At 36.2% G+C, this 143,912-nt stretch overlaps 1 protein-coding gene across 1 annotated transcript; it reads right to left on the bottom strand.

Moving 5' to 3' along the window:
• Positions 1-49,683: 49,683 nt before the first annotated feature.
• Positions 49,684-136,215, bottom strand: plcl1 (phospholipase C like 1). The gene is given in 9 exon segments (XM_051118690.1): positions 49,684-52,386; positions 54,562-54,671; positions 55,966-56,041; positions 57,194-57,361; positions 57,363-57,398; positions 62,743-63,105; positions 69,154-70,851; positions 71,968-72,591; positions 135,480-136,215. Coding segments are annotated over 9 exon segments (3,417 nt in total). The 5' UTR covers positions 135,654-136,215; the 3' UTR covers positions 49,684-52,218.
• Between the last annotated feature and the right edge of the window lie 7,697 nt (positions 136,216-143,912).

Below are 143,912 nucleotides of genomic sequence, written 5' to 3'. Positions count from 1 at the left end.
CTTGAATTATCAACAGTTCTGGCTAATGATTCTTTTCACTTATAGCTCAAGTGTGTGTGTTAATGATGAATCTGACTCCACACTTGAGTGGCACTGGATGGCTTTTAGGGCCAACGACCTTCTCCCTAATAGATGACCACTCAAACAGTCATCACTCACCCAACACACATCATTATCTGTGAATGTATCATTGGTTTATTCATTAAGGACGCTTTCACCAGGGAAGAGGTGACAAATTCAGTCAAAGGTCGCCACTGTCTCTCACGAGTGACTTCTGTCTGTATCATCTGGTCAAGTTGACACCTTACACTTGCATCTTTAATTGTTAGATAGTGTGGTGTAGTGGATAAAGCTCAAAGATTGTAATTGGAAGGTTGTTGGTTTGGACAAAAAAATGGGCTTTATGAGCTACTATAACCAACAAGACAATTAACTCCTGGGAAATCGTAGGAATGCTTACTAGTGGGGGGATTTTATTTTGTAAAACTAACATATTTTTAAGAAACTGAGTTCATCTCTGTTTTATGGCAACATATAGTACATACAATTGAAGTAAAAAGCTTACATACACCTTGCAGAATGTTAATTATTTTACCAAAATAAGAGGGATCATACAAAATGCAATACATAGAATACAACTTTTTTTTTATTTAGTATTGACTTGAATAAGATATTTCACATAAAAGACAGCCAGGGCTATAAACTTTTTCATTTTTTTTACCATTTAGTACTGCCCAGAAGACAAAATATGTTAAATTTACCCTGATCTTCAAATTCAAAAAGTTTTTATCCCCCCGCGGCTCTCGTTTTTCTCATTTTCTCATTTTTCCTTAACAGTTGCACGAGTCCCTCAGTTGTCCTCAGTGTGAAAAGATGGATATCACAATCACACAGTCATTGTTGGAAAGGGTTCTAATACACAAAAATACTGAAAAACCAAAGAATTTGTGGAACCTGAAGGATTTTTCTGAAGAACAGTGGGCAGTTCAGGACACTGTTCAGGACAAACAAAGACTCATGAACAACTATCACTAAAAAACAGTTGTGGATCATTCAGATAACAACACAGTGTTAAGAATCAAGTGTATGTAAACTTTTGAACAGGGTCATTTTTATAAATTCAGCTATTATTTTCGTAAACGTATTTTATGTGAAATTTCTTATTCATGTTGGTACTAAATAAAAACATAACATGCATTTTGTATGATCCCTCTTGTATTTGTAATTTATTCTAATTTGGCCGATTCTGCAAGGTGTATGTTTTCCTTTTTAGGAAGTTTTCCTTGTACTATTAATCTGATCACTAGCTAAATGGCACAATTTTCTCTTAACTTGTTTTAGAATGACATTTATTGTGAAAAGCTCTGTCACAAACAGAAAGCGTTTCTCTTATATTCTAACAATGTGAACTTCACACAAAGTAAATATTTTCCAGATAAGATTTCAATCATTTATTTTGGATTTAGTACAATGACAAATAGAAGTTAATCATTTAATTATGTAAACATGGTGTCTTTACAATATCACTATTTTCATCACACAGTATACATTCGTCTGTATACATGAAACTATGTTGCATATGAAGAGTTCAGATGCAAAAGCCTCTAAATCCATCTGTCGTATTTCTTTAAAATTAGCGTTACTTTCTGGCTACTTTGTATAGGTTTCTGTGTAAGTACTGGTACTTCTGATTGGGCTGAGGCTGAAATTTAGCAAGTTTGAAGTAAAAGTATTTTAAGGACGTATACTATGTGTCAGGAGCATTCACTCAGTATCATTATCTCATTTTTGACCGAGATAGCTTTTAGCTGGTTTTGCATCTGAACCCTTCATATATTATTTAGGGGTTCTTTGTGTGAAAAATTATATATATGTATATATAGTCACCTTCATTTATACAGCGCTTGTATGGTTTTTAAAATCCAGTTGACTAAAAATCAGAGCACACTTATGGTCTCAGAGCCAATCCTTCAAAATGTTTCTGTCATTTGAGTCTTTCGCCTGTTCAAGCAGCTGATAAATTCTTATCAGCACTTTACTGGAGGTGCTTATCTGGATGGCTCTTTTAGTCCCTTGGGTCTGGGATGCCCACCCTCCAGGGCCACATCCTCACTCCACTGCCTCCCCAGAGCCCCTCTTGCGTTGTCCAAATCTGTAATTGTGGTCTAATGGCCGTGTTTGAAGCCGATCTAGCACATAAACAGGCGAAGGAAGTCTTTAGAGCCTTAATCACTCAGTCCCTCCCTCTCTCTCTCGCTCTCTCTTACGTCTCCCCTCCTCCTCCTCCTCTTTCTTTCTCTCTCTCCTTCTCTCCTTCCTCGTCTCCCCTTCTCTGATTCAGCCGATCAGGCCCCTGCTTCCCAGACAACTGCAAACAATTAGGCAAATTAGTGGCTCCGCCATCACCATCAAGAGGCCTGCTTGTTTATATCTTAATTGAAGCGAATGTCAAAACAGTCAAGGTTTGAAAGAAACAAGATGCGTCCACGAGATGAAATTCAAACTGCCAGCCAGCCCAAATATTAAGAGTGTTTGTTTAATAGCGTGCGACCAACTGGGAAAAAGAAGGCTATAAGAGAAAAAAGAGAGGCAGAGAGAGAGAAAGTGGGTAGATATAAAGAATACATATGGGGAAAATACATGCAGACATTTTCCACATTTGTATATAAGATTTCTTTTATCTGTTTAACCCTTCTGCCCTCTTTTTTTTTGTCTGTGTGTGCATGCATTCCCTCCCTCTCTGAGGGCAGAGGGAATTTCAGCCTTTGGATCTGTACGGATGCACCTAGTCATTGTAAAAGCTTTTTACTAAATAGAGAGAAAAAATATGCACTATTCATCGGCCTCGTCCCCTCCCCCTCCTCCTGTACAATACATAAATAAACAGGAATGACCTGATTGAGATGTAAAAGGCAGGGACTCGGCTCTGGGAGCCATTCGTTAGAATGATGCATTAACCATAGTGTTCTCAGCAGGGCCATTGCCACTATGCACACTGAACAGAGAGACTGCTTAAACTAATAGGCCTTTCCCATTATTACATGGCCACGAAAGTGTTTGTTCATTAGGGCTGGCTGTTTATTGTTTACTTGCAGATTGTTATGCTGATAAGTGACTTCACCACCTACTACTGATGTGCCACACGCAGCACCTTTCCAGTTATACTCGGCCTCCTCAACAGCAGGACCTCTCTGTGAGTAACTCAATACAGCAGTTTCCTCGTACACATGAAACACATGCAATGGCACAATTCAGAGTCGCTATAAACATAACTAAAAATCACAAAAATTATAAGCAGATGTGATGGTGAAAGTGAGTACCTTCAACGTGTGCTTCTTAAAAACAATAAGATTGACATGATATAGCAATGCTGATAGAATAATATGCTAATAACAGCACTGTTTTTAGTGTACACAACAGACAATAAAGTAAGAATCTAAAACTCAAATGCCTCAAATTCATATACTGTACATAAACAATACAGTTATCACTTCAATTGTACAAGAGGCTTGTTACATACAAAAGTATAAAACCAGTATATATTATAAAAAAAAAATCTGTAAACACTATCGTTAAAAAGTTTGGGCTCATTATGACAGTTTAGGGGTGCATTTATTTGATCGAAAAGCAAAAATATATTCTAAAAGTATAAAAACAATGTGTATTTTAAAAATATAATATACACTATTGTTCAAAGTGTTCAAATAAATGCACCATATTGTTCAAAGGGTGCATTTATTTGTTAAAAAAGGCAAAAAAAATTATGAGAAAAATAAATAATGTGAAAAATTATTACAATATTATTTCTATTTGAATAAAAATATAGTTTATTTCAGCGAGCCAATAACGGCAGTCTTTAGTGTTATATGATCCCTCAGAATTAATTCTAATATGCTGATTTTAATGGTGATATTTAATGTTAAGAAACATTTCTTATTACTATCAATAATATGTATTATCACATTTTTGTAGAAACTTTTTTTCAGGATTCTTTAATGAACAAAGTTCAAAAGAGAAACCTTTTTTTTTTTTTTTTAATTTGCCACGCTATAAATGTACTGTTACTTTCGACCATATATATCATGTACTTTTAGTTATATATACATTTATATATACCTAGTTTAGTGTAGAGTACAGTATATACACCACTAGTCCAAAGTTTTTGAACAGTAAAATTTTTAATGTTTTAATGTTTTTTAATGAGTCTCTTCTGCTCACCAAGCCTGCATTTATTTGATCCAACATACAGCAAAAGCAATAATATTTTGAAATGTTTTTTTATTATTTAAAATAACAAAAATAGTTGTTTCGACTCAAAATAATTTGTTACCCCGCTGACTTAAAAATTTTAGTGTAGTCAACTTGAAATTTTAAGTTACTTAATGTTAAATTAAGTGACAACTGGGATATTTTAGTTGACTAAACTAAAAATGTTGAGTCAGTGGGATAACAAATTATTTTAGGTTGAAACAACTTTTTTTTACAGTGCTTTTTTTGAATATATTTTAAAATGTAATTTATTCCTGTGATCAAAGAGAAATTTTCAGCATCATTACTTCTTACTACTTACTAATGCTGTTCTCCTGAACTTTTTATTCATCAAAGAAACCTGAAAAAATTCTATTCAGCTATTTTCAAGATAATAATAATAATAATAATAATAAATAAATAAATAAATAAATACATGTTTTTTGAGCATCAAATTAGAATATTAGAATGATTTCTGAAAGATCATGTGACTGTTATTTAAAATAACAAAAAAAAAGACTGTTTTTGCTGTACTTTGGATCAAATAAATGATAAACTTCTAAAAAATAATAAAATAAAAAACTTCTTAAAAAAAAAAAAAACAATAAAAAAATCCTACTGTTCAAAAACCCTTCACTGATAGTTTTAAATATTTTTATAATTATTATGTTTTTTATTTTTATAATTATTTATTATTATTTCAATACCATAAAATTGTTTTGTGGGCCAGATTTAAGAATAAATTATTACCACTTAAGAGCTTCTGTATTTTCACAGCGCTTTTTAAAAAGTGGTAATAATTCATTCTTGGAATTTGGCATGCTAGCCAGTATTTTGAGATCCCTGCAAAAAAGGGACATGCTATTCAAAATAACAGTAGAATAAACTAACAAATAACCACACAATAAAAGCTTAATTTTTATGTTTGCCTTTGATAAAAACCACAGCCTTGGAGGGAATATAATCCAGACACTACTGGCGATACTGATTGTCGTGTTCAGTAGGTAGATGGATGTTTATGGAGCAGGTGAGCTCAGAAGTTTGGCTCCAGCATTAGGGGCCCAGACAGACATATAGACTCTACCTATCAGGCACCGGTCTGCACAGAGCCCATGAGTATCAGCGCTCTAATTGGATCAGTGGCACGAATGTGATTACCGCTGGCGTATTTATTTACATAATAATTATTATTGCCAGCCCTGTGGTGCCAGAGGATGTGGAGGGGGGAGGGCCAGAAATACGGCTGATCTGTGTGTGTGTGTGTGTGTGTGCGAGAGGTCGTCGAACGTGCCTCCCCCTTCAGTGCAGAGCTGATATGATGGCATTATTCTATTAGTGCTCCAGTGTGAAGTTTGAAATGAGCTCTGATTGGATTAGTTAACGGCGAGGACTAGATAGTGCGGAATGAGGTTAGCGGCAGCACACGCAGGCGGCCTCAGCTCGGGCGGCCGTAATTAGGAGTCTGTCCAGGGAGAGCGTTTGGAAACGTGCCAACACGCATCAATGACTCCTCCTACCGCAAATACACATATTAGATTACAGTCGGATGTATTTAAAGCGAGTTATTTACTATTGTTATTTATCGCTTATCTGTTCCAGATATGCATGCCAACATATCTATCCATTCATTCGCTTTCCTAGGCAGCTGTCTGTAGATCAGTCGATTGATCCATCCATCCCTCGGTGTTGTCATTGTTTGCTAACCCAGTTCTGTTGAGTGTAGTTAAAGAGTTTAGTAAGCGTGTAATGGTGTTTAATCACAGTGTTTCTCAAACAGCCCATTACAGCAGTGTTGAGTGGCAGCATTACATGGCGCCTGCGGGGTCTGAACAAACCACCTTTTGTTAATAAGGCTCCATTAATCAGAGCCATTACAGAAGCCACTGGACCACAGGGCCATGCCGTGCATGATAAATATCCTCCAAACAGAAACAATTTACCCACCCCGTCTAAACAAACCTCTGTCGAGTGTGTGTGTGCGCGCACGCTCGCAACAATACGTGTGGCAATTGTTCCCGTGATGTCCCGTGATTTGTTCCTCCCTGTGAATATACTAATTACATTCTCCTAAAAACACACGGACTGTCCGTTTATGTGCCCGTGAAGCAGAACAATGCTTCGCTGGAATGTGTGCGTGTGTGTTTGTGTATGTGTGAACAGTGATCGGCACAGGGCGGAACAGGAACCACGCACTCCGGCTAAAGTGACCCTAAGGAGCAGTTGAGGTTGATGTTGGAGGGCTGCCTGTGGGCCGACGTGTCTGCAGACGCGGCCGTGTCTCATTCAGTGCCGAGCGTGTGCTGTTCCCTGTCATTACCGCAACTCCTCCAGGACCAAACACTGTCCACCCAAACCAGGACTAATAGATTATGTGAAAAATGCAGCCTGCCCTTAATGGTTTGGTCCCTGTATTCATGTAAATCTGCATTTTTGGCAAATAGATTAATTGATTTACAATGCAGATTTTATATTGTAAAAAAAAAATTGGATGTTTTTACAATACGGTTCAATTTGTTAACATAAGATAATGCATCACGTATATTTTTTATAACTTTTTATGTAAGAATGTTAATTTATATTAGGGGCGTTTCCTTCGAGGAGGGAAGGGAGGCAGTGCCTTCTTAAATATTGGATGAAAAAAAATTATACAATATTACAAAATATAACATTAAAAAGTGTATAAATCAGCAGGTAAAGTTACAGCGGGAGTCCACATCTCTCTCGTCCAGTGTTGCCAAGTCTGAGGTTTTCACACGGAATTGGGCTACTTTAACACTGTTGTCGCAGGTTATTTTTCATGTCCGCGGGTAACGACGCAGGTAAGCGACCCCAATAACGTAATATTTAGCTCCTGAAATGCACATTTTACCCCTGGAACACCGGGGACCCCTCCCCAAAATGCGATTAGGTTAGTTTGGAGTAACAATTGGTCGGGTTTGCATTTGTTTGATTAAAATGCAAAAAAAAAAAAAAAAAAAAAAAAAGTTATATTCTGAAAGAGTGAAAACAATATATATTAAAAAAAACAACTGTATACTCTGTTGTTCAACAGTTTGGGGACATTAAGGGTACATTTACTTGATCCAAAAAAATAATAATTTCTTATTATTGTCAATAAAATGTATTATCAAATTTTATTTATTTTCAGGATTCTTTGATGAACAGAAAGGTATAGCTAAGGTTACAGTTTTATGATCAGTTTAATAACGTAATAAATTCATTTATACATTATATACGTTTAGTTATTAGACATTTATATTTAGTTTAGTATAGTAGGCCTATGGACAGTATATACACTACCAGCCAAAAGTATCTGAACAGTAAGATTTTTAATGTTATTTTAAAAAAGACTTCTGCTCACCAAACCTGCATTTATTTCATGCAAAATACAGCAAAAGCAGTAATACTGTGAAATATGTTTACTATTTAAAATAACTGCTTTTTTATTTTAATATATTTTAAAATGTAACTTATTCCGGTGATCAAAACTACATTTTCAGCATCATTACTCCAGTCTTCAGCGTCACATGATCCTTAATAAATCATTCTAATATGCTGATTTGCTGTTCAAGAAACATTTATTATTATTATTATTATTATTATTATTATTATTATTATGAATATGTAATTAAGTTGAGTACATTTTTTCAGTTTGTTTTTTGTTTTTTTAATATAAAGATCCAAAGATCAGCATTTATCTGAAAAAAAAAGCTTTTGTAACATTATACACTATACCATTTAAAAGTTTTTTGTTTTGTTTTTTTTTGAGAAAAACTTTAGAGGTTTTAAACTTTAAAACTTAGAAATGAATACTTTTATTTAGCAAGGATGCTTTAAATTTATCAAAGTTAATGATAAACTTTTTATAAAGTATTGTATTTCAGATAAATGCTGTTGTTCTGGACTTTCTATTCATCAAAGAAACCTGAAAAAATTCTACTCAGCTGCTTTCAACATAATAATAATAATAAATGTTTTTGGAGCAACAGATCAGAATATTAGAATGATTTCTGAAGGATCATGTGACTGGAGTAATAATACTAAAAATTCAGCTTTGAAATTAATAATAATAAATTACATTTTAAATATATTCAAATAGAAAACAGTTATTTTAAATAGTAAAAATAATTCAAAATTAAAAAATTTGAAAATAAAAGTCCACGCTAAGGAATTGGGGTACTTTAACACTGTTGCCGCGGGTTGTTTTTCATGTCTGAGGGTAGAAGTGACCCCAACAACGCGATATTTATCTCCTGAAATGCGAATTTTACCAGGGGAATCCTGACAAAAAAAGGTGTATTGTACCCCCCAGAACAGTTTTTATCAGGCACCCCCTCTAAAATAACAATTGGGCGCGTTTTGCTGTGAAAACCTGGCAACCCTGCTCTCGCCTCCCCTGAGCCCATTGAGTTTTAACAGACTGCCTAAAGCGTGCAGTGGGTTTGCTGGGGGGTAACTGTATAGTAGGTAAACAACTCACACACTTATATATAACCACTTTGTTACATCAAAATAAGACTTAAAATGGCATGAAAATATGATCTGTAAGAGTTTTTAGTAAGTAATCAGCTTGGTGAATTGATTTAAAGTAAATATCCAATATTTACCAAGCTTTGATGACTAATGATCCGAAAGATTCAAAAATAGTCAAAAGCTAACTATTAAAAATTAGAATCAGAATTCAGAATCAGAATTAGCTTATTCGCCAAATGTGCGCAAACACACAAGGAATTTGTTGTGGTTTTGTAATTCTGATTCTGAAAAAGTATAGCTGCATAACATAAGTTCACAAATAAAATATATTGTTGAAATTGTTACTGTCTTGAGTTAATATTTTGAAATAAATGTAAAATGCTTAAAAACACTAACTTGATAAGATTCATACTTGGCTTTAATAAATAGAATATTACCCATTATTAATGGGTTTTAGACATCTAAAGTTGCAATAAAATACATTCATTCTTTACTCAGCATTTCACAACCTTCACAACTGTTTTTTTTTTTTTGGTTTGAATTCTGAACTTTAGTCTGTGGATAGTCTCAGACAAAGAGCTGTTTTGAGTTGGTTTTTATGGTTTTATAGTGACAGACAGTAATATCAACCATACGCCACTCTAGACAAAGAATGGGGACGTGATCTCATAGTCGGCCTCTCTCATCCACTAATGACAAGGACAGTGCTCTCTAATCCCTCTATCTTTCTCTTTCTTTTCTCACTCCTTGTCTACTCTCTTGTCTAACCTCTTCAGTTCCCCCCCCTGCACTGCGGACCAGATGCCAGTGTTGGCCAGGAGTCTCCGGAGGCTTCCAGTAACATATTGGTTTATAATTAATGAAATTAGCGCTGTTATCTGTTGTGAAGATCCCAGCTCTGGAATTAGACACTCTGCAGAAAGAGAGAGGGAGAAAAGGCAGGAGAAGGAGGAGAAGGGATGGTGGTTGAGAATGTGGGATACCAAAATGAACAGAATGCCACTAATGAGGAAAAGGAATAAAGGAAAAGTGGAGTTGACACAACAAATGAGTCTCCATCATGGCAAGAAGGACAAAAACAAGGCAACAGGGACGAGCAGGAGAACAAAGCCATCTTGAGCAGAGGAGAAATGTTTTAGACCATACTTGAAACTTAACTATGTATCATGTATATTATCACAACAGTCAAAATTCATCCAGTGTCTCACGGTTTTTAGATGCTTCAGAAATTTCCCTGTACTTTTTTTTGGCAATCCAGACCACATTGGCCATTAATTATGGAACAGGACAAATATATTTACAGGCATTGAATAGCTCCAAAATGATTTTATTTGTTTTTCTCTTAGTTTCACTGAAAGATATCGTCGTATAGTTATTCAGCATTTGATTTTTCAATGGAAATTTTAGCCTCGGTTTCACAGACTAATCAGACTAATAAGATTTAGGACTAATCCCAGACTAAAATGTAAGTCTGAGCTGTTTCAACTAAAAGAAACTTGTACTGACTGATCTTAAAATATATCAGTGTCTCTGTTTTGTCTCAAGATGCACACCAGTGATGTTTTTTCTAAGGCACATTTATAAAAAATTACTTAAATGTCTTAATTAAATGGCCTAATCCTGGCTTAGACTAAGCCCTGTCTATGAATCCGGGCCATAGTGTTTAAGAGATAAAACGAACACTATGGAATTTATGTTGTTTTGAAGCTTCGATAAGTTGAACATAGAATTCCATATATCACATCATATATAATATAATCATATAATATAGTAATATATACAGATGGTTCTTTAAATCAAAGCTACTGTTTTTCTAGTCTATATCATGTATTTAAGAATTGAAATCTTACTAGTTTTCTATATTATTAGCAGTAGTTTTAGTATTATTATTTTACAAATAATTTAAATTTTGTTGGTCACTCATTACAATAAGGTTAGGGTTGTTAAGGTTGTTAGTTGTTAACATTAGTTATTAAGAAAATAATGAGCAACATTTTACTGCATTTATTAATGTCGGTTGTTGATTGTTCATTTGATAAATTGTACATTTGTAAAATTTAAATTGTAAATGTTAAAAATATATACGCATGTATATGCAATATATGCAATATGTAAGTATATATGCAAAATACTATATCCAATCATATTGCAATGGAGGCATTGTCTCTCACGTGACTTTCCCCCAGTCATTCTCAATTACCCCCCACCAAACCCAGTGCAGACTTTAGGGTGTCTGTTAAAACTCAATAAGCAAATAACTCCCACTGTAACTCTCTCCATTGGTGTAGCTGTTGGACAATAATTATATTTTAGAAAGACGAGTGATTCATACACTTTTTAATGCTATTGTTTAAATGTTTTTGTTGTATGTTTTGCAACATTGGTGTTGTTTTATATTTGTACTAAAACGTTTTCTCTCACCCAATATCTTGAGGATGCACTGCCTTCCTCGCCTCCTCAGAGAAAACACACCTCATAGATAGATAGAAGCAATAAGCCTCAAGAAGCCGTAGTTTACAGTGAATTTATAACAGCTAAGGGTCGTCGTGCCTAAAATCCCCTTAGCTGTTATAAATTCACTGTAAACCACGGCTTCATGGGGCTTATTGCTTTTATAAAATGGTTATTCCATATACGTAGTAAGGTTTTGCAAAATAAAACAGAGTAAATAAAGTGTAATGAGATTTATAAAAACATTATCCTTCTGCCAAACAATGTAGTTCCTCTTAAACGGGTGTATGTTTGTGGAGTAATTTACAACAGCTTCGAACATGGTTAAACCAATCAGAATCAAGGACTGGAACTATCCATTTTATAAAGATAGATAGATAGATAGATAGATAGATAGATAGATAGATAGATCCAGGAACAGACGTGAAGTAGCTCTTGATGAGATGTGTACACTAACAGGTGTGTCCCTCACGGTTTGCTGCCTCCTGCTGCACACAACAGCACCCAATCAGTCGCGCTTCACATCCACACAACGACATTGTGGGAGATAAATAAATAAAGGAGCCCCTCGAGTCTTGGACATTAATAGCAATTGTGTGTGTGTAAACTGCTTCACATCGTCCTCTCCGCTCACAGCTGCCCCGTAATCACTGTTGGGCCATGCAGCTGATGAGATGTGTGTGAAACTGAGTGAGAGAGAGCAAGACAGCATATGGGACGGAGCCATGTCAGTTGGTGAAGTTTGAATAGCACTGAGAAAAATTGTTTCAAATCTGACAACATCTTGGGAGCAGCACATCTGGCCCACTCACCGTCAAATGATTTTCCCACCTGCTTTCAGTTAGGCAAATTATGATACAGCACAATGAGGGTGAGAGGAAAGCAGGCAAGATGGAAACTGGAAAGAGAGAGAGAAAGAGAAGGGAACATCAGAGGGGGAAAAATGTGACCATTGATGGTGAGAACAGAGACGTTGTGACCTTGGAGGTTGAAGATGATGACATGACATGATGGCCACACCAAGCCACTAACAAGCAGTCTGTACAGAGCAAGCGCCAGAGTGACTATAATCTGTACTTCCAACATTCATTAACTACCTCTCAATCTACCACCATCTTGCCAGGAGCAGGGATAATTGTAACGCTCAATAAATGTAACATTGGTATTAACTTAATTCACAATGCACTCACAGTGACACACTTTAAAGGTCATAATTTTACCTACAGTAAATCATAGATCATGTTAAACAGCGCATTTAATTTAAAAAATGCATTATTCTTGTCAGTATGAATGTACAGCTGTCTCTAGGCAAATAAATATGACTGTTCAACGCATAAACAAAACACCACCCATGCGACTTAACTGTTAATATTAAAGTGTGGATGAGAAACTACAGTTGTATTTCACTTAAGATTGTTGAACACTTAAAGGATTAGTTTACTTATAGAACAAAAATTTATAGATAATGCACTCACCCCTTGTCATCAAAGATGTTCACGTCTTTCTTTTTCGGTCGTAAAGAAATTTTTGAGGAAAATATTTCAGGAATTATCTCCATATAGTAGACTTCTGTGGTACCCCCATATTTGAACTTCCAAAATAAATGCAGCTTCAAATGGCTCTAAACAATCCCAGCTGAGGAAGAAAGGTCTTATCTAGCAAAACAATAGGTTATTTTTATAAAAAATTACAATTTCTATACTTTTTAACCTCAAACGCTCGTCTTGTCTAACTTCGTGGTAACTGTTTTTTCCGTTCATGAGGGTTAGGGTACGTCTAAAAACTCCTATCTCATTTTTTTCTCCAACTTCAAAATCATCCTATATCACTGTTTAAATATCTATATCACCTTTTTTGTAAAGGGTGTTTGATCTTCTTTGCATGTTCACTTTGTAAACACTGGGTTGGTACTTCTGCAGCGATGTAGGGCGATTTTGAAGTTGGAGGAGAAAGGGGGTGAGTATATTATCTGTACAATACAAGGGTGTAGTTTCATTTACACTTGTTTGTCTAGATTGCTGTGTGTTTATATAAAAGTATTACATGATTGCTCTTCAAAAACTGAGGATATGTGTTTCATTGATTAACAACATGTACAAATCAAATAATTATTTACAGTATAAATTTTTCTTTTACTGGTACATTTAACACATAGCACAGTTACAGTTATACCGTATGGGTGAGTTATTTCCGACTCTAAATTTAAATGATATGTATATAACCGGCTTACACGCAAAAGGTCACATTTTAAAGCTTTAGGCTTTCTTTCCTTCTGTGACTGTAGTTAAAAAGAAGCACAGTAAATTTTATAAGCATATGCTTTTGAAAGTGTATAGGATGAACAATTACTTTTATTGAAATATAGGGTTTTATATTCCATCAGAGTTTCATCACAGGTGTTCAATGCTTGTTAATCCAAATTAAGACGGTGAAGTGGTTACTTTGTAATGTTTACCAAAAAAAAGCCTACTATTTCAGTAAAATGATTTTTATCAGTTTTCATCCAATAAGCCTTATTTTATTAGACTCAAACCAAACAAAGTCTGTGAATTTGTACATAACAGAATACCGAATTCTGTCAAGATCATTACATTTACAAAATATTAAAGAGCTTTACAAGCATAAAAGCAAAGAGAGCATTAAAAATTATGAGTTGAGGGAATGTCACGCAATGAACACAAAGCCCTTAATGGTAATAAAACAGACATGGCAGCTGTGTGTGTACTGCCTCTAGAGGTTCTCAAGAACACTGCAAAGGAACCCTAATTAAATGCAAAACAGAACTCTTTTCATATCATAATATTAGTGCTGGTTGTTTCATGATTGGCAGTTTTGCCTTAGCTGCTAAAACACTAGATAATCCTTTGCATTGAATGAGAGAAAGGTTTTGTATTTGCTTCGTTCTCTCATATTATTATTTTATGCATGTGTCAGTTCTGTTTTTTATGATTATTTCAGCTGAGGGCTTTACGTATTTACCTTTACGCATTACCTGCGTCACTATAGATTTGAGTGAGTGTATAATGCCCCGTCTCAATGGCTGTAAATTATCTTTTGCAATCATAGAGACAAGACACTATTGCACATCATTTTTCATGCTTTACAGTTTTGATTCCACACTTGTACATTTCTGATGATCATAAAGGTGTGCTAAATTACTTCTGATAGAACCAGGCCTACTAAACAGCTATCGAGTGTTCTTCTAACTGAGGACCCCTGCTGATCATCTTATGAAAGCTTTTTAGTTTGGCTTTGGAGGGTGATGAACCAGAGTGGATGAAACTCAAAGACAGCAGTGATGTGCCCTTTGGACTGCTGGATAATCCCTCGTCATAAACACCTCCATCTACACACCCACACACACAAATGCACGCACACACACAGATAGATTGCAAGATAGATAACGTTTTTAAAGGGATCAATAAACAGCAGCTTATCACACCTTAAACTGATAAAAAAATACTGATTGCTGAATAAATGCAACCTAAGCTTCATATTTGAATAAATACAAGACATTTTAGGACAATTACATGCAAAGCATACAAAAACAAGGAGGATATCATAATTTATTGACAGATACTCACCCATGAGGTTGATGTTTGCGGTAATGAGTCAAAGGGAGTTGCGCAGAACGGGTCTGACGTGCCGGTGTAGTGTTTCACGGGACACCAGGGCTCTCTGAATATGTTTGTGTGTGCCACGCTCTGTTTGTCAGAAGGTACCGCATGTTATTTGGTTGTTGTGATGGGTTGTTGTGATTGTGTGTAATAGCTACCCCTAGATTGACTTTGTAACCTAAACATCTCAAATTTTTGATGGCAACATGATGTTTTTCATCTCATGCACATCTATTCCAACATTTAAATGTGTATACAGAAATATGCACTCACATACGTCCAAAATCCAAAGACCACATCCAAAGTTTGAGGTCAGGAAGATTTTTTAAATGATTTTGAAAGAAGTCTGTCATAGTCACAGCGATGCATTTATTTGATCAAAAATATAAAAACAAAAAACAGTAATGGGTCATTCAACAGAAATGTCCACTTTTGCTATGGGATGATATCTTAAAATGTATTTCTTTTTCGAACATTTAAACCTAGACCACATTATTAGATTACCTTTTGACTTTATGAGTAAACATAACCATAAGGAAGGTGACACCAATGGCAGTAACACCAGTGACAATTTTCATGAAAAATGTATTTTGCAAAATGGCTGCTGCAAGGTATCAAACCACATGTTGTCAATCATAGTATACTCACTAAATTCAGTAGTTTAATCCATTTGTATTCTAGTTTTTTACAGTTCTACAATAAAGCAGGTCATACCAGTGACCTAAATTAAAAGCTTCATATGAAATGAGATAAGTGAGAAAATTTCTGATAACTGAAAAGAGCCAGTGCACTTATCATGGACCTTTCTTGATAGATCTTCAGGAAATATGAAGAAGGAAGTTGAGTGATGTCATCAGTGTGATTTTTATTTCAAAATAAACAATTTTTGTTAAACGGTAACACCAGTGACAACTCCAGGGGACCACTTCTTTCATTATATATTTGATAATATTTACTCAGCATTTTTAGTGCAATTTACACCATATATTTGATAGTTATTAATACATTGTTGTATTTTAAATGGTAGAAAAAAAATGTTTTTGACCTCAAAATAAAGCACTTTCCACCTGTACATGGCTGTGGGATGAGCAGTTTGATTTTGTGGTGCTTAGAATTCTATATAATTAATTTAAAAACAAATATTGCCACATTGATGGCTCAAGAAGGTGTAACCATTCAAATAACATACATTTTATTTTAAAATATAAAGAAATTGCAACCCTAGTGTTTTTCAAGTGTAATATTTTTTGTAAAGGCTAGGGACAGAAAAATGGACATTTCCATAGAATGACCCTAATATAATTTAAAATTTTAAAATGTAATTTATTGATATTGAAGGATCTGACGATCCTCAAATGCAAACTGTGTGTGTTTTGACTCAGAGCAACCATACATTTGTGTTGTGTTTTGCTTTCTTTTTTATATATTCTTAATTTATTCTTCATTCATTTATAATCATTAATCATTTCATCATTTTATTTTTCCATTTAATCATATAATCATTTATAATAATCATTATAGTCATTTATATATTCATTTTATTGATTCATTAATTGATTAGCCATTTATATTATATTATAGTTGTTTTTTTATATATTTTTTGTTGTTTAGTCTTATGACTGTGTATTTTCAAGGGCTGTTTGTCTTCATGAATAAGAGATACAAGGAAATGTTTATGGAAACTCAAGGTTTATGGGATGTTGTTGTGAATCAGTTTGGTATAAGAGTACTTGTTGGATTTGTGTTCTTCAGACAAAGTCTGAGCATTGAGACATACACAACTAAGACTATTCAATAAACTCTGCCCCTTTTTACCATCATACTTCGTCTCCTGCTTCTGCTCTTCACTTTCATTGGCTTTTTCCTCAGTCAACTTCTTGGCTGATAGAAGACTGTTAATAGTGTTTTGGGTATTTTGGGAACCAGACAAGACCTCCTGTTAACAGGGTTTTGGTATTAGACCTCTCTGCTGATGAGTTGTTCTGATACTGGACAAACTGATATTTTCTGATGGGATCTGGCATCCGGGGCTGGATCTTAATTGTCTAGGCAAGGAGACAGCGATCTAACAATATGATAGCAAAGCTCAATTTTCAGCAGTCTTCACTTTCACACGATCCTTTAGAAATCTGTTGGTCCTCAAGAAACTTTTGTTTTTTGTAATTATGAATGTTGAAAACAGCTGTGCTGCTTAATATTTTTGTTCTGACTCATCATTGCTGTCACCTTTTATCAAATTAGTTCATCCTTGCTGACTAAAAGCATTCATTTCTTTAAAAAAAAATAATAATATAACATCTTACTGACCTCAAATTTTGAACCTTTATTCCTTTTCTTATTTAAGGAATTATGGGGGGGGGGGCAAATTTATTTAGGCTAATTCCTATTTTCCATTAATCAGACATCATATTTGTGTCATACACGCCAAGATTATTATTGCTAACAAAAACTGTTTTAAAGATTAAAAAGATTATTTTTTGTCACCTAAAAACTACCTAGAATTTGAAAAAGCCCCACTTTACCTAAACTAAAACTATACAAGCAAAAACAAAATAAAATTTAAATTAAAATAACTTTTTGGAATTTCACATTTTCAGTCAACGCGGGTTGCTCTGATTAAATAAGTCGACCGTGCCCGACTTGTGATTATCAGTGTATCCATTTCGATTAGACCTCTAACATAAGGTGGGCCAAACAGTTGAGGTCGTGGGAGGTTTGGTGGTTTCCAGGGTGGGCCAAGTTCATGATTAGGTGGGCCAGGCCTTGTGGAGCCAGACCTAGTGTAGCATGTGTCATCGTGGGCAGATGGAACAAATTGTGATGTAATGTTATAAGGATTAAAAACTAAGAAACTAAATAACCAAATTTAGTCATTTTCAGAAAAAAAAAGGAAACAAAATAAAAACTAATTGAACACTATTAAAACAAACTAAAACTAAACTCAAACTTCTCAAAACTATAATAACCTTCACACACACACACACACACCCACCCAAGCCAACACTGGTTGTTCATGTCCGTCTCATATATTTTGTGTTTATGCTTTGTTTGTGTGCCTCAGTGCAAAAATATTTTGCTGGAATCGACAGTGTTTGTAATGTAGGGCAGCAACACCCAATTATTACCCCAAGAGGAGCCTTCTATTTAGGTTTATTCTATGGCTGCTATATTTAACCAGGCATGCCTTGATGCCGGCCGAGCCAAAAGCCTGACTTTACAGTTCAAAGATCCTGCACCCTTACACATTCCTCCCTGCCCATAATGGAGGACTGGAGCTTGCCAAGGGATGCACTGACTCCAACAATCAGCGCGGCGTGGATGACTGCACGAACTGAGCTAAAACAACTGATTTGTATCACAACAATACTGTTTGATCAGCTGCTGCATAATTTGAATGGTTGCAGTTGAAATTTAAATAAATACTGCAGATGAAAGGTATTTTGACCACAACTTGGTTGTGGCAGAATGTCCGTCACTGTAAAGAACACCAGGGTGACCCAAACCAAGTTTGCTCTTTATTGGTAAATGCTTGAGAGGAAACATACGTGCTGTCAAAGCGCTTGACAAAGCGGAACCAAATAAACCATTGTTTAGTGTTGTTGGCGGTCACCATGTCCTAAATAATGCAAAACACCTTGATGAGTGAAGCTTTATTCGTAGGAAATAGAGGACAGGACATTAGCACACACACGGAAAGAAGCAGAGAGGGATGAGTCAAGAAATTTATCATTTGGGCTTAAAATGCACTCATTCCTGGCTCATGAATAATTTGGAAACACAACACTAATTTTGCATTAGACCACCGATTCACAGCTCAGAAACACTCTCGCCAACTCTCCAGGGCTGTTTACCCATGTGTCGGTATTTTTCCCGCCTTTTTTCCCTGTTAGTAATGCTTTTTCCGCTAGATGCTCCTCAAAGTGACCTATATATTCACCTCGAGGAGCGTTTGGTGTAAAAGCATTACTAACTTTAAAAAAAAAAAAAGCCTAAACAGCTCAGCAGCAGGGAACGGCGACGATGCTCTGCGGGTCTCAGAGCGACCGTACGGGGAGTCCCGGTTGCATTGGTTGGCGCGCAGACGGTACGGCTTCTTGCTGTGCCACTATTAGTGCAGCCTCCGCCGGTTTAATATTTAATTGCGCTGATGGACTGCATCTGTGCTGCTCTGTGATGCAAACATTATTATACATACTAAGTGGCTTAATTGTAATTAGAGCTGAAAATTTAATTAAACCCAACAATAAAAGAGACCGTAGCTAGTTTTTCATTCGCTTTTCCCCACTCAGTCCCTAATGGCTTGATTTAGTTAACTCTTACCCCTCTCCGTAGGGAATGTGTATTTCTTTTTTTTTTACGACATGCGGTCATTTTTTATTTGCCATGTCTTTAAAATGTAAGAAACTGTTTTAAAACACACAAGTTGATTTAGTTTGAGCGTGAAAGCCAAAAGGTATTTTAGCTCTGTGCAGGTGTGGGACAAAAACAAGTCCTTTTAACAATGAAACAGAGAAAGATATTAAGAAAATAACTCAATTTATACTTTAATTATAACTGATTTTTTTTTTCCAGATCACAGCGATGGGTAGGTTTAGGGTTTGACATGAGATTAACATTAAAATTAAGTTTGTTGTTTTTCTGTTTTATATTTGAAGTCTTTCCAAACACACCATGAATCACTGAGTTAGGAGATGGTCTTAATTTCCAGTAGAGTAGGATCTTACTCACTGACCAGACAACGTATTTGCTTATTTAGTCATAAATTCAAAATGACAGCCATGCACGTGAATGCCATTAAGGTTGCATTTTGCATCTTTGCAAATAAATAGACATTCTTCCCTACCAAACTCATGCCTACTTCTTTATTTACACACAAACACTGGTGGCCTCCCCCGCCCGTCTGTTGCGCTGTATTATTTATTAGATGTTCGGCGTGTTAGCGGGGCTGCTGGTGGGCCGGGCAGTAAACAGCACGGTGTTAGGCAACATGATTTTGCACTCTGCTAGCAGATCCTGAGAGACTGATCAGGGCCAAGCAAGGCGACAAGCTGCCAAACGTCAAGTCTGTCCCTCCTAGCTGGACTGACAGCCACAAATAAAGGTTGTTCCATTAAAAAGTTGCTGCCAAATGAGACTCGAGAGCACCGATCTCTTAAAGTTAGATAAAAACTAAGGTGTCAAAGGCTCTCTTGGTATTCGGATGGGCATCAGTCTTCAATCTACCCATGGGTCTGTGTGAAAGGATACGTGTATGTGCCTCTTTCCTGCCATATGTTTATTTGTCTCACTGTATGTCTGTGTCTCATCAATCAGGAAGCCCTCAGTCACTCAACACAAGAATCAAAGTTACACATTTCAGCCCCACTGGGATAAACATGCAGCATTACACTGAGGATAAAAAGGACACATGCATGTCACTGATTATCTGTCAGACTGCACTCCATTTCTTGCTGTATAAAAAAGGATTAGGCTACAGTACATTTTTCTGACTAAATAACAGAAAATCTGAGGTAAACAATGAATTAATATGGGGGGAACAAAAATGTTCCTGTTTTTCCATTGTCCAATTGGTTACAGGTCATTAGGATTGCACTGATGCAAGACTAAATTCATTTGCTTTATTCTTTACAAGCAGTAAAACTTCAAAACTAAATATCCAACAACACTTTGGGGTTTTTAATAAAATGTAAAATAATAATAATAATAAAATAATAATAATTTTTTCTTTGCCTTTTTACACTCACCTAAATTTTTTTTTTTTCTTTTACTTCAAATGGGAGAAAAGATCCCTGAATATTGTTCAGACAAAATGGTAGCCCCGCCTCCAAACTTACACCATTGGTTAAGACAGAAGTTGACTTATCAAGTCATTTAAACAAACTGGCACTGCAGAGTTTATGCTCTTTGGGAAGTTAACCTACAAATGTCTATGTTTATAGTAGGGCTGTCAGTTTAATGCGTTAACTTAATTAGTTATGAAAAAAATAACGCGATTTAAATATTTATACGCAGTTAACACGCTGGCCCCGCCCCCAGACCGGTACGTCATCTTATATTTCATATAGTTGACTGTTAACAAATATGATGCAGGGCAACAACTCGATAAATGCAGGTATGCCCCAAAATTCAAGATATTGGTGCAAAAAACGGCTCCTGTATGTGTTTTGTCTCATATTTATATACATCACACATCACACCATATCATATGGTGTGCAAGAGGAATATGAGACAGGTGCTGATTTTGTCCCTGACCTATTGCAAGCTTAAATGTGATTTTATACAACAATTCAGTAAATAAGAAGTTGATACTGTGTTATATTTTAAACACAATATTAAAGTCCCCCTGTAGTCAAAATTTCTATCCCTTAAAACTGATCTTTGATCATCAAAATGACGTATTTAAATGTTTTTTGTTGTGAAAATAATTTTCTCATGCCTTAAAACAGCTTGAATGTAACTCTACCCCCCCTTGCCTCATTTACTATACGCGGATCTATGAATATGCAAATTAGCCCCGCCCCCACGCAGTCACACCAGATTCCTGGTTCTGGAATCAATGAGATTTGATTCCAAGAATCGATTCCCCACTGTTTTCGATTCTTGTTTTTTTTTTTTTTTTTTTTTAGAGTGGAGGAACCTAATTTCGCCATGACTGTAGGATATAAACGTCTTAGAAAGTAGCCTTATCAAAATATTAAGCTTTATTATTACAAAATATGATACATTTCTGTATTAAAATTTAAATTGTGTCTGCATTGCACATGAAATTAGTCATAGCCCACAGCGCAGCAGTGGACATGCATTTATTGCATGAATGGAACAAGGCACATTTCAGCTGAATGGTGTGTACTTCAAGGCCAGTAGCCTATGCTTTGCAAACTGAAACAAAATAACCAGAACAACAACACTGATATAAGAGCTAGTGGTTTCTTTCAGAATTATCATTGGCTGATAGAAAGGTTAAAAAATAGCATTTTAATTAAGATGGAAACATAATCAAGATCTTCTATTACGTCATGATCTATTCTGTCGAGCGGCGCTCAAAACTGTGGACAATACAAGGCCGTTTCACTGTAAAATAACTTCCGAATCAGACTTCTAATTACTATTAGCGAGCAAGACTGCATCCTTAAACTCAAACGAGCTCAGTACCGACTCTTTTCATTCAGTTTATTTTCGTGAATCGATGTTCAGCGACGTTTGATGACAGCAGCCGAGATATGCAGCCTTTCGTTTGAGAGGCGCCCATAAATACGCTTTGTTTAACTGAAAACGGCTATGAATGGGGAGTCAATTCCCCTTGATGGGATCGATTCCAACCTTTGGAATCGACTCTCGATTCCCAACGCCTCGGAATCGATTCTTTTTGGAATCGACTCCCAGCCCTACACACCAGCCAGAGCCCCGCGATCCACTAACTGAACTGTAGTAAACGCGATATAATGGCGCAACACGGATAATGACTGATAAAACTATGTTTTAACTAGCGGACAACTACAGTAGATAGTGTAACGTTTGTTAAAGTTACTTACTTGACGATGCTGTGCCCTCAAAATGCCTTGAAGCCTCGAATGCAGCCTAGTTTGTGATTCCAGTTCGCGCCCGCGAGTATATGTGAGTAAGGTGCAGACGGCAATGCGGGAGAGGTGAGTCTGACTCCGGGCTACTTTTACACTGTTGCCGCGGTTAGCAGTTAGCGCCTAGCGGTTGTGCTCTATTAAATGCTCTGTTTACTGTTTGGTTTTGTGCTGAAAATCCTATTGGTATATTTTGCATGCTAACCATAGGAATCTATCCTTTGACGTGATTGGTTACTTATTTTGTGACGTAGCAAAAAAAGGACTGTTTCCTTTGGGAAACTACAGTTTTAAGGAGAAAATACTCAGCAATGGTGTTGGTTAATGGACTGGGACATGGTTTGTCTAAAAGCATATTAAAAACACCACATAGACAAATAGACAAATAAACAACATAAAAATCCACTACAGGGGGACTTCGGGGGGTTGTGTTTTTTCTCACTCTTGTAGAACATATTACCTTTGAATAAATGATTCAAAGGCCCAATCATAAAAAGAGCCATTTACTTCATTCCTGAATGAATCAGCCATTTGAACAAATCGAATCAATGAGTAAATGACTCATAAAGAGATTTGCCGCCAACTGCTGGCAGGTTTAGTTTCTAATTTAGAATATAATTCCATTACAAAATAGTAATAATAATAGTAAGAATAAAATAAAAACATTGAAGGGATAGTTCACCCAAAAAAATGTAATTCTGTCATCATTTACTCACCCTCATGTCGTTTCAAACCTTTCTTTTGTGGAACATAAAAGAAGGTATTTTGAAGACTGTTTGTAACAAATCTGTTTTGGTTACCATTGTCTTTCATTATATGAACAAAAAATACTGAGATGTTTCTCAAATTATCGTCTTTCATGTTCCATAGTTTACATTAGGCCGTTGCAGCCTAAATGTTTATGTGTAATAAATTTTATGTTGAATGAAATACAATATTTCTTTCTAAAGCTACAATTTGTAATGTCTACTTGATACTTTCTCAGTTAACACAAAAAGAGCTTAAAATAATCTTTTGTGGGGATTTTCACAGTCAAATTTATTTAGCAATTAAATAATCATGTATTTCATTAGATTCAAAATTTTAATTGACTGACAGCCCTAGTTTATAGTAAACTATACATATTAACTTGAGGCTGAAGAAAGTATTTCAGCTGAGAAAGTTACACACATCAGTATATCAAAAAGTAATGTTCTTCTAGTGTTAGTGACCCAGGCAGTCCTATTCTAGTGTGCCCATACATTGTTTTAATAGTTTTATGCCCATCATAAAACATATTATTATTGCCACATGATAGTATCTCAAGTTGTGTTTAAGGTCAAATAGCCAAACCCATATTTGTGTGTATTGGATACCGAAAGCCTGCACACTGCAACAAAGATCTAGCAATTCAGGAAGCTGTTTCAAATTATAAATTGATGAGTATAGTTTCCCAAACACTTCCCCAATCTGCCATTGTTCACCAATTGGTAATCCTATCCAAAACTGGTTGAGCAAATTTTTCTACCTTATTCAAAATAGGAAACACAGAGATTGTGTCCAAAATAGCTAGAATGGCTTGAATGTGCCATTTTGGAGTTGGAAATGGTGGGAGAGCCGCATATGACTGGCACAGGGCATCAGGGCACAGGGTAGCACATCTGTTTGCAAGCTGTGGCATCATGAACCGCTCCCGACTGTGTTTGCACCGCATTAACCTGGACCAAGAGAGAACAACAAGCTAATAGAAACTCAAAGAGGTTAGTTTACCTCAACTACTCAGAGATCCATCACTGAAGCCTGGATCTCTTCTTTCCTCCATCCTCAAAACAGATTATATTTCCTCTGCTTTGTATTTTCCAACGGTAAACCAGAGTTCCACAGAGGTTTGCTGTTTAGACACAAGGGACGAGATTGTTCCTGTCTCAACCATAAATGTGCATTCAACCCATCGTCCCAGTCACCATTATACACCATCAGCAGATAGAAAAACAGACTTACACACAGAGACTTAAAGTTGTGGGGGGTCTGGCCCACAGACAGTTTGAGAAGGCGGTAGGATGCGGTTGGGTGTCACCAGGTTGTCATTAGTTCAGCATCTGTTCCCATCACACATTCCACCACGTGACTCAATGGTGTGGGGGCGCCACATTTACTGGGGTCTTAATTAAACCACGCAGGCAATCAGCACGGACACCCCCCGACTGGCCGGGACCCTAGAGGCCGCATCTAACGGAAGGTGATGGCCTTGTCTTTATATCTGCCTATGGTTTCTTAATTGTTCCCATTTCCTTTGCTTTCCCGTGACTTTTGATACTAGTTTAAAGCTCATTCAATTAGCAATGGTACGTGCACTTGCAAAACAACTGCACCAGTATGTACACAGCAGACGAGAATTAGGGCTCAAATTCCCAGCAGACATTTTTTTTTTCCCTTTGGGAAAGTGCCTTTTGTATAAAGTAGGGCTGAATTATCTTGATTTATCTGTGGACGTAATATATTCCAGGTTTAAACTACATTAAAACAGAACCGATTGATGTTAATCTTCGTTTTACATCTTTAACTTGATGAAGGTCTTGTGTGGAGCACCTAGCATGCACTTTTGAGTAGCAAGGCTATTTTCTACACATTTGGTGTGGCTTTTTGTTTAATATTCTTTGATTTACTGTGATATTTGCCGGATCAGACATACCATAGGCATGCTTTGCCACGGAGAGAAGTTAAAATAGCATCTTTTAAATGAGATTTCCCATCATGCAAAAGGGTGTGATTGGTTTTGTTCATTTTAATACATTTGGACTCATAGTCTCTGTGGTTTTAATGTTGTTTTTTATTGTGCTCCATGTGGAGAGCCTACTGATTGTACCCCATTAATTTAGAGTGCCTGTAATGAGTAGCTATATTGTAGCTGGTCGCTCTTGCTGTGGTCACTAATTACCAAACATTTTAATGAGGGTGTGCTGTTCAAGAGTGGTGTCAATGATATATTTAGGATTTTTTATGTTTTAGATGATGATTTTAGATACGGCATGTAACATATGTCAATAAGGTCAAGATGAAACTTGTACTGTAAAAACGACTAATCTTGTCAGTTGCAATGGTCAGAAAGACAGTTTCATGTAATGCCTTCAAGAATCTTGCCTGAACATAACCTTGTGTGCAGATGACCACAATACTGGCAGGGCAATATAGTGATTTGTTATGTATTTTTGTGTGTGCATGTCTGCCTATACTTAAATACCAGCTACTTATAAAGGGTGAACTCAGTCATTGTGTGTTTTTTTTGTCTAAAACAAACCTCCAAACCGCACGAGGGTTCCATAAGGGGATATTTATCTTACTGGTCACACTGGGTTCAACCCACTACATAAGAGTACAAAATGTTTTGAAGATAAAGTATATTAAATGACCTCTAATGCCTTCACTGAGCTCTGCCCTCCTTGGTCACTGTTGCTCAGACAAGCTATGCAAAAAAATCAGACTTCTTTCTTGCAATTCTGAGAAAAAAAGTCAGAATTGTGAGATATAAACCTGCAATTGAGAGGAAAAAAGTAGTTTTTAATAGTTTATTTTGTGGCAGAAAATACAGAAAGTAAATGAAAAAAATGTATCTATAGAAAGTGAAATGTCTACTTCTAAATGAACCAATTTAAATAGAAAACAAATATTCTCAGATTATGTAATCTGTATGAAACGTGCATACAGGTTCATCACTATTGCGGAGAAGTCAAGTCAGTGTCGCCGACTTTTACGATTTTTATGGTTTATTAAAGGAGAAGTCCACTTCCAAAACAAAGATTCACATATAATGTACTCACCCCGTTGTCATCTAAGATGTTCATGTTTTTCTTTCTTCAGTTGTAAAGAAATTATGTTTTTTGAGGCAAACATTTCTGCATTTTTCCCCATATAATGGACGGGTATGGTGCCCCGATTTTGAACTTCCAAAATGCAGTTTAAATGCGGCTTCAAACGATCCCAAATGCGTTTGTAAACGATCCCATCCTAAGAAGAAGGGTCTTATCTAGTGAAACGATCAGTTATTTTCATAAAAAAAAACAAACAATTTAAATACTTTTTAATTCTAAACGCTCATCTTGCCTTTCTCTTCCTGAACTGTGTATTCTGACTCAAGACAGTTAGGGTATGTTGAAAAACTCCAATCGTATTTTCTCCCTCAACTTCAAAAACCATTTCAAAATCATCCTACATTGCTGCAGAAGTACCGAACCATTAAAAAGTATATAAATTGTATTATTTTTTTGAAAATAACCGATCGTTACGCTAGATAAGACCCTTCTTTCCGGGCTGGGATCATTTACAACTGCATTTGGGATCGTTTGAAGCCACATTTGAACTGCATTTTTAGAAGTGACTACTAGTCGACCAGAAAAATCTTTAGTCAAGGTCAAAAAGTCTCAAATTACCTACCATATTTATCATACTATATTTTTTGAAAAGTAAAAGGCACAAGGAGAAATTATTGCTGATCACTGAGTAAGGGTAACCTTATCTGAATCAAGATGTAAATAAGTTAGTCACTTTAACTTTAAACTCAAGTAAATGCAATTTCTTTTATATGGAATGAGGGTGACACAGTTGAATCTATAGCACGCACTTCTCAACATATATTTAAAGATCTGGAATGAAGAAAAGTAGCGCCTGTATCCCCTCAAACAATGTTGAATCAAAATGTAAGATAATTTCTGTGAAATTGTGTTTAAAACAGTTCAAACACACAGATCTGCTCTGAAAAAGAAAACACTTGGAAATGGCGGACGACAACAGTGCCGAAGGCGGGAATGGTCAGTAACGTTTTTGAGTGGTCACTAAACATAATTTTTTGTCATTGATTGGATGTTGGCATGGTAACACAATTCAGCTGGCAAAGGTTGAACGAAAACATCCATTGGCCTTCCACTTTGGGTGAATGAGGGAAGCCAGAGACACCCAGTACCACATACCACTGGGATACATGTACAGTTTAGCCACAGTCCTCACCGCTGGTGGAAATGGTTTTCCCATCAGCGATATAGTGTGCAATAATATAGTGCCCGTGTTCCACGGAGCCTGAACACCCTGTGGTTTGACTGCGAACCTGTTGCACCATATAACCACAGAAACATTCAATTAGAATTGATTCGGAAGAGCCAACGTAGTGCCATTTGTCTAAATAATGAATGCAACGGCTATGTATTAATTTAACTCGATCTGTGCCCTATGCAGAAAATCAATTAATGGGATTCAAACTACAAAATACACAGAAATGCATAATGTCATTTTATTTTAATAGGACTGTGATGGACAATGTCCCGAAGTACAATCAAAGGTCAGTCTGTTAAAAGGTGCACTAACAGTCCCACCTAGCTGGAGTTAATGAGAACAAAGTATGACTTTGGAAAAGGATTTTTATTAGACATACTGGGTGTAAAATCGTGTTTAAAAAATGCTGATAGCATTTGTAGCTCCTCAATGTTTATTGAGTGTTCAAAGTTTACCTGTATGTAATAAGTGCCCGGTTAGTGCATGTTTGGTTTTATTACCATATGGAGCAACGTAATGAAGTACGTCTCACTTAATAAACATGCTGTTTTATTGGCAGTGTCACTGACTGGCATTTTGACCTCTGTCATCCAGTGATAACAGCATCAAAAACGATTCGTGCAAATACTTTATGTCATCACCCATTAAAATGATTTTGTCAAATGCCTGATGACCTTCAATCAATAAAACAAAGACACTTTGTCAAATCGATACGACAAACGCTCCTTTCTCATTGATGTTTTTTGTAGCTCCCCGGCTGCTTAGATTTAACGCTCCAGCATGAAATCACTTCCTTGTGCACGTAGACAACATAATAAATGTATTTTATGTATTTTTACAACACTGATTCCACATCTCGTGTGTACTTCATATGTCTACTGCAAACATTTGTTGAGTCTCCATTACAGTGTGGGATCATGGAATGCTATGATTGATAAATGATTACTGGGATATTGTATTTTTAGGGCCTTCAATTGCCTAAAGTGTAAATTATTATGGTAAGGCTGTAAAAAAGCGTCTTTTGGATGTATATCTTCAACGGGTGCACGAGGTCAGACGCCATGCCTTCGGAATAGACAAATCTACTTCCGCAAGCGTCTTTCGCATCAAATTAAACATGCTTCTACGTAATGTAACTGCTCCAGTCCCCATACAGAAGCAATGGGCAATGAGGTATCATAATCGTTAAGCACATTATTAAGACAAACCACATCACCTGTTATTACACAAGTCATATATAATTGAATAAACAATGACCAGGCCTCCCTCATAGTCATCAATTAGCCATTTGCGTTAGCATGAAAGTCAATGAGGAAAGAAGGCAATGAAAATCGATGGCTTCGCAGTGCGGTGCCTGTTGGCCTGTTGCGCTACCTGCCTGTTGTTTAATTCTCTATTAAAACTGTAATGTGTGGGAGAGCATCATGTGCGCTATCCGCCCCATCTATTGATGGCAGTCATACGTCTCATCACAATAAAACAACGCTCTCATTAAGACGGAGAGCCAGCTCAGTCTTTTACGGCGACTGTAAACCTAACGAGCGCTTTACGGCATTATTGTTTTTAAACAGACCCTGAAAAGAGGTAATGCTAAAGGTGAACTGAATATTTTATGGATGTCATTTTTGAGATGATGGGGCAAGAAAGCTCATTCTCACGCTAGGGCTGTCAAAAAGTGCTGATGAGTTGTGCTTTTAATGATTTTAACAACCTCTTAAAGCGATCAAGGACATGCTACGCTGCCTGATGAGGAACAGCGTTTAATCCACCCCCACCGTATATAGGGCTTAACAAACATTAACGCCCAACCTCTGTCCTCACCTGCCGTGGCCTTGGGCCTGATGGTCATAAAACAGTGGGACTGATGACAGAGCTCAAACGGGGACATCACAAATAAAGCTACTGCGATTTGTGGCGAAATAACCGTCACCATTAATGTCACTACCAAACGCGAAACGGCGTGATCTTCAAAGCAAGGGTGGAAATTAAATAGCAATTAAGGACTGGATTTATTGGCCTGCGGGTCTGTCTTGAAGACACGGAATTATTTATCAGTGTTTACTATCAAATATGATAACTGCATTTATTAACTGGTCACTTACGTCCAGGATTTAGTGATTGATTGGTCTCGTATTCAAAAAGAATACATTAAAATTTACATAAATAAACCACCAGCGTCAGTGATCAAAAGCTAAATTCATAAGGAATGTATTAATTGCTATTAAGTTATTCATAAGCGTCTGAATTATAAAAAGGCAAATCGAAAGCAACCGGTGTCCATGCGAGAACAAGTCGAACAACAGCCACAGACAGACGAGCAGGTGAGCCGATGAATGGATGAACTGAGCGATAAAGCGAAATAGCGCGCAGATAGGAGAGATAGAGGTTGGCCATCAGAGCGCATAAAACCAGAAGCATTCATCCATTTAACAGCTGCTCACAGCTTTACACATTTGATGTTTTCTTAGAGACCTAGTGCAAAGGCCATCATTAATGGCCGTGGTTATCTTCATCGCTCTGTTCCTCATCATCCTCCTACAATAGCTTATCTTCAAGGATCAGGACAAGTATTTATGACATCATAAAACTCCCATAAGACCTCCCCCCCTTCTTCACCAGCATTTTACACGCACACACACTTTCCGTTTGCTGAGTTTACTTGAACTGTTTATGGAAACCACTTTACCTTGGCTCGTTCGAGTCACAAGAGTTAATTTATTTTTGCGTTGTTTACTCGAAACACAAGGCCCATAGTATAAGATACACAACTAAATTAAGTTAAGCATCGAGTCAAGGCAATCATTTTTCATAAACTTTTGCAGCACATGAGATTTTCCTGTACCACACATGAATTTTCCTCTCTCTCTCTCTTAGACACAACAACGAGCTCGCCCAAGCTTACAAACATTAATTCTAAAACTTCTCTAATGCTAAATTTGCTGTCGAGTTTCTTGCTGTGGAGCTAGGGTGTAGTCGTCATGTCCACGAAAACATGCCGGATCACCTGATTCTCTCACCTTTTATGATCATACATGATCGTACAGACAGGTGCCTTGAAAGTGGTGCACGAGGCAGCCACCATTTTCCGGCGCATTTGGATTATGATACAACACATGCATCACCTCGCAAACATGAATTTTGCAGATGGGAGTGAAATGTGACTGCCTAAAAAGATTTAGAGCCACACAAGCATCTCTGTCACGCTTGCATTAATTAAGGAATGATATAGTGCTGTCGCTCTCGCCCTCCACCGAACTCAGCACTCATGCTTCACTATGAAACAGTATATTTAGATCTACTACAGTTTAAACTACAGTTTACCCAAAAATGAAAATACTGTCGTCATTTACCCATCCACACGTCATTCAAAAACTCTACCATTTTTTTTTTCAGTCCAACAACATGGAAGTGAATTGATTTTCAGTGTACGGACATATTATATTTTTCAAAAATTTTGAATCTCGTTAAAATATTGTGCCCCAAAAAAACACATTTAAAAAATAAAATGTATATATATACATATACACTATTGTTTGGTAATTTTTTGTTTTGAAGTAAGTGTTTTATGCTTACCAAGACTGCATTTTTTTGTTCAAAATACAGTAAAACAGTAAAATTGTGAATATTATTATGATTCAAAATAATAGTGCTGTCAAATGGTTAATTGCATCCAAAATAAAAGATTTTGTTTACATGATATATGTGTGTGTGCTGTGTACATTTATTATGTATATATAAATACACACACATGAATGTATATATTTAAGAAAAATATGTTATGTTTATATATGAAAAATATTTATATATTATATCAATTATATGAATGTAAGTATATACATGTAAATATTTTCAAAATATATACTGTATGTGTGTCTATTTATATATACATAATATATACAGTACACACACGTATTATTTAAACAAAAACTTATTTTGGATGTGATTAATCGTGATTAATCATTTGACAGCTCTTATTTTAATATATTTAAAAATGCAAATATAATATGCTTATTTGTTGCTGAAAAATCACTTTTCATTACTATCAATGTTGAAAAATATTTTGCGGTTTAATAATTTTTATGGAAACTTTCAAATGTATCAAACATTTTGGATAAAATAAAAATTCAAAATTATTCAGCAAGGAAGTATTGCATCAATCAAAATAGATAGTAAAGACATTTATAATGCTGCAAATCATTTTTGCACTTCCAAAAATGCTGTACATTTTTTGTACTTTTTATTCATCAAAGAATCCTAAAAAAAGTAAAGCAGCAATGTTAAGCAGCAAAACAGTTTTCAACATTGATCAAAGTATTCATAATAATTATTACAATAATATATTATTAATAATTAAGCAGCAAATGAGCACTTTACAGTGATTTATAAAAGACCACGTGGCACTGAAAACTGGAGTTATCACAGGAATAAGTTTTATATTATTTATGTTATATTATTTTTATATTATTAAATTTTTTTAAGATATATTCAAAGAGCGATTTTTATTTTAAATTATACAAATATTTCACAGCATTGCTGTTTTTACTATATCTACTATATATTTTACTATATATAAGCAACTATATATTTTGATCAAATAAAAGCAGCCCTGGTAAGCATAAAACACTTCTCTCAAAAATATTATCATTAATATATTATCAATATTCCATATGTGAAGTTTTTCCAAATGTGATAAGCAAACACAAGTGTCCGTGGGAATGTGTGTTCCCTGTGGGCACCGAGCGAATCGTGCCTACTCTTTATGTGGTCAGAAAGATCCATTCCCTGTCTTGTGTCCTTCACGAGCCCTGCTCTGTCCACTGTTTATGACCTCAGCTGGCCCGAAGAGCAGGCGCCTGTGTGGGGCCAGCGTGAACTTGGCGTGGTCACTATGGCCCACAGCGCCTGCCCTGCCCCTCTGAGAGCAGACAATCAGGGGCCACTGGTCATTGTCACCAGGGCGTGTAGACCGCACAGGCCAGGGAGGCACATGCCTGAGGCAAAACAGCTCACCGCCATCATTTCTTCACAACTTCTCTTGATCCCAACCTATTTCGAGCAGAACAAAAGGTAATGATTTTTTGTCAAAGTTGCGTGAAATGGTCGGCCTGCCCAATTACGTGCGGCCACTGATTTGATTTTTTTCACTGCCGTCTCTTCCCTTCTCTTCAACCCTGCTGTAATCATGGGGATTGTGTTGTTTACATGGAGGCAGAAGCTCTTGGATGAGCGTTCGGGATGTTCGCTCAGCTCTGTAATGGAGTGGAACTGGAAAAGCTAGGCTGGATTTTGAGAGGCTGGAGGTTTTTTTTAGGGAAGTGCATCATTACGGCGACTGCACACTCCCTGCGCCTAACCGCAGACTCCAGATCAGCTCTCCGTGCGACGCTTTCGTTCTTGGCTGTTGTAACCATAGTGACCAAACTGGCCTAGGGTCAGCGTAACAAGTTTGGGTTTGCTTTAGTGTGGAGCATCCGTGGTTTTTGCGGCGTTCTGATTATGGTCGCAAAGTGTCACCTTCAATGCCTTTCCCACTTTCTCTCATGAGCCACACATGCAGACCGACCCAAACACACACACACACACACACTGCTGAAACACTTTCACAACACATTTGTGTTCTCATAAAAACGCATTCCAAAAGGTTCCCCTATACTTAAGATAGCAATTACTGCTGCTATTTTACATGGATACAGAGTGTATTTTGATTAGTCTATAATTTGACGGGTTGCTGTTCTTGCGTGGCTGTGACAGGGCTGAGAGATAGTAGAAAACAACAGGACCCACACTGCGTTTTTCTTATTGTAACTTTACTTAAATATGAACCCCTTTGAAGAAAATTGCATTTATCGAAACGTGTCATTTCCTGTTCATCACACTGAAATAAAACTAACAAATTCACACTGACGAAGACTACCACTCAGAAGCTGTAATATTTCACAATAGCACAATTTTGATTGAAGCAATAAATAAGCAGAAACAAGCTTTTATCCTTCATTTTCAGGAGAGCAGCAGAGACTCAAAGCAGGTGGCAGAGAGTAATTTCAGACTCAGTTTCACCTCTTTTCTTTCTCTGTATTAAACACACACACATATGCGGCTCCGTCAGTGGTGTGTGTCTGTCAAGGCTGGTTTCCTGAGCGGTGCTCGGCACTGCTGATGGATCCTTCACAGTACAACAGCTCACGCTCTGCCAGTAAAAATAGCCGCAAACTCACACATGAACACACACAGTCTGTGACCCACACAAATTTGCATGAACCTCTACATCTTCATGTTCACGTTGAGTCAGTGTCCAAAACCAGGACAAATTCATAAACACTAAACTCAAACCCAACCTGCCTGTATATATACACAGTGGGGGCTAAATTCTCACTTTTTATTTTTTCTTGTTAAGTGTGTTAAATGATCAGCGTATTAGAGCCTGGACCACAAAACCAGTCATAAAGGCCATTATTTTGAAATCGTAGGATAGGACAATGTTTGTAATAGATAAAACTATTTGAAAACCTGGAATCTGCAAAAAAAAAATAATAATTTTTTTTTGAGCAAATTGCTTTTAAAGTTGTCCAAACAAAGTTCTTAGCAATGCACATTACTAATCAAAAATTAAGTTTTTATATATTTACGGTAGGAAATTTACAAAATATATTCATGGAACATGATGTCTACTTAATATCCTAATGATTTTTGACATAAAATAAAAATCGATCATTTTGACCCATACATTGTATTGTTGGCTATTGCTACAAATATACCCGTTCTACTTAAGACTGGTTTTGTGGTCCAGGGTCACATATGGGAATGATCCAAATCTAGAATTAAAAATGTATAGTTAATAATTATAATAAATGAAAGGTTAATATGCAATTTCTTAATAAGAGTGATAAATAAAAACTTGAAAATGTATAAAAAGTGATCTCATTTACCCTAACTTTTAATATCAACTTAACAATTCAATAAACTAATACATTTGAATCAATAAACTGGTTCATCTTAGTTTAAAATACTCCACCACACAGTACTGGATTTTTCAGGACCCTTTAGCTAAGTCTCTAGCTCCCTCTAGAGGTTACAAACAAAACAGCCATAAAACAGAGAACTGACTGATCCAGACCACATAACTTATACCTCTAAGACTTGGATGTGAGGCTTTGATAAACCAAATGAGATCTCATCTGTTTGCTGTTTATGCTGTTGTGTACTCAGTTTGCTAAGATTACAGCGCTCCCCATCCACCCACCAACAGCCCAATACAAACACACAATTCACTTCACACATATAATTACTATTGTCTTTCTTGGTTAAGATAAACTAGAGCCTTGAACTTGTAAACAGGCGAGCCTTCTCTGAAGTGTGCAGCACATAAATGAAAGACTTCCAACAGGGTGGCAAAGACGAGGATCAAAAGAAGACAGAATTTAGTGGTGATATTAATCACTTCAAGACATTCTGCTATACAAAGGTAATAGCAAAGTGCTGTTATACAAATATTTGAGCGTGTAGTCATACATAAGCAAAAAACACGGTGTATCCATGCGTTCACGGACAAAACAAGTGCTCCACGTACAGAGCCTTGTGGAATCCCATGACAGCTTAAGGAATAGGCACTAACAACGGAACATACAGAGTAACCAAACTGTATATACATAAACACACTATTCGTGTTTGTATTATGACAGATCTTGCCAGTGCCTGATGCAGTTTTTTTTGGGGGGTATTGCAGTCCACTCCCTTTCTCCAATGTCAGTCTGATTCAAATCAAGCAAGCTTTATTAGCATGACGGCACTGCCAGCCGGGTGAGGTCACTCTAAATAGCTCCAAATAATGGTCAAAGGCAGAACAAACATAAGCTGCTCTCAGTCAGCCGCTCACATAGCCTTTTCATTAGAGGCCTGTGTCAGTCTTTCGGAAGAGCTCTCTGAAGCCAACCAGACAGTAAGGGTTAATGCGCTTCATTTTTTAAAAACTGTGACAATCAGAAAGATGCCCCAGCCTCATGAATCAAGTCTATCACGTAACTCAACCTCCTTCGGATACGCCGTTGTAGTCTAAGATCAGGCCTGGAAAGTTCTGCTCTGGCGCACAAAGGGTTAACTCCGAGCGCCTGATTAAGGCACATGGGATTGGGTAGCACAGAGTAGGTTAATGCAGTCTTTCTGAATGAGACACTGGTGTGAGCAGTGTGGCGTGCAGCGCTACACAAACATATGAACATGAACTGCTTCCTTATCTGCGTCTCTATCTGTGTGATCAGGGAAGGGGGAGAGAGGGATGGAACGAATGACACATACATAGGCCTTCACCCCTCTAACACAGGGTTCTGTTACCAATGAGAGGAGGCACAGCATAGCAGGCTGAGTGGTAGCGGGTATGCGTGTGCGTCTGTTTAAAAGCATACAGTACATGCATACACAAATACAAGTGCATTAAAGAGCATGTGAGTGAGTCTGTGCTCGTTTGTGATCTATGTATTCTCTCCCGAGCGGTGACATTTTCGCCATGTCGACTTTGATCGTAGTGCAACTGGGTCAAAGTATGGGTAAAGCATGCATTTGTGACTGGAATATGAGGAATATTTCAGGTTTAATACAAGTTAAGCTCAAAACAACAGCATTTGAAGTGTGATGTTGATTTGCACAAAATTAGACTCAATGTAAGTGAATGGACCCAATTTATAGAGGATTTATAATCAGAAAGAAAAAAGAACACTTCTATTCATAAAGACTGCATCAGTGCTGCAAATTGATCAAAAGCGACAATAAAGACATTTATAGTTTTATAAAAAAAATTCTATTTCTATTTAATCTTAGAATCCTGAGAGAAAATGTGTCATGGTTTCCACAAAAACATTAAGCATTATATCGATAATAATGTTTCTTGAACAGCAAATCAGCATATTAGAATGATTTCTGAAGACTGGTGTAATGTCTGTTAAAATTTGGCTTCGCCAACACAAGACTAAATTATTATAAGAACTGACTGTATTTTTAATCAAATAAGGCAGCCTTGGTGAGCATAAAAGAGCCCAAACGTTTGAACAGTAGTGTAATTTTTACCATTGTGCCACAAATGCTGTTGGTTAATCTTCACTTGTACTGAACCGAAATATTCCTTTAAGATTCAGTATGCTGTTGGCTTTGTGTAAAACAATGACTCACAAACTGTCCTCCGACCGCAGCTCAAATCAAAAAGGATACAAGAATTCAAAAGATGACCACCGAATAAATGGAATCATTGTTAGAGGAGGAAGAACACACAAAAAAAAACAAAAAGAGCACAAAAGCTTAGGGTAGACGAAGAGGACACAGTATGGGTAAGGTAGAGACAAATAATATCAGAAAACAGTGGTAAAGTGAGAGAGATAGACAGAAAAAGAGAGAGAGGAAGAGACACATGTGTTATTTATTTCCCGGGTAAACAGAATTCAAGGCAGACATAATCAATAGGAAACTCCAGATTGTAAATAGCCAGCTCTAATAGCCTAAACACTGGGCGCTATGGTTACACAGGCACATCAGCCGCGGTTAACGTCGGGAGAGACCAGCCGGGCAGCCTACCCTTATTTACCAATAAAGAGCTCTGATGATAAGATAAACATATAGGAGACAGAAGCGAGGGGAGGGAGGGAGGGAGGGTGGAAAGGAGAAAGGGCAGAGCTTTCATCCTCTATTTGGGGCTGCAGAAGGGAGCTACGAGTGAGGAGGTCCGTGTCAGAAGCCATCAGGGTGATGGTGCGCGGTGACCCGGCGACCCCACACGCAGCGGCTCACGTGGATACATGCAGAGCACACACGTATGGTTGCCGACTGGGCCGACTGGCTTTGCATTAAGACCAGAACACAGCGCTGTTGGTGGTCACATTGTTGTCAGGAATCTGCCAGGAAAGGTGTCTGTCTCAGCCAAACAACACACACAGTGATTAAATGGAAAATCTAAACAGATAAACAACATGATTTATAATCAAAACAGCCTGGACAGGGAACACAAGCACTATTATGCCATATTTCAGGTTAAACACAAGTTGAGTGTTATCGACAGCTGTGCATTTGCAGCAGAAGCCTGTTGAGTACACTGGTTGACTTTTTTTTTGCATTTTATCTGCATACATGCATTATTCCTGTTATGCAGAAGCTTCAGAACTTGTTCAGTACTGAACTGAAGTATTCATACTTTAAACTGTACATTTTTATATATACGTAGATTATTTACACGACAGGACATAATTAATAGTAAATTAAAAGTTAAAGATGGCTAATGTTCGGTGAGGGATTTAGAGTTGGCTTACCTCAAGGTGTCAATTTAAAGTTCATGTGATATTTTTTATGCAGCGATTTTATTTAAGAGGATGGAATGTTTTAGAGTCAAACCAGTTACTAGTACAAAACCAAAATTAATCAAATTAATTGATACATTTATACAATTAATACTTACTGAGTGAGTAAATGCCTAGATTGCCTAGATAGATTGATAGATAGATAGATAATATTCCAAATAAATAAATAAATGCCTAGACAGACAGAGAGACAGATATATAGATAGATAAATAATATTCTGAACAAATGAACGCTGACAGAAAGATAGAAAATAGAAAGATAGATAGATAGATAGATAGATAGATAGATAGATAGATAGATAGATAGATGTTCCAAATAAATCAATAAATGCCTAGACAGACAGAGATAGAGAGAGAGACAGAGAGATAGATAGATACATAGATACATAGATAGATAGATAATATTCCAAATACATAAATAAATGTCTAGATAGATAGATAGATGGATAATATTCCAAATAAATAAATAAATGCCTAGACAGACAGACAGACAGAGAGAGAGAGAGAAATAGATAGATAGATAGATAGATAGATAGATAGATAGATAGATAGATAGATAGATAGATAGATAGATATGAAGAGTTTAGATGCAAAACCAGCTAAAAGCCATCTCAGTCAAAAATGAGATAATGATACTGAGTGAATGCTCTCAACACATATTATACGTCCATCAAATACTTTTTCTTTGAACTTGCTTAAATCCCAGTCTTAGCCCAATCAGAAGTACTGGTACTTACATAGAAACCTATACATCTGAGCGTGACAAAAATGCGTTTTTTAAAGAAAGACGTCAGATGGATTTAGCTGGTTTTGCATCTGAACTCTTCATAGATATATAGATAGATAGATAGATAGATAGATAGATAGATACGAATCAAATTAATAAAATTAATTCCAATTCATTGCATGATTTTTACCAAATATTTCCCAAATATGCCAAAATATGCCAATTAAATACTATAATTGCAGTTTAAAATAAACGTGGATAAGAAAATATTCCACACAGTAGGAAAGACCTACAAACATTTTTTTTTTCCAAACTTAAAATTATTTTTTGTGGTAATCCACACTGTATTTAACCCAAACTATTCCTTTTAAGAGACAAGAATGAGTAAATTAATGGATTCCAACTGAAGGACAAGAAAACAGTAGATGTTGGAGCAGGTCAAAGGGACACTGCCTGGGTCTGGCCCAGTCATTTGTCTCTGTACAGACTGTTGACTGCAACCATTAATTGCTGGTGTTGTGTTTGTTCAACCCGCCACTTATTTTGCCCTCCGTGCCGTGGAATGCAGGGCCGCGCTGCAGCGAGAGAGAGGGAGAATGCAGCCACGTCTGAGGGGATGAAGATGGAGAGAGGAACGGTGGTGGAGAGGTAATGACAGGGCCATGAAAAGCCAGTGTTTAGCAGGCTAACCACACGAGGCAGTGCTCCTTAACACCAGACACTCAGTCTGCTCGCAACCAAAACCAGTCGGTCCGAGGTTACACTCGCACCTGAGTGCGAATGTTTGTCCGGGTTCCGACAACAAGATGCTTTACTAATAACCTCACAGAATGAGAATTCATTTACAGACTTTTCATGTTCTTATTAGTAATATCTGTTTTGTAACTCTTGGGGAGACTTTGTTATAGAAGTAGGATACTTAAGACTCCATTTGTTCTCCCTTTAGTAATTTCTGAGAGAAACAGTCGAGGTGAGAAAACAATTCTTTCCTATGTGAGTCTTCAGAAATGATTTACAGAAAATTTGTAATGCATATGCAGTTGCCAATTTAAAGATTGCGAAATATGCAGATAGCAAAACAGCTGAGAAGTGTGCAGCTTTCCAGTTTTTTAAGCACTCATTTGTCCTCCCATTTTTGAAATCACTTTCATTTTACCTTAAGAACACATAAGCGAGCCTCTTTCTTTATTCTCTCTCTCTCTCTCTCTCTCTCAGTCTTTGTAAGGTGAAATGGAGACATGGAGCTAAAAGCTCCAGTAGGAGAGTGATCTACTAAACAATTCAACACAGTGCGGGCACAGCAGGAGGCCTCTGTCATTCACTTTCATGTGCCTCTGTCTTTGCTCAGCCGTGTATGTGTTGTACGGTTTCAAATGCCTCTGTACACCTCAATAAATAGGCCACGAAAAGTAATATTTAGCAAAATGACCTCCATTTATATAAATGTACAGAATTAAACTAAAACACTATTCCTGACCCAGTGCTGAAGTTTGTCACACTACTCAAAAAACAAAATTTGCTGAAAATGTGCGCCATAAATTGCACAAATTACTGTTCCCCACAATACAATGTATCTGATTTGCCCATTCAGTTTCCTTATGATGGTAAACCAAAAGCAATTTTTAAAAAAATATATATATTTAAAATTATTATTTATAAATATCATTTAAATTATACATTTAGAATTATAGATAATGAATTTAAATTTTAAATATGCATTTATAATTTATAAACCTCTTTATAAATCTCTTTTCTGACTCATTAGTAAATAAAAAAAAAAATGCAAAATGGCCTCATTTCTGTAAAAAATATCTGTCTGCAATGTAAAAAGCAGTCAAAGTGCTTATACCTACATACAGATCTGCGGTTCTATTGCATTGTACAGAGAAATGCCATAGCAATGTAGTAAGCCCTGCCAATTAGCCAAACCTCTCCCTGCGTCTCTCAAAACGTCCTGTGTTTAGAATGAAAAGCGCTGGCTGGCCCCTCTCCCACATATTCGTTGACTGCTCCGATACAACATCATGTACACATAAACATTCATATTTCCCCCCTGAACGCATACACACACACACACACACATAAACACAGTATGGCAGTTATATTTGGGTGCTTCACATTGTCCAGACGGCACACTGTCAGAGAGTGAAATGAATGGCTGTTTATATTAGAGCCTTGGTTTAATGAATTAACCAGCTGCCTGGCCGTGTCAAACCAGGGGCTCATACAGAACAGACACCCTGCACCGAGCCCCTTTACCTCTCCTTGCTCTCCCTGCAGACAGTAGCGCACCGTGATTGCGTCCTTGGGGACTGGGAAAAACAAGATGCCCAACGCCCCTTCGAGGATTTGCGTTCATTTAGAAGAAGGCATCTGGCAAAGTGTCGCCCCACTCTCAGCCCCATCACTACCGCAGTTTTCTGACTCTCCCTCTCTCTGTTTGCCTGCGCATGTGCCTCCATTTTTCAGAAATTGGCACGTTTAAACAAATGTATGCAAGCAGTGGGAGTCCCAAGACTGGCTCTGTTATTTGCACAAATTTAAAGGTGTTCTCCATTTCCCACCCTCGTCCTCTCTCCCCTCCTTGGACTTTGCCACACTAATGTGATCTCTACCCCATCCTTGAGTAACTCACTTGTCTTCTCTCCATAAAAATCCATGATAAATATCCCTGGTTGGGGCGTGTGCGCGTAGTGGCTGTTGTGGTTGTGACAGACGGCCATAGGGAGCGGAACTTCACCATTGCCTGAAGACAGACAGGAGCAAACAGATGGAGAGAGATTGGAAGGGACCCACCGGAAAAGAGAGATGTTTCAGAGAAGAGAGTGTGAAGTTTTTATTTTTTAAGCAGTTGGATAAACTTTAGAGATCATTTAGGTCACCCTTTAGTCTAGATTATACATTATACATTCTTTAAGAAAATATGAGTTGTGCGCTATTCGAAACTTACCTCCAAGGCTGATATGGCTTTGCTAGGTGGCTGTTAGGTCGTCCCAGTCAGAAAAATCCCACCGTCTGCTATTCTCATCTCTCTGTCCACCTTTTTCCTGAGTAGCCTAATCAATTAGCTCCAACATGATAGATTCTAACTTCTGTTTGGGTGCTCTCATCTTCCAGTCTCCATGGAAATCTGTTAAAATGGGATAAAAAGATCGACTGAATTAAACAAACTTTTTCAATATAACTAAACATAAAAATTTGCACAGGGTCAAGCTGTGCTGTTGTTGGCTGCTAGAGTAACATAAATAAGCTTAAAGGGAACCCCAGGTATTAAGACTTGTATAGCTTAATATAACATACAGTAGTAGAAATACCATGAAAAATGTACATCATTTAAAAAAAATCCACATCGTTATATACATAGTTTGGACTATGGGGAACCAATATTTTGATTATGTAGAACGGTTGCATTTGGTGAGCTACTGGCTCTGAGCTACGCTATATTTACCGCAACACAACTGGCAAAAATACTGGCACAATGACCATAACTACTGAAAGAGCTTATAGTTGGCGACGGATATAAGGATAGACAGATATATTCCCGCGGGTTGTTTTCGATGTCCATGGGTTAAATAGACCCTGAATAACGTCATATTTAGCCACTGAAATGCGAATATACCAGGGGAACACCAACAAAAAACTTATATTTTATCCCCCAGAATGCAATTTTTAACGGGGGACCCGGGATGTTTACACCGTTTGTAAGCTGTGGTCTACTAAAAGCTTATGTGATCAGCGCTAAAGTGGAGAGAGAACAGACGCGGGTCTTTAGTGAGTTCTAATTGTCCATAGGCATCTTCCCATTGTTTTCTCCTCTTCTTATCGCTAGGGAAGCAGGGAAGACTTACATCGCTTTTCTTGTTGCCCTTTAACTGAAAATTACAACTAAAAGCCACACAATGTGGCATAGTATCTGTATTTTATTTTCCAGTTTGTGTATTCAGAGTTGTGTTGTGGTAAAAATAGCAACATACCATGCCAACAGCTCATCTAGTGCAACCGTTTTACGTAATCAAAACAATGGCCAAAATATATAGAAAACATGGATTTTTAAAATCACGCAAATCTTTCATAGGTTTTCTACTACATGTTTTAGTAAGATACATCATTTAAGTTATATTAAGCAATACAAGTCTTAAAGAAGAAGTCCACTTCCAGAACAACGATTTATAGATACTGTACTCACCCCCTTGTCATCCAAAATGTTTATGTCTTTCTTTCTTCAGTCGTAAAGAAATTATGTTTTTTGAGGAAAACATTTCAGGATTTTTCTCCATATAATGGACTGCTACGGTGCCCCGAGTTTGAACTGCAAAATGCAGTTTAAATGTGGCTTCAAACGATCCCAAATGCGGTTGTAAACATTCCCATCTGTGGAAGAAAGGTCTTATGTAGCGAAACAATCGGTTATTTTCAGCAAAATAATACAATTTATATACTTTTTAATATCAAACGCTCGTCTTGTCTTGCTCTCCCGGAACTCTGTGTATTCTGGCTCAAGACAGCCATGTTGGAAAAACTCCAATCGTATTTTCTCCCTCAACTTCAAAATCGTCCTATATCGCTGTTTTACCTTTTTTGTTAAGGGTGTCTGTTGATCTTTGCATGTTCACTTTGCAAAGACTGGGTCAGAACTTCTGCAGTGATGTAGGATGGTTTTGAAACGATTTTTAAAGTTGAGGGAGAAAATCTGTCAGTGTCTTGCACAAGCGATGACAAAAGGAAACTAGCATGGCTTGAAGGCTTAAAGTTACAACACTGTGTGTAAAAGAATAATATGCGTTAAAATAATGTGTTCTCTTATCATTTTGTGGACAAAATCCTTCGAAATTCACACGAATCGAGCGCTGTATGTATGTGCGCTCTTATGTTTCACTTCATTCACGAGTCAGTTACTGCAAAAAGACGGTCATCGCAACGCTGTGAATTAAATGATTAAACTATGGCACCATGTGTTTTCTTTTTAAAACATCATAGGTTTAATGTTTATTGGCTCGGAAAATGTGTTAATTTGACTTGAAACACCAGAGACCGGAAATGTTATAGATCGTTCTATAACAGGTGGATAAGGCTCAAATCACTCCTGTAAGGTAAGCAGGCAAAATCACCTCCCCTCAATAAGCCAGGCAAATTGTTTGATTTATACACAAGTTTTCTGGCAAGAACACATACAAAAAAGTTTTCTCTCAAAAATATTACATTTAAAGTGCTCATCTGTAGAACTCAAACATTTTAGTGAAGTGTCCATGTTTTATCTCTAGCATCAACACACTTGTGTACCAAATGCATCTCCAGCATTTACGCTCTCCAGCGTCTCGAGCATTTATCTAAATGACCGATAATAGCCAGTTACTACATTTAAATCTCTCTGTTCAGTCTCCTTTGTTTTCCTGTTCAGTTTCTCTCTATATTCCTGCCCTTTCTTTCCGCCTCTGCAGACTCCTGCAGGGCCTGGTTTCCTCAGTCCTGTTGGGCTTTGTGTGGTCCAGGCTAGCATGTGTGTGTGTTTGGGAGGGGGCTGAGATTGCTGTAATTACCCAGTCATACCTGTTCATTAAGCGCACAGTTGGACCCTCGCTCATAAGCATTTAGAAACCAATTGAAGCAACGCGGGCCATTAACAACTCCTGCACTATAAGAGACGGAGAGCGGGGAAGAAAGAACGAAGAGGAGTCACCATAATGATGAAAGATAAATGGCAGAAAGACATTGTGTGCTAATCACACAGGCCTCTTCTTTATCCCAGCAAGTGATGCCGAGATGCAAAAGAGCAAAAAAACATGGTACTACACAGAGGAAAGGAGGAGGATAAGAGACAGTATGGAGAAAAAGAGAATGGAAGAAACAAGACGAGTACAGTGGCGAACAGAAGAGAAGAGAGGTGAGAGAAGTGAATATAAGAAGAGAAGAGAAGAGAAGAGAAGAGAAGAGAAGAGAAGAGTCAGAAACAACAACAGAGTAACTGAGACTCATGAGAAGTAACACAAGTGAAGGGCCAGAAGAGAAGAAAAGGTAAATGACTTTGACAGAAGGATAATGAATCATGAGGATGAAAGCTGAAGTGTGTGAATGAGAGTGATTATGATACAATGGCTCTCGGTGTGTCGTCTGATTGCACAGGTATCCTCTCATCAGTAGGGGGTGGTGCTCAGTCCACAGGGCTCACTCTCACACATATGATACTGAGAGACAATTACACATACCAAACAACTCAACTCTGCCTTGCGCTTAAACAATAGGCAATGATTTCAGATCATCAGGCATTGTCTCTCTCCTTTAAAAGCTGAGGAAGGAAATGCAGCTCTTTAAATCTGACTGCTGTTTTATAGAGGTCAGAGCTTGACCCGTCAGCCAGCTCTCAACCTCACATAAAGTCATACAGAATGTGGCTGGATGTTTTACAGGAGTGGACTAGGACTAAATTATCTATATTTATGTTACTATATAATTGTTGCTCATAAGGGTACATTTTTTAAAATTAAATTAAAGCAATCTGAAAGCTGATTAATACGTTTTCCATTGATGTTTCTATTTGAAAATCTGCAATCTAAGGGTTCAAGAAAATCAAAATATTGAGAAAACGCCTGTAAAGTTGTCCAAATTAAGTTCTTAGCAATGCATATTACTAATCAAAAATTAAGTTTTGATACATTTATAATGTATTGTTGGCTATTGCTACAAAAATACCCGTGCTACTTATAACTGATTTTGTGGTCCAGGGTCACAAATATTGTGTTTCTCTTTAAATATTAATTTCTGCATTGCAAAGGCAGCATGATTAAACTAAAAAAAAGAAATATCTTTAAAGTGTCAGTTCGCCCCCAACAGGAAAATCTGTCATTATTTACTCACCCTAATGCTGTTCCAAACCTGTATGACTTCTGTGAAACACAAAAGAAGAAATGTTGAAGCATTCAAGCTTCAAAAAGCATATAAAAGCTAAATTGAACCATATGAGTTGTACGCCAACTTTTCTTAAGATATACCGTACAATAACTTTGTGTGCTATTAATAATGGAAAATCTTGTTGTTGGCGCTTATTCAAGGCCTGGCAATGTCTGATTTGTGAAAGAATCATTCTTTTAAGACAGACCTTTCCATTTATTCGGTTGACTTATTTCATAAAACTCAAAGATCTGAAAGATTTGTTCATCAGTTGGTTCCCAAGTCCCGGTTGCAAGTTAAAGATTATCAATGCCTAACTTTTACTATCAGTTATTTTTAGTCATCATTACGTTATTTCCTAACATATGTCCCTGAAATGATTTTAAGAGGTCTTTTCTACCTTTATGAGGACATTTATTTCTAACAGATAGATTGTCACGTGTATATTTGATTTATGTCAGTTAGATTAAAAGCAAATAATTGAATGTCTGAATTGAAATGTCTGAACTTAAACAGGCCAACAATAGAATATAGTGATGTTAGGTAATATAATAAACATTTTGCATTTACATCCTGATTCCTGGTTAACCTCTGAGATTCTGATTAAGATTCTGTCACATGTCCAGGACTGAAAACACAAAGTGAGGTCAAGAGCACATTTTTACATTCGATACAGTCTTGACACAGCATAAAGCACTTTGAAATAACAGTGATGGAAGGAATTTGGACTTAGCGTATATGGAGTAAAGCTATAGGCCGTTAATAATGCGCTGTAGCTCGGAGAGGAAGCACAACATGCTGGAAAGAAACTTTACATGACAAACTTTTCAATCACGCCTCATCAGTCCTCCTGTGCCATCTTTAATACAGCTCAGATAATGGCGTTGGTAATTGGTCACAGCGCGCTAGATTGGGAGGAAACATGCCGCGCTATTGTGCCCGTCCCTTTTGTTGTGGTTAAAAAGAGGGGAAAAATAAGATGCAATTTAGACACTTTTAAGAGGTGATCATTTCTCGCGCTTTTTTCCTCTTCTCCGCCAAAATCATAGTGAAATTGCTGCCTCAGGAAGACTGTAATTAAACTCAAAGTGGCTCTCCTCTGAGGCGCACGCCAGGCTAAAATTAACAGGGCCCTATTAGCGTTGGGAAGCACAGCGTCATCGTTGGTGAGCGCCTTTGGCAAAAGAAACGTCCCGGCGATGTGACTTGCTGTGAGAATCCTGACAAAAACACGAAGAGCTCCAGCTGCTAATGGCTAGCTGTTTTAACACTAGCTGTGTCAAGGATTTGATTGCTCTCACCGCTGTTAAGTAAAGTCGCGCCAAAGAAATCAAGTGTTACTTAAACTTTTCTAGGGGTCTAAATTAACCTCTCAAAAATGGTTCTGAGATATTAGAAAGCACACATCATTTTGTCTGAAGATCTTTATGGTAAACAACTAAAATGGAGGTTTCAAAAAAATATTTTGACCTCACTGTGGCCGTTATAGAAAGTCAGAGTGTCTTAAAAGTCTTTTAAGATTGAAGAATGTCTTCGTAGCTGCACTCTGACTCTCGTGGCCTCAGGCGGGATCGGAGGGCATATCTGCGCATGCTCTTGACACGAACCAAAAGCAGGCAGATGTTCGCTGCATTAGAGGCTGTCAGCCTGTCGTTTCACCTGTCCGCTTGGCACAATGTCACATCTTCTTACATCTGTTCCTGTGGGACACGTGTCTATAAAACCCAGTGCTGTGTGTAATGGGCAGAGACTCCACAGCCACGCTTTAGTTTGGGTCAAAATCAAACTGCTTACGGTTTAATGGATTTTTAGTGACAACTCGAACATATATAGATTTTTTTTTTTAATTGTGACAAAGACAAACAAATGAATAAAAAAGTCACTGATTGCATAAACTTTAGAAAAATAGAAGAGAAAATAGATATAGTGTGACATTTGGCAAATATGACTCATAATTATGAATTTGTTTTCTGCTTTCTGCCTTTCCAAATGTGGACCAGAGAGTGGTGTGGATATTCATTTCTCACCGTAATTCTGTGTCACTGTCTCCACCAAGAGGCAATTTTGCTCACAACAGGATACAGTTGGTCGGATAGGTCAAAATGTGTTTCCCAGTTGATAGCAGCCAACCTATATGAGAAACAGGATATTGATAACAACAATAATAATAATAGTGGTGGAGAATTTAGGCAAAACTAGACTATATCTGCTCATCAAAGTCTACTTTAATCTAAGTTCATGCATCATAACTGCAAGGAAGAGTTTGAGTGTTTACAAATGATCCACATGAAAACATACTTGAGTAAAACTATGTAAAAAAAAACATTTAAAATATATTTCTACTTTTACTAAGCAAATGTGAGATTTAATTCTTACTTTTTGATTGATTATGGTATACAAGTTATCACATTATCAAATAGTTAAGGCTCTGAAATCAAAATCCTGAAACAGTCAAACATAACATTCAGAAGCGGCTGATTTTGTTGTTGTTTTACAATAATTGCTTATAGACAGAATTTTAAACGTAGTCACGTTACTCTAAAAAGTCGAATTGGATGTGGATTTGAACAATTAGTAAAAAGCATAAGCCACAAATATGATGTTGTGGTGACTAAGAAGTTTGAGGTCAATTACACTTTACACTGAAATTTCATTAGATACACACATACTTTGGTGGAAGCAGATTTTAATTGGTTTATTTGTTCAGCAGGAGTGAAAATAAAGGAAATACACTACCAGTCAAAAGTTTTTGAACAGTAAGATGTTTAATGTTTTTAAAGAAGCCTGCATTTATTTGATCCAAAGTACAGCAAAAACAGTACAATTTTGAAATATTTTTACTATTTAAAATAACTGTTTTCTATTTCAATATATTTTAAAATGTAATTTCTGTGATTCCCAAGCTGAATTTTTAGCATCGTTACTCCAGTCACCATCCTTCAGAAATCATTCTATTATTGCTGCTCAAAAACATTATTATTATTATGTTTAAAACAGCTGAGTAGATTTTTTTTTCAGGTTTCTTTGATGAATGGGAAAGTTCAGAAGAACAGCATTTATCTGAAATAGAAATCTTTTGTAACATTATAAATCTTTATCATCACTTTTGATCAATTTAAAGCATCTTTGCTAAATAAAAGTATTAATTTCTATAATTTCTTTACCAAAAAAAAAAATCCTGAAAAAAAAAAGTACTGAACTGATTTAAATATCGATAATACTAATAATAAGTGTTTCTTGAACAGCAAACCAGCAGAATGATTTCTGAAGGATCATGTGACACTGAAGATTAATGATGCTAAAAAATTTAGTTTTAAAATGTATTTAAAAAACATTAAAAATATTACTGTTCAAACACTTTTGACTGGTAATGTATTTAACCCATGCTGACCTAAGAAATTTGATAATGGAAAATCTAAATTAAATTACAATGACTGATATGATTTTTTTTTTCTCTCAAATGCAACTGTGTACAAGTTTTGAAATTCACTTAGTAGTCTTCCTAAGTGCTTACCTATACTTATGAAGTATAAATGCTTAAATACTTCGGTCCCACTTTATATTAGGTAGCCTTACTATGTATTTACATTTAAATTAATAATTTGCGACTTTGTACCACAAAACCAATCGTAACTAGCACAGGTATATTTGTAGCAATAGCCAACAATACATTGTATGGGTCAAAATGATCGATTTTCTTCATGTTCCATGAAGATATGTACATTTCCTACCGTAAATATATCAACTTAATTTTTGATTAATAATATCATTGCAAAGAACTTCATTTGGACAACTTTAAAGGTGATTTTTTTTCATCCTCAGATTCCAGATATTCAAATAGTTGTATCTTGACCAAATATTGTCCTATCCTAACAAACCAGACATCAATGGAAAACTTATTTATTCAGTTATTCTTTTTTAAATCTCAGTTTAAAAAAAGAATGTGGTTTGTGGTCCAGGGTCTCATTTGGTAAATTGTGTACATACATGTTTTTACATTGTACGCCATACTTATTTTTTATGTAAGTACATGGTAGTTAAGGCCACCTAATATAAAGTGGGACCTAATAAATAGTTACAATAGGCTTGACACACAGGAGACAACTCCTGTAGTAGCAACATGCATCCTCTGATTTTAAAGACTGAAAACAACTCCACCTGCTGGCTAATTTGGATATTTTCCCATGGTCATTACTGATAGCTACCGTTTCAGCACACAAAATAAATGTTAAGTGGCCTGGATAAGCATCTTATTAACAAACATACCCAAACTCAAGTCATTAAATGCCTAAAGAGCTCCGGCAGTATTGATAAGACACAACAGTTACGTTTAACAGAAGAGACAGCAGTCAGTAAAAGATAGCTTTATTTAGTCTGGGGCACATCTGTGTTACATCAACTTGTTAATGTTATAAAATACAAACCATCATTTCAAAATAAAAGCAACGTACCTTTGAAGTTTACTGTGTTTAACTCACACTTGTCACCTTTAATAAATACTCTCCGTTTATACAAGGACAACAACTTCTAACAAGAATGCGACAAAAAACAATATTTTAAACAATATTTTTCATTTTTAAGAGTCAGAGGAAAGGCAGACACAACAAACGCACGGTAACCACACACGGAAAGAAAAAGCAGAAACGGCATATTAGGACAGCTGGATTAATGCTCCTCATTAAACTAGTCATTATGTTTAACGTCAAACAGCAGAGTAATATTGCACCGTCTGAGATGTTGACCACTACCTAATACTGCAGGAATCAATAGACCGCTCCAAATGGATTGCTCTGTTTAGTTTAAAGTGCACCTCAATGGGGTTCATTTTGCTCGTCATCCACCCTCACGGACAGTGATACATCGGATTTGCATCCGATTGCTCCTAAGAGTAATTGTACCCATCTAAAGTGAGACAACTCACTTCGCATGTCTGATTGGTCTCAAGAGCGGAAAGCTAATACTGTGAATGGGTATTCATTATTTAGATTTTGGCCCCTTTACAGGTACACAGATCCTCTGGGTTGCTGGTCCAGGGGCCGAAGGAACAAGGGTTACGTGATACAAATGCACGCACGTATTAGAAACTAAATATCGTCTATAATATCTACAATTCTCTTTTGTAATTCACAAAACGTTTTTGTTCACTCTTTAGCAAACAATTTGTTTTTTAAGGAACACTTCAGGAATCACATTCAGCTCAGACGTGAACACGCAGAAGAAAATGTCACAGAACATGGATCGTTCGCCCTTCAGTCAAAAAGAAAGCACAGGAAAATAAGTGCACAGACAAAGGAAGAGAAACGTAAATACATAAAAGTAGTTAAAAAGGAAAGACAAAACAGGACATTTGCTTATGTGGAAATGTTACGCTGTTTCTCATCTCGTTCTTTATCGATTAATACATACTCACTGTTGTGAATATGCTTATTTGGTCTTCTAAAATAAAACATCTGACATCAACCAACGGTCGGGTTTTCGTTTAAAAACAACTGCCCGAATCGATCAGGCATCAGATTGGTCACATTCAGAACAAGTACCACTGAAATATCTCACACACATTTACAGTAGCACCCTTGCACACGTACGTTCACATACGCACACAATGTACCAACACTTTCACTTTTCTACCATAAGAAAAATAATATATATCTATATAGTTTTCCAATCTCACATATCTAATTTCTGTTACTCTGTTAACATGAAAAGAAAAGGTGCAAACTTCAAAAACTAGTCTATTGTAAGTGTCTTTGACGGCAGTGGACAAAATACTGCCAATGTTTTCCTTGTCTATCACAACACTGTCAAATGTTACACAATGAAAGTTGTAAAACAGTTTACGCGTTAGATTTTGATGTACTTTAGTCCTTCCAGTGCTTAAAGCTGTTAGGTTTTTTTTATAATCAAACAGCCGGCAGCAGTTCTTGCCATGTTTAGTAGACGTTTGTCTTTGTTGTGACAAAACAACGTGATGATGATCATGCCAGTGGACTCATCAGAAGCCTTCAGTCAATCAAACCAAGGAATGCATGTTAAAGTCACTTTTCACTTAAACTGTGGTTTGTCATTTTGTAACATTGTTCCGATCCCAGGTGCTGAACTCCATACGCATACATGGATAATGGTGGTGTAATCTGTACTTGTTTTCCCAGCTCAGTTAACACTGTTAGGGAGCACTGAGCAGTATTTTAACAAAGCCTTCTTGAGTTCATTCTGCATTGTTAATGCGCTCAAGATGATCCGTGTCACTGGTAAAGACGGAAGATGAGGATATGGTTCCCTTTGAACAGAGAGGCACCAGTTATATCCAATACACTTCGGATAAGGGTGGAAATGGTGCCGTCCTGCTGGTGGGCATCACCTGTCAATCAGTTTGAGTCACAGCACAGTGAAGATGATGCAGACCAACGTCAGACCCTCTAAAAGCACTGAGATGCGTTTGTGCTAACCTGAGTAAACAAACCTCACACTTTGGTGGTTTTGTCATGAATTTGGGAAAAGACTAATGAGTCTTCTGTATTTAACATTACTTGTGTATTTTTCTGCTTGAAAGAACGTTGCTAGCCTTTAGCTTGACACTAAAGTCCTCTTAAATATTGCAGGAACATTTTTCATTCCGGCGAAATCTACATTGTTGACATCAGTCATTTTATATCGCTATGGAATTCACGATTACGTCCTTCATTCAGTACGTCTTGGTAAGAACATTCCATATTTTTGGCCTCAAATAACATCTGGTCAATGCTGTGTTAGAACAAGCACCCACTTTAGTAAAGGACAAATGTCCCTACTAGCCTCTGAGACACCTATACATCTGTCTGTCCAACTTTCAACCATTCATTCACCTATGAATAAATGCTCTCTTAATGCCTACGCATCTCTGGGGCTCAGATGCGTCCGTTGCCGTGGCTGCTGCCACGTCTCGAGGAGAGGCTGTGAGGGGTGTAGTGACCGTCAGAGGTCAACATCAGCCCGCACGCCTCACAGGCCAACGCTAGCTGCCGCAGTGTATCCAAAGCATCTATCTTAGCGCTGCGCAGGAGGTCACACTGACCCTAAAAAGAGAGAGACATGAATTACATGAATTGGGTTTGTTATGGAGTCATACATCAGTTAGTTCTGCTGCACAAATTTGAGTCTGCCGTTTAGATTTTTCAAGTGTACCGCACACATCCTGAAAAGTGAAGCCAAAAGATTTCGATTGCCCCCAGGTGGCTGGACCCAGTATAGGTCATAAATCCTTCATGTAATCTAATGGGATGTGAGACAAACTAAATAATTAAATTACACTTCAAATACATTTTTTTTTCCAAAGATGGTTTCTGCCATTTTAGGCAGTTCTTATCATACCGATGTATGTTCAAGTGTTTGTTCTTCTACTTTGTAATAAGTTTGCTTTTAGTTATAGTTTATTTGATGCTATAAAAATAGGGTGTGGTGTTGTGATTTTGATCTTGTGATTGGTTCTGTGGGAGTTTGGCCAGTACTTTGATATCGTGGCTCCATTTCACGATCACTACTGCACAGACTTTGGCTCCAAACGAATCACTACTGCACAGACTCTGGCTCCTAACAGATCATTACTGCGCAGACTCAGGCTCCAAAAGAATCACTACTACTCAGACTTGGGCTTCAAATTAATCACTACTGTGCAGACTCTGGCACCAAATGAATCACTACGGCGCAGAGTCTGGCACCAAATGAATCACTACTGCGCAGACTCTGGCACCAAATGAATCACTACTGCGCAGACTCTGGCACCAAATGAATCACTACTGTGCAGAATCGGGCACTAAACTAATCACTACTGCACAGACTCTGGCTCTAAACCAATCACTACTGCACAGACTCTGGCACCAAATGAATCACTACTGCACAGACTCTGGCTTCAAATGAATCACTACTATGCAGAATCGGGCTCTAAATGAATCACTACTGCGCAGACTCTGGCTCTAAACCAATCACTACTGCACAGACACGGGCTACAAATGAATCACTACTACATTGACTCTGTTTCCAAGTAAATCACTAATGCGCAGACTCAGGCTCCAAACAAATCATTACAGCACAGACTCGGGCTCCAAACAAATCCTGCCCACCTTTGAGAAAAAAAAAAAAAAAAAAAAAAAAGACTCAGGTTCCAAACGAATCATTACTACTCAGACTTGGGCTTCAAGCGAATCACTACTGTGCAGACTCGGGCTCCAAACAAATCACTACTGCAGAGACTCAGTCTCCAAATTACATAATTTTCACAAGATAACAGCGGTATCCTGAGTGGCATACTGAGATGTTTTGGCTTCACTTTTTTTAGTGGAAGGAAGGAATTTTTTTTTAAATACAGTCTATGGTGATGACAAGTGACTGTCTTTATGGTTGAATCATTAACTCACTGTATCATTCACTTAATCCAATTTGATTAAAAGCACCGATTCATTCAGGAACAAAACAATGACTCGGTCTTTATGAGTCAGTTACTGAATCATTCATTAAACCAATAAACTACCGAATCTATGTCATAAATCTTATTTTCAAAGATTTTACAGTGGACAATTCATCTGTGTATACTTTTTATATTTTTTTGACCTCATAATTTTTAAACAAATTGTTAAAACTCAATCTGAATATAAATAAGTCCCTGCCATACATTTTTTTATTTTTCAATAATCTCTTACACATAAATGTACTTCACAACAAAGAATTTCATATACAAGTCACAGCAGTAAAAATTAGCCATTGGGAAATGATCATGAATACTAAAAGACTTTTAAACAAAGTGGACCTCAATGGGAAAAACAAATTAATTAAAGATGTCCTCTTTAAAGAACATAGAAGATTTATTGACTAAAACTCTTAAAATATAGCAGCTATTAATAATAGCCAAACAACAAGACTTTTTCATAGCTTTTATGGTAATGTCTCTTTTTTTCTAGTCCCAAGTGTAAAGTAAATGCTGTTGCATAATCTTTTAACCCATAAACAGCGTAAACATCAAATGGAACTGAAGCATGAATTTCCAATCAAGTAAAACCGCCCAAACCCAGAGAAAAGACCTGCTCATTTTAAAAGTCCACCGCACACAGTGTATTTATAAGGTCAACAACTTACATTGCAAGATCGAATTTCAAAAAACAGAAGCCCTTTTCCCTTTCGTCTAAAAGCAGAGTGAAAACATTATCCAAAAATTCAAGGCTGTTTGAGGGAGGGAAAGAGCAGCTCACGCTATTTACCTTCAGCACAGTGATGTTCCAAGTAAAACTTTCCAAAGCTTTACTTTGTTTACGGCCTTTCAGATTTTCCTTTTCTCCCAACCTGGGCAAGTCTTCATGAAACACCATTCCTAAGAGGACATAGAACAAAAAACAAACACACACATAACATGTATCATTTTTTTTCTGGCTTGAGATTTTCAAAAAGCCATTTATGGTGCAAACATGCTTCTGTAGGAACTGAGCTGCCAAATAATGGATGATGTGTACTCATTCATCCTCTGGTTAGATAATATTGTGCTTCATGGCCTCTGTAAACTGCCCTTTCATTCCTAATCTGCTGTGTTGTCTGTACTCGCTTGCTCTCATTTCATCAATATACCCTCATAAGGATATTCAAACGCAGTCATTTTGACCTAAGTGCCTTGGATGTGTGTAATTGGGGTACAAATATTTGTGTGAGAGATTATGAGGCTAGAAACAGACAAATATTTAATTTCACAGTCTAATTCATGTCTGCATCTTTCTTCTTATTATATTTTTACATCATTTAAATTTACTAATAGTTGGATTTTTTTAGCATAAACACATTAAGTGTTTCTTAGTCAATGAGTGTCACTTAGAGTGACACTTGAACACTTTTAAAAACCCTCGTTTTAAAAAAACTGGGTTGCAAACACTGATAAAAAGCACCGTTTAAGTAAACATTTCCTACATTAAATATAAAAAGGAAGCCAGAAAGCTCCATGCAGGGACTGTGAATTATTTATTTAAATGGTGAATCGTTTATTTACATAACACTGCCAGAATGAAGAGAGTCACCAAAAAGAATCAGACTTCCCAAAGCTACATTCTTTGAATATTGCGTCGACTAACCTGGTTATAATGCTGCAGAGTCAATATCACATAACAGTGGTGTTGTGGTGTGTAATGCTACAAAAACAAACACACTTTGGAAAAAAAGTGTGTAGCTTTTTACTGGAAGAGCTACATAACCAGGTCATCACTAGTGGGGTGAAAGCTGTGTGATGTTTCTAGGGTCCCCCCAGCTAGTGGTGGAGGGCCCCTGCAATAAACAATACCAGTGACCCCAATACGTTAGCAACAGCCCTTCAGTCACTACTAGAAAATGTAATCAAAAGCATCACTAGTATAAGCACCTCATCAACACTGGATACTGTATAGACTTGCATCATTTCAAAACAACCGTGAAGGTATTTTCAGCACCTTTCAGGATAAAAGGCAATGTTTCAAAGTGTTGATAGGGGAACTGTGTTGTGGATAAATGCAAATTTGAGAAACCTGTGAATTGTTTCTCAAGATTTTCACACATCCTCTAGGGCCTGACTGAAACATCATTCGGCAGAAAGAAAATACAAAGATGATTCATCCTCCACTCATCTTCTCCCCCACAGCTCTACTCACCTTCCTTTTGCACTTGTGCGATTCTCTCGTGCACTCCATCTGCATTTTCTATCAGCTGTTTGTTAGCAGAGATCATCTGAAAAAAAAAGATGCAGACAGGAATTATGGTCTGCTTTTTTTTTTTTGAGAGAGAAATTAATACTTGCATTCAGTGGGGAAGCATATTGATCAAACATGACAGTAATGATATTTACAATGTTTTAAATATATGCAAAGAATCTAAAAAGATTCTGGAAAAAAATGCACGAGCAGCACAACTTTTTTCAACATTTATATAGTTTATGTATTAGATATTATATATTAGAATGATTTCTGAACACTGGGGTTATTGCTGCTGAAAATTAGCTTTGCCATTACAGAAACAAATAATATTTAAAAAAATATATAAAAAAGTAAACAGTTATTTTAAAATGTAATGATACTTTATAATATTACTGTTTTAAAGCATTTATGAATATAAATATAAAATATAATGAATATAAAATAGTTTTTGAATGTCTAAAAACGCAAGAATTTTGCATTAAATTCTTCTACGAATTATCCAATCTAAATCATACATTATACATTAATTTTATAGCTTTATATGTTTACTATACGTTAACTAATGTCTCATTTCTGACTTAACAATAAAATCTAAAACACATCTGAGAACTCCATTATGAACTATGAAAAAGTAATCTCTAAGCAATAAAATTCTGAGCAGACCACTGCTGCCCTTTCTCACAGTGAAGATATTTATAAAATGTAGTCGTGCCAGTCTGTCTCAGTCCTGGTCTCAAACACACAACAGGACCCAGAGTAAACCCACAGGGAGAGACAGAATGAGGGAACCTACAACAGCAGAGGAGGATGAATGGTGACTAAAGCCTCAGATGTCTTACTCACTCCAGTGCGCCTGTTCTTACTCCCACATGCATACACGTGGGATGGCTAAAAAGACAAATGCCATTGTAATGGCAGGTAATGCATAGAAGAGGATAGCTGACCGATATTGTAAGATATTATTCATACATATCAATATGATATTGTTTATATTTGCAGCAGCGAAATACCTTGCTTTGTTGAAGGTCTCTCTAAGCTAGTATTTAGGAAATGGTTTTATCTGCACATTAGTGATGCCTGAGAAATTCAGCACAAGCATAAAGTTGGCCTATTATAGTCTATGAAACGGAACGCATGGCAATGATGCGTGACATTAAAATAGCCTGCATAAATGGGTGCCTCTTACCGTGTCATAACCATTTAGCAGTTTACGAGTGGCATCAGTCAAGTTGCCCACAGGTTCCAGGCATGGGTAACCTTCCTTCAGAGTGAGTGTGGCACCTGGGGGCCCATCTGGACCCTGCAGCCTTGTGGACAAACTCTGGATGCACTGCTTCAATGTGGCCATCGGGGGGGAGCCCACACTGTTCCTTAAAAGCCACTGTGGCACTCTAAAGAAAGGGAAAATGTGAACACAGGCACACACTTGGTTAAAACAAATATTTCAAAAAAGCCCAGGAGACAGAGATAAAGTTAAGTAACATCATATGATAAACACACAAAAAGGCATGTTAATAAACAAAAGAAACATTTCCATTTCCAATTGGGTTTGGGGTTGCAAGGTTTTGCTTTTGAAAGATGTCTCTTGTGCACACTGTATTTATTTGATTAAAAGATACAGTAAAACAAATATTGTAAAATATTATTACAATTTAAAATAATCTTACTATTTATTTTGTGTAAAAATGTAATTTATTCCTGTGATGGAAAAGCAGAATTTTCAGCAATTACTTAGTCTTCAGTGTCACGTGACCCTTCTAACATGCTGATTTAATGCACAAGAAGTGTTTTCAAGTGTTTTCAACATTGGTAATGTTTTTGTGGAATACTTTTTCTTTTTAATCAGAATTTTTTAAAAGATAGAAAGTTTAAAAGAACAGAAATCTTTTATAACATTCTACATTATATAAACTATACACTTTTAAATAGTATTCTGCTAAATATAATAATTTCTTATCATGTTAAAAAAAGGACCTCAGACTTTTGAATAGTAGAATACAGAGTACTCTAAACATATACAATCATAACTGCAAGATCTCTAAAAGAAAACAAGAGCCAAGAGTCTAAAAACTTGGGGGAAAAAAAAACGGTGACATTTATATTGTTTGATACTGATTGTATTATGCAGAGCTACTCTCACGAGGCAAAGCCAAAATAATGGCTTCTTGCCTTTATACAGACAGATAAACCTGTGCAATTTAACAGCTTTCTGTGTCTGAATGACTGACAAAGGCCTCAGCTGATCACATTTCAGCTTTTTATCATACATCTCCCTTCATTACATTTTAGCAGATACAGAGCCGGTTTCTATTTTCCACCTGACAGAATCACACACCCACAACCGTGATTAACAAAGCCATTTGGAGATGTATATGTGTGTTCGGGGGGCTTCATGTGGGTGATCAATCTGTATATCTGTTTATTTGTCTGAGAAAGAAGTCCATGCTGTGAATAAAGTAGACATTGTAGTGTGAAAGAATAAAGGACCAGTCTGTATGTACAGTGACCCCATTAAGTATTTGGACAGTGAAAATGTATTAATGTCATTGGATTAGATACAGCTGATGTCAAAAGTTTACATACACCTTGCAGAATCTGCAAAATGTTAATTTTACCAAAATAAGAGGGATCACACAAAATGCATGTTATTTTTTTTTATTTAGTACTGACCTGAATAAGACATTTCACACAAAAGACGTTTACATATAGTAAACATACTAGTTGAATTTATAAAAATGACCCTGTTCAAAAGTTCACATAAAGTACGCTTGATTCTTAATGCTGTGTTGTAACCTGAATGATCCACAGCTGTGTTTGTTTGTTTGGTTTTTTTGGTGATAGTTATGAGTCCCTTGTTTGTCCTGAACAGTTCCACTGTCAGCTGTTCTTCAGATAAATCCTTCAGGTCCCACAAATTCTTTGGTTTTTCAGCATTTTTGTGTATGTGAACCCTTTCCAACAATGACTGTATGATTTTGAGATCCATCTTTTCACACTCAGGGACTCATATATCATATTTTCTCATTTAGTACTGCCATTTAGAAGCTACAGAAGATACTTACATGTTTCCCAGAAGACAAAATAAGTTAAATTTACCCTGATCTTCAAATTCAAAATGTTTTCACCCCCAGCTCAGCATCCACAATGCTGAAAATACACAAAAAATGCTGAAAAACCAAAGAATTTGTGAAAAAAAAAAAAAACCACAGCTGTGGTTCATTCAGGTAACAACAGTATTAAGAATCAAGTGTATGTAAACTGTTGAACAGGATCATATGTTTATAAATTCAACTACTGTTTTCTCTTGTGAGCTATATGTAAACATCTTTTATGTAAAATATATTATTCAGGTCAGTACTACATAAATAACATGCATTTTGTATGATCCCTCTTATTTTGATAAAATAATTAACATTTTGCAGATTCTGCAAGGTGTATGCAAACTTTTGACCTCAACTGTAAGAAAATATCAAACAAAGCGGCTTTTAGTTCCAAAAAAAGATAAGTACGCCTTTGAGCTAAATATATCACACAAACAAGTGTTATTGCTTTGAACAACAAAACAAGAAATATACACCTGTGGTGTGTGGGGTAACAGATTCATAATTCTACTAAAAACGAACATAGGACCAGATGGTTAACAGTAATTGCAAAGATAAGACTAAAGCAATGGTTCAAATAGTTTTTGGGGCCACTGTCTGGTTTTGTGTCTGGTTTATCTCTGAGATCAGCAGGTTTTGTGAACACAGTAATTATGGATGTGACTCTTCTTCCTCAACACACAACACACTGCTGTGGCAACTGATCCTGGCCCTGTCACCTGACCCTACAGATACTCTACCCTCCATCCCTCCTCCCCTTACCGTCACCCATAAATCATACCTAAGTGTAGGTCAACAGAACTGTTGTTTAATTTCTAGGGCTTGCTTGAAAAATCAGGTAAACACACTGCTAGAAATGTGTGTGTTTACATGACTTAAGTTAAAACCCAGAAGTGGCAAGTGAACTGAGCTTTGCTTTCACAACAGATGGCCAGTGAGGAGGTGTCTGGTTTTTACATGTTCAGAACTGAGACTTGCAACTTCATGTCAGCTGTATAAGCTGATTATTAAAAGGATCAGAATCTGTCAGTGACTCTGTCTCAAAGGATTGCAACAAGTAGTGAGATCAGAAATCTTCAGATAAGTGGATTTAGGATGTGCAACTATTACTTACGTTCACTTTGAGTCAAGCAAATGTTTCATGAAAAGAAAACAAATATATTCATCTACCTAATGTCTGTAATAATATCTGTTTTCACTGTCTGACATGGCCATGTTATTAGTGAGCAGACACATTTACAAACAACACCAATTATCTGCACGACCCACTCAACAGAACTAATAGCACTGACACAAATTGTTCTGTTCACGATATCCAAACCATTATATTTAGACAGCTCTGACTGGGAGAGCCAGCCATCAATCTGGATGGACCAGGGCTACACTGACACTAATGTGGCCTCATTCAATCACAAATACATCCATTTAAAAAGAAGCACATTAGTTCATTTTAAGGATAGTGCACCCAAAAATGAAAATTCTGTCATTAATTACTCACCCACATGTCGTTCCAAACCCATAAGACCTTCGTTCATCTAAGAAAATAAGATATTCTTGATAAAATCCAAGAGCTTTCTGAACCTCCATGATTTCGAGATCCAGAACATTCAGACACTCACTGATGCTCCAAAAGGAAACACGATGCATTAAGAGTCAGGGGTGAAAATTTTTCTTTTTTTGCCTAAATATCATATTTTTTTCATTTAGTACTGCCCTTCAGGAGCTACAGAAGATACTGACATGTTCAAGACCCAAAAAAGTCATAAGGACATCGTTAAAAAGGTTTGTGTGACATCAGTGGTTCAACCGTAATGTTATAAAGATACAAGAATACTTTTTGTCTGCAAAGAAAACGAAAATAACGACTTTATTCAGTAATTTCTTCTCTTCCGGGTCAGTCTTCGATGAGCATTCACGAGAGTACCACAATGCACGTGTGCATCTTCAGCCGTGGTCGCACTAGACTTTGAGCATACAAAATTTCTTTGGACGCTGCAAACTGTTGTGATATGACGCCACGCTCTGCAATGTCTTTTTATAAACTTATGCTGTGATATATCAATCTGCCGTTGGTCTCACGGTTTCACATGATGTGAATTTGCAGGTCAGAGTTTACCAAACTTGAAACTTGAGCTTGCGTTTCCGCTCTCCCGCATTTGCATGCATATGAATGGAAGTCAAAGAAAAGAAAAACATGTGCCGTGGTACTCTTGTGAACGCACAAAATCATTATTTTTGTGTTTTTTGAGCACAAGAAGTATTCTCGTACAGTCAAACCAAAATTTATTCAGACACCTTCAACATTTCTCACATTTTCACAGTTTATTCACTATAGTTTAAAAAATGGTAATAAAATATGACAAGAACTCAGAGTTAAATTGTGTCAGAACAACTTCATCTTGATAATGTCAGATAACTTTGATAGAAGGGTATGTAATGGATTACAATCAACCAAAAATATTCAGACAACTGTTAACATGACAATATTTACACAACTATCAATACTTTGTTGACCAATTACCAACCAATGCTTAATTTTGTTGGGTCTGTGGTGTAAAAAGTCGCATTAGCAATTAAAGAAAAAAATACTTAAGCAAAACATGGTCAGGTCAAAGTGTCTGAATAATTTTGGTCCCAATTTTTTATCAGTTTTACTGGTAGTCCACTGTATGAGGAATTTTTGGGAATAATATGTCACAGTTTACTTTATTTTGCTATCCTCACTTACATGGATTAACTATAGTGTCCTGCACCCTAGTAAAAATATCAAAACTTGTATCTGGCGAATAATTTTTGGTTTGACTGTAGCATCATAAAATTACCCTTGAACCACTTATGTCAAATGGACTATTTTAATGAAGTCCTTACAACCTTAAACATGTCAGTTGCTTTGCTCTCTATGCAGGGTCAGAAAGCTCTTGTGTTTTAATCAAAAATATCTTAATTTGTGTTCCGAAGATTAAGGAAGGTCTTACAGATTTGGCACAACATTAGGTTGAGTAATTAATTACAGAATTTTCATTTTTGGGTGAATTATCCCTTTCAAGCCACACCCATAAACCATGACAGAAAGAATATTAAATAACACACAGCAATGTTTTCATTGGTGTTAAATGGCATCTAACCTGAAGGTCTATAGTTTACCCCCCAAAAATAAACTCAAATGCAAAATCAAACGTAAAAATAATTTTAAAATGTGTCTATGTATGTATGTCGATCACTGTTGAGATTTAATAATATAATTTGAATCTGTTCATTATATGAAGCAATCATATCTCTTCACAAGACTTGGATTAAACCAACTGATAAATATGGATTTATTTTACAACTCCTTATTTACCATTTTGGACCAATTTGTGCTTTGAAGAAGGGTTTGGAACAACATAAGGGTGAATTTTTGCGTTTAGTTGAACTATCCCCTTAACCAGCAAGATTTCCTTGATCATACAGCATAATATGGAAAAACCATGCTGGCTAACCAGCAGCAGACCGCACTAATCTACATAAACCAACCTGAACTTGAATGGAAATTCATACTTGTGCAACCTGGCCTTTTCAGCAGGGTGTGGCTGCCAAGCAGTGAAGTCGTCATAGCTAGTATTACTGTTGTCTGAACACGCAACACCACCCTTACCAGTGCATCCTCTCGCAGGTCTGTAGCCTCTCGCAAAGGTCCGCTGGCTGGGCGGAAAGTGTCATCCAGCACTTTGATGCCCGTGTTACGCAGAGTGACGTACTCTCGTCCACGCCGTACTCCTCTCCTGACCGACAGACCCCGTCTCTGGGCCTTTCCCCCACCTCTGCGGTTAGTGATGGCGATGTGTACAAACAGGCTGGCGTGGGGCAAAGGGTCTCCAGCGAGGCCCAGCAGGGGCACATTGCGGTAACCAGGCTGTAGACACTCAAAAGCGATGGTGTACTGGCCAATAAAGTCATCGCCTATATAATCATCATCCAGAACTACAAAGCGCAGCAGGGCTAGTTCAGGCATGTTCACCTAAAAAGAGAAAACAGTAAATGAATTTTTTTGGCCTCTTCAGCTGTGCAACATTCTACAGATGCAGCTGTAAGCAGAATTAAACACCTAGGGTATGTAAACAGACACTTAACACATGAGCAGACTTTTTGAAATAGGAACCATGCAAACTTTAGTGCAGACCACTGAGCCAAACGTGCCACTGTAACACCGCAGAATATATTAGTTAAAAGATCATTTGCATAAGCGTATTTCCACAGTCCCATCTATTTAAATATGGAAATATTAAGCATGCACACACAATCGCCTGGACATCTGGCTATGTAGGACAAACTCACACATTAATAAGCAAGGACACAATTCAGCAAAATCATACATCTTTTACAACATGAATAACTGAGGGACTGTTACAGGTGGAAACAACTTACAAAAATGATTGTGTAACTATTGTTAGAGGTTCACATAACCAACAAGAATACTTGCATAGTAAAGCAAACATTGAAAATAACAGGAAATCTGTACTTCACTGTTTCTTTTGTTTCAGAAAAACAGGGCAATGCTATCTAAGATTAATATCACTTAAATTACTAATTTGCGCATCTTCAACGGAAAACATATTGTTACTGAGGTGTAAGCATATTTATTTGTAGATGCATGGGTATATTCACAGCCATGAGCATGTACCAACACACACACAAAACAGGTGAGACACAAAAGAGTTATGTCACACTGAATATGCATATTCATACTAAGAGAAGGACAAAACAGAGAGAGAATCTGGCAGGAAAACACAGACAGCAAAGATAAAACGCCTCAGCTGGCAGCAGGCGCCCACGCAGACGCCTGGACACAACTCATGCAAGAGAAAATAGTTCAAGACAGGTATGCAGCATCTCAGAGAACCTGTTTCATGCTTCAGAAATTGTATGCAGTACATATATACATATGTATACATGGACAAATTTAATGAACTCCACAGACAAAACCGTACTATGATATTACCATGTTTTTGGACACATACCATGGTAATGCCATGTTAAGACCATGGCAGTAAGTTGTTTTAATAAGCTATAAGTACCACATAATTGTAAACAGAATGGTAGAAAAATAATTACAATACACTATCCTACAGAGACATTATACAGTTGAAGTCAAAAGTTTACATACACCTTGCAGAATCTGCAAAACATATATATATATATATATATATATATATATATATATATATATATATATATATATATATATATATATATATATATATATATATATATATTTTTTTTAACCAAAATATGAGGAATCAAACAAAATGTGTGTTATATTCTTTGTACTGAATAAGATATTTTACATAAAAGAGGTTTACATATAGTCCTCAAGAGAAAATAATAGCTGAATTTATAGAAATGACCCTGTTCAGAAGCATGCACTTGATTCTTACTACTGTGTTGTTATCTGAACGATCCACAGCTGTGGTTTATTGTGTAGTGATAGTTGTTCATGAGTACCATGTTTGTCCTGAACAGCTGAACTGCCTGCTGTTCTTCAGAAAAGTTCTTAAGGTCTCACAAATTCTTTGGTTTTTCAGCATTTTTGTGTATTTGAACCCTTTCCAAAAATAACTGCATGATTTTGAGATCTATCTTTTCACACTGAGGACAATTGAGGGACTCATATGCAACTATTACAGAAGGTTCAAATGCTCACTGATGCTCCAGAATGAAAATAGATGCATTAAGAGCTGGGGGGTGAAAACTTTTGAACGGAATGAGGATGTGTACATTTTTCTTATTTTGCCTAAATATCTTATTTTTGTGCATTTAGTACTGCCCTTCAGAGACTACAGAAGATACCTACATGTTTCCAGAAGACAGAATAAGTCAAATTTACCCTGGTCTTCAAATTCAAAAAGTTTTCACCCCCCAGCTCTTAATACATCATTTTTCTTTCTGAGGCATCAGTGAGCATTTTAACCTTCTGTAATAGTTGCATATGAGTCTCTCAGTTGTCCTCAGTATGAAAAGATGGATCTCAAAATCATACAGTCATTGTTGGATAGGGTTCAAATACAAAAAAATGTTGAAAAACCAAAAGAATTTGTGGGATCTGAAGGATTTTTCTGAAGAACAGTGGGCAGTTTAACTATTCAGGACAAACAAGGGACTCATGAACAACTATCACTAAACACAGCTGTGGTTCATTCAGGCAACAACACAGTATTAAGAATCAAGTGTATGTAAACTTTTGAACAGGGTCATTTTTTATAAATTCAACTATTATTTTCTCTTGTGGACTATATGCAAATGTCTTTTATGTGAAATATTTTATTCAGGTCAGTACTAATTAAAAATAAACATGCATTTTGCATTATGAACTCTCTTATTTTGGTAAAATAATTATCATTTTGCAGATTCTGCAAGGTGGATGTAAACGTTTGACTTTAACTGTATATAAAGACTATCACATAAAGAGTTACATAGCAAATCTTAACTGCTTAATTGTTAGTACCAATTCATATAATATCGCCCGGCTTATCTGTTAAATGTGACTATGGAGCTTAAAGTTTTTAAAATTTTATCAAACAACATTGTGATTTTCTGTAAAGCTGCTTTGAAACAATGTGATTTGTGAAAAGTGCTACACAAATAAGTATGATTTGACTTGACATTGAGACTGGCATCATTAGGGGCACAGAGCTCTTGGTTACTTATCTGTTTAATGAAAAAGGCCACAGGAAGAGATGCAAAAGCATTCTATCAGATCTCACCAGGGGATGTGCATTTGCTTCTGTGTGTGAGTGTGTGTGTGTGCGCGTTTGTTAGTGGAACTCTTGATAGGTGTACCCCTCCCATTACTTATAATTGTATGACGTCCTTGAGCTCCAAGCAACAAGAGACAAACAAATGCAAACAACAAGAGGCACAATCTCCCAGGACAGAATAAGTGTGTGCGTGAAATATATTTGTGATTTCACTGGATCCTTCTCAAAACCTCCTCTTCAAATAACCATATGGTGCAGTCTTTGGTTTAAATCACAATAGCAGGGATTTAAATTTATAAGCGCTAAGGACAAATCTCACCCACAATTTTTAGCACTGTCTACTTGCAGTACAATATGTGTATGATGTAGAAACCCATCCGAAAGGCACATATCTACCTCTATATGAAACATGAAAGTACAGTATCTGGAGATTAATATTTAAGGACTGTTGTTATTTTCTAGTTAGTGGTGCAGGGCATTTAACAGGTCTATATACACACAGGCAATAAATACAGAAGATGTTTTCTCTTTCCCTGCATATTGCTTACCTAAGTCTTTACTGTCATATCTAATAAAGGCAAAAAGCCAATAAATAATAATAATAATAATAATAATAACAAAAACAACAACAACAACAACAACTACAATAACAGTAACAATAATAATAATAATAAGAAGAAGAATGTAAAAAGTTCCATATATTAAATTTATTAAATATAGAAGCCTGTTTCCACCACTGAATAAAAAAGTAAAAAAGGTCATTTCACCTTTCTTGCAATTATTTTTTCTCAGAACTGCATGATACAAACTCACTAATGTGAGGTAAAAAGTCAAAAAACAGTATAAACTGAGGAGAAAAAAAAATATATATATATAAAAAAGAATATATATAAAAAGAAAAAGTCAGAATTGCAAATTTATATCTTGCAATTTTAACCTTATTTCTCAGAATTATGAGTTTATATCTTGCAATTCTGACTTGCACTTGCAAGTTTATATTTGACAACTCTGAGAAAAAAAAAGTCAGAATGGATTAAAAAGTCATAATTACCTTTTTTATTCTTTACTCAGTGAGGAAAACAGGCTTCCATTATTAATGCATATTATATAGGATATTTTCATTTCAAAGCATCCAATTTCCTCTTGATTCTGCATGAAATGCAAGGCATATGAAGCTTTGTTAGACTTCTATGAAAACATATCCTTGAATTTTTTTTAGCAAACAACAATTAGATGTTTTATATTTAACTCAGTCTTGACAACAGGGAAACAGAAGGAGGGAGATCTCAAGATGGTACCCATTGCTTTTTTTTTTTTTTTTTTTTTTTTTTTAAGAACCTTATGTATAATAGCACTACTAATGGATTCTGGATCAATAAAAAATAAAAAATACATGACAATAGTGTGTTTAAGTGCTTGAACATCACTCTGCTTTTTAATATAAACTAGTATTCTTGACAAAAACACAGCCTTCATTTAGCCTTCAAAACTTGCTATCAACAAAATACACTGTCCTCAACTGAACATTGTAAAAATGTACTGATTTCAGTTCTGTTTCAGCAGTCTTGCTTCACACCCAGAGCACTGCATGTTTGTGTCTACTTCACTGCACTGGGAATCACAGGTAAAACAAACCCTCACCTGCACCAAGAAACTACCTTAATTTGCATCTCGTAATTAAAGCTGTCTAAATTTGGCATGCAACTGTAATTAGGCCCTGCTAAAAGAAAGGTCACATCATTGAAGAAAAAAAAATGCTGGAAGCAACTGGCACCCACTTATAAAGCAGCGTAATGAGTTATCTAGACCGTAATTTTGAACTACAATCCAGGGCAAGAGCATTAGTGTTAGCAGGCCATTAAGTTTTGATGTAGATCTTCCCTAATTACAGATCTAGGAAGAGTTGTGTTAAGTTGCACACACTTGCGTCATCCCAGTGCATCCATGAGGACAGACTGCATCCATTAACCTCATTCTGAATGTGGATCACAGGTCAGTACTCTATACATTCATGTTATTAATGTATGTGACATTTGTGGTATAGTCGCCAACTCCAGTTATTGCACGCTAAGAAATGACAGCAAATAAAGCAACCAAGGAAAATGAACTTTTAATAAACTAGCTGCATTCTTTCAGGATATGTTTACTTATAACTATATAGAGAGAAAATCTGCATGCCTTTGAAAAAGCATTCAAAACAAAACTCTCTAAGAGCAGAATTAGCTTTCAGCCATTTTGTTGTCCTCTGACACCTGTGTATGCTAAGTCCAAGTAGTGCCAATAATATTTTTGGGTCCCACTTTAGTGGCCTTAACTACTATGTACTTACATTGAAATTAATTATTAATATGTGTACATACATGTATTTACATTGTTCTCAGATGTAAAAAATGCCTGCATGTAATTACATCTAGAATTAATTTCTGTAATTACATTTATAATTACACCGTTGACCCATGCCTTACACCTTAACCTACCCTTAAACCTACCCATACCACCAAACCTCTCCCTAACCTTACCCATATCCCACCTCAATAGCAGCAAAAGTGTTTTGCAATAGAATACGACCACATTAAGTACATTGTACTTATTTTTTGATGTTAGTACATAGTAGTTAAGGCCACTTAATATATTTTTGTTAGAGAAACACAAGCTTTTCGTGGGCATTTTAACTGTAGCAAAATATAACATACGTTAGTTTGTCATCATTATAATCTTATAGGGGGGTAATGAGTACGTGTGTTAGGTTGTATGATAGGGCATAGCTGAGTTCAGTCGGAACTTTGTTAATATTGCATGTAGTAGGTAAGCAGTGTGAGACATGGCTCAGTTGCTGCTTCATGGACTGCAGCATTCTGATTAAGACACATGAGAATGGACACTGCCCTCGAGACTGATACACACAGAGAAGCTCAGAATAACCTTGCACGTCACTGACCACACCACAGAACACAGGGTCAAAACCCACAGGCAAGGTGTCATGTAAAACATCTCACGCTCAATCTCAAGTTTTATACACTCTTCTATCTCAGAAAAACATCAAATTACAGACTGGAAGTTAGTAATTTCCATTAGAGAGTAGTATGAGAACTGTGGGGAGTTCTGATCATATTCGTATGCATTAAAGCAGAAAGTAATGACTAGTTCACAACCAATTTTAAAGTTCCGTGCAACTGCCACTAGGTGGCGAAATGAAAAAAACATGCTTATGTCAGAGATAGTAGAAAGGCCAGCTTTAGTTTTAGTCCTCCAACATCACACATGAAATAAATCAGATTTATACACATGATGTGGTAGTCTCATTCACTCACCTGAAACTCAAAGGTTTCGTCAAACAGGGGGTCATCCTGGTTCTGGGCAGCAGTGCGAGTTCTCTGCTCTGTGCAGTCTGCAGGCACTCCGTGCAGCTCCAGCACCACATATGGGTCGATGACCTCACCTTTGGCACCAGAGCCTTGTGGCTTGGGTAGACTATGGGCACTAATGACCTTGACCCTGAGTGTTTGTGGTGGTACACCAGGAACGCAGCCTTGTGACTGGGCACTGAAGTAGGAAACCTCCTCTCGCATGACTGCAGGACGGAGAACATACCCACACCCACCGTTCTGCATAAAACGGCCACGGGTCAGATCTAGCATGGCACCTGGAGTCTGCTGGTTGAGTGCCACCAGCTGCACACCTCCTTTCCAGTAGCCTTGTGGGTTTGGGTTGCTGGAGTCTAGTCTTACAGAACTGGGTCGCACACGAGTTAGATTGCGCTTGGTAAAGTTCACCAGCTCCTCCGGGCTCTCGCTGGCCAGCCGTCCTGCCTCTCCTTCCCCAAGAGAGCACAAGGTCCAGTAAGGGGGATCAAGAGTCATAGGTGTACCTGGTGTAGAAGGAGTGGAGGGAGGAGAATGTTGCTGGGATGGCTGTGCACTTGTCCGGTGGGCGTAAAAGTTACGACTTCCGGTGCGAGCAACTGCGACGAGATCGGACAATTCACGCCGCAAGCGGAGACGCCTTGGCTGTGGGGGTGGGGGAACAACAAGGACCACTCCCAGTTCCTCTTCCCCAGGGATAGTCATCCTTCTGCCAGCCAGAGGACCACCACCACCAATCTCCTCATCCTCCTCAGATACCTCACCTTCAGAACCTTCCTCTTCTGGGGGTAGCTTCTTTCCAACAAGAAGCACCTTCCCCTTTAGCTGCTCTGGAGAGGGAAGAGTGGTTGCACGACCTCCTAGACTGACTGGCAGAGATTCAGGGGTATAGAGCTTGGTTCCAAAAACCTTTTTTAGATGTTGTGCAAGAGTACGTTGCTGGGGAGGTGAGCAACGCTGACACAGATACAGCAGGAGAGGATACTGGGAGGTGAGAAAAGCATACTTGTTGACTACTTCCAGAGCACTACGCAGAGTAACAGAACCATGATGGTGATGGTGGTGATGATGATGGTGGTGGTGATGATGCTTTCCGTCTGTACCATGGTCTACACCCAATAGTGGCTCCCCTTCTGGCCCATCGGTAACTCCAAGCTCCAGACACCGACAGCCAGCCTGCAGGGCTCGAATGAGACCCCCTAGATCAGCCCGGCCATGCACTTGGTCATCCAGCAGGTAGGAACGGTAGGAGGCACTGATGAAATAATGAGAAAGGGGCATCTTCATGTCCTGGCACACATTCTGGTGCTCAGGGTCTAACAACTGACACTCTGCTGACTGTAGGTAACGCGTAAAGCCATCCAAGCCCAGCAGACCTCGTTCACGCCCAGGTGCAGAGGGCTCAAAGCGGCGAACAACCTCCAAGCAGCCCTCAGTTGTGGCCAATGACAGACCTTGCTCAGTCTCCAGAAAAAGACGCAGGTCTTGAGCGTCAAGGCACTCCCGGTCTTTAGAGAGTTGCACTAGCAGGAAATAGACATCAGGTCGAGTACACAACTCGCAGTAGGCCTCCTGGAATTCTTCCAGTGTGACATGAGAGGTTAGCTTCTCTTTGCTCCGCTGAATCTCCTTAAAGCGCAGTCGCACCTGATAAAAAGAAAAAAGAACTATTAATGTGTTTTAGTACACATATTTGTGTTGGCAGCACTTTTGTGGATAACAGTTTGAGCTGGAAACCCAATCCTTGTTATTTTAAAGTGTGATTAGAAGAGGATTAATCTACAAACTATTACCATTGTGCTACTGCTCCAGGGGGAATGCCTTGCTTTGGATATTAAAGTATCTACTAAATGATAAACAAAAGAACACAAGGACTACTGTCAAGCGACGGATGGTTATTGCTGACCAAGGCCTTGAGAGTTCTGCGGTCTACTGTAATTATCATCTGCTTATAATGGAAGCCTGTCTCATCAGTTTTTTAGGTTTTGTTTCTTGAATAAGAAATGCCGGGGGCTAATTTTCTTCCTTGAAAAGAACTCTGAAACTTAATGAGCAATCACAGTACAAAACTGTTACACAAACCAGAGGCAAATCAAATAAGCAGCTTGTGGCAGATAGTGATTTGAATCTTTAGAGACAAAATGTCACAAGTCATACAAATTCAGGGACAGCAGCTCTTCACAGGGCCTAGATCGTGTCCTGCATTTTTCAAGATTAGAATACAGCCAGGAGCAAACTGAGTCATGCCTATACAGCCAGCTCCTCAATGCTTGCCCTTTTTGCCTTTACTTGTCTCTCTAGACACATAAAGCAGATGCCTCACACCCGCTGTCACAAAGACTTGGAGACTTGGCCCTGTGGCTTCTGTCTGTCCTCCTCCTGTCCCCAGCTGTCCAATCCACACACAAACAAACATGCATGAAACTACTGTCACAGCTGCCAAATTGAAAACCCAACAATTGCTGTGCCTCAGCAGGGCTGGCTAACAAGTCAAGCTAAGTAATGATACAGAGAGACGAGCTCTGGAACACAAATCATATTGACCGTTCACATTTATGGCTTGTTTTTTCATCTCTTGCTGCTCTAGGACAGTAGTGTGATTCTTATTTTATGCATCCATCATAAAAAAACGCTGCAGTGTATGCAATTCTGATTGCTTTCAATTTGAGGATTCAGATATTCAATATCATCTGGCTTTTTCTGAACCCATTCACTTATGAAATGCAAATGATTTCTAATGTGAATTATAAGAAAATGTCTTACCTTTGCTTCCCTAATGCCAGGGCAGAGTTTACAGATGGTGGCCACTGCCGTATCCTCAGACACAATTCCGTGTCCATCTTCATCAACCAGTGCAAACTCCGCTGCCAACCAATTCTGCCTCATCTTGTTCCCAATACTTCCCTCTCCCACCCCTCCATCCCCTCCACTCCCTCCACCAATGGCGCCAGGATGAGACAACAGGTACCGCAACCCTGTCACCCAGATGTTGGCCACATCAGCAGAGAGAGCAACCAGGTCCAGGGATTGATACTCGTCACCGTGAATGATGGAGAAGGCCGCTTCTTCAGCGAGATGATCCGATGGGCCATTGTGGAGAAACGTCTCAGTGCTTTTCCCTGTGCGGACCTCACGAATGGCGGAGATGTCAAGTCGAGCTCGGTCACCATCTTTCTTGGAGGGCTCCCAACGGAGGCAGGCCAGCTCAGGGTCTAGGGTGTAGAATCTTGAGTAGATGCGCGAGTTAGGTCGCACCTTCTTTAGCTCACAGCCACCCTGCATGAAGGCAAGGCAATCTGCAGCACTGCTCACCTTCTTTTCTGATGGCATACTGCTGAAGGAAACAGTTTTCTTTCTCCCACCACTGACCTTGGCCACTGAAGGATCCTAAGAGGGAAAAAAAAGATGTGTGTGTGAACCACAAAGGAAGAAAACTTCTGTCATTCTACACAGTGCTGTTCTTATAAAGCAACAAAGCAAGATGAATATTTTGTCTCATCTATCACAGAAAGCTCTTTGTGTTCAAGCATGTCTGTAGATATAAGTCCAAACATGAGGCATGTTTCAGCCCATAACCATGAAGGAATATTTTGGACATTAAGGGAGCTTCATGTCATTCAAGGGAAATGCACTATGGTGCCTATCCTTTCCCATCCTATCCTATCCCCATTTTTTCTTTGCTTTTAAATTATTGATACCTATTTATATGACTGCACCATAAATAAAATTCTGGATGTCATAAAGAAAAAAAATATCCCTTGGAAATATTAAAATTTTACTGCATTCCCAAACAAGATGATTTGGTAACATGTTGCTGAAAAAGCTTATGTAGCAATTCAGCCATGCACATTACCATTTTAAAAATAGTCATTTATTTTCAAGTATTCCACTCCAGAGATTCAGAATGATGAAATGATAATGAAATTCATTTTTGGAGTAACAGAAAATGGCAAAAGCTAAATGATGGCAGAAGTGTCACCTTGCCCGACCCACTAAAAGGAAAGGAGATAAAAGTTTTATGTTTGCTGGAGCCGGGGGTGTTGCTGGTTTAAAAATGTGTGCTTGTAGCACTGGCCTATATATGTCCTGATACCTAAAAATGAACCCATAACAAAGCCTCCTAAAGGAAATACATTATGTCACTGCAGTAGTTAGAATGTGTAATCTGGAATTTCCACCCCAAGCCATTAGGCAGTAATCAGACTGGCTTTTATAACAGATACACAGCGAGTATGCACGCAGAGGCTAATGAGCTTCAGACGTACCAAATATCAAAAATGAGCTTTAAACAATCAAGACATGAATAATCCCATTGGAAAGTCTTCAGTTTCTCCGCGTGTGTCATAACTATCACTTTTCAAATTAATCAGACATAAAATTTTCACCTGGTAGACAATAAAATAGTCAGAAAAAAAAAAATCCAAAGGCTTAACCATATCTGTCTTAGGAAAAGAATATCATAAACTTGGGTGGTGAGTGCTTGTGGCCAGCAAGGAACTGCCTAGTTTCAAATTACCAGACCTTCAGACTGACAGCAGACGGTCTGGGAACTTTGGCCGATTTGAATGGCCAAGGCCCACCCAAAAGGCCATATGACTGACAAGTAAAGCAACCAATCACATTTCGTTTTGTGCCGCATCATGTTTAGGGGCGTGGAATAGTCCCCACAATAACAGACCGGTGTGTAAAACTTTTGGACATATTTTAAAGATTTTGTGCTGCGAACATTAAATATTAAGATCATCTTCTGCAGACTTACAGTCTGTTCCAAATTTCAAGTTAAATTCCATTGGTGGTAGGGCTTTTAGCTGTGCTTTTTACCCTTGCACATTCACCAGCTGGATTCAATTTCCCATTATAAAGCTCAGATAAAAACGTATTTGTTTAGAATAGCTTTTAATGATCTGCTTGTTTAATGTATTGTTATAATGTTTGTATTTTACGTTTGTATTTTATTGTTTTGTTTGTTTTTTATTGTATATTGTACAATGTCCTTCAGTGTTTTGAAGGTGCCTATAAATAAAAGGTATTATTGTTATTATCTTGATAGGCGCTTATCGTCACATATGTAAACACAATATTTTCATGAGGGGGTTTGGCATCACAGCATTTTTATTTCCAGACGGAACGTTAAAGAACACGACATACACTTCTCCCGGAAATCCTGTATAATTCAACCAATCCAATGACGACTTCGAAACCCCTGAAGTGTTTCCACTTTTGTGTGCCGTATGCATTAAACGTTCAGTATAGTTTGTAGGGCTAGGTGTAATCGATTCTCATTTTTACAAAACAATATCGATTCTTACCTCCCAAGAATCAATTAGTTCAGCCATTAGTTCAGATTCTACACTCAATCACGGCGTCATCAAACTACGCTTCGTTTTTTTTTGTTATTTTTGAATATGCACCCTCTGGTGGCAAAAATTACATACTGTCACGTCCACGGACCCATTGGCTGAAAATCTCATGCATATGCTCATGTAAAGTCATATTTACCTCTAAGAAAAAAACATTCGGTGACCATAAACTACAGCTAGACAAACCAACTCTAGAGAATAATAGATAATGATTTGGTAATGTATTTGAATTGCAAGCTTGTGAATCAGAATCTAATCGTGAAATCTGTGTCAAAACCCAGCATGTTCACATTCTGCTTTATTTTTTACAATTCACATCCTTTTTGAGTCAAGCACAACTTGGACCTTATACAAAACACCACAGTTCTGGAGTTCTTCAGCTGAGCAAAACCCTGTTGACATTCAGACCAGAGAAGCAGTGGATGAGGTCAGGTCAAAGAGTACAGTGTGCAGCCACTGAGCACTCAGACAAGTTCATTTGTCTTCGTTTGTCTGTTTTTATGCAGCTGGCAAACTCCATTTCTCAAAGCTGCCGTGCTTCTGGATCAGAACCTGCCTGACGTGTCGACAGCCTGCCGCTGTGAATCCAGGTCAGCAGGTGTTTGAGCAGACTGGGTGATAGCGGAGCTGAAGCAATCAGGGTGAGCCAGGCAGCACAGTGAGCAGTTGAACAAGCATGACCACGCAAGGCTAAAATGCAGCTTTAGTGCTTAGACACCCAAGGGCACCAGGAGAAAGAGGCAAAAACAAAAAACAAAAAACAAACAAAAAAAAAAAGGTCGCTCATCCATCCATCCATCTATGCCACCTACCAATCAGGTTCTCCAGGAAACCATGACGACAAGTCGGCAAAGCCTTTAATGTATCCTTCTAGCCTAAAAGTGCATCTATCAGACTTAATCCCCTTAAGCGGACTTTTTGCTTTGTTTTTTGAAACAGATTTTTTTTTTTTTTTGTTTTTTCCAACAGAATTCAGGGTCTACTAGTGAGGAAAGTAAAGGATTGAAAGTTTCAGCTGAGGAATATGAAAAAGGGCGAGAAACATAGCAAGCGTGGCAGAAAATAAGAGTTAATGAGATGGAGGGAGAATTGCAACAAAACAAAAAAAAAAAACTGCTGGAAAACCTAGAAGGTAGTAAACACACATCTTTCCTCCATAATGTAAAATTACACAGACATTATAAGCAATTTCCCACCATCAGTCTGAGGGATAACAGAAGTATCAAACACAGCAAGGAGGGAGCTGGGAGATGAAGTGTGGTTAAATTTAGATGTGCTCCTATCTCCACTTAATCAAGGGAAAGAGGAGGAGAATGGAAGGGGAGCACAAGCACTAGACAGAAGGAGATAATAATTGGAGGTTGGATGGATGGAGAAACTGAGGACAGAGGAGAAAAAAAAAATGAAGAGTGACAAGGGAAAATATAATATGAACTAAATTGCGTCAGTATGTGCACTGGTGACTGTTGAGACTGGGGGAATAACCCTTGCTCTATTCCTACCAGAGCTGACTGGTTTTAATAACAGTAGAGTCCCTGCCCTTTAAGGGGCATTTTCAAGTTCATCAGTGATTTGGCAGCTAAAGCCCACAATGACATCAGCCTTCTCTACTACTGAGTCCTCACTGAACCTTTCCAATGCTGCCTGAGGCTAAACTCTTTCACACCACACAGTGTTTACTACTGTCATCCGCTTAAAGCCAACACAAACACTCTGGACTGAAAGGAATACAACAGAGCAAATTCACAAATCGAAGACTGTGCAAGAATATTTTATTCACAGATATTGATGGGTGCAAGAACATGTATCTTAGTTAAAAGCACAATATGTATGATTTTTTAAATAAAATATTCAAAAACCACTAGAGCTGTGATATATATTTAGTTGACTTGTGTACTTACATTATCCCAAAAGTTTCGTTCGTTTCCTTTTGCTTCAACGGCTTTGTCTCACCCTGCTTCATACTACAGTGACATTAAAAAATCTTTTATACATTAGCTCATCCATGAACATGATTTCTGCTAAAGCTCTGATGAATTGCATCACCTGTGGGGATGAAGATGACAACAACCATAATTCTGCACTCAATCACGGCTACGCCTTTGTTTCTTTGTTATTTTTGAATATGCACCCTCTGGTGGCAAAAATTACATACTGTCTCTTTAAGGATGAGCAACAGTTATTCAACTAGCAAGGTCATAGTCTAGTGAACATTTGAAAATCTTTAAAATATGCTCAAGAATTTTACACATTAGTATGTTATTTTGGGGGCATTTCCATGCGCAGCACAAAAATGAAATGTGATTGGTTGCTTTAACTGTCAGTCATATGGTCTCTTGGGTGGGCCTTGGCCATTCAAGCGGCAAAGGTTCCCAGACCTTAAAAAAAAAAAAAAAAAAAAAAAAAAAAAAAAAATCCACCGTTTTCAACATTCATAATAAGAAGAAATGTTTGTTGACCACCAAATCAGCATAATATAATTTCTTAAGGTTCATGTGAAATTTTTGCCATAAATTACATTTTAAAATATATTAAAAAATAAACATTTTATTATTTTAAGAATATTTTTATTTAAAAAAGAAAAAGTTTTATTATATTTTTGATCAAATATATGCAGCCATGATTAGTAAAAAAACAAACACACAAAAAAAATAAATAAATAAAAATAATAATAATAATAATAATTCAACCTGATCTCATAACAGAAACGTACCTATGGGACATTTTTCACAAGTGGAGAAATACGTACCTGCCATGTACATTTCATGACATATTTTATGTGAAAAGTCCACTGAGTGGCACTAAAAGAGTGTTCAGTTGTTTTCCCCAGAACAGATGAATGAACAAATGGTTACGTTTTACGTAAAAACGCAATCGCAAGCATGCTGTTTTAGCTTGTTTTTCAATCTCTCATCTTTCAGCTCTTTCATTGTGTCATGTTTTTCACGGGATTCGTACCAAAGGATTGTTACATCCGGAAGGTGAAACATATGGAGCTGTAATCATAACTGTGTATGAAAACAATTAGAAGTGCTCGTTGTTTTACTGCCTTTAGTGTTAATTTGTGTTGGAAACTGCAGTGATTTGCATTTACTGGTGCGTATTTCACATCTTGTGAAAAAATTCCCACAGCTACAATTTCGTCATGAGATCAGGCAGAATTTTTTTTTTTATCTAACCAACCCCAAACATTTGAACAATTGTGTATAGAATGATATTTTGCTTTATTCAGCATGTTAACAGTTGCTGTTAGACTGTTTACACAGTAAAATGTTGCACATTTACATTCACCCTCCTTACAAAAACATCTCTACAGACTCTTCTCATCGATGGCTGTCAATTTTAAGAAAATGCATTTTTGCATATTCCTAGTGTTAGTAGGCTAAACAAACTGTTAAATTAAAATGGGCACGTTGAACCGGTATAGGACAATGGAGCCTTCAAATACAGTATTTACGTGAAATGAGACATTAGCTTTGAGCAATACTGAGCAAGAAAACAAAGAGCTAATCACATGGCAGCCTGTTGAAGAAATTCTGCTGAGACTTGCATGGAGGAAAAAAAAAAAGTTTCTATGAGATCACCAAGTAACAGTATTATGGTAACATAATTGTACACTGACAAATGAATGGCTGATTATTATTTTTCTCAAAAACAAGCAAACTAAGGACTGAAGAATCTAAAACTGCCATTATGATGATGTTCTCCATAACAACTGTCATTATGATGATGTTCTCCAAAACAGCATGACAGAGTGAATTGATTAAAGGGATAAAATGGAAATTCTGTGATAATTTACTCTTTCTCCTGTCATTCCAAACAAATATGACGTCATTTATTCTGCAGAACACAAAAGAATATACACTACCAGTCAAAAGTTATTGGACAGTAAGATTTTAAATGTTTTTTTTAAAGGGGTCATTGGATGCGCATTTTCCACAAGCTGATATGATTCTTTAGGGTCTTAATGAAAAGTCTATCACATACTTTGGTTAAAATTTCTCAATGGTAGTGTAAAACACCCTTTTTACCTTGTGAAAATCAGCTCTTTTCACAGCAACCCGTTTTGTTGCATGTCCCTTTAAACGCTAATAAGCTCTGCTCACCCCACTCCTATCTACTGTGGGGTGACAAGCCATCCTGTTTACTTTAGTCGTATTTAGCCTCATTTCAGTATTGCCAAGTCTGCGGTTTTCCGAGAAGGGTCTGGCTGCAGACATGCACTTGCATTTTCAGACCTGCACTCTCAGACACCTGCACTTCTGTCTGACGTCACTTGCAGTCTCTTTTATTTTTATTTTATTTATTTATTATTTTTTTTTAAATTGAAACTCTCAACATTTTACAACAGTAGCCAGGTGGTGAAGACAAGAAAAAGAAAACTAAATTACAATGTCACTCGCAATCGCCACTTGCACTCTTTGCTACCTGCAACCTCACTTGCAATCCACACAAATTGTGCGTGTTGCCAATGGAGACAAGACGCTGTGGTGGTTAAATGATTAAAACAAATTTAATAGCAGGTCCTGCAAGTCATCTGTAGGAGATAAAGACAACACCTGCAAACCCGTGGCCACAGAACAGCAGAATATGAACGCAATGCGCAAAGTCTCTCGTTAAGCGTTTTCCTCCCGTAGAAAACCATTAACACTTAATATGGCTTAATGTATTAAGATTTAAGACCCCAATAATGTTATTTTTAGCCCTGCAAATTTACCATGGGAATCCTGACAAAAAAAAATATGTATTTTACACCCTGCAATGCGATTTGTTTATTAGGATTTACGTTATTAGGAAAGGCGATTTGCAAAGATGCATAAAAAACCCTTATGCTTACTTCCTCTGTAGGTGAAGCTGGATCATGAATGATTTGCGCAAACATAGCTGCATTTAGGCAGATTGGAGGGTGCATTCCCTTCAAAAACAAAAGTAATCCTCTGCGTCTTCAGCGACTGAGATGTCGGGGGGGGGAAAGGCGACTGCTATGATCATTATTACATTCGACAACAAAACACCTCAATCGCTTAGAAGACTTTCTTGTCTACTACTGCTCCGGCATCAAAACAATGGTGGTCGGACTGTTCACAGCTCACTCAATGCGTGTCTAAGGTAAGACGGCCATGTCAATTAACTATCGTGGGAGTGGCCTTGGTCTGTGTGACATCACACAGCCAAGAAGCTGAGAATGCCTTGATTTGAAAAAGGGGATATTAATTATAGGAATTTAAAAAAATACCATTGGATGGATTTTTATCATTATAGGGTGGTTGTGTACACACACTGCCAACACACATTTATGTTAAAACAACATGTAAAAGTGAATTTTGCATCCGAAACCTCTTTAAAGACATTTCTTCTGCTCACCAAGCCTGCATTTATTTTCTCCAAAATTCAGCAAAAACAGTAATATTGTGAAATATTTTTACTATTTAAAATAACTGCTTTCTATTTGAATATATCTTAAAATGCAATTTATTCCTGTGATCGAAGCTCAAGAATCATCAGCATCATTACTCGTCTTCATTTCACATGAGCCTTCAGAAATCATTCTAATATGACGATTTGCAGTTTAAGAAATATTTTTTAATATTTTAAAAACATTATCAATATATATAACAGTTGTGTACATTTTTTTAGGATTCTCTAATGAATAGAAAGATCCAAAGACCAGCATTTATCTGAAATAAAAAGCTAGAAATTGTAGAAATTAATACTTTTATTTAGAAAGGATGCTTTAAATTGATCAAAAGTGATGAAGACGATATTTATAATATTACTAAAAATTTCTATTTCAGACAAAAGCTTTTCTTCAGAACTTCCTATTTATCACATAAATCTGAAAAAAAAAATCTACTCAGCTGTTTTCAACATAATAAATGTTTTTTGAGCAGCAAATCATTTCTGAAGGATCATGTGACTGGAGTAACGAAGCTAAGAATTCAGCTTTGAAATCACAGGAATAAATTACATTTTAAAATATATATTTAAATAGAAAATAGTTATTTTAAAATAGTAAAAATATGTAAAAAATGTACTGTTTTTTGCTGTACTTTGGATTAATTAAATGCAGGCTTCACTGTAAAAAAATTAGTTGAGTCAACTTAAAATAGTTTGTAACCTGGCTGCCTTAAAATTTTAAGTTCAGTCAACTCAAAAAAAAAAAAAAGTTTATTCAACTTGAAATGTTAAATTATACATTTACATATACAAGTGACAACTTAGATATTTGAGTTGAATCAACTTCAAATTTTAAGGCAGCTGGGTTACTTACCCATCTGTTAAGTTTAGCAAAAACAAATATCTAAGTTGTTACTTAGTACAACTTAACATTTCAAGTTGAATAAACTTATTTTAGTTTACTGAACTTCAAAATTTAAGGCAGCAGGGTAACAAATTATTTTAAGCTGACTCAACAAATTGTGTGGTTTTTTTTTTTGTTTGTTTGTTTTTTTACAGTGTTGGTGAGCAGAAAAGACTTATTTAAAAAAACATTAAAAATCTTACCGTTCAAAAACCTGTGTATTTTGGTAAAAAAAATAATGAAAGAAAGTCATACAGGTTTGGAATGGCATGAGGGGGATTGAGTGGTAAAGACAGTAAATGTTGAATTTTTTTTTAGGTGAACTATCCCTTTAAGGGCACAACATTTCCATCCATCAGCTCATTAACCCACTCACAACAGAGTCCAGTAACCCCTCCCAAACGACCACGCCGTACCACTGACTTCATCAGCTGAGACAACACCTGGTGCTGCCTGTAATCCACTCCGGCTCCAGGCAAGCCACGGAACAGCACTGCAATCCAGCTAATGATCCCAGCTCTGAGAAAGCAGTAGATTAGTGCCGCCGCTCCCACCCCACGAGACCTGCGGGGTAATCCGTGCCGGATGGAGAGGCAGTGATTTAGTAGGGTTAGAGGGGAACGCTCCCGGATTAACCGACAATGAGTTTAGCCGGCCGCCAATCCTACCGCCCAACTAATTGAAAATGCTGATGTGTGGGTCAAAATAGAATTATGTCAAGCACAAATGTGAGGCAGCGCTGATCTCCTGACATTGAGCTTGTCTATAAACAGCTTGAAGGATGAAATGTGTTGTTAAAGCAAATATGAGTACAGCAAAAGAGAGATTATCAAACACCTGTTCTTCCCAGGAGCAAAAAAAACAGCCATATAGAGGAGAGTAGGGAAGGTTGTGTATAAAGACTCCTGGTGGTGCATTACGGATCAAATTAAATTAATCTAGTAGTTACCCTTCACATTTCTAAGCAAAATTGAGAAATAATTTAATAAAGTACAGCAGAGTGTGAAAGAAAAATGTTCCAGTATAACTCCCGCCTAATAAAAGCTGGCAGCTATGGAGATTTCAATGCTCCGACTCATCACTCGGAAATTGCTTTATAATTAAATGCGTGTTGTAAAACTTAAAACAGGAATTTAATGTGATTACACTCACGAAACCTTCTGTTATACCTGTCTGTCTTGGAATTAAGAAACACAGATACACAGATACCTCACTGCCCTAATCTAATTTGTCATAAATATCAAATTTTGTAAAAGTTTGTATAAATGTTAAACCATCTGACCCTGTTTTACTCTGACTTCAGTACTTTGATGATCTCTATTGGGTTTGTGATATGAGACAAAATCTAATTTCAAGAGTTATTTCCAGGTTTTATTATCCAAATTGCTTTATTTTATTATCTCCCCAGCAGATGAGTTTCCTGCTAGCCAATCAGAAACTCTGGAAGTAGAGAAAAGCGGCTCACGACGATAGGCTTGATTGCAAAGCACGGCTGGTCTCACATGATCAAGAGTAAAGCACTTGAAATAATTGCCGGCCATTTCCACAATCAAGCTCCTCTTATCACAGTTTTTCACGGCCTACGTAGCCTACACAGTCATCAGCCTACGCCGCTTTACAGGTTCCATTCTGAAAACAATCAGTCTTCAGGCAGTCTTCAAACGAGCAGAGAAACGCTCAGACACCAGTTACTAAAACATCTGCCGAGAGTGATTTTCAGGCTATTTAGAAAAGCCTCTCACGCTTTTTTAGGCCAAAGCGAAAGAGACGTACAACTGTTTAGTTAAGCCAAAGGTTCTCAACTGGAAGGCTGTCACAGGGACGTGCTAAATGCAAATTATAAACTTATAGGGAACAGTTATAATTGCAAACTAAATAGGCCTATCACTTTAAAAAGAAAAAAGATGATTTTTATATCATTGCTGATGACATCAGAGGTTGTGCATCCAATCAAAATACAGTATTTTAGTGCATTCATCTGTCACTTCGTAATATGGCTAATATTTGGCCCAGTGTCTATTCCATCTGTTCGGCTGGTAAACCACACTTCTGCTGTTCAGGCATTTACAAAATGGTCAATTACAAAAACGATAGTTCGAATATATCCTAATTTATATTCCCAAGGCACCTATTAAAATATCTTTCTGTAGCTTAGTAATATTAAACAGCTCAAAATTAGGGTAAATAAAATATTACTTGGAAGATATTGGTTTTTAATGGCTATCAAAAAAAAAAAAAAAAAAAAAAAAAAAAGTTTTTATTGAACAGTGTGGTCTTGTATTTCCAAATCTGTGTAACTTACTTTTTCCTGAAAAACACAAATAAAATTAAATTAAATTAAATGAAATTAAATAAAAAATATGGCAGATTCTTTATGGTTATCAATAAAGTAGTACATATTTATTGAACACTGTAGTCATGTATTTCCAAATCTGCATAATTTTCTTTTTCATGAAAAACACAAATAAAATAAAATAAAATAAAATAAAATAAAATAAAAATAATAATATTTTGCAGATAATTTTTTTATGGTTTAAATACGTATTAATTGAACACTGTGTCATGTATTTCCAAATCTGCATAATTGTTTTTTCTGAAAAACACAAATAAAATAAAATAAAATAAATATATAAAATAAAATAAAATTCAATAAATATGTATTTATTGAGCACAGTCATATATTTCAAATCTGAATAACTTTCTTTTTCCCTGAAAAACACAAATAAAATAAAATAAAATAAAATAAAATAAAATAAAATAAAATAAAATAAAATAAACACTGAACCCCTCTGACTTTTATTGTATAGACCTGTGATTGTATATTTTTAAAGTATTTTTTATGTTTCACTGAAAAAAGAAAGTCAGAGAGGTTGGAAATGAGAGTAATGGAGTAAATGAGGACGGAATTTTCTTTTTTTGGCCAAAAAAAAAAAAAAAAAACACAACATGTTTGATTGACATTGTGTTTCATTTGCACGCTCCAGTTCATGTATATACCTTTGATTGAATTTGTTCACCCTTCACGCCATTGAACTTGCTGTATCCCCTTGCTACCCTTCTTCAAAGAGCCTCAAAGACAAGTTTAGAACCTCCTGAGAGTCTTTACCCAGAGCAAGTGCAGGCTGAAAGCAGACTTATAAAAGGATAAAAGTGCTGTCATTCCTTATTAACAACTGCTGCTCCATTCCAAGCTGGCAAAGGAGTCGGCCACGACATCCATGCTCTGTAAATTCCGGAACATCGGAATGATCTTCCATGCAGTAAAATCGGAACAGTACAAACAAGTTCATGCATCTTTTACTATTCGCCCCCATGAATTCAAACAAAGAACTACGAAATTTTAATAACTGACCGTATGGCAAACAGTAAAGTGCCCAACACAGCCACAAGACAGTTCAACAATTAAAATCAAGACAGCATCGGTGACATAAAATGTTTAGCGGTACACAAAGAATAAGCTATAGAGACTATATCTCTGCTGCCTAGCAACTCAAGGTGAAGGGACATGCAACTGGATAATACATAAGTAATGACTGCATTTTCCGCTACATAACCTTGGCAGAAAATGCCTTCAAGGATAAATTCACAATCACCTGGGCTGACATTGTTTATTCACGATTAAGTGCGCAAGCCTGTCTTAGGAAGCAGCTGCAGTTTTAGAGGCCCGGACGGCCCAAGGACTGTCAGATTTCTTGTTGGGATGCGGTTCAGTGACTAAGAAGCATCGCTCTGAGCGTCTCAAACCCCGAGGAGCTGTTCCCGGCTGTTAATTATCAAGCTTGTCCCAATCCCTCGTGTTAATTACAGCAGACGTGCTGGAAGAGGTTAGGCCATTCTTGGAGAACTGATCAACCCATGGATTTACACTTCTTGTGTAGCTAAGCCCACCTTATTTTTAACTTAAATGTGAGACGCTTCTGGTGTCATTCAGTTAGTTATTTTTAGCTGAAAAATCGTTTTTGCTTTACAAACTGGTATTTGTTATCATTTTATTACTGTAATCATTTGTAGTGAAAATATTTTTACTGCTTACTTTACTTTACGTTATTCTTCTAGTTATTTACCTACAGTGGCTAATGAATCAGTAGTCTCGAAAAACATAAAATAGCTTATTTCCACATTGCAAAAATAAGGTGAATAGAAGTGGAAATATCAATATCAAGCATAGGGCTATTTATTTATTTAATTTTTGTTTGATTGTCTTTATACCATCTTCCAAATCAATAATCAATTCTCAAATTCTATTTACATTAATTTTTTTTTCCATTTCTGTATGTTGTGCCTCATCACCCATACTTTAGAAAAAGAAGTGAATTAAAAAAAAAAAAAAAAAAAAAAAAAAAAAGGAAAGAAAATGTACACTGCCGCTCAAAAGTTTGGGATCAGTAAGATTATTAATGGTTTTTAAATACGTTTCTTATGCTCATCAGTGCTGCATTTATTTGATCAAAAATACAGGAAAAAATATTGTGAAATATTATTGCAATTTAAAAAACAGTTTTCTATTTTAATTTAGTTTAAAATAATTTATTCATCAGCCAATAATTTTCATCAGCCATTACTCCAGTCTTCAGTGTCACATTATCCCTTAGAAATCATAAATAAAATAAAATAAAATAAAATAAAATACAAAAGTGTAAATAATATATTACTTGGTAGTTGGTTATCAGTAAAAAAAAAAAACCCTGAAAAACACTAAAATAAAATAAGAATAAATAAATGAATACATAAATAAAATAAAATATTACTTGGCAGAGAGTTACAAAAACACTGTAAAATAAAATAAAATAAAATAAAATATAGTCAATAAACGTCAGTGGAGACAACTGTTGTTTTGAACCCCACTGCTTATAACTGTACTTGACTTTAACTGTATTGATTTCTGAAGGATCAAGTGACAAGGAAGACAAGGAGTAATGATGCTGAAAAAACAACTTTCCATCACAGGAATAAACTGTATTTTAAAGTATATTAAAAGAGTAAACCACTATTTTAAATAGCAATAATAATTCACAATATTATTGCTTTCTCTATGTTAATCAAATAAACGCAGCCTTGATAAGCAGAAAAGACTTCTTAAAAAAAACAAAAAAAACAATTAAAAATCTTACTGGTCCCAAAATGATCCCAAGCAGTGTATATACATAAATTAGATAAATTACACATAGATATATTATTTAAATATACATACGTGTTTTTTATATTATTTTAAATTAAACATCCTTATATATATATATATATATATATATATATATATATATATATATATATATATATATATATATATATATATATATATATATATATATATATATATTCTTATATACAGACACAAATATACACATATGCAAACAATAAACAAACCAGGTAATTCATTTTAATTTTCATTACTTATTTCTTAAATGACAGCACTAATGAAAATAAGTCCTAAAGTGCATAAAAAGGTACCATTTCACCATACTTATAAAAAAGGGAATGTGACATTTACATAAGAATCATCTACAACACTGTGAGATCCGTTTTACTGTGTGACTGTTTTTAATCAACTTACACCCAAATGTGGTAACACCTATTTCCTGTTTGATTTGTTTTTCTTCCCCCCTAAATGTGCACAAAATGAAACGCTTGGCTGGAAGCAATCTTATATCTGTTGAAAGTAAAGTGAGCAGATCCGGGCCATCGCAGCATGCCAAACAAGGCAGCAAAGCAAGTGCAAAAGAGAAGCCAGGGGCTGGGAATGAGAGAGGGAGAGAGAGGGGGGAGAATTAACTGTCTGGCTGGCACTTACTCATGCATAAGTAACACGCTTGGATCTACGAATTCAGCTGCGCACCATGACTATGAGTGTGACGTATGGGGAAAGCTACAGGAGAAAGTGTGAGAGAGGCAGAAGGGGAGATAAAGTACGAAGACAGATTTGTTCATGAAAATCTGTGACACACTCCAGGCTTCATCCATAACGTAAAAAAATGCACTTGCATGAAAAACAGATCATTTTCACCATGGTGTTCTTATAATCTAACTTATTACAGTTTTGGCACCTTAATTTCGTTTTTAATTGTGTTTCACCATATTTTCCTTCTTACTCGACCTATACTTCACCCTTTTTTAAACCCCTTGAATTTTTTCTCAAATTGCTCGATTCACGCCAAATTTTTCCAAAGCTTAACTGATTTTCCAACTTCTTAAGGGTCTCTGTTTTAGATCAACCTCCATTTATTTTTCATCGGGTCTGTTCTTTTGTCATTTTTTGAAAGCCACCCACACTGCTGGAGAGAAAACAACATAACACAAAACAAACAGAAGCAGAGATCTATAAAATGGCCTGTATAAACTTGTGGAGGTGTAAAGTGATTTAGCCAGGTACACTGGTGTTTTCCCTCAAGGCTGTACCTTCTTTTGTTTGTTGCAAGTACATGTTTGTACCTCTCACCTTTTAATAAAGTTCAAGTCAAGCCAGTGGACACCTCAAGTGGACTCAAGCTCATGCACACAGAGAAAGAGGAAAAGAAAAAAAAAAAAGAAAAAAATCAAAACGGCCTAAATGTATCTTGAACATCTTGAGTGAAGCAGTACACCACTCAAAATAAAACTTCCATAATCCACGAAAACCACAAGACCATCTAAACCTAAATGTCTCAAAAATATCTGAAATATCACCCATGAGTAAAGCCCTATAATTTGTAAAAAATGCTAATGTAAACAGAGGACTGAATGACAGTAACATCAAGTCTTACACATGCGTTACAAAGGGTTTGGCCATTAATTTTACTGCTTTAAAGGGATAGTAAACCCAAAAATGAAAGTTCTGTCATTAATTACTCATGTTCCAAACTCTTAAGACCTTCACTCATCTTCGGAAAACAAACTAAGATATTTTTGATGAAATCCAAGAGCTTTCTGACCCTGCATAGACAGCAACGCAACTACCACGTTCAAAGCCCAACACTAATAAATAGTCGATATGACATCAGTGGCTTAGCTGTAATTTTATGAAGCTACAAGAATACTTTGTGTGAAACTTTTTGTGTATATATATATATATATATATATATACACACTACCGTTCAAAAGTTTGGGGTCAGTACATTTTTATTGTTTCTTTCTTTTTTTTTTTTTTTTTTTTAGAAATTAATATTCTTTTATTCACCAAGGATGTATTAAGTTAATAAATAAAAGTTTATTAAAAGTTAATAATAAATAATTTACATTGTTATAAAATATTTATATTTTGAATAAACACTGTACTTTTTAAACTTGTTATTCATGAAAGAATCCTGAAAAAAAAAATTACAGGTTCCAAAAAATATTTGGCAGCACAACTGTTGATATTATCCAACATTGATCATTCTAATAACAAATCCACATATTAGAATGATTTCTGAAGGATCATGTGACACTTAAGACTGGAGTAACAGCTGATAAAAATTCAGCTTTTCAGCACAGGAATAAATTCTATTTTAAAATATGTTAAAATAAAAAACATTGTAAAAACATTTTGCAATATTACTGTTTTTTGTTTTTTTTTAAATCAAATAAATGCAGCCTTGATGAGCATAAGAGACTACTTTAAAGACTATTACAAGTCTTACTGACCCCAAACTTTTGAACGGTAGTGTATATATATATATATATATATATATATATATATATATATATATATATATATATATATATATGTATATATATATATATTGGGGTAGTAAAATAATGTTTTTGAAAGAAGTCTCACCATTATTAAGAATACAGTAATGTTGTAAAATATTATTACACTTTAAAATAACTTCATCTTGATATATTTTGGACCGTATCATATGATCCTTCAAAAATCATTCTAATATGCTGATTTGGTGCTCAAGTAACATTTCTAATTATTATCAATGTTGAAAACTGTTGTGCTGCTTAATATTTTTGTGAAAACCCCATGACAAATCTTTCAGCATTTTTTTACGACTTCAATTCCAAAAAACAGCATTTATTTAAAAATGCATTTTTGGTAATAACGCAAAACATCATTTATTGTTCATACATGTATATTAGTGGCATGCGGTGGTGTTTTAAAATGAGGAGGCAGGTTTATATATGAAGAGTTCAGATGCAAAAGCCTCAAAGTGTCGTGTGAATTTTTATTCTAAAATGAGCATTTTTATCAGGCTCCACTGCCAATTGAAATTAAATAACAGAACATGCGATCTAGGAAAAACTAACACATGGTCAAATTTGACCATATGAAAGCTGGGTTCAAGCCCTTTCCAAAACTGTTTTTATTTGCTCCTCAGCTTGAACGTAACAAAAGTTACAGCTATCTTAAGTTGGCTGATAGCTATGATTTTCAGGAAAGGAAAGGTGACAGCTTTCACTTCGCAGGTTTAACAAGAGCTGTCTGTCAGGAGCACTATACACATACACATACAGACTAATGTTACCCTGAAGAGGACAGAGGACATGGACATAGTCTATAAACTTTTGATCACCCCTTGTATGGTTAGATAGCACGAAGAGTGTACCTTGTAGTTTACATTTAGAAAAGTGAGGGCAGCGCAACTGTGAATATAACAGACTGTCATCGGACTCCTCTTTAGTAACTTCATCATCCGATCTTTCATCTCTGAATGTGAAATAGTCTATTATAACACTGTTTAGGGCATTGACATCAAGATTGAGCAGATTGAGACGAGTAAGATCGGTTAAGTGAGCAGCTACTTCAGACACGATATTAAAAAATAAATACATTTTAAAAAAACTTTGCGTGCCATAGTTTACATAGGACTGGCCGGGAATGTGCATCGATACATCTTTATTAAATGTGTTACATGGTTTATTTTGATAGTTTAACTGTTTTTGTGGTGTTAAGAGAAAAACGCTCCACGGCGCGTTCTTAACATAAGAGAAAGACACAGTCATTTATGCTTGCTGCAATAAATCACTATTTTTTTTATCAGAGATGATACACAAGATGTTATAGAATAATAACTGAATGAATTTTGACAAAAAAAAATTACATTCAACCCATTTTTAGAATTTCATATTAAAAACTCATCGTTATAAAAGCTCTGTAAACACTGTCATAGACACAAAGATATATCATTTTTCAAGCTAAACGCTAACTAAAAACTGACATAGTCATCACATTTTCAGGCTATTTTAAGTTTTGTTTTGACGTGACACAAAGCAGTGATATCCAAGCAGAAGAGTTGTTTACTTACTTTACAATTAGTCAATAACATCATCATTTTCGTCATTCAGGGCGAGAGCTTGCACGAAAACAGAGGTGGGATTTATTGCACGAACCAGTCACATCCAATCATCACCAATCACATCCAATTATTGTGCGATGGAGGCATTGCCTCCTCTCACGTGACTTTTTCCCCATTCATTCTCAATTAGCCCGCAGTAAAGTCACGGCACGCTATGGGGTCTGTTAAAAGTCTATGGACTAAGTTACAGCCTCCGCTGTAACTTTACCTGTGGGTGTTATTGTATAAAACGAGTGACTTTTAATGTCATATTTAGTAATATTTGCATTGTTTTATTTTTGTATTGTTGATTATTTTCCCCAACCAATTTTTTGAGGAGACGCTCATTGAGGAGACACTCATCACATCCTAATTTTTCCTGAAAATGGAGAGACCAAGACTAACCTGTCAAGGAACTTACAAATAAACACATTATCAAGCTAAATATGTGAAATTAGCGGTAAGTCTTGATGCTAAAGCTTTAAAACCTCTTATATTAATCCTTAAGTCAACCATAAGCTAAAGTGAAGAAAGGAAAAAACCACCAGAGACAAGCAGATAAAAGAGAGAGAATTAGATGTACAACAAGGACACTTAAAATGCAACTTGAAAGCCACACAGAAAGGTCATTCAATAAAGGAGGCTGGTCTCCAATGAGCACAGTATCTCCTGTGGGACACAGAGCTCTCAGGCATCATAATTGATCTTTTGCTTATTCGTAAACAAAGGGGAAAAATAACATTGAGCAATAAACAGTCCAGGGGGAAGAGGGCAGTCACAAAGGACTAAGGACTCAGGCAACCTGAAAGAGAAGCAGAGAGGAAAAGCAAGAGGTCTGGAGAGCAAACCTTGCCAAAAAGACAAGTTGGCTTTAGAAAGGAAGCAAGACATGAAGCCCAGTGGGAGGTCACAGCTACAGACAGAAGTGTATTAAAAGCATTATGCAAATAGCGAACAGTTGCATTGTGTTAATACGGTTATAGACATACTGTGCATCAAAACATTGTGCTATCGCAACTCTGTGTGTGTGAAATCCAATGTGTACTTTAGCTGGGCATACACTGTGTATTTATTTCAGCCTGTGTTTGAAAACGTCTGTCCACTGGCAGCTGTGTGTGAATGGCCGTGCGCCAGCGGGAAGGGGGCAGCCCAGAAGGGGGGCACCTCAAGACCACCGTGCGCCTTGGCTGAAGGGATGATGTCTGAAGGGGTTAAATGCTAACAAGATGAGTCATGGAGAGCTCCAGGATGGTAAACTGTGCTTCCAGTGGAGCCAAGTTTGACTAAAAAGGTCCAGAAACACTAAAAGAAAAGGAATAGTTCACCAAAAATGACAATTCTGTCATGACTTATTCACCCACACGTTGTTCCAAAACAGTTCGACCTAATTTCTTCAGTGGAACACAAAACAAGATGTGCTAAATATATGTCAAAATACCTTCTTTCATGAAGGTTAGCCAAAAAACTGATAATTATTAATGACTTGTCATGTGAGGTTTTGGTTCACCGTCGAACCACCGCCTGGGGGTGTTGCCAAGATGGCTGTTGAGAGAACTGACTATTTATAAAAAGGACTTTGGGTATGAAAGATCAAGAGAAAGGACAAAAGAGAGAAAGGGGAGTTGCCTTGTGATTGATAAGCAGATGTACAGAAGCAAACACAGACAAAAAAGAAATGGAGCGGGGAGGGGAACGGCAGAGATTATGACTGATGTCATTATTTTCCAGCTTTGGCGAGCATCAAGATGAAAATTGAGGGCAGAAAGATCGCCAAAGGGAAGAGGTCAGCAGAGCACACATTGTTCGGAGAAACAATCATCATCAGGGCAAAGCAAAAGGACAGGGCAGTGTGTTGAAAAACGCACTATAAGCTCAAACGTACCAGTGATTTCATCAGATTCTAATTTAGAACATATGCACAATCCACTGCTGGGCGTTTACGTGACTATGGGCACTTTCTGCCCTGTAGATGTTTAAAATATAAATATAAACTTTAAACTTAAACTTTAAACACTTTTTTACATTCTCAGTAGATTGATTTGTCAACTAACAGTTATATATACTACTGTTCAAAAGTTTGTGGTCTTAAGAAATTAATACTTTTATTAGAGGAGAACTCTACAACAAAAATGTAATAGATATGTATTCACCCCCTTGTTATCATGTCTTTCTTTCTTCAGTTGTAAAGAAATTATGTTTTTTGAGGAAAACATTTCAGGATTTTTCTCCAAATAATGGACTGCTATGGTGCCCCGATTTTGAACTTCCAAAACGCAGTTTAAATGCAGCTTCAAACGATCCCAAATGCGGTTGTAAATGATCCCAGTCGAGGAAGAAGGGTCTCAAACGATCAGTTCGTTTCATAAAAATAATACAATTGAAAATACTTTTTAATCTCAAATGCTCGTCTTGTCTTGCTCTCGTTGAACTCTGTGTATTTTGGCTCAAGACAGCCCTCAACTTCAAAAATGATTTCAAAACCATCCTACATCACTTCAGAAGTTCCGACCCAATCTATGCAAAGTGAACATGCAAAGAAGATCAAACACCCTTAACAAAAAAGGTAAAACAGCAATATAGGACGATTCTAAAGTTGAGGGAGAACATGAGATGGGAGTTTTTTGACATACCTTAACTGTCATGAACCGGAAAAAAACTGAGTTCAGGGAGAGCAAGACAGCCGAGCGTTTCAGATTAAAAAGTATATAAATTGTATTACTTCTATGAAAATAACTGATCGTTTCGCTAGATAAGACCCTTCTTCCTCGACTAGGTTTCCTTAAAGTTTCCTTACTTTAGCAAAGGAAAACCAGTGTCTTCTTGTCTTAAAACCCTCCAACATTTTTCTTTACAAATCCTCATTTTGTACTTCTACTTAGTGACGGTTGTTTTGTTTTTTTTTTTGCTCTCTCCACTGCACGTCCACATTCTTCACTTCTGAGTGGTGCATGCACAATGCCGATGTCCTACTTGATAATAAGAAATGTTTCTTGAGCACCAAATTAGCGTATTAGAATGATTTTTTTAAGGATCATGTGACACTGAAGACTGGAGTAACAAAAAGCTGAATTTTCAGCAGCCATTACAGAAATAAATTACAGTTTAAATATATTAGAACAGTTATTTTAAGTTGCAATAATATTTCACAATGTTAGTGCTTTTACTGTATTTTTAAATAAATAAAGTGTTGCTAAGCATAACAGACTTTTCAAAAACAAAAAAAAATCTTACCAACCCCAAACTTGGGACACAAAAGTGCCCAAAGTTAAAAGAGATTGCCAATTTTTTTGAGTTGACTGATCTATGTTTTGACTTATTGATCTAAAACAAATGAGTTTCAATACAAAAACAAGTCAATCAACCTTGTAACTGAGCAATCAAATCTTTTACACAAGACAAAACAAAGAAAGTGCTTTTTCAGAGTGCTGAAATAGCACAGTGCACTATTTACATTATAAAAGCAACAACATGCATTTAAAAAAAAAAAAAACATAAAAAATTAAAATGTAAGGCTAAGAGTAAAATGGAAGTTCAGAGTAAAAAGTGAGGTTTAACTGAAAAGCGAGGTTTTGGTTTAGAGTGTGTTGGTGTGAAGCCTACTAAATAGCTCATCTAAAAGTTGACCATAATGCACTGCATATTCATCTAATTGCATCTCTTGAAAATCTCTGTACTAAAATGGGTTATGTTGTTGATGTTTTATGAAGCACGCTGCATGTATTCTATCTATCAGTGGGAACAAAGCAAGTGAAAGGTGAGGGAAACTCTGTGGATGAGTACTGAAGAACATGAGGGTGGAATATCCAGGGCTATGTATAGAGGAGAGTGTGAGTGGGACGGAAGCCGATATCTCTCTGCTGCTCAATATAGCACACGCATACAGGTCCACAGTGGATGTCGAACAGCATTGCTGCAAGGTAGGATTGAGAAGAAATGAAGAGTGGCAGAAAGCAGTGGTACCCAGCTGTGAAACTCAAATCTATGCTCTCTGACAGAGCATACAGATGTATTCAGATACAACCTCTCACACACACAGACAGCAAAAACACCAATGTTGGGAAGGCTCCTGAATCCCCAGCCACAAGGCAGTGGTGAAGTTGCTATATATACACACACATATACATACACATAACACTACAGTTCAAAGTTTTGAGGACAATAAAGCAAACATTTGTGGTTAGAAAGTATATAAAATTGTCTTTTTTTAGAAAATGACAGATCGTTTCGCTAGATGACACCCGTAATCCTCGGCTGGGATTACGTAGAGCTCTTTGAAGCTGTACTGAAACTTGCAATTTGGACCTTCAACCTATTTGCTACCACTGAAGCCCACTATCTGGAGAAAAATCCTGGAATGTTTTCCTCTGAATGACATGGCAGTGAGTAAATTATCAGGAATTTTTTCTTCTGGAAGTGAACTAATCTTATAATTATGGTCAAAAAGATGTATAGCAATTAACTAACCAATTAAAGTAGAAGTTCACTTCAAGAACAAAAAATTACAGGTAATTTACTCATCCCCTTGTCATCCAAGATGTTCATGTCTTTCTTTCTTCAGGCGTAAAGAACTTATGTTTTTCGAGGAAAACAGGATTTCTCTCCATATAGTGGACTTCAGTGGTGCCTGCGAGTTTGAACTTCCAAAATGTAGTTTAAATGCAGCTTCAAAGGGCTTTAAATGATCCCAGCCTAGGAAGAAGGGTCTTATCTAGCGAAAAGATTTTCTATAACAAAAAAAAATTACAATTTCTATACATTTTAACCTCAAATGCTCGTCCTGTCTAGCTCTGCGTGAACTCTGTGTATTTTGTGTAACTCTGTGTTGTTAGGGTACTGTTGTGAACTGGACGAATACCTTTTTTTGTAAGGAGCATTTGATATTCTTTGCACGTTCACTTTGTAAACACTGGGTCGGTACTTCTGCAACGATATAGGATGATTTTGAAGTTGGAAGAAAAATTGAGATGGGAGTTTTGACATAACCTAACTGTCTTGAACCAGAATACACAGAGTTCACGCAGAGCTAGACAAGGCGAGTATCTGAAGTTATAAAGTATAGAAATTGTCAATTTGTTTAAAAATGAACGATCGCTTCACAAGATAAGAACCTTCTTCCTTGCCTGGGATCATTTACAGCCCTTTGAAGCTGCATTTAAACTGCATTTTGGAAGTTCAAACTCACGGGCACCATTGAAGTCCTTTATATGGAAAAAATCCTGAAATGTTTTCCTCAAAACCAATTTCTTTATGACTGAAGAAAGAAAGACATGAACATCTTGGATGACAAGGGGTAGGAGGAGTAAATTGTCTGTACATTTTTGTTCTGGAAGTAAACTACTCCGTTAGATAACCAAATAAACACAACAAACATCAAGAAAAATAGCTAAAAAAAAAGTGGTGATCAGCAGTAAAAGTCTACATGGAGGACCTGAGACCCAAAGACCCAGGACCCATACTAGTTCAGGTCTATATTTTAAATGGTCAGCCAGGTCTGGGTCGGGTCCCAATCTATTACTTACTGGGTCTGTTTAACATTGTGTGTAATACCAGAGTCGATTGGAGAACATCGCACCCGCCAAGTTTCCATACAGTTTTTTGTGATATTTTGTTATGGTCTCCAGTCTGTTTCCATTCAACTGGCTTTTTCCCCATAAAATGGTGCGCGTGATGACGTCATCCCTAAAAAAATGAACTGTCGCATAAGTTTTAATGCGCCAAAAAAAAAATGCCTTTGAGCTGTTTCCATTCATAATTTCACTGGTTGCCCAAATTACATAGGCTAGTAGCCTGTTCTTCACCCATTTGAAACAAAACTTTATTATACAGGCTATTATTTAGACCTACATAAAATTATTTTTATTAGCAGGGTACAAATTTTTGGACCCGTCATGAAGACCTCTAATCAGCAGCATTTAAAATACCTAAAATACCACAATACTTACTCGAAATGTCTGTTCAAAAAAAGAACTGGACTTCACAAAGTTAGATTTAAGAGAGGACATTTCAGGACATTCAATTACTGACTCAGCTCAGTCAGCTGAAATCTCTGTGCACAATTTAACAATGATGTAGCGTTTTGTCACGCCACAATGCTACTTGATGTCAAAAGTAGCTTGCTCCTATAAAAGCTCAACTATTTTTTGCAGCTGAGCTACTGACATGCTACTGAAAAATGTAGTTAAGTTAGCAGCATTGATACTTTTAGTTAGCTACTCCCCAACACTATACAGATGTATTCTGGGAACTAGAGGGTGTGTGGGGGCACTGGGGCAGAAAGTCAGGATGGTGGAAGGAGCCAACACACAAACGAAAGCAAAAGCATTTGTCTGTCCCCCTTTGGCATAAAAAAAAAAAAGCTCTTACATAATATAATCTGCTTATGCAACATACGAGAGCCACAGCATCCTTCCCCCCCTCCGCTCCTGTTCTCTCTGCCTCTCGCTCCTTTGAGAGATGACCTCCTCTGCAGACGTCATTCACACAACCACACAAATACACATAAACAAATGAACGACAGAACAGCTCTAAGAGGCCATCAGAGATAAACTACTCTATTCTCACACACCAGCCATCACGTAGTCAGAGATGCATGTAAACAAAGCGGTTTAATACACAACCATGTAAAAATAATTTATTTAGTCCCCCCATGGAACCATAAAAAAATTCACTAACTTGAGTCCCAGAAGCCTGATTCATTCAAGTGAATCAGTTCTATAGCATTGGAAAATCCATTTCACTCTAGTGAATCAGTTTAGATGGTTCCTGTTACACGTTAAAAAGCAATTCACTGTACATGCACTGTGCTTTTTCTATTTATCTAATATTTAATAATATTTTTAATGAAAAAAGTACTATGGTGTTTTTTTAATGTGTTGTGAAAGGCGAGTTCATAAACCTCCAAAATAAACGTACGCACGCACACTTTTATTAAACCCATGTTGAGTAAATAAACACTCCGCTATTTGCTGAAATGACCTGTTTTAACCGATCACAGGTAATGCTACCAAAATATGAATATGCCTCTTCGCGCCTACATGCTGTGCATGCGCTAAAATCCTTTAACTGTCTTTCACACACACATATAAAGCCCAGTGCTTATGAGGGCCAAAGCCAGATGTGTATCTATGAGTGTGTGTGTTTATGGGAGCAGTGCTCCGAGATCGACGTGGGAACAGGGCAGAGGGAGATACACTGCATCGAGTTCCCACACTGTGTCAACTAAGCTACGGCAACCCGGACGGCTCTGCAAACCCACACAGACCATGTGCTTCAGGACAGACTGCACAAGCACCATGCAAACGTCAACTACGTCACCAACTATGGGTCACAGCTAGGGGTTAAACTGGGCATGACGTCCTGGCACCCTTGATTCAAAGAAAAAATACTGTTTCAGTATATGACGACATTTTAGTTACATTCCAGTCACATTTTCTTGGTTAAACAACATTACTCTTACACTATCAGAAAAATCATACAATTCTATTTTAGATTTTTACTTTACCAATGTAATCAATGTTGTATGTATTAAAGCCAAGCATGAATCTCATCAAGTTAGTGTTTTTAAGCATTTTACACTTATTCCAAAATAATATATATCTCAATACAATAATAATATCTAATAATAATAATAATCTAATAATAATATCTCAAGGCAGTAACAATTAAAACAATATTTTTTATTTTGAACTTAGGTTCAGCTATTCTTTTTAATAGTTAACTTTTAACTATTTTTGAAGTTTGTGGACAGTCAAAGCTCAGTAAATACTGGTCACAGACCAGGTCACAGAGATTTACCATAAATTTCAGCAAGCTGATTACTCACTAAAAACTCCCACAGAACATTTTTTCATGTCATTTTAGGTCTTAATTTGACGTAACAAAGTGGTTGTATCTACACTAAAAAATGCTGGGTTATTTTTTTTTAACCCAAATGCTGGGTCAATTTTTTGGGATGTTTTAATAGGGTAGTTTTTCTGCACTCTAAAAGTTAGCTTTCTTTGTAAAACAGATGCTGGGTTCAGCTTGTTGGGTCATTATTTCGGGTTATTTTCAATATTTTTACCCTGGTGCTGGGTAGTTTTTCTGTAACTCAGCTGTTGAGTTACAGTCAGAGTGTGGACTTTTCGCGTCCTCTACAGGAGAGCGGAAATAAAGGTTTGTATACATTTTATTTTATTTATAAAGTTTTTAGTGTGCTGTAAATTATATTTACGCAACATACAAGGACGAGATATCAGTCAGCTGCATTAGCAGCGGTCGTTTTTGCATCATGGAAACGCCTTTTTCCTTGCATAACAAACTGATTTTATTTGTTATAATAATGAATTTCAATTAATTCGATGTTAAAATGTGTTCTCTAACCTCAGTATTGTTTGTTTATGGGCAGGTTATGGAATCAGTCACAGCATCGTTCAGCTACGAGTGAAACGCGAGGCGGCAGTCTGAAGTTCGTAGTTCCCCTGGTGAACAGCAGCACATTACCGGCTTAGATTTTGCTGACACACTGGCATGAGAATTAGCACTATTTCACTCAAAAATGATTACAGAGAAAGGTTGAATACACTCAAAATGCTTTAAAAGTTAAATTTTTTTACATTATTGTTAAACATGTATAATGGTATGTAATATTGTAAACTATGCTGTATTCACCCAAATAAATTCAGTCTGTCTTATATTTTTGTCTGTGGGGGCTCTTAATAATAAATGTTAATCTTTTGATTATTGCTGTTGGCTCAACATTCTGTGATTTTTAAATTCCCAGCCCATTTTAAGCCAGCAATATAATCATTTTTGAACAATAGTTCACTTAAATAAAACAACCGAGCATGTTGGGTTAAAACATTTATTCCAACCAGCTGGGTCAAAATATCCCAGCATGTGTTCTGTCCAATATTTTCCCAGTGTTGGGTTGCCAAATAGCCCAAGCTGGGTTGTTTTAACCCAGCATTTTTAGAGTGTGGTAATGTGTGAATTGTTTACTTTTTTAAATTAGTCTTCCCATTAACGCCATTATATTGTTTGTCCTGTTGATTCATTCAGACTGATTAATGAATGCGAAATGCGCATGAACACAAGAGGCGAGATTTATCATATGAACCACTCACAGCCATTCATAACCAGTCATATCCAATCATATTGCAATGGAGGCATTGCCTCCTCTCACGTGACTTTTCCCCATTCATTTTTAATTACCCCCGACTAAAACCCCCGCACACTTTAGGGGGTCTGTTAAAACTCAACGAGACGCGGACTGCTGTAATTTTACCTGCTGGTGTCGCTGCTGCACAAATGAGTGATTTATACACTTTTTAAAGGTGTCATCAGATGCCTATTTTCCACAAGTTGATATGATTCTTTAGGGTCTTAACAAAAAGTCTATAACATACTTTGGTTAAAAAAAAATCTCAGTGGTAGTGTAAAACAACATCCTTTTTACCTTGTCAAAATCAGCTCTGCAAAAATCATCCCATTCTGGTCGAGGTTGCTTTAAATGCAAATGAGCTCTGCTCGCTCCGCCCCTCTCTTCTCTCTGTGGAGTGACAAGCCTGTTTACTTTAGCCGCATTTAGCCGCTAAACTTGCTAACTAGCACATTATTAGAAAAGGCGATCGCAAAGATTCATTAAAAAAACCCTTATACTCACTTCTGCTGTAAGTGAAGCTGGATCATGAATGATTAGCGCGAACATAGACGGATACGTGTAGATCGGGAGGTGCATTCCCTTCACAAACAAATGTAAACTACTGCATCTTCAGCGGCTCAGATGTCGGGAGTACATGACGACCACTACGTTCCTTATTACATCCAGCAACACAACACCTCAATCGCTCAAATCTTGTCTAACTTACATCCCTGCTCCGACATCAAAACATGGAGGTTGGACTGTTACAGCTGATCTGAGGTAAGACGCTCATGTCAATCAACTATTGTGGGAGCGGCCTCTGTGGGTGTGACGCCACAACGACAGGCATCTGAGAACGGCTCGATTTGAAAAAGGGAATATTATTTTTACAGATTAATTAAAAACCACTGCATGGATTTTTATCATTATAGGGTAGATTTATACATACACTGCCAACACACATTAATGTTCAAACAACATGTGAACTTAGCATCCAAAGACCCCTTTAATGTTCTGTTTTGTAATATTTGCATTGTTTTATTTTTGTACTACATTTTTTTCCATCCAGTTTTTGAGGAGGCACTGCCTCCCTTGCCTCCTCTGCGGAGAAACAGATGGATCCATGGATGGATCCAGGCCAGTACTTGGTGATGTGACTTTGTAAAGAAACACTATGCTCCTGCGCACCCAAACCTATAGAATGAACATTTGATTTGCATACATATGACATTACCATTTTAATGAATTCTTGCACTTTGAAACAAGTTTGAAAAAGTTTGCCTTTTCAGGCCAAGTTTTTGTGTAAATAAACAGCCAAAACAAAGTTTTCACCGAAAATGGTGTCGTGTAAATGCCCCCTAAATTTCACGAATACTTACAAAGAAATGGCAAGTAACATGGATAATCATTCTTTTCTGGTGAAACCTAGAGTCACTACAAGATTTTAGGAGGTCCAAAAATCCCAAAACTAACCCACAACACACTAAGCCACATCTTGCACACAGACATCTCAGTATGTGTCTGCAATTCCCTCTCTTATGTTCTTTCACATGATCTCACTGCTCCAACCAACCATGATCTCCACGAATCTAGTTCACACAGCTGGCATGGAGCTTTCCTGCGCCGTTTCCTGCTAGTGCACCCACAGGACCAATCAGCCAGATCAGCGAAACCATTCAAGAAACAGACACACACACGCAGACACATAAACTCGCCTCTGTCCTCAGAGACCAGCGCAATCACATCAAATCGGACGGGTTCATCATAACCATTCAGTCTGAAAGGCTTCTTTATCAGTGAGTTTATAATAACGCTCAGTCGTCTCTTGTTTGTCCTGTTGATTACGGTCACGGCGTGAGGTCATCGCTGTAACCATATCGACCCGAGATGACAACTGTCGCTGCGGGACGTACGATTGGCTAACGACCCATTGTCTCTGTAGTGCCGGTGAAACAAGTATCAAAATGAAGTACTGAGCACACAGGCCACTGGTTGAGGTAGAATTGAGTTTATTGTTTGTTGGGTCTGTCAGGGTGAGTGGTTAGCTGAAGAAATTGCTTGTCACTGTAATGAATTTTAAAGTGGCAAATAATATCAATGACCTCCTGATGATTTTGCTGTGCAACACTTTCCTATCCAGACTTCTTCACAGATATAGAAGAGGTGTTGGGCAGCACATACAGACTGGTGTTAATCTGACAGGTGTTATTTACCTTGCTTTTCTATAAAGTCTACTTCACGCCTCAAATTGTAGCACATAAAACCACATGAGGCTAGAACAGTCATAAATATCCCACAGTAATCCTATATAAAAGCTTTTTGATGGTAAGTCTATTTTCTCTGCCTGCATGCAAACCACAGTGTTTACAGTTAGAATTAGATTTATTTACGTGAACTGCAGTTAACTATCGTTAAAAATTATTACGTAGTGCAAAACGACAGGTGATAAAACACTCATCTCTTTCATAGTGTTTCTGTGCAAAAAAAAGGTCTTGACACTGAAAAGTGTAATTTTTGTACTATTTATATACTATTATAGCATTCATTTATATTTTGCATTAGCTATTTTTTATCTTTATTGTTTGAGTGGTTTTGTTTCACTGTTCACAATAATAATAAAAATAAAATAATAAAAGAAATTTAAATAAAAGAAAAAAATATATTAAAAATGACAAAAAATGATAAAAAAGAATATGTGTATGTTTTTCCATCTACTTTTCAATATATTTATAATTTATTTTAACTCCATTTAAATTAACTGAAACAATTTTAACCATTTTATTTTTAGCTATAATACAAAAACAGTAACACCCTGGTTAGGAAAGGGTGTAAGGTTGTGGGTGCCAGGACAAATGAAATAAAAAAAATTAAATGAAATATAAAATAAAGTTACATAAAAGAAAAAAATTAAAATTAAATATAAAATCAAAAAGAAAATAATTAAATTAAATTAAATGATTAAATGAAATGTACAAATAAAGTACAATATATAAAATGAAATGAAATAAAGCAAAATTAAATTAAATTAAATTAAATTAAAAATAAAAATAAAATGAAAAATAAAACAAAGAAATTAAATTAAATTAAATACAAAAATAGTTAAATGAAAAGAAATAAAATATAAAAATCAAAAAGTAAAATAAAATAAAATAAAATAAATTTACATAAAATAATAAACAAAATAAAATAGAAATGAAACTAAAAATAAAAATATATATATAAAATGAAATGAAAAAATATATATAAAATGAAATGAAAAATGAAAGAAAATGAAAACAAGTAAAATAAAATTAAACAAAAGAAAAAGAAAATGAAATGAAAAATAAAAAATAAAATAAAACAATACAATAAAATAATGAAATAAAATGAAATATGAAATGAAATATAGGAAAATAAATTATTAATATAAATTTAATAAAGTGAAAAAATAAAAATAAAATGAAAAATAAAACAAAGAAATTAAATTAAATTAGAAACAAAAATAATGAAATGAAAAAAATATATAAAATATAAAATAATCAAAAAGTATAATTAAATTAAATTAAATAAAATTACATAAAAGAATCAAATAAAATAAAGAAATTAAACTAAAAATAAAATAAAATAATGAAATGAAATGAAAAAAAAAATATATAAAATAAAATGAAATTAAAAAGTAAAATTAAATTAAAGAAAAGAAAAAGAAAAAATAAAATGAACAAAAAAAATAAAATACAATAAAATAATGAAATGAAATATAGGAAAATAAATTATTAAAATATATTTAATAAAAGGAGAAAAGAAATATAAAAAAAATATTAAAATTGCATAAAAAATAAAATAAATACATTAAAATAAAATGAAATATAAAGTAAATAAAAATAAAATAAAAAGACAGGTCAAATCAATTTAATCAGATCTAACACTAAGATTAAAACTTAAACAACAACATTCAAGGATATCTGGTTTACTTGCTTAAGTGTCTCAAACAAAACTGTTAAACCAACAGATTCAATGCCATGAACCCTGCAAACCAACAACCGTGAACTTGTAAACATGACTTTGCATGTTGATGAAAACCCATGCACCCTGAATCCCACAAATTGCATTTAGTAATTCAATCAGATTGGAGTTTTCCATTACGAAATAGCTTTCGCTGTCTTGTAGTGCAATATGCAACAGACGCTACATGAGCTTTCCATGGGTGGTCTGTCAGTGTGACGTCCGCGGCAATTAAAGAGGTCGTTCGAGAAAAATGATTAAAGACAAACCAGGAGAGAGGAAAGGAATGCTCTGTGTCCTCCTCCCTTCCTGTTCCTGTCCATTTTTGTTCAACCTCAAACATATTTTCCGGGCAAGAACAATTTTACACAGATCACGAGGACACTATCAGCTTGGCTAAATAAAACTGAATGACTGACAGCTGAGTAATTACACAAGAACACAATGTACACATCGTTTCAAGAGAAATAATAAGCAAGACAGAAAAGGAGAAAAAAATATGCTTGCTCTCAGGTTAAGGAGGCATAATGCTCCATAATCAAATCGCTCTTTCCCTCTTCTGCTCCTCTAAATGCAATAAATATTCCTAATCTTTTTTCTCGCTCTCTTTTCACTCTCTTACGCACATAGACATGCTCACTCACACTCTCTCTGTCGGTGGCAGACACACATGGTGAGGTAATGAGGACCTACAGAGGCGTCTGCAGGAGACACGCTTTCATCAGTGCTGCTGGGTAATGGTTACCATGGCAATGGGGGCCACGGCACATGGGTGCACAGATGCTCCGGTCGGCCTAAATGAAACACAAAGTGTAAATTTATTCCATTTCAAATGCTTATCAACTTATAATAAAGACCCTCCCGGTGAACAGATGACCTGCGGTGGCCTACAAGGATGGCATGCGCTATAAAATTCAATACACAACTGATGTAATTCCAAATATCGCATTCAAATGATTGCATACACCTGCTATCAGTGATAATTTTTGTGTGATGGCAATAGAAGATGGTTGAGGCGGTGGAACAGCGAGCTAGTCTTAAAAATAGTCCCATAATGTCCCTTTCTCTATAACTCCGTAAGCAGCCAGCCACGACCCGCCGCTCAGGTGTGAAGGTCAGCTCACTGTCTGACATACAGAGAAAATAAGGTTCTCAGGCAGGGTGTGAAACTAGCGAGAAAGTGCTAGATCATCTCAGGAAACAAGCTCAACAGGACGAATGAAAACGAAAGCTCCGCTCCAAAACCAAAGAGAGGTGTTTCTATAATCCAAATATGCAGATGCCATTTAAACAGGACACGTTCTTGCATTTAAAAAAAAAAAGCTTGAGGGAATTCAACATAATGAAAAAAAATTAAGATATGCTGCAGCGATCAAAGCTATTAATCTAGTGCTTGTTTACAACAATTAACAAACAAACAAAAAGTAAACAAGAAAACCCACGTGAACAGACTCTTGAAGGATTAGTTCACTTCTGGAATATAAACTTCCTGATAATTTACTCGCCCCTATGTCATCCAAGATGTTCGTGTCTTTCTTTCTTCAGTCGAAAAGAAATGGTTTTTGAGGAAAATACTCCATATATAGATTTTTCTCCATATAGTGGACTTCAGTGGTGGCCAAAAAGTTGAAGGTCCAAACTGCAGTTTCAGTGCAACTTCAAAGGCCTCTACACGACCCCAGCCAAGGAATAAGTGTTTTATCTAGTGAAACGATCAGTCATTTTCCAAAAATAAATAAATAAATAAATAAATAAATAAATAATAATTTCAGTGTTTCCCCTACCATTATATTAGGAACAGCACCCCCCGCCCTCCTTGAAGGTCAAGTTAATTTTATTTTCAACATAGCGCCAGATTACAACAGAAGTCATTTAAGGTTACCTTTCTTATAGAACAGGTCTATACAGGTCTATAATCTTTTATTAAACAAACTAAATAACCTTTTAGTATTGTATTTCTCTTATTTACACAACGGCAAGTCATTTCTGTCTCTACATGTACGCGCGTCTATAATTTCTCCTCCGCAAAAACACTGACAGGATAAATAAATCAAATGTTGGTCTGTCACTTAATTCAGATTGCGAAATGCAATAGTGTCTGTGAATATTGAAACGCAAAAAGATGGTTTAAATATGAATCCTGCATGTTCCGTTTGCCTCTGTATGAATGAATGGCAGAGACGCCGGTTTGTTTACTACAAAAATACTGAAGCACGCGTGAGGCTCGTGGTGATTTTCGGCCTCTGCGTCTCACTATATGACGACATGAACACATAAACGTTCTGTGAGAGTCACTTCATGTGAATTTTACCGATTCATTTGAGAAAACTAGAATCATATCATACCGTATACAAACAGAAACTAAACGGCAACCCATCAAAATAAAAGTACAGTTTAACATGTAACAAATATATAAGTGTTGTATTAGTTTTGTACAGTAAAATGTAGGTCTTTATATATTCCTACTTCTGCCAAATTTAAATGAAACAATTAAATTATAAAAATAAATATTACTAGAAGATTAACCACTTAATTGTAGGAAAAAAATACTATGTTTAATACTAAGTTTAATGCCTTCATTTGATTATCAGAAAAATGTAAACGCACAAGAATTTCTGGGAAAAAAGAAAAAGATTGTAGGGCCCTATTGTTTAAAATGTTGAAACTGAGAATTTTAGGACTTCTTTTTTTACTGAAATAAATGTTTTTGTTCTGTACAGTACAGAATAAAAAGTACTGTTAGTTGCCCATCTTGTACTAGCTCTGCGAAGCACATGCGTGTCTTTACACACTGTGTAATCACGTTGGAAAGGTCACGAGTGGTTAGTTTGTCTACTTACCTTTTTTTTCTTTTTCTTTTTTTTTTTTTTTTTAAGGGTACGGTTAGGGTAAAACTCAACTATTTTTCTCCTCCAACTTCAATTTCATAGTTTTACCTTTTTTGGTAAAGGGCGTTTGACTTTCTTTGCACGTTCACTTTGTAAACACTGGGTCGGTACTTCCGCCTACATCACACATGCGTCATTGTGTAATGCATAAGTAGGGTGACCACCCATTCTGCTTTTTAAGCATTTTCCCCCCCTTGTTCCACATGTCGCATATTGAGAAAGTACTGTTAGGTACTTTTTAGGTACAGTCACTAAGAGGCTGTCAATTAAAATGTGGAGGGGGTGGCAGAAAATGTTTTTATTAAGTTAGACATTATATAACAGTTTCAGGTTATGTTTTAGTGTTGGTAACATCCCACGTTGTCCCACACAAACTTAGCAATTGTCCCACATTTGCTTTGTTTGGTGGTAGTCACCCTATGCGTAAGGTCGGGCTAGTGCAAGATGAGCATTTGTGGTTAAAAAGTTTAGAAATGTGTATTTTTTTTTAAATGCATTTTTAGAAAATGACTGATCGTTTTGCTAAATAAAACCCTTATTACTTGGCTGGGAGTGTGTAGATCCCTTTAAAGTTGCATTAAAATGCCAATTTGGCCCTTCAACCAGCTCATCCTCACTGAAATCCACTATAAGGAGAAAAGTCTTGGAATGTTTTCCTCAAAAACCTTTATTTCTTTTCGACTGAAAAAAAAAAAGACATGAACTTCTTGTATGACATGGAGGTGAGTGAATTATCAGGAAATTTTTATTCTGGACCTAAACCAATCCCTTGAAAAAAGGAGCAATTCTATGTGTTAATGTAATTTCAACTGAAACGGGAAGACAGGGTAAGACATTTTGGGGAGCTCCGCCTCCTTTTTTAAATAGCCAACAGCATTTTGTTTATATTACAGCTCAGGCCAGAGCCGTTGAGTTCAGTAAAGCCACATTTGACAGTTTATGACAGTCACAGTCTACTAGATCACCTCTTTTGATTCAATATGAAACTGTTACTAAAGCAAAACCATGATCATAATCATGCTGAGCACCAGTGTAATCACTTCTACTCATCAGTACCGTTTGTCTAACCGTTTTTTCCTCCTAATCTCATGCATATTGCTATAAAAGGTCTCATTCTGTGTAGAATTCCAATAGGTCTGATATGTTTTGCTGGTCTGAGCCGATCATGCATATGATCTGCTCTGTGCTATCGCGTCTCTGGACCAAAGCAGACTGCGTGGAAAGCATATTTACACCATCTGAATCTCTCCCTATCCCCATATAGTGCACTACATGCCATTCACCATACAGAAAATACTAATTCTGTGAACAAGTGACTGATTTCAGATGCAGCTTCAACATCTATTTATAGTTTTGGGGGTGGGACGCTTCAGATTCTAGAGAGCATTTGATTGGATAGAAAGTTCGATGAGAAGCTTAAGTGCTTGGGTGATGTCATCAAAATTTTTGATCTATATTGGAAGTTAGAGACTAACTTTTATCTTCCCATACTATTTTGCGTAAAAATCTGAAAAATAATGCCGCTCTCAAAAGAAATATTAAGCAGACATATAATAATTCACGCTTTTTCCAGTGTACAGAAGTTTACAGGAGTATTTTGTTGTTAATTAGACGCAAAAAAAAAAAACAAAAAAAAAAAAAAAAAAAAAAAAACCACACACTGATGTGGCAAGCTATCAGAACCAAACCGAAAATTGTGATTAAAAACTGAGTTACGCATTGAACCATGGACTAACTGTATTGTTGCATCCCTAATATTAAGTGTTAATTTTGACTAATAATTTTCTCAAACAATTTTTTTCACCGACGAAAACGAGACGATAACTAAACAAAAGCTCGTTTTGAATGACAAAAACGATGACGAAAATCTATTGACTATTTCGTCGACTAATAAAAACAAGATGAAAATGTTAGGGAGAGACAATTTGGGAATTGGATTCATTCAGAACGAATCTGCTTCATGGTTAGAAGGTTAGATGCGTACATTTGAAGTGTGTGATCGCATGTCAATATCTGAGAGAAGACCAGACATATGGATAAATTTGACAACGCAAAGGAGAACGCAATATGGTCCGGTTTTCTGAGTGCAGACAACGACAACTCTTTCGTGTCTCATGAACAGAGAAACACTCACAAAATAATGTTGAATTGTCCGTTTTGACGGGTATTCACGTAAACACACTTGTTTACGTTACATTTCTGAGACTACAATCCGCTTCGCCTATTCAAACAGAGCATTCTGATGAGGGGGGTCAAAACATGACAGAAAAAGGCTTTTTACTTCTAAATTATGATGTTTTTTGTGTAAAAAATCTTTATAACATAAAATGGACCTCAGAGAACAGTTCATGACCCCTTTAATGGCATTTGCAAAACATTCAGACCCTTCATCAGTCTGATATTACCATTTTGTAAAGCAAGCAACTCGAGCAACTTGACACTCATAAAAAACATTGCAAGTTCACTTGTAATTAGATTGTAAAAACAAATTTATTTGTACTTCTCACTACCTTGGATGAAATTTCCCTGAGCTCATCACAATGCATTCTGGGTTTGCCCCATCTCTGAAAGATACATGAGATGCTGCTAACATTCTTGGCAGAAATGAGAAGTGTAATTTTGCTGCCTAGTGTTTGGAATAGCTTTATACTTAAAATGCCACCTAGGTAGGCAGCTCCCTAGGGTTTAGAAGAGAGCCAACGAGGCACTTCCATGGCTGAAAAAAGCAGACTATTGAAAGAAGATGGAAAAGAACAAGGAGGACAGAAAAATGGAGAATAGGAATGATTGCTTTCAGACATGCTGACACGATAGGACACTTTTTGAGAAAAATAAGAATGACATCTGAAATAGAAAAGATGATGACCTAGAGGGAAATAGAAAGGAAGAATGACAGGGTCTTTCTGACCATGATAAGAAACGCTCTGGAGTGATTCCTGGGCAAGTTTTGAAATCAACACAGCTCCGCATTTCATGGATCATGTAACATGGTGAAAAACTGATAGTAGGATGATCTATTAACTTAGGAATTACAGATATCCTCTCTGACTATTGTGCTTGTGGGAAAGGCACTCAACTGAAGGTCAAAGCTCCAGGAAGACTGACCCTGCAATAAGTGATCTATAAGCTGCTGCATATAAAACAATCTTCTCAGAGATGTAAACAAGTGTCGCAATTTAAGCATGACACTGAACTTCTTTTTGAAAGCATACGCGGGTGGAAAAAACAAAGGATCATGAGGGTTCCAATGGCACAAGTGCTGGCGGGGCACAGTTCAATCTGACTGGTTTAATCCCCTCCTCTGCAAGTAATATGTTTTGCATTTATACCATGTTCAAACTGAAATAAACAAATGAGCATCTGCATGTAAAGTCACAGCTTCAGTTCACTGCATTTGAGACAAGCTACCATGAATGTTTACTTAAGCTTACTGTGCATGTGTACACAATGTTCTAGACAAAAGCGATGTACTTGTACAGAACCTCCAAGAACAAATGACGACCTACTCTTGGCCGATGCTCCAGGCTCATTTTAGTACAGTCAGTGGGCTGCACAGTCCAATTGACATTAATAAGAAGTCTAGACACAGTCAGAGAATGAGGAATGGGGAGAGGGGCAAGGATAGAGAGGGGACAAGGAGAGAGCGGTTATATTCAATTTTTGTTCTTTCGAATATAGTCATAAATATTTTTGACTCACGTTCTACCAAAGGAACATCAGTCAGATTCAAGCACCCTTTCATCGACACCAAATGGGACCTGATGTATTATAATGGTTATGATTTAGCATTATGATTAATAGTGTTTAAGTGGATATATAACTGATTCCAAAACCAGTTGATACTGTGATTGAAAAACTGGCTCAGAAAGAGGCACCTACGATTTTTGTTTTTGACAATTTCTTTGACATTTTTGTTTTGACATTTCTGAATTCTGTCTGTATATGAATTTAAAATGTATAAGACATAAAACAACCCTAACAATACAGTCAAATAAATAAATTTAATAAATAAAAAAGTTTTAAACTATACATAAATATAAAATATATAAATATAAATTAAAGTAGTCTGCACAACTCTAAATATTTATCAGAAATAGATAAACTGGCGTTTAAATGTTGTTTATATATATATATATATATATATATATATATACGTATAGATAATATATATAGTATATCCCCACAAGGATAGTAAAACCTGAAATTTTTGACATTGTGGGGACTGGCTTGAGGTCCCCATGGGGACAAAAGCTTATAAATCATACAGAATGAGTTTTTTTGAGAAAGTAAAAATGCAGAAAGTTTTCTGTAAGGGTTAGGTTTAGGGGTAGGGTTAGGGTAAGGGGATAGAAAATACAGTGTGGACAGTATACAAACCATTGCACCTATGGAGAGTCCCCACAAGGATAATAAACCAGACATGTGTGTGTGTGTATGTGTGTGTGTATATATATATATATATATATATATATATTTAAATATAAATAGAACTATAAATATATATATATATATATATATATATATATATATAAAATATATAGATATATTATTTTATATATAAATATATAAAATAAAAGTTAAAAGTAGTCGAAGTCTGTGTAATATGTAAATATAAATAAAAATAGTTGACACAACTATAAAAATATTTCTCAGAAATAAATCAATTGCCAGCAACTCTATACATTTTTTAAATCAGAAGTAGGTAAATAAAAATACATAAATACATTGGGTGTTAAACATTTATAGAGACCTTATTCAAGCTTCACTCAACATTAATTGTAATTATATGTGCAGGATTCCAGATAAAAGAGTCCAGTCTTCATTATTTTTTTCTTTTGTGCTTCACAGAAAAAAGTTACACATAGGTTTAAAATGACATGAGGCTGAATAAATTATGCCAGAATTATTATTTTTAAATGCCACAAAAATGGCACACCCTTGTTTTATTCTATTGTGTAACAAGAAGATAAGATTGAAAACTTGTGAGGAGAATTTCTCAGACTTTCGCTAATAGAGGGGCCAGCAGGATTAATGACTGAGTGATGAAACTGTGAAAAGAAATGAGGCCAAGGAGGGAAGGAATGGTGGGAGTGGGTGAGAAAGAGAGAGAAAGTGAGAGAAAATGAGAGAGAGAGAGTGAAAGAGAGAGACGGATGGACAGGTGGGAGACAGCTCAATGAAACGAAGCAAGCAGAAAGAGGAGGAGGAAGGACACATCAAAGAGGACACGGAGAAATAGAGGAGTGGGAATGGCAGATGGGGACGCCGTGACAAGAGAAAGTGTAAGAGAAAGAGAGATGGATGACAGGGGAACACACAGACTCACTCGAGGATCGAAGACACAACGTAAGTGTGACAAACCGCTTTCACTGGAAGCGAGGGGCGGATGTTGAAAGAGATTTGGAAGGAGGAGGGGACACGTGGACACAGGCACAAAGATGATGAATCAAGAGCAGTAAACACAACAGCCAGGCAGTAAGACGAGGCAAGAGGGGCGGACGGATGGACAGGGGCAAGGAGAGAATGGCAGACAGAAGAGGAGAGACAGGGAGTGTGCAGACACATTAAAATAAGACGGTGACAAGCCGAGACTAAGATGGAGGGGGACGATTAGAGAGCAGGCAGACGCAAAGAAATATGCAATAAATCAGCCTGCACTGTGACTAAGTGTTGACTGAAATGTTTATGATACACCAACATCATGGGAAACAGAGAGAAAGAGAGCAAGTGATAAAGCCATCTGACTTCTGCGATACAAATGTAGTAATGTAGTTTTGTCAATATGTGTCAATATTCAGAATATATACATATAATTCAGGGAAAAACTGTGTAAAATACAAGCACAAAATGGCATATACAAAAAAGGTGCACTACTGTCAGTCAGATTAAAAAGGACATTTGAATAAATAATTTCTATAAATGTTTTATTCTATATAAACTATTTGTTCTAAAGACTCTTAGCTCACCAACCGTCAACAGGACTGCATTTATCTGATAATACAGTAAAAACAGCAATATTTTGGAATATTCAGGTCCCTATGATTTCCGCAATGCGGAAAATGCAGACGGAATTGCAGAATCCACTCATAAAAATGGAATTTACTGTAAAACACATGAACAACATATCCAGAACTGCTCTGAGAATCACTTCAGCATTGTACCTTTTTTTTTTTTTTTTTTTTTTTTTTTGGAGAAAAAGTACCATCATATAGACAGAAACTTAAAAGATCTTCACAGCAACCCGTCAAAATAAAAGTCTGGTTTAACTTGAAGAAATTGTGACAGAAAAAAATATTACTTAATGTAATGATAGTGCTACTAATAATAAAATTATTATTAAAACATTCTTTCTTCTAGTAAATATTCTTTAAAAAAAATTATATACCAGAAAAATTTAAAAACACAGTATTTCTGGAGAAAAAAAAACAAATAATAATAATAAATCAATTAATTAGAGATGCTTTTGATTATTACAAGTTAATGAAATCATTAAAATGGAATTGAGAAAATAACTGGAAAACAGAATTTGGTAAAAATAAAACTGAATTTGAGATAAAAAAATATTTGATAGGGCCTTAAAAAAGTCATTTTTGTTAAAATTTTAATAAATTGCTCTTAAATTGTGTAAGTTTCATAATTTAAATTCATTAGTCATGCTTCTTGTTTAATATTTTTCTTTTAATGATTAAATTAAGAAAAGAAAAAAAAAAAAAAATCTATAATCTAAAAATCTAAAAAGTCTATAAAACAGAATTTGGGGGCTAAGGCCCTAAATATTACTAAAATTTAAAAAACCCTTTTCTATTTTAATACAATTAGTTACAAAGTTACAAAAGCTACATTCTTGTGCAAATGTACCAGTTTGCAATATTCCTGATCTGTGCTACCACAAGGTTGCCGTCACTGAATTACTATAAACAAATATCATGCGAACATTTTTCTAACATTCAAATAATGAATTGCGTTTTAATTGTGCCAAGCACACAAAGTCAAATAATAGACTCTAGGCTGCAGGTCCTTTATAATTATAAGAGAAGGAACATATGGTTGATTACGCTTTCCAGCAGGCTCCTGTCTGAACCTGAAATTCCACACCAGATCCATCAGGAAGAGGCAATATCACCACCTGCCCTACTTTTTACCCTGAGCTCTTCCGGCAATTCTACCCCTGCGTGGAGCCTCATAGTGAGAGAGTGATTGACAGCTGGGGTAACCATAGATACAGAGGGGATACTCTTTCAGCGACAGCGTACGTGACTTTGACTGACATACCGGGTAACTATAGAAACACTGAAATGTGAGGGTAGGGGGTCCTATACAAATGTACACATAGGAGGAGGAGGAAATATTTAAGACTTGAATATTCATAAAGACATGGTGGTGGGCTCTTTTAACTTTGGCTTATTTACAGAATAGCAGCACACTGGCAACCGCTCAAAACGCCATACAGCCTATCATGGCTAGAGGTAGTGTGTTACTTTGCACAGGTAAGCCACATAAAATGAGTTTTTCCGCCGTTACTCCTTCTCTCTGGGAGGCCTTCTCATTTGCACAACTTGGCAGCTGAAGTAGGCTGAAAGATTACTGCAATAGATGTGTTAGGAAAGTCATCAATGGAAGGCTTTAACGTTAATCTGATTTGAGATCAGTGGAGAACAGGTGAAAGGTGAAGCATGAGGCCCTGCTGGGTTTATTTACAGGTCAGCTGATTGGCTTTGACATAAAGCAACTTCCAGCACAACACTTTCCATCTGCTGTGACATGACTGAAAAATGGGAAAGAAAACATGATGATGATGATGGTTACAAACATCTTTTCTGCGTGCATTAAAGATTTCTTTCAAGATAATTATGGAAAATTGGAATGCAAATTATGCCTGTTTATAAATATAAATAAATGTAAAATAAACAAGCTGTAGAGCAAATATTTAAGATTATGAGAAACAAATTCCAAGTCTCCTTCATTTGTGCTTTACACAATACAGACCGTGGCAACGCAGTTTCACAATACTAAACAGGAAACAGCAGAATCAATCATGGAAATTCTTCAGTGTTCAACAACGTTCAGTGTTGGTTTAGCTCAGATCAATAACAGTGTGACGTTCATCAATCAGCTACAAGCAGTTCTACGGAAGGCAGCAACGCCTTCATTCAGTTCGAGTCAGTTCAATGTCAGTTTAAAGGATTAGTTCATCACCAGAATAAGCATTTCGTGATCGTTTACTCACCCCCATGTCATCCAAGATCTTCATGCCCTTCTTTCTTCAGTCAAAAAGAAATTAAACGAGAAGTCCACTTCCAAAACAAAGATTCACATGTAATGTACTCACCCCCTGTACTCAACCAAGATGTTCATGTCTTTCTTTTATCGGTCGTAAAGAAACTGTTTTTTAAAGGAAAACATTTCAGCATTTTTCTCCATATAATGGACTGATATGGTGCCCCGATTTTGAACTTCCAAAATGCAGTTTAAATGCGGCTTCAAATGACCCCAGCCGAGGAAGAAGGGTCTTATTTAGCGTAACGATTGGTTATTTTCATAAAAATAATACAAATAATATACTTCTTAATGGCAAACGCTCATCTTGTCTTACTCTGCCTGGACTGTTTGTTTTTTTTGGTTCATGACAGTTAGGTTATGTCGAAGAACTCCCATCTCATGTTCTCCCTCAACTTCAAAATCGTCTTATATCGCTGTTTCACCTTTTTTGTTAAGGGTGTTTGATCTTTGCATGTTCACTTTGCATAGACTGGGTTGGAACTTCTGCAGCAAAGTAGGATGATTATTAAATGATTTTTGAAGTTGAGGGAGAAACTACGATTGGAGTTTTTCGACATACACTAACTGTCTTGAGTCAGAATACACAGAGATCAAGGAGAGCAAGACAAGATGAGCGTTTAAGATTAAAAAGTATTTAAATTGTATTTTCTTTATGAAAATAACCAATCGTTTTGCTACATAAGACCCTTCTTCCTCGGCTGGGATCGTTTACAACCGCATTTAAGATCATTTGAAGCTGCATTTAAACTGCATTTTGGAAGTTCGGGGCACCATATCGGTCCATTATATAGAGAAAAATGCTGAAATGTTTTCCCCAAAAAACACAATTTCTTTACGACTGAAGAAAGAAAGACATGAACATCGTGGATGACAAGGGGGTGAGTATATTATATGTGAATCTTTGTTTTGGAAGTGGACTTCTCCTTTAAGGTTTTTAAGAAAAACATTCCAGGATTCGTCTCCATATAATGGACTTCAATGGGAGCCAACAGGTTAAAGGTCCAAATTGCAGTTTCAGTGCAGCTTCAAAGGGATCTACACAATCCCAGCCAAGAAATAAGGATCTTATCTAATAAAATGATTGGCCATTTGCTAAATAAATAAAATGTACCTACATTTTAACCACAAATGTTTGTCTTGCACTAGCTCTGCAATGCGCATCCTTGACTTCACGCATTACGTAATCACACTGGAAAGGTAATGTGCAGTTAGTTCTTCTTCTGTGTACTCCAGTTTAAAAAGGTAGGGTAAAGCCCACTGAAGTCCACTATATGGTGAAAAATCCTGAAATGTTTTCCTCAAAAACTGAATTTCTTTTCAACTAAAGAGAGAAAGACATGAACATCAAAGACAGTAAATTATCAGGAAATCTTTATTCTGGAATTAAATTAATCCTTTAATTCAGTTCAATGCCAGTTTTGATGTTGCAATACCTGAATAATAACTAGGTACTAACCCTAAACCTACCCTAAAACCTAACCCAGACAAATACCTAACATTATCCAGTACTTCATTATAGGCAAGCACATTGTATAGGCAAGTACAGGTAAGTGCACGTACTGTAAAATAAAGTTCAACCAGAAATTCAGTCAAGTGTGACCAAACATTTGATATGTAATATGCAAAATAAATAAATAAACATTCATGTTTATAAATATAAACAGAATGTAAATTAAACACAAAACTTACGGGCAAATATTTAAGGTCATGGGAAACAAATTCAATAAATTATACGCATATGTATAAATAAATAAATACACAATCGAACTCAATAAGGAATTTACAAATAAACATACATTTGTATATAATTGAGTATATTTACACACACAACAATATTCAAACTATAACTCGGCTTTGTTCTGCATTTTGCTCTAACGCTGGTGTTAATCTCTCTTTGTAGTGCTTTGGTTAGATTATGAATAATGAGATTAGAATTCTGTCATTAGCTCTGGATTAATCTACAGCCCTGCGCTATGCTAATAGGGTGTTCCTTTTCTCATCTGGCCAAATTTGGTGTTTTTTTTTTTTTAAACTTCGCATTAGAATCACTTGTGCATACCTAATCTGTAAGTCACGTTGGATAAACGCATCTGCTGAATTATTCAATCTAAAATGTTTTGTTTAGTGGAAATACATGATTCATGGAAATCCTGATTTCACTTGAAAAAAAAAGCCACACATTTACATTCCACTGATGGAGGTAAATTGCAGGCAGTGGCCAGAATTGGTACTAAAAGGCCATTTTGAAATAAATATTTATTTTATGTTAATGTATGCATTTATACTTAATCATCTGGTGGACATTATATCCAAAGCAATTTACAGTGCATTCAAGGTACAGTATACACTTTATCAGTTTTAATGATTCCTGAGAACTACCTTGCCGTCGATATAGCTTCATGCTCAAAAGTCGAGCTACAGGAAATGTGCACAGTATAACTTCATATGTATGGTGTACATTTTGGTAAACCACAAGAGCTGTACAGATTAAAAGCAGAACAATGAGGAGTTTCACAAAACACAATGAAATCTGATAGGCGGGGGGGATATATATACACACACTTTATTGAAATATATACATATATTAAAATAAGCATTTTACATATTACAGAGAAGGGAAGAGGTATGAAAGCAGGCCGGAAGTGTAGTCTATCCCCATGAGATCCACAATAGTTTGCTCACTGCAACAAAGCTATAAAGCCTGGGGGCAAAGGGAAAAAGCCACAGCAGCAAAACCACAGCACCAAATTGACTTGTCTTTACACTACTAAAACACTAATTAGTTTAATTAGTCCCTGTTTATATTTGAATGCAGACCCAGGGTTGTTTTTGTTTCGCTGCACGTTTGTGGTGTATTTTTTTGTGTTTGTGTGCGCGTGCATATATATATATATATATATATATATATATATATATATATATATATATATATATATATATATATATATATACACACATATACCGCTATCCGGAATGCCAACTCCCTAACAACTTTCAAGCAACTGCTGAAAACCCATCTCTTTCGACACTACTTGACTTGAAAAAAAAAAAAAAAAAAAAAAAATTTCCTTTTCTACTCTTTTCCCTTTCTAGCTTGTACTTATTTGAACAATGCCTGTTATATGGTATTTTGAGCACTTCGTAGGTCGTTTTGCTTCTTTAGGACAAATCGCTTGATGTATTCCCCACCTGTAAGTCGCTTTGGATAAAAGCGTCTGCTAAATGAATAAATGTAAATGTAAATGTAATATATATATATATATATGGTCTGCAGCTCAGAGTCTGTTACAGTCATCTATAAATACTGTAAAGAAAAACTGAAGCGACAGCTGTAGGCTTGTGTACTGATCCTGTGAAAATGCAAACATTCATGGTCTTTTCATACTTTCCCCTTTGTTCGTAATTTACACTTGATCTCAGGGTCAGAAATTAAATTGATCATTTGGATTTCAGTTAGTTTTCACCATTTTTAAACATTTTTCCTTCACTAATGTTAAAAGGTCATGCTGAGAAAAATGGATTTAAAATTACAAATATCCTAACGAGTCACTCAATTCATGTCTTAAAAGTCATAAAATTACTATTTATGTTTATTTGATGTATCTGAGATTTCATGAATAAAATAAAGATCTGGCTGCATATTGTACACCAACAATTATGGATATAAAATACACACAAAAATGACTCTTTAAAAGGGTAGTTCTCCTAAAAATGAACATTCTGTCATTAATTACTCACCCTAATGTCGCTCCAAACCCGTAAAACCTTTCGATCATCTTTGGAACACAAATGAAGATATTTTTTATAAAATTTGAGAACTTTCTGACCCTGCATAGACAGCAATGCAACTGACACGTTTAAGGCCCAGAATAGTCCGCTAAAATAGCCCATGTGACATCAGTGGTTCCATTGTAATTTTGTGAAGATACGAGAATACTTTTTGCGCGCAAAGAAAAAAAAAACCACTTCATTCAAAAAGTCGCGAATACCATGTTTTGTTTTGTTTTGTTTCGTTTTCTTTGATCGTAAAAAGTATTCCCACAGCCTCGTAACATCACGGTTGAACCACTGATGTCACATGGACTGTTTTAATTAGGGCTGCAACGATTTCTCGATTCTATCCGAGTATTCAATTTTAAAAAATCCTCGACTGCATTTTGTCTGTGTCGAGTAATCGGCAAAATACCGGAAGTAGCACATTCCAAATATCAAACCCATTTAAAAATCATGATAAAGAATAATGCTATTAAGAATTCACAAACACTACTATTAAATTAAATAAATATATATGCAATGCATAATATACGCACTTTAATTATTCACATGTGTGTTGTGTTATGTACAGAGGCTCCGTTCACAGTAAATGCTGCTACACAAACTTATTTTGCGTGTGTGGAACGTCTCAAACTCCATCTTTGCATGTTGTTGTGTGTTTGGGTTTATTATCATCAGGGAATGCAACATGCACTATTTCATCAGATTTGTAAGGTAAATCATTTATAAATCTACGCAAACACAGGAGAATACATCAATATCTTTGTCAATATGCTAACTGTTCATCACGATTTCAAAATAAAAGTGTAAACCCAAAGTTTACAATATCTGATGTCTACGTAATCAAGAAACTGATATGCCTGTAGCATTTCTATCATAAAGAAATGCCCAAATATTAAAGCTTAAGTGGACATTTTAATGAATTGTCAATATTAAACAAGGATTAGGTTGTGCAGTAAAGCATAAAAACAATCGTCAGGCCGTTGGCGCCCTCTGCAGGCATTTATTATAATGCGTAATGCACATTAGCTCTACTGTTTTGTTCAATAAAACCATATGATTACTTAATTTTGATACTTTATTTAAACTAATTATTATTGCCTCATTGCTATTATAGATGTATTTTAAGTCATTTTAAATGCTACTGCTCACTTATGTCTATTTGTATTACTACCAAAAAAATTATTATAATCATCCAATTACTCAATTAATCATCAGAACAATCAGCAGATTACTCGAACTAATGCAATAATTGTTAGTGAAAGCCCAAGGTTTAAGGATGTGCTTACTGCCTTATGGGCTTGAACGTGTCAGTTGCGTTGCTGTCTATGCAGGGTCAGAAAGCTCTTGGATTTCATCAAAAATATCTCAATTTGTGTTCTGAAGATGAACAAAGGTCCTACAGGTTTGGAACGACATGAGGGTGAGTAATTAATCACAGAATTTTCATTTTTGGGTGAACTGTCCCTTTAAGAAATATTGTGTCCCTTTTTCTGTCCAGAAGAGAATTTAATTTATGACGCACATCTCCTATTATCTGAAAACAACAAAATGATAACAATCGCTCAGAACGCAAAGTCATGTGCTGGACCGACAGAGAGGTAGATGGGTATCTGACACAACAAGAAACTTATCTATACATCCAGTAGTCTGCAGTGATTCATTAAAGGTTAAAAATTTGATTTTGAATGGTCGCTTGCTTTAATGATGTCCTTACTGGCAAAACTGTCTGCCTCCATCATTTGTCTTTCTCCATCTCTCTCTCTAGTTTTATCTGATAAATCTCCGCTTGTCAGCATGCCTGATCCTCTCTGCCATGTCTGTTTAGGTCTCATCCTATCTGTCTATTTGTCTGTGTCCCCCCTGAAAAAACTATAGGGATCAGATAAAAGACAGACAGAAAATCAGAGCAAGAGATGGAGAAACGGAGGCCGAAAGAGAGAGATGAAAAGAGATAAGCCCGCATTCTTGGCAGGGGCGATTTGTAACGTGTCGAACTGCAGTTCTCATAGGAGTGTTCTTGGACAGCAGCGAGTGTGCAGGGATGGAGATAAGGCAACAGAGACGAAAAGACTCGAAGAGAGACGGATAAAGCTGAAAAGCCGATATTTCCCATTTATTACTATGGAAACTGCCCAACCTGCCTCTTTTCAGAGTCAAAGATCACAGGGTCACTGGCACAGTAATTCCCGGTGCCTGCTCTGTGACTGCCAAGCATCAGTGATCGAGGAGGAGAAATGTGAAAGTGAACGAATGAATTTCAGCCAAAACAACAAAAGAACAAATTACAGAAAAATGAGGGGAAAACAACTGCCTGAAGACTATAAACTGCCAATTGAAAGGTTCATGCCAAAATCAGACATGCACGTGGATAGTGGCATTATGGGTAATCAGATACAATAGTCAACAAAGCTTTGTTTTGGATACAAGAACTGATTGTAACAGAGTTTGATTTGAGGTTGAGAACTGGGAGAGTCTGGAAAGACATGGAACAAATTAGAGACTGAAAAGATACTTATAATGAGTGTGATTACAACACACTTTCAGAATTCAAGTGTAAGCCGTTGTACTTTCGTCCACCCAATTTTTCTATCTGTTTTACTGTCATTTAATTATTTTGTCAGTTCCCCTGGCTAAGACGACAATGGATAGCTTTGCTAGAAATAAGGTAAATGGACATTTCACATTTAACTCATTTAACAACCTGTTTCTTCCATTTGCTCACCTTAAAAGGAAATTTCCAGGATAAATGCAACCATTCTGTGGCCTGCTGTTGATTACCACAGAAAATAATTTCAGCTCATCCTTCATATGTTTACATAAACAGAAAATTGGTTTACAGTAATGCACTTATAATGGAAAACGGGCAAACAGGCCAGGTGGGTTAAAAACAGAAATGTGCAGCTCGTACTTTTGTTAAAGCACCTAGATTAACATTTTCAGTAAAACAATGCTTGTTATTTAAGCTGAAAAGTTGCATAAACCATCAACGCTTGTTTAGGTAGATAAAAACAGGGAAAAAGCAAATCCATCACAATTATGTGCACTATGATTTATGCACAATTCCAGAAAATCCATCTCAACCTAAGTACATAAACTATTCACATCGAAATTTTATGCGATTCTAAATTTGCTTAAAACACTTTTTGGACAATTTTTTGGGATACTGCAAAAAAAATTAAAAAATAAAAAATAAATAAATAATAATAATAATAATAATAGAATAAAATATAAAAAATAAAATAATAAAATGTTTGAAAAAATTAAATATAAAATCTAAATTAAAATAAATTAAAAAAATACTACAGTTAAATAAAAAAAAATCAAATGCAATAAAAAAAAAACAGAATAATATAAAATAAAATATAAAATAAAATACAATTAAAAAATAAAAATAATAGAAAATAATAGAATAAAATAAAAAAAATAAAATGTTATATATGAATGTGACTGTCAATTTAATTTCTAAATTTCTATGTGTGGCAATAATATGAATTCTTTTCTTTAGGATAATCATGTAGTGAAAATCTGAATATCATTATTAGGGTCAAACAGGGTGATCTGCATTGAAATAAAATAAAATAAAATGCTACATATGAATCTCTACATTTCTATACATTGCAATAATATAATGAATTCTTTTCTTCATGATAATCTCTTCTTCATTTCATTAATGTAGTGAAAATCTGAACATCATTATCAGGGTCAAACAGGGTGATCTGCATTAAAATAAAATAAAAATAATAAAATAAAATAAAATAAAATAAAAATGTACATTTAAAAAAATACATTTAAAATAAAAAATAAATAATACTAAATACTAAAAAGACTAACAATTTAATTTTTACATTTCTATATAATCGCAATAATATCATGAATTCTTTTCTTACCAGGGTCAAACAGGATGATCAGCTTTTTTTGTAATAACCTACTGTTTATCCCAGTGCAATGTCCTGCCTTATACAGTACATTGTAAGTGCATTATTGTACACACAACATTTGCATATTTTAACAAACTGAGGAAGGAGTCCGTAAAAATCCACAGCAAGCCAAAGATCCTGTCGATAAGACATCAACTGTATTTCACCAGCTCTAATGTCCGCCTCTAGTTGTCCACCTTTTCCTTTCATTTCCCCTCTCACTGCTACCCAAAGAAGCTAAGTGGATAAGACGACAATTAGAAATGTAATCCTGTTACAGAAACTGCGTTTAAGAATCCCCTCTCTCACAGCCCGCCTCTTTCGCACCACCTAAACACACATTCTCAACTGTCAAAGGACCAAAAGCTGTTTTTATCTGCGGAAGGAGGAACGAGAATAAAACTTTAAAGTAGGAAATTAGTGCTTGTGCATGGAGAACCTCTCTGTCTGTTCTTATTCACGGGACAGCTCTTTTGATGGAGTGCAGATGGGTGAAACTCAGCGGAACCCGTAAGTGTTGCTTGTAATTCTTCCAAAGTGAAATATCACATTCCCACAGACATTCACAAGAGACACACGCCAGGCTGTGCTTAAAAGAGGGGAACAAGAACATGAGTGCATGTTGGGTAGACCTCAGCTGACAGAGTTGTGACCACACCCCAGACTACAAAACCGCTTTCTGCATGTCAATGAACACTGAGGTGGATTGTGTCAGGCCCATCAGTTGCCATGGTAGCCCAACTGCGCGCCAGTGATTTCCATGGCGAGTTGGAGTGAAATCATCGCAATTTACAATCCAAGATCACATTCTTGCTGGCCTGCCCTTTATTTTCTTGGACTCGCACTGCTAGCTGAAAGTCTGTACAACGTCTGCTCTAGACAAAGCAATCGGTTTGCGTCGGTAAATGAAGCAACAGCAACAACTCAATTTGTCTTGGCAAAACATAACATGTATTTATGTAATTATGTCAAAAATAAAAGAGCGCAAAAAACAAGCAAAACTGTAAAGCACTTATAATAGACGTCTATGGAGCATGATATCGCACAGCACAAATGTTCATAAAACAGTTTCAATAGTGAATATAAAAATTACACATTAACATGAGATGGGTATGGCAGAATTGTGGTATTACTGTGATCATCCAATTTTTCAGTCAAAATCATGTAAAGCCTATAAATCCTGCAACTTTTACATGCAATATACATGCAAAAGATTACTATGATACAAATAATATAAATTGATACTTTTATTCAGTAATAACACATTAAATTTAGTGCTGTCAAATGATTAATCACATCCAAAATAAACATTTGTTGAGTCAACTTAAAATAATTTGTTACCCGGCTGCCTTAAAATTTTAAGTTCAGTCAATTCAAAAAAAGTTTATTCAACTTGAAATGTTAAGTTGTACTAAGTGACAACTTACATATTTCAGTTGATTTAACTTAAAGTTAAGGCAGCTGGGATACTTACCCAGCTTTTAAGTTTAACAAACACAAATATCTAAGTTGTCACTTAGTATAACTTAACATTTCAAGTTGACTAAACTTATTTGAGTTGAGATTTTAAGGCAGCAGGGTAACAAATTATTTTAAGTTGACTTTTTTTGTTTTTTACAGTGTACTGTATTTAGAAAATATTTACTTGTATATATTTATATTCATATAACTTAATTTATACATAAATATATTTAATATAAAAACAAAATTATTCTTAAATATATACATGCATGCGTGTCTGTTTATATATACGTAATAAACATACATATATTAGGTAAACAAAAACTTTTATTTTAGATGCGATTAATCATTTGACGGCACTAAATATATTAAAGGAGACCTATTAGGCCCCTTTTTACAATAAAAAACCCCACAGATCTAGGGCCCTATGAAATCCGTTTTATTTTTTCCAAAATTCCGTTTTATTTTTTTCCAAATTCCATTTTTTCTGTTTTAATTTTTCTGGATTCCATTTTTTTCCTGTTTTAATTTTTCTCAACTCCTTTGTAATGGTTAAATTAAATTTTATGAATCAAAGAGCATGCCTAATTAATTCAAATCATGAAACTTATACAATTTCACATCAATTTAATAAAGGTTTAACGTGTTTAGGGGTTTAGGGGTTTTATTTTTTCTCACCATATGTTTTATTGTTACCAAATTCTGTGTTTTAGCATGTCTAATTATTTGAATGGATACTTAATTTATTCACATTTATTCTTAAAACAGCCTTATGAAAGTTTTTTTTTACCCTCAGAAATTCTGTGTTGTGTATTTAAAAAGTTCTGGTTCAGTTTTTTTGGCAAAGGGGAAATTACTATGAGAATTAAAACATGGAAGAAATGTTGTGTGATTATACCCTAAAAAATAACGTTTGTTTAATTTTAACAGTAGTAGTAATAGTATAATATATATCTGGCACAATGTCTTCTAGTTAAACCAGTCTTTTGTTTTGATATAACTATGTTGATAAATGTTAAATTGAAAGCTCTCAATTATACTGCAATGTTGAATGGCTAAAGACAATGGTTAAATATTAGGAAAACATTCATAGAGACATCAGACATCAGCGATACTTCCCTTCAGTCATTAAAAAAAAGGATGTAATTAAACAAATATCAAAAACATACTTCCTTTATGTTGTTTCTACATCAATTTGAAGATTGAATGTGAAATTATTGCAATATAAAAATATAATTAAACATTTTAATGTTAGGTGGGATTAACTGCAATTAATCACAATTAATTTCAGAAGAAATGTGCGATTAATTAGCTACATTTTTATAATTGATTGACACCACTACTTCTAATACATTGTTTTTTTGAGCGCAAATATCTGAAGAATGCACACAGAAAGCAGCTGTAACAAGCATGTGAGTACTAAACTAGTTCTCTTTCTTGTCTTATTGCACTTAAACTGTCAAATACACAGTCTATGTTAAAACACACGAGTTACAAAAACAGTCAGTTATGCCTGCGAAGGTAAACAGCTGAGCTGGGTAAGAAATGATACGTTTATATTAGATCTGTGTGACAGCAGCTTAATATACAGTAAATAAATCAATAATACCACTGCTCTCTTGTCTCCTCTGAGGCTGGGACTCTAAATAGTGTTATATGCTCATCTGTGCAGCTAACGACAGTTAGCTGACAGTCTTTCACGTTTTCTGGGTTGGTAGATGCACTGGGGACACGATTACAGCACTTAAAACATGGAAAATTTATTTTTTCCAAAAGTTTTGTGACATGTCACCTTTAATAAAAAGATCAAAAGTGACAGTAAAGACATTTGTAATGTTAAAACATGCTGTTTTTGAACTTTTGAACTTTTTATTCTTCAAAGACATCTGACAAAATGTGAATATGAAGCAATAAGAAATAATAAGAAGAAATTAAGAGCAAATGGGCATATTAGAATGATTTCTGAAGGATCATGTGACACTGGAGTAATAGCCGTAGCAAACTGACAATTATATTCAAATAGAAGATAAACCCAAATATATACCTTTATGGACACTTGGTTGAAAACTCTGGCTATAATAAAATCAGTGGTCATCATTAGAGAAAACAATTGTACGTTTTTGCTGAATTCCAGTCAAAACCACAAACACTGTACATCAGATTAGCATGTCATCCAGTATTCTGAGAACATTTGTCTCTAGAGTTTCTAGACTCTTCTGAGATTGTTGCCTGTGCCTTGTGTGCCAGGCCTGGGGACTGCTGGGAAACCTCATGACAAACTGCAGACTGGAAGAACAGAGTAAATTTCACCCTGACAGGGTGATAACTTCACCAAAGATGTGCATACACAACAATGCAACGGGGATATAACGATTCACCCAAATGCAATACAATTCACGATACTGATTGCACTAAATGATTTTCTTGCAATTGTTTTAGCAAAATGACATTTAAGACATAAGACTTAATCAATGAAAAGGTGTCTTTTATATTGCACATTTCTTTATGAAACTGAAATATCAAATAAAACTAAACTGAAAAAACAAAAAATCAAATAAATAAATAAATAAATAACAAAAATAAAAGAAATCTCTTCATATAAACAAACCAAGGCTTTGCCTGTGCTCATTTAATTGAAAATTATATGCAACCACTGCATTTTAATCACAATCCAAACAAGTTAGGTTGCACAATTAATCGAAGGCGATTGTCATGCAAATTTTTTTAGTGAAGCCAGTTGTGTAATCAGTAGTAAATCTCCAGCAGGTGCTTTCAGATGGAGCAGCATTTAGTACACAGAGCCGTAGTTCACTGAAAAGCTACACTATATAGCGTTCATTATCGCAGGCGATTATGAAATCGAAAGAAATGGCAATAATGACATCTGTTTGCGTAGCTTCTCATTGAACTACGGCTCTGTGTAGAAATGCTGCTACATCTGAAAGCATGTGAAAATACCACATTTAATAACGTTTTTACTTCAAACTCACTTAGTCGGTCAAGTGAGTAACATAACATCAGTCAAGTGTTTGAAATATATCCTTCTGTGAGATGATGTGGCATTTTACACATAATAAGGCACGCATAGTATTCAAAGTATACTAAGCAGTGATAAAGGCATTGCATTATTATACACTGTAATATAAAAAAAAAACATTATTTAAAAAAAATATAATAAGAACTCAATAATACATTGTCGTAGTTGTGTGTTTATTAGTCACGTTGAATCAATGAAAGCAGTTAAATCTTCTGTTTATTCAGCTAGAGCGATCGTGATTTCCTGGGAATCTTCGGGCGTATTTGGAGTTTCCGCGCCAGAGCGCCCTCTGGCTTTCGGATAGGGATTTATTGCTGATCACAGAACAGTGCTTCAATGACTGATACGCATGACAATTGCAGCTTTTGATTAATCGTCATTGCGATTTCATTTCGATTTATTGTGCAGCCCTAAAACAAATACGCTGCATGCTGTGTAAACACAGCCAACTGTGAACACCCTTGCTTCAACCTTTTCGAATTGTATGAATGATTATTTTAGGTTCAAGTGTGTGTAAGAATTTGGAAACAAGCAGATCACGGCTGTTTCTAAAGCAAGCAGTGCCATCTGCTGTTCAAAACTAAGCTCATTGATTTAAGAAAGAATGGCAATGTGTCTTAAAGGGGTCATCAGATGCCCATTTTCCACAAGTTGATATGATTCTTTAAAGTCTTAATGAAAAGTCTATAATATACTTTGGTTAAAAATTCTCAATGGTTGTGTAAAACAACACCCTTTTCACCTTGCCAAAATCAGCTCTGCAAAAATCATCCCATTCTGGTCGAGGCTGCTTTAAATGCAAATGAGCTCTGCTCACCCCGCCCTTCTTTTCTCTCTGTGGAGAGACAAGCCTGTTTAGTTTAGGCACATTTTGCCGCTTTTAGCCGCTAAACTTGCTAACTAGCACATTATTAGGAAAGGCGATCGCAAAGATTCATAAAAAAACCCTCATACTCACTTCTACTGTAAGTTAAGCTGGATCCCGAATGATTCGCGCAAACATAGACGGATACGTGTAGATCGGGAGGTGCATTCCCTTCACAAACAAATGTAATCTACTGCATCTTCAGCGGCTCAGATGTCAGGAGTAAATGACGACCTCTATGTTCATTATTACATCCAGCAACACAACACCTCAATCGCTCTATCGGAGATTGATGTTACAGCTGATTTGAGGTAAAACGCTCATGTGAATCGTGGGAGCAGCCTCTGAGAATGGCTCAATTTGAAAAAGGCAATATTATTTTTACAGATTAATTAAAAACCACTGCATGGATTTTTATCATTATACGGTAGATTAGTACATACAGTGTCAACACACATTAATGTTCAAACAAGATGTAAAAGTGAACTTAGCATCCGATGACCCCTTTAAATTAGACTGTATGATTTTAAAACATGAAGCAAAATCAGAGTGGTCTAATTTTAGCTTTGTAAAATTATGCTATATAAAACATCTGCACAAAACAAAAACAGCAGACGAGCTGAAAGAAAACGCGAATTCACTCTCTGACAGCAGGTGGCACTTATGGAACAGCAGCAATAGAGCATTTCTTTGGTTACCACAGTCAACAAAGCAGTGCTAAATACTACCTTAATATGCAATATACAGAGGCGAGTTGAAAATAAAAAATAAAAAAAAAACCAAGTAAACTTTTCTAAGGACAGTCAGTTACCCCAGTTACTGTAAAGCGTTGAATCGTCACATATTTTCATTGATTTTCAACCAGCTCAGGGTGCATTGTTACATCCTTACAAAGCAAAAAACCTGAACAGATCCTTTTCAAAGTCATATCTTCCTTCATTTGTTTACCATGCATCACTAAAGATGGCGTGTTTGTGAGCCTGTCTCTGTGTGTCAGCCTCAAACATCTAACACCAGCCAAACATCCCCCCACAACCAGAGATCACTTCCCTCTGGGCTGTGGTCTACCAGGGGGAGCAGTTCTAATTCGGCTGTTCTCAGTTGAGCGGCCACATGCCGAGCTCCACCCTGTAGTAAAAAGTACTCTAGTGATGAAATTTACCAACCATTTCAACACTACTCCCTCTCATTCAGCTTGCGCATATTTTTATATCTATCATATGATCTGCTGTACTGTATTTCCTGTGTACACCCAAGAACGCATGGCTTTCCCACGTCACTGCTCTTCACAGTCACGCTCTGATATTTGTAATACCTCTGCCTAAAGTCGCCTAAAGCTCCTTTTTGAATACTGTTGTCATCGTAATGAGCGGTGCCGATTTCATATGTACTTCTGACGCAGGTGATCACAAGTAAAAGCGTGCACCAGACAAGCACAATATCAGCTGTGGGTTGGGTGTTACTAAACAGGAAGCTATAAGCAGACAGTTCCCTTCAGCTCTCAAACTCCTTCACCTCACTCACACTTTCTGTATCTCCCCCGACTTCTTTGCATTCCAGCTGCCTCCACACCAACGAGCGAGGATAAGCGTAAAATGCTATTTGAAGACAACAACCAAGGGCATCTACATTAAAAAGTTTATGAAATGTTTGAACTGTACAAAAGTCTTTGGTTTTTGGCAGTTTGTCTAAAATGAAAGTTCGGCATTAGTTCGCCCTTTCTATACAAACCTTGATTCACCTGGCACTGAAAAGCAAAAAAAAAAACAATGTTAATGAGACAAAAGTCTTCAGGACGCAAACGGCTAGGAAACAGAGCCAAATTCTTTGAAATATGCACAGGAAAAGGGCTATGAAAATGTCAAAATTTGCATCCTCTGATAAAAGAATGTGTATACTTCCCCACTGACACACAAACCGTCACAAAACGCCTTTAGTTGTCGCTGTACCCGTCTAATTTTCTAAGCAGATTTTGATCATAAAACAACTTTATAATACAGACACACAAGTGTCACAAGTGAGGTGCCAGAGGCTTAGATGAGCATTTGTGTCAGATAGGAAAGATAACGGGAATCAGAGGATTGTGGCACCAGTAGCTGCGTGACACTAGAGGACAGAGGTCCCAGTCTGCCTACAGGACACCGACAAACACTCGTACACAGGCCCACTTAACCACAAAGTCAGTCACACAGTGTCATAGCAGCTACATTGTCACTGCTTTTGACCAGCAGCCAGTGATGCTTTCTAAACAATCACTGTCCAGAACAGAGTGCAACGCTGCAGAACAAAGTTTACTGTGATCAAAAAGATAAAAAAGCATGTCATACACCAAACTGGTAAACAAAAAGGATAATGGATCCTAGGAAAGGCCCTGGGGGTTTCTTCATAGCAAGTGTTTAATATCATAATAGAATTTGGATTTTGGTTCAGTTTCGCTTTGATAAAAATAACATTTAGCAATATCCAATAAAAAGAAATCTGAATTTACTCTCAAGTTTGAAAGTTTCAATCACCTCCACATTTATTTTAATTACATTCAAATGAATGAGTAGTACACTCTTCAAAACCATTATTTTGTGTTCTATGGAAGAAAGTCAGTCATACAGGTTTGGAACAACATGTTGGGAAGTGATGACAGAGTTTTTGGATTACCTGATCTTTTAATTGAGTATTCCGTGAGTTTGAGATTAGATTGTTTTTGTTTGCATGAGAACACTTAGGAAGAGAGACATGAAAGGGAGAAAGAAGTAAAAAGTAGAACAGAGATTGGCTGAGAACAGCAAAGTAGAAAGAAAAGGAAGGATATCTTGAATTACAGCAAATAAGGCGAAATATGAGACAGAGATTGTGTGGAACATTGTAATGGATAGACTATACTAAGCTGTTTTTAGACAGCACTGATAAGTGCTCATGAGTCTGAAAAAACAAGCAAGGTGTTCCCCAGGGCTCTGTACTTGGTCTTCCCCAAGTTTGTTTTTCTGCTCAGCCTAAAACGCTCTCCGTCAAAGCTCACAAAATTTGCAGAGTGGTTTCCTATTTCCTCACAAAAATCATACCGAAACACAACAGCATAAACTATTTGAGTAACTGTACTTTACTATACTTTTATGTATTTTTGTGATTTTTGTTTTTTTAAATCACAGTCTGAATATTTACACTAATACAATTCACAGATCTTCATGACTTAATTTTTTTTTTCCATTTTACTGAAATAATTCAAATCTAATGACTCTAATTACACATTAAACTTGCATCACAAACTAATATACACTATTTCCTAGAGCTAACAAAAACATTTGTGACCCTGGACCACAAAACCAGTTATAAGGGTAAATTTTTTATGATTTATACAGCCACCCAAAAGCTGAATAAACAAGCTTTCTAGTGATGTATGGTTTGTAAGCATAGGACGATATTTGGCCTAGATACAACTATTTGAAAACTATTTGAGGGTGCCAAAAAAAAAAAATCTAAATATTTTAAAGGGGTAGCTCATCCAAAAATGAAAATATGATGTTTATCTGCTTACCCCCAGGGCATCCAAGATGTAGGTGACTAAGATTTTTAACTGGCAACGGCTTGTGAGTCAAAAAAAAAACATACACAGACAAAACCAAATTAAACTTCACGGCTCGTGACGATACATTGAGGTGTTAAGACACAAAACAATCGGTCTGTGCAGGAAACCGAACATTTTTTTTTACCTCTTGTACCTTTTTTATAATTTTTTTTAGTTATTAGAAACTAAAAGATTACATTTGTTTGCGCAAACTCATCCGGAAGTGTTGACTTTTCCCCGACTCCCAGCTTTTGAGCCTAACTGCCTATGCCAAAGCATGCTGGCGCGTTATACGTTGGACATTGTGGTAGATCAAAGGCAGAAAATGATATAAATACTGTTCAGTTTCCTGCACAGACCAATTTTTTTTTGTGTCTTAACACCTCAATGTATCATCAAGAGCCACAAGGTTTAATTAGGTTTTGTCTGTATATGTTTTTTTGACTCTCAAAGCTGTGGATGCCATTGATTGCTATCATATGACTGACAGACTGCAACAGTTTGAGTTAAACATCTTTGTTTGTGATCTACTGAAGAAACAAAGTCACCTACATCTTGGATGCCCTGGGGGTAAGCAGATGAACATCAAATTTTCATTTTTGGGTGAACTATCCCTTTAAGTTGACCAAAATAACCAAATTTACAAAACATCTTCATGGAACATGATCTTTACTGAATATCCTAATGATTTTTGACATAAAAGAAAAAACAATAATTTTATATTTACAAATATACCCATGCTACTTACATCTGGCTTTGTTGTCCAGGGTCACCTTTTAGTTTTAAATAATTAAGTACAAATAAATCCAACAAATTGTATTCTCTTTTGAATGTTATTGACTGGATGCCCCACCTATACCAAGTAAATGTTTGACACATTACTCATATTCCTGCTTAACACCTCTTCCATTGTCCACATACAATTAATGTACAGTATGTAGGCCTATAATTACTTTTATTCAACAATGCGAGCGCAAGTACTTTCAAAACCAGCAAGTTTACAATTATCTAGGCATGGATGAGCAATGAGCTAATGAGCAACCCATTAGCACACTGTCAACAATCGCAAACATTTAAGGTGGAACTATTACGCAAAAATCCCTTTTATAAGGTGTTTGAACATAGTTGTGTGGCCGCAGTGTGTGAAAACAACCGGCCTATAATGATAAAATACACCCACTCTTTTTTTTTTTTATAATCCTAATAAATCATAAATACACAGAACAAGCAATTTCAGATTTCATAGGGAAAAAGTCCCATCTAGTTGTGACGATTTCTGCCCTATTAGCATAAACACAGCCCTGAGCGAGAAGCAGCAGTCTGCCATTACTGGAGATATAAAATGTCAGCGCCAACGAGGCGTTACAAGTGTTGTGTTCTCTGATGTACCAATGGACACAGAAGTTTCCATAGACTCCCTCCATCTGAGCTGCTGAGGACACTGTGGTTAATATTCATTATCAAAGGAAATATCCAGGAAAAAAGTCTGTAAAGTCCCCTATATGTTTCAGTACAAATGCTCTGTGCGTGAATGTCAGCTCCAGACAAAGTAAATCACGCATTTGTTTTCCAAACTGCCTTTCTGAATGCACTTCTTGGCACTCTTTAAAGCTAATGTTGCTAAAGCTACCAATGCCTCTGCCTGTTTTCACTCATGCTGCCTTCACGTGCGACAAGAGTGATCGTAAATAGGAATGTGGTAGTTAAAAATTGCACATGAAAGCAATGTGAAGTCAACCACCATTTGACACGCTCATAATCACAAGTGGGGCTTATAAAGTTTGTGATAGCACATGAAGGCACCATGAGACCAGCTATGTCGTTATTTCTATCGTGCCATAAACACAAATTTATTATGCACAGTACAGTCAGATGACTGACTATTAAACCAAGTACGTTTTCTGTAAAGATAATAATAGGCTTGTGCTAATAGTGAAATGTTTATTTGCAAAGGACAGCACCTGAGCATGAACTCTTGAAGCTCCGCCCTCTTCTCCAGGAGAACCAGCTCATTTGCATTTAAAGTGACAGACACAAAAACAGTGCGTTTTGGCTCATACCTTAAAAGTGGCAATTTTAACAAGCTATACAAAATTATCTGTAGGGTATTTTGAGCTAAAACTTATTTTACACATTCTGGGGACATCAGAGACTTTACATCTTGTAAAAAAACGGGCACAATAGGTCACCTTTAACCACGTTAGCAGTCCAAGACCATATAAATAGCAAATTAATCTGAGAAACTTTAGGTCATTCCCTCACCAAGGACAGACAAAACACAAATCAATTATTTTGTACGTTCGTTTCATTCAAGACCATAAAGGTATGGGGGGAACGGTTAGGTGTTGCCTGCTCAGAGATGCTGCAGGTTCAACTCAATTTGCTTATTACGCTGATGTGCGCTGCTCTTATGTATTCACTACTGCAAAGAGAGCTCTGTAGATCTCAGGCCAGCAACAAGTTCTCAAGTCTGTATTAAATAGGTATAAGCTACAAGTTCTACATCCATTTAAAAACAATGATGGCTCTGAACATTGTCTTGGAGGGCTACGCACTTTGGCTGATGACAGGAAACATTACTCACATTCTGGATCTCAAACAAACAGAACCAAGAACCCGGGCTGGGATGAGTCACATGAGCGCTGCCTCCTCTCTCCGCTCTATCGACAGTGCCTGTCACTGACATCATCAGCTTCTTTGCCATCTGTCAATTACCCTATGCCACTTCCTGCTCACTGAACCAAGTCAGCCTATTCGAGCACTGAAAGTACTGAACTTGATCATGGGCAGCACCCAAGTGTGAATTACTGAGGCATCTTGTGAGGTGTAGCGGCACCAACTTCTCTGGAGGCCCCTACTGTCGCAAATACAAAATCGAATGTATAAACAAGAAGAAACTGCATTGCAATTAAGAGAATATCACAAATAATGTCTTAGAAGTTTCAATTATGGCCATGTAAGCACAATGTGACACAATGTGCACAGGTACAGTAATTAGCAAGTGCTGTGTTTTATATAAATGTTATATGTGCCGTATCTAATAGCCAGACACCCCTCTGGCCCTGCTGGCTTGCTCTGTAATCCTTCTACCTAATAAAGCTGAAGATAATTGGCTGACCTTCACTGCAAAGCACTGATGTAGAGTCATTGCTGCATTACTCCGTAACACTAGATCAATGATTATCTAAAGCATTAGTAAACCCAAGACCCTAAGGGCATTTGTGTGTTTCAAACACGTCAGGCTATTAATCTGACCTCTTGACATGTTCTTTTCATCAGAAATCCTTATAAGCACTGAGAAAGTTCTTGCTTGGTTAATATGGGTACAGGCATCCCATTTCATTCATCTCTTTAAAGTTATTGTCTATGCAAAATGGAATTGTTTCAGGTCAACCTTCACAATGGCCTTGTTGTTTACATACTGTAACAACCATTCTCTGGAAAACCACCTCTGGCTCTTTTCATTTCACTGCGTATTGTGTTAAAGGGGACTAAAATGCTTCCATCTGAGAAAGAGAGATTAAATATCTATGGTTAGTTATATACAAAATCATATCTGAACTGAAAAACCCAATATTTTTGACCCTATGATGATAGATGAATAAATGTCATTAAAAAAAACATGAAGGTCTACAATTCCACTATGCATGACAGCATCTGTGATTACATTTCTACAGGTGATTTCTCAGGTGAAGATGTGTGACTCCAGGACGTAATCTTATATCTGTGAAATATCAACTCATGAGTTCAGCTTTGGAAAGATATGTAATGCTGACCAATGGGCTCACAGTTATACTTATTTATGACATACTGAACCTAAATTCAATAACAGAATGCTGAAGTGATGGTTACATCAACGGTTCTAAACCAGCCTGCGGAAGTTCTAAACCCTAAATGGGACACAGGTCTGTTTTGGGTTGCAGCTAGCAAGGAAAAAACGATGCCAAAAACAAATAATAAATTGTGATTAAACATACAATTCATATTTCTACTTCTAATAGAGATGAGAAAATGTTGACATCAAATTCTGTATGTTCAATCGAACTTTTCCTTTGTGTGCAACAGGATCTCAACACAGAGAGCTATCCACATTCTCAAAACATGTTTAGATTAAAATGTTTTGATTTTAAGAAAAATTGTGATGCATTTTAGTACAGTTATGGCAGCATGTTGGGTTGCCACATCTGGGTCCTGAAGCAAAACCAGTTGAGATGCGACACCTAGGCTGGTAACTAAAAAGGTTGTCGGTTCAAACCTCACAAGGACCCATAAAGTAGCACAACTGTGTCCTTTGTCAAGTCATAAACCCTCTGGCATGTGCGAGAGAACTGAATGTGTTAGAACCTGTGTGAACTGCAAGGGCACAGGCTGCTGTTTACATGAAGGAGGTCTATCACACGATTTGAATTATAGTTTCGTTTGAAAAGACAAAATCGAATAGTACTTACCCTACCAAACTCTTGACAACTCACAGGTGTGTTTCTGTTATTACCTTAATGATGCTGCTCCTCCTCGGTGCCGCTTTCACCGAGTCTAGGAGAGCCGACTCATCGCGCTCCACCAGCGGCACGCTGACTCCGCTCCGCCGGCCTGATCGAATCGCTCTCGGTGGGATGAAGTCCGGAGCTCCATCCCCGCACACCCCGTCCTCGTAAGACTCCGACATCTCCAGGATTAGTTGGTTAGGAAATCAATCTAATTTTACTCTGTATTTACACCCAAGAACATCCACATCCAACTCTTGATATGGGTCTTTGGGTAGCTCCGGTAGTCCAATTTAACTTAATTGCGCAGACTGTACGGCAGGTTGAGAATGGATCTCGTTCCTTGAGCCCATCCTAAAGCAACTTTTGCCAGTCGCACAGCTCGAAGAAGAAATGATATGTATAATAACTAGCTCATGAATCATTCTCTTGCGCAAGAGTACACTTGCATCACCGCGCAACAAGTTAAAAAGAACCGCCGGCTCCTAACTTCTCTCATTGATCCGGTGAGCGTCAAACAATCTGCATCTAACACGTGCAAAAATGCACATTTGTTCACAGATATGCAAGAGAGCGGAGGGATTGCTGGTCACCAAATACTATCAAGCATCAAAACAACCCCAAATGTGCGCGCTCTGTGTCAGCATGATGGAAAAGAAACGCCAGAGTACAGGTTGTGGATATTGTTCGCCTCATCTCACTGTGTGTTGTTTGGTTAGTCAAGAATGAAGAACGCCACTGACACTGGCACAACCACCTAGATCCGCTAAACCCGCCCCTTCTCGTCCGTAAGCGCGTGATTGACGGGTGCCGTGGCCAATCAGGCATTCCCAATTTTCATAAATTCTAATCGCTCATCTTTCAAAGAGGAGGAGCCAGTGCGTATGAGCCTCAGGAATGTTACTCATTTGAGTTTACCAGATGTTTGGGAGAAAAGAAGCTTGGGGTATCACTTTTCCGAAGTTTTTTGGGGGAAATATAAGGATAGAACGATAATATTGACAATTTGGTGTTGTTTATCAAAGGGATGTATCTTACTATTTTTGCAGGCAGCGCTCAAAATGTGATACTTCTCTTTACTTGACGGTCACTGAATTAGCACATTCTTTGTTGTTTATGACATTTGACTTAAAAGTCTAACGTTGTCCGGTTCAATTCAAAATAGAGGAAGACATGTTAAAGTTGAGTAGAGTTGAGAAATAAGACAAACAAGATTTTTTTTTTTTTGAAAATGTACAATGCATCAAGATATAAATCTGACTAATTAATTATTAATAATTATTAAATTTAACTAAAACCAAAACCATTAAACATCCATTACGTTAAATAAAATAAATGTTTACTTAAATAAAATAAAATCTAAAAGAAATAATAATAATAAACTTATTTTATTTCAGCTAGTAGCCAATGCAACATTTCTCATCTTGACTGAAATAAAAACTGAAATAAAATGAGTACATTTATAGAGACCTATTTTAAAAACAAAATATACAATGCATCAAGATATAAATTAGATTAAACAGCAGGGTCATTATGTTTAACTAAAACTAAAAACATATATATATATAAACTCAGACTTGTTTTATTTCAGCCAAGGCATCATTCCTCATTTTCATTATCTTGATGTAGTACAATAACTGCAACTGAAACTAAAATGAATACAAATTATATAGAGATCTATTAAAAAAAAAAAACTAATAACAATGACAAAACAAACAAGAAGATTAATACAACTTTGAATTAAAATGAAAACAAAAAACAAAAAACTATTCAAAACATTATGTTTGAACAGATACATGAACAGCAAAAAAGTAAGTGTAAAGTAAAACAAAATACATTTTTTCTAAAGCAAAAATTCCAAGGTAGTTTTCTAGTAAATTCAGTAATTATTTTAATTCATTTAACTTATTTTAGCTTATTTATATCAGGTTAAATTTAATAATAATTCCAGAATAAATTATAAAAATAATAATTACACAAAAAATTATATATATAAAGTATATTGGCAGTCTCTGAGTTTGTAAAAGTTATAGTGAGATTTTATTATTTGTCAATGACAAAACAATTGCCTTCATAGCAGCTATTGCAGGTTATCCTATATGAATATTCTCCACTGTTAGTTGTTGCCTATTTGTTGAAGACAGACAGCAGGACCACAACAACATGAGGCCTTTAACACTTAAATGATGAATGTATTCCTAAATTATATCTGGACGGTCCTCTGTGTGCCCGATGTGTGTGTACAACGCATGACAAAGCCACGTGAATATGGTTCATAAAACTCGCACAGAAATGCAGAGTAAAGAAAACATTGCGAAAACCTTGTGGTGAGCCAACTGATGAGGGTTTGCTCAAGATGCAAGCCCTCTGTGAAAAGTAGACAGAACCTGAAGGTCATTAGCAAAGGGCTAAGAACTCTAACACCTTTCTGCAGCTTTTTCCCCAGCGTCGGGTTGTCATGGTTAAACTAAACCCTCTCTATGAGACTTGTCATCAACAGTTCTAATATACACTTAAGACTGCTTAATGTTTCAACATAATACTTTAGCTACTTTGCCACACCTTAAGTGTTTAGCACACTGGGTAGCACAAGACTTATGAAATGGAAAGTTTGGACAAGAAATACAGGAGAGTAAAAACAGGGCTTGTTTTAGTCAGCCCGTTCAGCCAAAAGTAGACAGTTGGTGTAAGATGTTGAATATGTGTGTTTGAGTTAACACTTGTTAAAGTTTAAAAGCTAGAACTTCTCGTGGCAAAGCAACTCCACAACATTCACTAAATGCAAATCTTGAAATGAGGTACAGTGTCCATTTAATATGAATTATAGAGAAATATATGGAGTATTTCTGTGAAAAATAAAAAAAATATGTAGTCTAATAGGCCTATTCACTTAATATCAGCTATAAAAAAGATTATGTTAAGTATGTTTTCTGTCATTTGTTTACATTTTAGAACGAGCTAACACGTCCACTATAATAACTGAAATGTATGTGTATGCGTATCTTGAAATATTCCAAAACATACAGCTGTATTTACGGAAGTGTGATTATTAAAAAATATTTTTCACTAAGAAACTAGCAACCGCGCCCTCAAGTGTATAACGTTAAGTACTACATGACGTAAAAACCTTAACTATATTTTTAAAAGTGTAACAAAAATAGACTTTACTTTGAACATATCGCATATCTTATATGCTTCTGTGATTTAGGATCCCTCAATAAATTGTTTACCTAGCTGTCTTAAACTACGTTTGAATATTTCTACCTTATGTGGCGTGAATTATGGGTAATGCATTTCAAAACAAGAGCTTGTTATTGCCGGAGAGCGCAAGCGAGTGTGAGAGGTGACAGATGTGTGTCAGGGACGTGTTGCTCTTATCTCGGCGTCCTTCACTCCTCGGTTCTGCTTCTTTGCTCCCTGTTCGGTGTAGAACGAGATAAAAGCAGGTGCAGGTGCAGGGAGGATGTGTGTCTTTGCTCCTTTATAGCTTTAATTGTATTTCAAAACAAAGTCAGAATCAAATGTTCATTATGTGTTTCTAAAAGGTTTTGAACAAAAGTGGTGAATGCAATACACAAAACGCTTTTAGAAGGTTGAAACGTATTTTAAAAGCAACATTATCTGAAACAATCTTTATTGCATTATTGCTTTTTATTGCTTGATACACAGAATCTTAGTTTCTATCAGCAGTTTAAATTTGACCTCTTATCTCGCACCTATTTCAGGTAGGTTGCTGTGTCATTTCTATCTGCACTTTACATCTCTTCACATTTGAAAGGGAATTGCTTTTCTCATGTTGGATCAAAGTGTTGACAATGCTCTCAAGTGCTTCGTGGAAAGTAATGAAAAGAGTAGGAGCAGCTGGTTACGAACTCTCAAATTGTACAAGAGGGAAGATGCTGCAAACCTTAAAGAAAACAGAATTTGCAATATATTTTAGCTGTCCCTATATATTTAGTCGTAACAGTCATGTTTATAACTTATAACTTTATGCACAAGTGTTTGAACAGAAAGATTGATGTTTTATTAAAGAAGTCTCTTCTGCTCACCAAGCCTGCATTTATTTAATCCAAAGTACAGCAAAAACTGTAAAATTGTGAAATATTTTTGCTATTTAAAAGAACTGTTTTCTATTTGCATATATTTTAAAATGTAATTTATTCCTGCGATTTCAAAGCTGAATTTTTAGCATCATTACTCCAGTCACAGGATTCTTCAGAAATCATTCTAATATTCTGATTTGCTGCTCAAAAAAAAAAAAAAAAAAAAAAAAAAAAAAAATTATTATTATATGTTGTAACATTATAAATGTCTTTATCGTCACTTCTGATTAATTTAAAGCACCCTTGCTAAATAAAATTATTAATTACTATAATTTCTTTCCAAAAAATAAAATAATAATAGTGACTCCAAGCTTTTGAATGGTCTATTTAACAAAGAATCCTGAAAAAATGTACTCTCCCCTTTTTAAAATATTGATAATAATGATGATAATAATAATAATAATAATAATAATAACCTGAACATTTTTTACATTTTAAAATATATTAAAATAGAAAGAAGTTATTTTAAATAGTAAACATATTTCACAATATTACTGCTTTTGCTGTATTTTGGAGCAAGTAAATGCAGGCTTAGTGACCAGAAGAGAAATCTTTAAAAAATATTTTTTTAAAAATAGTACTGTTCAAAAACTTTTGACTGGTAGTGTGTATATATATATAATTTTCTCTTGTTTTGTAGGGAAAATGTCTATTACATCACATTCTATAAAGCAGTTATTAAATATTGCAAATGTATTTTTATAATTATAGAAAAAAAATTAATTATGAAAACAGTTTCACAAAAGGGTAGCTGCTAAAACTCATAAAGAAAACAGAACCTGCATATTTCAGCTGTTCTACTATTCAGTCCTAATAGTCATGTTTATAAACTACAGACAGACTACATGTTGAACACATGCAATAATTATTATTATATATTTTTTATGTAGTAGTAGTAGTAGTAGTATTTGGTGAGGGCCACCAGCAGCTGACAATTTCAGGATTTCTTTTTGGTTTTTTAGACAGCATATTTTGAAATATTTGAGTATATTTATATTCAGTTCCAAAGTTGCAAAAGTATACATTCTTTTTATTTTTACTAATAATAATTAATTGCCACTCTCTGGTAAAACGTGTCATCTTACTGACGAGTGGCAGTTACATGTATCTACACAATGACATAAAATTTAATTTAAATCTTAATTTATAATATTCAATACAGGATTATTAGATGTATGGAACGCTAGATGGCACTGTGTCACACGTATTGGAGAAGAAAAGTGTGTCGTTCGTTTGTAAAAATGAATTCGCATATTCATGAGGCCAACAGTTTAATGACCTTTGTGTCCTTAAGAAGTCCAGTTTGAATTTGTATTTTCTGAACGATGAATCAGAAATAATTGATTTTAATCTTTACTCTTATTATTTTTTGGCAGTTTGTTTCTCAATAGTATTTTGAAAAAGACAACCTCTACAGCCACCCCAGTAGTGTGGATTAATTACAACTCCCTTTTGTATAACAGCATTACTTGGTTTTCCCTGTACTATGTAGTTCTAATTTCTTCAAAAGATGGAATAAGATACAATTCAATCACTAAATCAAATACAAAAAAAGTGCCAGTTTGAAATAAATGTTGAAATCAATCCAACCACTTGTCCTATACCTTCTCCAGGGACCTTCTTGCTGTGAGGCGACAGTACTCCCCATTGTGTTGCTACCCCAAATGATTGTAAAAAATTTGATTCTCATCAGATATGATGAACTCACTGGAGCTCAGGAATAGATGAATAGAGTCAGGATTATGTGTCAGAGCGACTGATGTAGGCCAGTTTAATTTCACAGGAACAGAGGTGGGATTATAATTTGGATTGATGTGTAGCAGATAAAGATGTCTGGGATGAAAATGTTGAGACAAATGAGATGAGCAGTGGGTCATCATACTAATTTGCCTAAAAAAAATAAATAGTGTTTTACATTTGTATACAGTTTTGTGTCAGTTCAACTACCCAAAGTATGTTTGTTTCCTTTCTACGCTGTCTGTTTAAAGAAGGCACGGGTTTCCTTCCCAGTGTCCTCTGGGTGTGGTCTCAGAATGACAGTGGTTTCCGGTTTAGTACCCAGACTTGGTTTTTCAGTGTTATTTCTGGGCACTGACTAAGAAGCACATGGGTACAGATGTGTGGCGTACTGTCGAGATTGAGACTGATGTTTCTGAGCCTGGCATGATAGATGCAATTTGGATGTTCTTTAATTTCTATGAAAGATTATCAAATATTATTCCAATGCTATCCGTATTATTCCAAGTTTGGATTGGCTTTTATGATCTATAAATGCATTAGATGTCTGTTGTCCTACAGGGCAACCCAAGGCCACATAATCTAAAAAGAATTACAGGAAATTTACACAAAGATGTTTTCAAAGAATCAATTTTGAAAACTATGGAAACTAATCCCTAATCATAACTATTGTGCTCTGAACCGCAAGAGCCAAAACAATAAAGCGACACACAAAGCCGCTAAAATGAGCTGCTTTCAAAAAAATGCCCGCTTTGTGGCTGGTAAATGAGAGTGTTGTTCAGCGTGGTGCTCACGGCCAGCAGGTGGGCATTGTTTTCAGCTGTGAGCTTGACAGGTGGTACAGTAGCAAGCTACTTTGGTAGTTTCATGTTTTGTTTTTTGTTCCGCTTTAGCCTGGGTGAAGTCTGACTCACACAAAACTGTGTAAAAATAGAGCCACATAATACACACACTGAATGATTTGACTTCCTTCTTTCTCTTTTGTTCTGTTTTATTAGCAAAATGGTCTTATTGCTTATGTAAGAGAAAAGCTACTATCTTTGTTTTTCAGCCACGGTGGCACATGTCTGTTTGCACTTTGGTCGTGTGCTACTTCTGAAATGTGAAAACAAGATCCAGATGCCCTGTAAACGCCCCCCTCAACACTGGGCCAAAACTACAGCTGCCGACATACAGTAAGGCCCATGTGATGCAACATCTCACTCCCACAAGTCTGTAGAGTTTAAATACGTAACTGGAATTACGAAAGTCATGGCCATAAAATACAATGACACTTCAAAGAGTTCACTGATCACTAGCTATGTTGCTGGTTTAAGGAAGGTATAGCATAACAGCTCCAAAATGGATGGAATGGGTTAAATGAATGGCCAAGTGGTCAGTAAATGAAGTATTTTAAACGTTAATCTTTAACTTTTTAAAAATTGCTCTTGCTCATACACTACCAGTCAAAAGTTTTTGAACAGTATGAGTTTTAATGTTTTTTTTTTAAAGAAGTCTCTTCTGCTCACCAAGCCTGTATTGATTTGATCTAAAGTATAGCAAAAGCAGTAATGTTGTGAAATATTTTTAATATTTAAAATAACTGCTTTCTATTTGAATAGATTTTAAAATGTAATTTATTCCTGTGATTAAAGCTAAATTTTCAGCTTCATTACTCCAGTCTTTAGTGTCACATGATCCTTCTGAAATCATTCTACATTTTTATTATTATTATTATTAGCAATATTTAAAACAGTTGAGTACATTTTTTTCAGGATTCTTTGATGAATAGAAAGATCCAAAAATAAGCATTAATCAAAAAAAAAAAAAAAAAAATTAAGATTAACAGTAACATTATACACTATACCATTCAAAAGCTTGGAGTCAGTATAATTTATTTTGGGGGGGTGATAGCAGAAATTATATTAAAATTAATGCTTTTAATTAGCAAGGATGCTTTGATCAGAAGTGATGAAGATAAACGTTCTATTCATCAAAGAAATCTGAAAGAAAAAAAAATCCACTCAGCTGTTTTCAACATAATAATAATTAGTATTGTTGTCTTACACCCATAATAATAATTATTATTATTCTAAATGTTTTTGAGCTGCAAATCGTAATATTAAAATGATTCCTGAAGGATCATGTGACTGGAGTAGCGATGCTAAAAAAATTCAGCTTTAATATCACAGAAATAAATTACATTTTAAAATATATTTAAATAGAAAACAGTTGTTTTAAATAGTAAAAATATTTAAAAATTTGACTGTTTTTGCTATACTTCGTATCAAATAAATGCAGGCTTGGTGAGCAGAAGAGCCTTCTTTAAAAAACATTAAAAATCTTACTGTTCAAATACTTTTGACTGGTATATAATTTTCTACTCAGCTCTCTAAGTTTTGTAAGGCCAACAAATTTAGCTCACCACTTATTTGAACAGATGTTTCTAGTGCTACAGTCTTCAGTCAAAGTGGTTTTAAGTCACTTTATAGAATTTCCATCCATGCTTTACACTGTGCCAGAAAGTGACCTAAAAGTTATTTGCTTCATTGCTGGTTTTGGTTTTGGTAGGAATTTTTCACCATGAATTTTGTTGGGGGAAGAAAAATTTCTATTACATCC

Source organism: Labeo rohita, chromosome 9, assembly GCF_022985175.1.
Source record: "Labeo rohita strain BAU-BD-2019 chromosome 9, IGBB_LRoh.1.0, whole genome shotgun sequence".
Classification (NCBI taxonomy): domain Eukaryota; kingdom Metazoa; phylum Chordata; class Actinopteri; order Cypriniformes; family Cyprinidae; genus Labeo; species Labeo rohita.
The sequence above is the reverse complement of the archived record's forward strand: the minus strand, read 5'-3'. Positions and strand labels throughout refer to the sequence as shown.